Source organism: Haliotis cracherodii, unplaced genomic scaffold (assembly GCF_022045235.1).
Source record: "Haliotis cracherodii isolate W230 unplaced genomic scaffold, xgHalCrac1.p SCAF_11, whole genome shotgun sequence".
NCBI classification, from domain to species: Eukaryota; Metazoa; Mollusca; class Gastropoda; order Lepetellida; family Haliotidae; genus Haliotis; species Haliotis cracherodii.
This window is the reverse complement of record NW_027266266.1, coordinates 2,840,496-2,984,674: the sequence shown is the minus strand read 5'-3', so window position 1 is coordinate 2,984,674 and position 144,179 is coordinate 2,840,496. Positions and strand designations below refer to the sequence as shown.

The 144,179-nt window shown below is 41.1% G+C and overlaps 4 protein-coding genes across 11 annotated transcripts in view; 1 reads left to right on the top strand and 3 right to left on the bottom strand.

Annotated features, from left to right (window-relative positions):
* LOC139455231 (putative phospholipase B-like 2) overlaps positions 1–16,259 on the bottom strand; it is a 17,301-nt gene extending 1,042 nt beyond the window's left edge. The window contains exons 1-10 of the mRNA XM_071236776.1: positions 16,060–16,259; positions 11,330–11,591; positions 9,734–9,828; positions 7,768–7,991; positions 5,796–5,887; positions 4,553–4,713; positions 3,574–3,660; positions 2,670–2,741; positions 1,187–1,339; positions 317–476 (exon numbers count right to left, since the gene is read on the bottom strand). Coding sequence (XP_071092877.1) covers positions 317–476; positions 1,187–1,339; positions 2,670–2,741; positions 3,574–3,660; positions 4,553–4,713; positions 5,796–5,887; positions 7,768–7,991; positions 9,734–9,828; positions 11,330–11,591; positions 16,060–16,259 — 1,506 coding nt within the window. The remainder of the gene's footprint in view (positions 1–316; positions 477–1,186; positions 1,340–2,669; positions 2,742–3,573; positions 3,661–4,552; positions 4,714–5,795; positions 5,888–7,767; positions 7,992–9,733; positions 9,829–11,329; positions 11,592–16,059) is intronic.
* Positions 16,260–17,214: 955 nt separating this feature from the next.
* LOC139456104 (putative phospholipase B-like 2) lies at positions 17,215–33,277 on the bottom strand. Its single transcript, XM_071237633.1, has 10 exons — positions 33,081–33,277; positions 31,980–32,232; positions 31,226–31,320; positions 28,542–28,762; positions 25,850–26,096; positions 25,045–25,140; positions 23,455–23,526; positions 21,769–21,921; positions 20,913–21,072; positions 17,215–18,933 (listed from the first exon to the last, which is right to left on the bottom strand). Exons 1-10 carry the CDS (start codon positions 33,275–33,277, stop codon positions 18,730–18,732), a joined length of 1,698 nt encoding a protein of 565 aa, XP_071093734.1. The 3' UTR covers positions 17,215–18,729.
* Positions 33,278–33,523: 246 nt separating this feature from the next.
* Positions 33,524–41,698, top strand: LOC139456103 (sesquipedalian-1-like). Its single transcript, XM_071237632.1, has 2 exons — positions 33,524–34,891; positions 39,411–41,698. The coding sequence occupies exon 1, from the start codon at positions 34,015–34,017 to the stop codon at positions 34,801–34,803; it is 789 nt and encodes a 262-aa protein (XP_071093733.1). The 5' UTR covers positions 33,524–34,014; the 3' UTR covers positions 34,804–34,891; positions 39,411–41,698.
* An 8,936-nt stretch (positions 41,699–50,634) lies between these two features.
* LOC139456101 (E3 ubiquitin-protein ligase TRIM45-like) lies at positions 50,635–115,786 on the bottom strand. 8 transcript variants are annotated; one of them, XM_071237627.1, is made up of 3 exons: positions 107,428–107,612; positions 100,258–100,335; positions 50,635–53,507 (listed from the first exon to the last, which is right to left on the bottom strand). In XM_071237627.1, the coding sequence occupies exons 2-3, from the start codon at positions 100,272–100,274 to the stop codon at positions 51,905–51,907; spliced, it is 1,620 nt and encodes a 539-aa protein (XP_071093728.1). In that variant the 5' UTR covers positions 100,275–100,335; positions 107,428–107,612; the 3' UTR covers positions 50,635–51,904. The 8 variants fall into 8 exon arrangements, with proteins under 8 accessions (XP_071093728.1, XP_071093726.1, XP_071093732.1 ...); XM_071237625.1 differs by lacking the exons at positions 100,258–100,335; positions 107,428–107,612 and adding an exon at positions 115,623–115,786; XM_071237631.1 differs by lacking the exons at positions 100,258–100,335; positions 107,428–107,612 and adding an exon at positions 107,169–107,189.
* Between the last annotated feature and the right edge of the window lie 28,393 nt (positions 115,787–144,179).

The window sequence follows — 144,179 nt, the reverse complement described above, 5'->3', positions numbered from 1 at the left end:
GATCCGGGGTAGAATAAGTCTTCAGCAACCCATGCTTGCCGTAAAAGGCGACAATGCTTGTGGTAAGAGGCGACTAACGGGATCGGGTGGTCAGACTCTCTGACTTGGTTGATGCATGTCATCGTATCCCAATTGCGTGGATTGATGCTCAAGATGTCAATCACTGGATTGTCTGGTCCATACTCGACCGCCGTAATATTGCTGGGTTCGGCGAAAACAACAAACAAACAACACCACCACGACTCCACAGATACAGCTCTCCTTTAATAGTAACAACAACTAGTTATGCTCCCTCACTCATGATTCTGAATCTGACCTTCACGTCTATAGCTCCCTCCAAAGCGTATCCCAGGTCGTCGTAGAGGTAGGTCCCTGATTCGTCGTTCAGGTCGTCGCGAGCCGCGATGGCGAGGTCGGCGCTGTACCCAGGGGTGCAGTTGCACTTAGACAGGGGGTCGTGTTGGAAGTCGTTGTACCTGAAAATGGCAAAACGTTATAATTACGTCTACCTGGCCTCACCCGAATGACAAAGGTCAGGGGCAATCAGGGGTAATCATGCCGCAAATTAGCTGCGCAGAGTTGTGTCCCTTAGTTATGTCAGGATAGGCATTTTAAGGGTAAGAATGACCGACTAATTATGATCCTTGATCTATCATATAAACGTGGTTGTGGTGAACGTCTGAAATCTGTCCTTTCCTCCAATATGTATCTGACGCAGAAGAACTGAAATGTAACCACTCACTCATTCACTGCTATGACAAAACGCGTAGGGGGAGATGGGTGTGTGTGGTGGGGTTGGGGCTGGGGTTGGGGTACTGGGGTTGCCACACTTTCATCTTAAGGGTGACGGTGTACACTAATTGTAAAGGTATTTTTGGGCGGTGGCCATGTTCGATTCTACACATGGGTACAATGTGTGAAGCCCATTTCTGGTGTCCCCCATCGTAATATTGCTGGAATATTGATAAAAGCGGCGTAAAACCATACTCGCTCACTCACTCACTGTACAGGTATTTCAACAATATAACTAACTTGGTGATGTGTTAACAACTCTAACATAGTAGTCCAGTTTTGTATCTAGTCCAATGAGCTTGTTTTCCAAAACAAAAAGTATAGATATTGGATCAGGAATGGTGCGTCGTGCAGTCAGACAGAATATCATCCTGGAGAACGATTGATGCGGTACCTCATTAATTGATACAGCGTCTCTTTGTCCTTGACGTTGTGGTGATCGCGGCGGAATATCTGAGCACGGCGGCACATGTCGTGCGTGAAGTAGTCCCCATACTTGTCGACAAACTGTTGTTGGCCGCTCATGTTGAATATCTTAGGGAAATATCTGCAAAAAACATTAGGCCACAAAATTATTATTTCGAGTTCAACGAATAGTTACCATAGTTACGATCTCCACACGCACCAAAGACCTACAAGTAACCAATGCGCCTGCTCAGCACCTCAAACAACGCTATGCTACAAGCAAACTAAAACATATGAATTGATTTAAATCAATTATTTAAATTTAAGTTCAGTTATTTTTTAATTTGCCTGATATTTTAAACTACATTTCACGCTAAGCACAAGTACAGAGAAATCCTCAATAACGTATGAGGTTTCATGTATCTACTTAACTGTGGCCGTGTCATAAATTGCATACACTAACTGACAAGAAGACATGGAAGTCACCAGAAGTCATTCAAGACCATTTAATGACAGTCCGTTATCATCAATCCCATTAAAATTAGATCTTAGTTCTCGCTATGCTAAACAAAGATCTGAGGACATCCCATTAGGGGTCACGTCAGAACGACCTTTCATCCAATCAATCAGAGCGTCGCTTACCAAATCATGAAAGTGACAGTCGGAATGTGTTTTCTAATCATGCAACCACGAAATATTTAACACGGGGTATTCTGAACGACAGATACGGGTTTTATAATCATATCCATACAATCTAGGCCATCTATAAGCCATTTCAGAAAGTTTTTCTTATCAGTTTTAATTTTTTTAATCGAGAATACGTCAAGATATGTTTCGAAGAGTAGTCGCCAGTTTGAAAATGGTGTCGTAAAGCTCGAGCAAGCTTCCTTCTGATTGGCTAATGTCGATTTCTTGTCAGTCATTTCATTGGTCGGTCAAAATTCGCTAAAGGTCGTTCTGACGTGATCCGTAATGGGATGTCCTCAGATCTTTGTTTGGCGGTAGCCAAAACTAAGAACTGATTTTAATGATTTTAATTTCATCGCAAATGCAAGGCTAACATGGCACAATGTCATACGGACAGCACGAGGTTACATTAAAAAGTAGGAATCGGGTGCTCCGAATTGTTGAACCGGAAACGAAATGGCAGACAAACGAAATTACACCCCACGACATGTACACAGCATGGGCAATAGACGAATAGCCTTACTGTTCTTATTATTATTGAACAGCATTCATTCAAGTACTTTATGACACTTACTTACAAAGCACAGGATCGACAGGTTCCTCTTTCTGAAATAACGTGTTTATCTACACATTTACCCGTGGTATTAAAATACGGACAGCACCGAGATTGTGATATAAGCGATGGTGCACACCAGAAAAAAACAAGCAAAGAGATTTATTATCGCTGGCTTCAGATGAGGGTCAGTCGAGAAACCGGAAACAGTCATATTTCTTTTTGGCCTTACGCAATGTTATAGCTGGCCCAGTAGGTGTTTTTCGTTAAGACGTCAGTCACATCTGCATATTCAACGTAGCCCCTGAAATTAAACAGTTATTAACAGATAACACATTATTAAATTGACATTTCAGAGATTCTGCACATACTTTCGGCTCCGGAGATTACTGTGTGTGTAATGTGGGACACAAAAAGAGGACTTTACCCAAATCAGAACGGCTTCGTTTTAGCATTGACCTTCATTCGTCAACTTGATTCAGAGACAATATCTGTAATTATATTATTTCATGGTCTCTGCTTGAATTCATTCCATTCATTTTAGGTTGTATGAGTGAGGATGGTTTTAACAAACGTCACGCTAAAACATTATGGACACGTCATAAATGGGCTTCACAATTATCCCATCCCACCAACGAGGCGGAGCCACGAACAGGAGACAAGTGCTATAAAACCTAACGAGGGACGCATAAAGATCCCATGTACCCCGAGTGTTCCTGCTACAACGAATCTATCGTACCGCCATATTTTAATATGACTTAAAAGAATTCAAATAAATTCAAAATTGATAGATTGAGCTGAGGTTAGCTTACGCGATGTGACGTGTCTTCCGTTGACTCGGAAAAAGCGTGTGGCTTTTTGCTTGGAAGCGGGGTATAAAGGATTTATTCTGCCTCTCAAAAATCCACGTGCAGCCTGACTTGCTCGTGGAGGGGCATAAGAGCTTTATTCCCCCGCTGAGATGTTTATTTCCCTCCAAGGTGGGATAGATAGTATTTTATCAAGATCATGTGGATCAGTCAGGTATCATCATCCTCACATGGAGGAATGCTACAATAAGTTATTGACCCTGCGTACAATACGCTGTTGAATCTCCTACAGTTCCTGTAGCCACTGCACACAGGGTGAGTACTTACGGCATCTGTTCTACGATCGTCAGTACCCCCGGGGGTATAGTTTCTTGGACTAATTTTTGGTCCACAACCATCCACTGGTTGTTGTAGCTGTAACACACAGTTAAAACAAGTTGAAAAACAAAAACATCTAAAAGAGACCCCATTTTGTGATGTTTCAAACATAAGACAAAGGGAGATAACTCAAGTAAACTGTCAAATATACGCTCTTCAAAGTCTCCATTAGTGATAATAATACTACAACTGGGCGATAAAGTGAAAACTCACATCTGGGATTTACTAATCACCTGTCTGAACCAATTGTATCCGGGCAGATATCGCATACATTTCCCACTATTAGTTTCTACAAGAGTCGCACTTTATGCCAACACCCCGCTGTGATATTGCTGGAATACTGCTAAAAGCTGCGTAAAATCATACTCACTCACTCATTTATGCCAACGATGTGAAAGTCTTGTCATTGACCACTGGTCGATCGACTGATAAATGCAATGAATTATTTGCTCTTACGCCACAATCAGCAGTATTCCAGCTACATCAGGGTGACACGTAAATCGTGTATAAAACCAGTGGTTGATATTATGAACAACGCTCTTCACCAACGGCGCACGATGACAAGTAAAAAGCCATGTTGGGGAAACCCACAAATACGGGTCTGGTGCTGGAGAACCTGAAAACATAACCAAATTCAATCGAGGGTTCGAACCCATGATCATGATGTCTTCCCGGACGTAGCTCCGCACAGCGAATTGCGGCGCTTCAGACAACTGGGTCCGTGCTTTTACGTCCAGATTTATGGGTTAACACATTGTTTCAGTTTTTGAATCTACACATAACATCCATAATCGTAATCAAACTGTATCTTGCTTTCGACCTCATGATCATGGGTTTCTGAAACGCCCGAGGAGAGGCAACTCTGTACACCGAATTGCAGCGCTTGGACTACTGGGCTACGGGTGCTCCCGTTGTGTAGTGGACTCACGTGCCGCTGTTGTAGCGGGTGAAGTTGAGCACCCACTCCTGTCCCGTCGTGGCAAGTCTGTTGGCCGCCCACACCCTCACGGGCTCCAACACGCACCCCTCGGGCTTCGTGTGCTGGTACAGGGCGGGGTTGTTGTTGGGGATGGTTGTTTCCATGGAGACCTGAAGTCAACAAACATGATGCAATCGACAACACAACACCGTCTTTCGATTTTATGATATTTTTATTTCAGGATAGTCTATTACTTTCGGTTTACGTTCTTCTTGACAATATTCAGCATTTTTACGGAAGTGACTCGAAAATGGGTTACGATTTGGCATGTTTGGCGTGGGGTCCTGTGCACAGCACCAGGTCACAATCAGGCGAAGTTCAGTTACGTTGGTTTTGAATGTGTGACCAAATTCGCCAGATGTTGACTTGAGCTTCGTTCCTGACCCACACAGAAGCACATGTTACACATGTGGTGTGCCTCTGTTAACCCAGCAGTGAAGGGGTACCCGGTAGGTAATGTGACTGTTAACCTTATAGCGCCTCACAGGCAGCTTGTGTTATATATATATTATAGGGACTCGAACCCGCATCTTTGGCTGAGTCGCACACTCCCGAACCTCTATAGGCAACCCTACAATCTTCCACACTGTCGGTAAGGCGTTTAAAGGAAGCCATCGAATGATACATCGAGGCTGGATGACAAAAGTAACACGTGACCAAAAAAACGTCACAATGGATTCTTCTCAGTCTGCACAGTTGGGACTCACGTGTAGTAAACCCATGACCCTGAACATAGCGTGATACTGGAAGCCTCATTTTGGGATTAATTAACTATGATATAAATGCAACTGAAGTAAAAATATCATCATCCATGTCTAACTGGCTGTGGGGAAGCCTTGCGATTTTAATTAAGTGTTGGCCCAACACGCTGGAGGACCAGGTTTGACCCTGTTGGGTTTTATGCCCAAAGCCCATTTCTGTGCTTCATCCATGTGTTTTGCCTGGATTGGTTCTAAAAATGCGCTGAACAAGATTTACTTTAAAATAAACAAGTATGAATATACATACAAATAAATCGGTAAGTATGGCTATACAATGATTTTAACAATATCAAGGCTGGGGGCACAAGAAATTGGTTGAAACATTGTAAACACGAAAGAGTTCGAACCCGGCTTGATAGCAGATGAGCAAACACTTTAACCATTGGGCTATCCCACCGTCCCTGAATAGGTTTAACGTAATGTTCGCCTACCATCAAGGAGGAGAGCACGTAGAAGTCGTCGGAGGAGACCAGGTAGCCGGGGTAGGAGGAGAGCGTGGAAACGCTGCCCATGGGTAGCATACCTGAAGACACAAGGAGGTAGAGGAGTGAGTGAGTGAGTTGAGTTAAAGACCACTTTGAGATGTCGTTCACGGCACGTCAGCTTAATGTGGAAAGAAATACCTGCAATTGATTCCTCAGGGTCCCCGTCGGAATTACGTCACATGTTTTGACACGGTTTTTTTATAAACTGCTGACCAAAGAATGTATACACTTGAAATTTAGACTTGACCAAAAATTTACAAACGTTATCAAAACGTTACTATTCGGCACACCAGACAGTTCGTTATACCTCACTATTCGGCACTCCCCACTATTCGTCATATCCGAATATACGTAGTATCCCACTAATCGTCACACCCGACTATTCGTAATATCCAACTATTCGTCACACCCAACTATTCGTAATGTTCCACTCTTCGTAATTTCCGACAATTGGTAACAGCACACTATGCGACTTATCCGAATATTCGTAATATCAAACTATTCGTAATATCCCTATATTCGTGATATCCCACTATGCGTTTACCGTTTTGGTGAAGCCCTAACAACATGTACAGTTGCAGTCACGTCAGAGAACTGTCTTCCTCCTAACCCTCGAAAATCCCACGACTGTATATAGTTTCATTGGTTGAGGCACGTGTACTGATATCTGTATTTTTTTCATGGACAGTGTTATCGAGGGATATAACCAATCTGATAAACGTATCATGATCCGATAAATATGCACATGAGGAACTACTTTTATCAAGCTTTATACGAAGATGCAATGTATACTTTCTCAATACACTACTGCTTAACATCCCAAACAAGTACGGATAGGGGTTTCCCGAGGTGTATGTGTTCCCGTCAACAAAACACAGCAGTAAATTATTTGGCACTTTGTAGCTGAGGTAACAGTGTATTCATACAGTTTCTTAAGTGACGTCAGTGAGTGTTTTGTTGTTTAACGCCGCACTCAGCAATATCCCAGCTATATATCGGCGGTCTGTAAATAATCGAGTCTGGTTCAGACAGTCAAGTGATTGATATCATGAGCATCGATCTACGCAATTGGGTTGCTGAAGTCCTATTCTAACCCGGATCATCACAGTTCTAAATGAGTGAAATGACCTCAGCAGTTCATATAATAAAAACATTATAACCGTCGTGCGTTTCCGGATCGCAATTTTAATATATTCGCTCGAGCTCGAATATGTATTATTATCACCAATGGCTTCCACAATACATTTTGTATTTGTAATAAATGATATATTACCAACTCCATAAATAAATGATATATTACCAACTCCATTGACCTACAGCCTACCTTGCATGACGTCAGTCAGACTGTACTGTAGGGTGTATCTCTTACACATCTTACCCTGCATGACGTCAGTCAGACTGTACTGTAGGGTGTATCTCTTACACATCTTACCCTGCATGGCGTCAGTCAGACTGTACTTAAGGGTGTATCTCTTACACATCTTACCTTGCATGGCGTCAGTCAGACTGTACTGTAGGGTGTATCTCTTACACATCTTACCCTGCATGGAGTCAGTCAGACTGTACTTAAGGGTGTATCTCTTACACATCTTACCCTGCATGGAGTCAGTCAGACTGTACTGAAGGGTGTATCTCTTACACATCTTACCCTGCATGACGTCAGTCAGACTGTACTGTAGGGTGTATCTCTTACACATCTTACCCTGCATGGAGTCAGTCAGACTGTACTGTAGGGTGTATCTCTTACACATCTTACCCTGCATGGAGTCAGTCAGACTGTACTGAAGGGTGTATCTCTTACACATCTTACCCTGCATGACGTCAGTCAGACTGTACTGAAGGGTGTATCTCTTACACATCTTACCCTGCATGGAGTCAGTCAGACTGTACTGTAGGGTGTATCTCTTACACATCTTACCCTGCATGGCGTCAGTCAGACTGTACTGAAGGGTGTATCTCTTGAGCATGCGCACCATGGTTTTGTAGTGGGACCACGTGTTGTGGGAGACGAAGACGTCCTTGAACTCGGGGTTGAGCTTGACGATGGCGGAACAGTGACCACGTCGTGGCTGGTCGACCTTGACGCCGGGTTTGTGAAGCGCTATCTCCAGGTCTTCCACGTCGTCGCTGATCTGGAACATGCTGGACGCGGGAGAGGAAACTATACCAACAAGACATTGTAAATCAAACTATTTTGCCATCATTAACGTCTTCTGTTGTTCGAGATACCTCATCTCCTCACAGGTTTTCAGTGATCCATTCATTTACGTTGCACCCACTATTTTGCCATTTAGGCCAAAAGGAATCAGTTTAGGTGGATAATTGAGACTGGTTACTCTCTGGCGTTGAGGTTTTATATTATAGCTTTGTATTAGTCAGTGAGAAAAGAAGCAGGCAAAATAAAAAATATATTGTTGTGATATTCAAATTGGGGTATTTCCTACAAATAAACCATTTAATATCATGTCATTTCATTTCAAATAATATCATAAAATATGTTTCGTTAATGTACTATTGCCATAATCGCTTGTTTATGAATTAGGACGTGAAATCAGCAACCAATACGTGGTTATGTCGATAAGATGCACATGTACGTGTACAAAGCATGGCGTCCCCCATCTTCTCTTCTCTTCTCATCTTCAGCGTGTCCTCTAGCCTAACAAAGACTCTAGTCTCTAGGCTTTGATATAGGCTTCTCGACACTCTTGCCTCGGGAAGATGTGCGTCCCATCAAACAGTCCCATCTGTCTATCCAGATGAGTGAGCGAGTGTAGTCTTACACCACTTATACAATGTCCCTGCAATATCACGCCGGGGGACACCAGAAATGGGCTTCACACATAGTACCCATGTGAGGAATCGAACCCCGGTCTTCGGCAAGACGAGCGAACGCTTTAACCACCAGACTTCTTCACCTCCCTCTATCCATATATAAATTCTACTCACAAAGTCTGATGCGGCTTAATTGCAATATCAACCCCGTTATAACGTATTCTAGTCGTAAGATGCGGCTAACGGGATCGGGTGGTCAGGCTCGCTGACTTGATTGATGCATGTCATCGTATTCTAATTGCGTGAATCGATGTTCATAATGTCAGTCACTGGACTGTCTGGTCCAGACTCGATTATTCACAGACCGCCGTTATATAACTTCTTTGAGAGGCATTTCGATATAGCTGGACTATTGCTGAGTGCGGCGTTAAACAACAAACAAACAAACAAAATGTGCTGTGTTGGTGACAACTTCTGTTTTCCCTTTTGTGAACCAAGACCTGTATGTAGATTTGACAACTCGAGTATATGCTCTGTAAACCCATTGAGCGTTTTGGGACATTGACCATAACAACAGTCCACAAAACAATTTATTTGTAACGAGGCAGTGGATAATGACAACTCTGTGACGTCACATAAGTGGCAATGAACAACCCTGTACCTGTAGTGAACCCTGAACGACCTTTGACCACTCAATCAAATTGCAGGATGCGTGGGTTCTTTAGCCAATCAGATATCAGCATTCTAAAACGCATCGATATCAGCATTCTAAACCACATCGATAAGGTAAAGTCGATTGTAAGAAAGGAAAACTCACACAGAACAGAAACATCCCTTCAATGATACTCCGTTATATACAACATACTGACGTGACCTTTATTACTTACATGTGGAACTTGCCGATTTACTTAGTTTGCGAGATGCAGAAATCAGATGTGCTGCTTTAAATGCTTTGTTCACTCGTATCATAATTATGAAGCGTTGACGCTGATTGACGGATTCGAAAGTTCATCTGACATGACTTTCTCTGGGGGTGTTTTAAGATCTGCACGCAGAGAGGTATCGTATCGGATTAAAAGATCTAATTTGAATGAGATTGTTGCTGTACTTACTACAACCCGAATGGATCTATGTCCAGCGATGGCCTCTGAGGGTCATTGTTGTAGCCGTCGGACATCCCCCGCAGCTGGGTGTAGAACATCTCCACCTGGGACACAGAAAATACACTCGTGAACACTCGGCTTATTCCGCTAGTGATATTTATTTTTTTTTACCGCACGATTCCTCCCCATACAGTCGTGTATCACACAGGAGCCGTTCATGGTTACAGCCACTTGCCATTTTAATGTCAGTGAATGAGCGTGCCTTCATAATTAGTCTCAGCTTCCTTGGGTTTGGATACCACACAGAAGTGCAACCTGTATACCCTCAGGAGTTCAGCTTGCCGAGCACGTTTACCCATCCAACTACTATCCGCCACTTTACCTGATGTGTGAAATATGCGTTATTCACAGGATCGCGTGCCACCAGTAGGCTGATCACCAGTCTGCGCAGAACAAGGATGCAGTGGGAAACGGTAATCTTTCAAAACTCCGCGTTACCACAATTTAAACTACAAACGTTTCCTGTCAAGTGGGTATGTCGGGGTATCGAGGAACCCATCTCAAAATCACCCTGGAATTATATTGGGAAAATAACATACAATTTCAAGGAAACGCATATATCTACTTGATGTAATGTCAAAATGTGGCCCCCGTGAGGAACTTGCTGGAATTCCCGCCATGGTAAAAAGCTAGAATATTGCTTAAAGCTGTGTAAAACAATACTAACTCACTCTTGCGCTCACCTATTCGCTGATCTGTTTCTTCATGTATAGAATCAGAATTTCTGCTCGTATTAGCAAAGTCTTAACAAGGTAATTTGGCCAAGAAGTATTACTTAAGCTTCATATCGATGATCTAATAAGGTGCAATAACCATCAAGAATGCATAAAGATTCGGAATGACGAAACACTCTCCACAAGACATGACAAGAGGGATGGCTTCAACTTTCCAATGGTCAACTTCCCCATCATGTCAAGCAATATTCCAGCAGCTCCAGCCTTTGGTGTCTACATTTCACAACTTTTAAGATACAATAAAGCATGTTCTTTCTACGGGGATTTCAAAGTGCATCATACAGCTCTTGCTCAGAAGTTGTTTGATCAAGGTTACAACATTCAAGGCCTCAGTACAGCTTTCAAACAGTTTTATGTTAGACATGTGGAAGACATTTCCAAATTTGACGCATCAGAGACAAAATCGATGTTCGATACAATTCCCTGTTTTGACTTGTATACCAAATGTTCCTGTGTTTATTTCAGGTGAACCATTGACTTGCCTTTGCATGTGTTTGTGTCTGGTGCCACAGGTGGGGCAGGGTACGCTCATCTTGTTCGTGAACACCAGGTGTCATTACTATTTGATACACACATGCCCTGGATATAGTCGGAATCGTGCAATCGACTCTGTTATTGAAAGATATTTCTTGGGAATATGGAAAGGTTGTTTTGGCTTTTATTTATATAATATTCATCGCTGTGTTTGTCTGGTCCGGTTTGATTACTTATGTGGTGTAACTTGTATATCACTGACTGCGGTGTTAAACATCACGAAACGTCACACCTGGAACTGGCTGCGGCGTTCAACGACATTCACTCACTCACTTACCTGATGCCAGTAGGTGTCATCGGGGTTGTTCTTGATTGAGGTTCGAATCCAGTTTAAGTTGGTCTCGAGGAAGTCGCGCAGACGCCGGCAGTAGGCGGAGTAGGGTTCATCGCAGTAGCCGGCCATGGTGTTCTCCCAGTGCATGGTGATGAGGTCACGTGTGACGTAGCCCTCCACCAAGCCGGCAGCGTAGGCCAACATGGAATCGTTGTACTTGGCATGGTATTCATGATACAGCGTGCCGACTTCAAGATAACCCCAGCTGTGATAGTAGAACATCAAAGTATGGAATATGAAGAATATGAAGAATATAGTGAATAATCGGGAATAACGAATAGTCGCATTTAGTGAACATGTGGCTGTAGGGACCGGTCGGAATTATGACGAATAGTTACATTTAGTGACTATATGGCTATAGGGAACGTGACGGATATATGACGAATAGTTGTATCTAGTGACTATATGGCTATAGGGACCGGTCGGAATTATGACGAATAGTTACATTTAGTGACTATATGGCTATAGGGAACGGACGGATATATGACGAATAGTTGTATTTAGTGACTATATGGCTATATAGGGAACGGGCGGATATATGACGAATAGTTGTATTTAGTGACTATATGGCTATAGGGAACGGACGGATATATGACGAATAGTATTTAGTGACTATATGGCTATAGGGAACGGACGGATATATGACGAATAGTTGTATTTAGTGACTATATGGCTATATAGGGAACTGACGGATATATGACGAATAGTTGTATTTAGTGACTATATGGTTATAGGGAACGGACGGATATATGACGAATAGTTGTATTTAGTGACTATATGGCTATAGGGAACGGGCGGATATATGACGAATAGTTACATTTAGTGACTATATGGCTATAGGTAACGGGCGGATATATGACGAATAGTTACATTTAGTGACTATATGGCTATAGCGAACGGGCGGATATATGACGAATAGTTGTATTTAGTGACTATATGGCTATAGGGAACGGGCGGATATATGACGAATAGTTGTATTTAGTGACTATATGGCTATATAGGGAACGGGCGGATATATGACGAATAGTTGTATTTAGTGACTATATGGCTATAGGTAACGGACGGATATATGACGAATAGTATTTAGTGACTATATGGCTATAGGGAACGGACGGATATATGACGAATAGTTGTATTTAGTGACTATATGGCTATATAGGGAACTGACGGATATATGACGAATAGTTGTATTTAGTGACTATATGGTTATAGGGAACGGACGGATATATGACGAATAGTTGTATTTAGTGACTATATGGCTATAGGGAACGGGCGGATATATGACGAATAGTTACATTTAGTGACTATATGGCTATAGGGAACGGGCGGATATATGACGAATAGTTACATTTAGTGACTATATGGCTATAGCGAACGGGCGGATATATGACGAATAGTTGTATTTAGTGACTATATGGCTATAGGGAACGGGCGGATATATGACGAATAGTTGTATTTAGTGACTATATGGCTATATAGGTAACGGGCGGATATATGACGAATAGTTGTATCTAGTGACTATATGGCTATATAGGTAACGGGCGGATATATGACGAATAGTTGTATTTAGTGACTATATGGCTATAGGTAACGGGCGGATATATGACGAATAGTTGTATTTAGTGACTATATGGCTACAGGGAACGGTCGGATATAGGACGAATAGTTGTATTTAGTGAATATATGGCTATGGGGAATCATGTCCTGCTTCCTGCTTATATGGTATGCAAATTGTCAAGGTGACTTAAAAATGTGAGTCTTTGAGAAATATTGATCTTAATTTCAATTTAAATGTTAAAGGCACAAGATTCTTTTATGCCCTATGTTGTTTCAGTAACCAAATAGAGACATATTTCGTCTACACATGTATGTATTTATCATGGCTACGCGATAAATCGCAAAGAACAAAGAAGAACGAAGCGTGGTTTATTTCACGATAAAACATTGTTCTATCATGACGTCATTTCTGGATGGGTACAATGTGTGGAGCCCATTTCTGGTGTCCCCCGCAGAGATATTGCTGGAATATTGCTAAAAGCGGCATAAAACCATACACACTCACTCATTTCTGGAGATTCGAACATGCGCTCGCAACTTGATGACGTCGTATATTGGACGACGTTATTTTTGAGAGGGGAGTGTCTGGTGAGTTGTACCCCATAGAGGTAGCTTAGCAACGCAGATAAACGCGATGGCCGAACGGTTGCATCCAAAAGCGGGAGAGGTATGACAATCGCTTTTGGGAGAAATGGTTCATGTAATCAACATGAGGATATGAGAATATGCGGGAAATACCCACCTGTGCATAAAATGGACTTGTCCAACATTTCCGAAGTCGGATTCTCTTGAGGGAGTCATCAATATTGAAAAACGGATAAGTATTTTAAAGCTTTACATTTTATCATCATCCTTAAAACGGCTGCACATAATGTTGACATCTCATATAAGACATAAACAACTCGTGGTCGTTGTTTATCGTACAACAAAACACTGCAGGGAGAACAAACCACTCGGAATAAACAACTCCCACTGGTCGTTTATTTCTTAAATAGAAAGTGCTTTTGATACGATATAGATACGATCTGGTATCACGATCCGATACAACATCAGGTGAATGAGGTCGTCTATCAGGTTCTACTATGACTGAGCTCCATATAGTTAAGCGTTGCTTATGTGATCGCAAAATATTGCTTCTTGTCCCATAGATATACGATGCCTGATGCGCGAATGCTTACAAACATTGGCGCAAATCAGCTGGCACTTATCATAAATGAGGCGGTTCACTTATGCCTTGTATTCCTACGCGACATCTAACGTTACTTTGGGAAGGAAAATATGGCTCAGACTTCAGTCATTTTAAGAATGACATTATAGGATAAAGGGATTATTACTCTAGTGTGCTTCCGTGTCGTAAATATCATCTATTAAAAATAAAATATATGTATTATGATCGCTAAAGGATTGAATAATACGAGTAGAATTCCAAATATACCGATATTTACCATACGAAAACACACTTGCCAAATCATCTTTGTGTAATACGGTAAAACATATTTAATTCAAAAAGTCATGAACAAAACCATAGACATCCAAAAGGCGAGTGCCCTCGTGACATCAATCCATGACGCATTTATTTCGTATACGTATTTCTTCTCCAAGCAATGTACCTGCCTAATGATTTATGAATTACATACAGTGTTACTTGACTATTTAACAAAGCTTATTTGTACCATGCCACATCGGATTCTTTAATTGTATACTCCCTTACAGTAACCTACACTCTACACATTCATTCTACTCATCACATTTCATTGCTAAATACAATGTTAATTCCTAATGCAGGATATTTACCATCCCCAAACACACTCGCGTGATAACCTCTATATCTCATCCAAGCGATATCTCCTGTGGGAGCCAGTTTTGGATGATATATATATATATATCCTATCATTCGGTATAAAGGCTACAGGCCCATGTACAAGAATTCAGCAGGAATTATTTGACCGTGTAAAGAATACCGACGAGCACAGAAATATTACTTCAATGCAGCTGCGCTTTGGGAGCCGATGTCAGGGTGCTCACAAGCGACATCGGTGTCAGTCCTGGGTGCTCAGTGAGTGAGTGAGTGTAGGGTTGAAACACTGATGACAATTGCATTGATGACGACAAGAATTACATGTCACACAGGGGAACAATAATGTCACGCTACTTTAACCTGCTGGATATTGCTTCAGAAATAGCTGTTCATAATAGCATCTCACCCCATTTTAGACAAACTGTTTGTTATTCAAACAAATATTTAAAATTTTTGAAAACAACTTTTTTCAGAAATTTTAAAGTGAGACACAGTCACACGAGAAAAATATCTTTAATGTGCTAAAGTACTACACGTCCTAGTTCGCCGTACTTCCTCCAATAACTCGCCCGGCACGCAAACACGTGGTCGACTTCATAGCGGAAGGGATATAGACTAAACACAGCGACATTGTCATATCATATTTACTAATCCTTGCCATAACAATGTACACATGCTTCTTGACGTAATACCGACAGGGACACTCTTTGAAGTAGACGTGTACACGGTTTAAGGAAAAGGCATAGCAATATTAATAAATCAATATTTCTCTTCACAATAATGTTGCCTTACACAGCAATATTTCAGTTTCTTCAGGGCTCTACGTAAATATTAAATCACGACTCTGCTAGGCAAGCTGGTGGTTGATGGCAACGACCCAACCCTTCCAGACACCATGATAATACATATTTCCATAGATTATGATTGATCATGTGCAACATTACTTCAGTATGATTTAAAAATAAATTGAGAAGATTAAAAGTTGATATTTTTCATATTCAGCATCATGATAAATACTTTCTCAGCCAATAATATATTAATATATTAATATTAATATTAGGATAGATGATTGAGTGAGTGCGCGCGAGAAAAAACCCCGCATTATCAAATTTGAAAATATACTTTAACACACTATGTACTTAATTAAAAATAAAATATATAAATAAAATATTAATTTGACACAAACATTAATTAAGGCATAAAGAAAAGTGATTAATTGATTTATAGGGTAAAACCTCCCAGTTTATGATATCGTCGCGTATTTCAGCACAATGTTTAATGTCCAGGACAATATACTTGGCAATTAAAGTGAACTAACCCAGTCTCATTGACAGAGTTGATGAACTGTGCCCACGCCAGGGCATGCTTTGTGTCGCGTCCCTCACGTATCTGGAACCGTCCACTGGTTTCATCATATACGGCGTGAACGTTGACCTTATTGGCTTCTTCACCTCCAACCACCGACAACAACACCGACAACACCACAACATGCACGGCGGTCGCCATCTTGACTGCCATGTGACTCGTCTTGATCATGTGACTTTGTAAAGATAGTGTCTATGTTATCAAGACATATCTCATCACAGGAACAGTTCTTGGCCAAGTGAATAGATACATGTACTGTTATGTTGTTAAGCGCTAAAGAATATGATTTCGTTGTATTGACGTTACAAATCTGGCAACACTTTGAGTTCCTCCATTAATTGTGTCGCAGTGTTATTTTTGAGGTACCTGAACTAAATTGCAAAAAAAGTTCCGACATTATTTTTCCTAAACATGTTGCCCAGCGACTAATAGCCTCATGGAAAAGGTACAACCATCGTAATAATACCCAGATGCAGAACAGCTTCCCCGTACTCAATTCTTCTCCTTGTAGTTAGACGTTTATTGACTGCCAGTAAATCTAAACTTTATTTCGTCACAATAGCAATCTTATTAAAATCAGACCTAAGTTCTCGCTGCCACCAAGCTTTGTTTAGTGACAGCGAGGACTTAGGTCTGATTTTAATGAGTTGTCACACTAGTCAATGAAAGTTATTATCGATGACAATAATAATAGTTCTTCCCATCGATGATAATCCTGACTGCATGGCCACCTTGCCGTGAGACTACAGGGACGTGAGCCTCTAGTTGCTCACTTTCAAGTCTGGGAATCAAACCCATGATCATTGGATTCTGGAATGGCGAAGGGACACAACTCTGCACAGCACCTGCGGGCCACCGGAGGGAAGATGGCATCACTCTACCACTTCATACAAGCTCCCGACCCAAGACAATTCCAGGTAAGACCTTCGTTGACTGTTGAGAGTGAATGGGCTGTCTGTGACAAACATTCGCTTGCCAGTCCAGTTTGAGATCATTATCAAAGAAAGACAACTCTTGATAGAGCATAATTTCATTTTTCCAAAACAGACTGGACCTATAAGTGAAATGTGATGGAGAACTTTAGGCATCAAGAAACTTCAAATTTGGAGAAAATAGCTTTATTGTGCATGTAATGACATTGTATTTTACAAAATGAAATAATGACATTTTCTGTTCATAGTAGCAGTACAAATCACTGACTTGTGACAATGGCTGGGTTGGCTTGTCACAGACACAGGACAGAAACACTCCTATCTCGTGTTACAATAAAAAAGATGTTGCAAAGGTTAACCTACAGGTTAACCGTGAGTCTTGACCCAAGGGAGGTAATCAAGGTAAGGTTACATTTTGACAAAAGTCACAGATGTGATTCATAAAAATATATCATGTTCTAAATGATATGTATACATGACTTCTTTGATAGGCATTTAGAAGTTGGAGTACTAAGTAAGGATAATAATTTATGGGAGAACAACTTGTTTATTACAAATAAGAGCGACATTTCCGTGTAGGTTCTAATACCGTTATCAAGCTTGCTAAATTCTTATCCTTACTTGATATGTATACATGTTTTACCATTCATAGATTACTTTTAAACAATCATTCAAGCAAAACCAGAATTGACACAAGTACCTCAAGTTTCCGACTGACAGGCAACCTGTCACACAGTAATAGGATGCCCAAAGGTAGAGGTCAAACGATACAGCAAGGTCATGATACGATACATATCACGATACATAAAAACAATACGATACATAACAAAATATGCATATTTACATCAAAATGAGTGGAAACTTCTTGACAATAAATATTTCTGAGCAAGTTCTTAAGGAATGGCCAGCTGTCATTAAATGAGTAGTAGGTAATATATTTTAGCAGCTGCATAGCCTTGTATTGATACTGAAGAAAATGTACCGTGTATCATATTGTCGACGGAAATTTACGATGCAGTGGTACACTGATGTATCATTTCACCCCTGCCCAAAGGTGATCTAAAAGTGACACATCACTACAAGCAAACACCACCAAAATATACAAATCAATAGACATGATATAATAGCAATATTAATCATGACCATCACCTGTTTATCCATCGCTTGTTTTACAGATCATGAATTAATACTATGGAATGTTGTGTACAGAAGATACATGAGGACAAAGCAGTAACCATGGTTACGGAACTGCACCTTGAATGACACATATGTACTCGCAAATGGCACCACACAAGTTTGATTGTTTAAGTGTACAGGGTATGTTACCGTATTTAAGAGATCACAGTTTAATTGGGAGAAAAATACATTTAAGTATAAACAGTGACTATTATCTGAGGTATGTTTTTTAAAGAGACCACAGTTTAAGTAGGGGAAATACACATGAGTATAAATAGCGACTTTATTAAGATATTTTCAAATATGTTAAATGTGAATAAATCATATTTTTTACATACTCTCACGCCATACCAAAAATATCATTTTTTGCATTTGTGGAGGCACACTGGTAAATGTGTGTCATTAAAAGATATATCAATCAAATAATAGGTTGTAAAAAGAAAATTCATGCAATGATATGCAGAAAAACATTAACTGAAGTCCTCTGCTATATTTGATGTTGTTGCAACGCCTCGTTATGGAGCAGTCCATTTCAGGTCCGGGATTGTTCCATTGTACATCATGGGGGTGAAGCGAAACAGGTCAGGGTGACCATAATGTGGACATTCACTGGCAAAGTCGGCTTTGCTCCACTGGAAGGGAGGCAACTGGTCATAAGTTGGTCCAGCAACAGCAATAAACGTCTTCTCCAGTTGCATGAAGTTAGAGTAGGAGGTTATCTGGACAAAATGAAAACGACCAAGGATAAAACTAAACGTAAAAAATATATTAAGGTATTCAAGACTGCTTGCTGTCCTTCTGTCTATCTGTCTGTGTGTGTGTTTACATCTCTCTCCTGTCCATTTGTTTGTTGTTCATCTACAGGTCTGTCAATCTTACTGTTTGATGTCTATCCATGTTTGCTGTCTGTCCATCTGATTGCTGTCTGTCCATCTGTCTGTTTGCTGTCTGTCCATCTGTTTATTTGCTGTCTGTCCATCTGTTTGCTGTCTGTCCATCTGTCTATTTGCTGTCTGTCCATCTGTTTGCTGTCTGTCCATCTGTTTGTTGTCTGTCCATCTGTCTGTTTGCTGTCTGTCCATCTGTCTATTTGCTGTCTGTCCATCTGTTTGATGTCTGTCCATCTGTTTGATGTCTGTCTATCTGTTTGCTGTCTGTCCATCTGTCTGTTTGCTGTCTGTCCATCTGTCTGTTTGCTGTCTGTCCATCTGTCTATTTGCTGTCTGTCCATCTGTTTGTTGTCTGTCCATCTGTTTGTTGTCTGTCCATCTGTCTGTTTGCTGTCTGTCCATCTGTCTATTTGCTGTCTGTCCATCTGTTTGTTGTCTGTCCATCTGTTTGCTGTCTGTCCATCTGTTTGTTGTCTGTCCATCTGTCTGTTTGCTGTTTATCCATCTGTCTGTTTGCTGTCTGTCCATCTGTCTGTTCATCTGTTTGATGTCTATCCATGTTTGCTGTCCGTCCATCTGATTGCTGTCTGTCCATCTGTTTGATGTCTGTCCATCTGTCTATTTGCTGTCTGTCCATCTGTTTGTTGTCTGTCCATCTGTTTGCTGTCTGTCCGTCTGTCTGTTTGTTGTCTGTCAGTCTGTCTGTTTGCTGTCTGTTTAATGTCCATTTATCTGACCATCTACCTGTCTGTCCATCTGTCTGTTTGCTGTCCATCTAGCCATCTGTCTGTCTGTCCATCTGCCTGTAGGTGTCCATCTCTTCATTTGCCTACCTGTCTGTCTGTCCATGTGTCTGTAGGCCATCTGTGTGTTTGTTTTCCTGTTATTCCTTCTGCCAAATTTGGTTTTCATAACAATTGGCAAACAAGTTCCTTTTTATTCTTTGCCCTCCATTCGCAAAGGTTTGACTTGTGTGTGCAGGCCTGCTTGAATTACCTTTCACCACTCAGAGCGTTGATTTAATCAGATTGCGTCTTGTTGTGTAATGTGGTCTGGGGATTGACACACCCAATTTCTGCCCTCTCGGCACATGCCCTTACCATGGAGATTGCCCAACACAATTATGACAGGCATTCCCAACACACAAGACAATAATAGCCCTCCTAGTATATAATATACGTGATCAACTTGAACAGGTAAATGTATCTATAAATGTAAACAGTATGTAACCTCTTGGGACAGGACACTGCCAAGGTGTTGTATTTTGTTTGTAAGCATTTGGCAATTACGATAATGTATCATTACTTATCACATCAACTGCTTGTACTGCCAATTATGGGCTGAGAGGCCTACATTCTGAATGAAGTATTTTATTACCTATGAGGGGTTCATAAAAATCATATGTGCCCTAGGGTCATATCACCTCACGAGACAACAGTGTATTGTTTCCGTCATCCAGACGACATTGTTGATGCCATTCGAATCCTATAGTGATGTGAAATCGGAATGAAATCACACTAGAAACAACGTCTTAGCTGATGATTGTTGACGCCATTCAACAAATTGTGGTTCCGCTGCTGTAGTGACTTGCTGTCCTTATAGCTAAACACTAAAATTTGTCTCTGTATGTAGACATCTTCGGTAATAAACAGAACATTATTGGAGTGTTCATGTCATATTATGTTTACGACACACGTGCCTGAATTCTGGTATTTCCCTCGATCTTTCTGGGGAAATACTGGAATTTAGACACTCGTAAACATAGCATGACACGAACACTCATATAATATGCTCTATATTTTATATACCTTGGCATCAATGCCACCGTGTGACCGATGACCCAGAGATGAAAAGGGGTATTTCCCATTCTTGGGGTTGAGGTCTGAGCGGGCGGAGATGGCGTTCTCGCCGCTGTATGGCGGCGTACAGTTGCAGCGAGAGAGAGGGTCGTGGGTGAAGTCATTGTATCTGGAAGTAACCATGGTAACCAGTAAAGCAACATGGCAGTGTAGCTCACCTGGTACACTAGTGATACATGTTCACATGCTTGCCGTAAGAATAAAGATAAATGTCATAATATTTCAGTCTTCAAAAAAAGGTTTTATAAGAAAATCCACATATATATTTCAATATCAAGTAACTCGTGACGGGTAACTAAGGTACTGGGGTCTGGTGGGTACACATTCCTTCTGACTTTATATGTTTGCATAAAGATAAAACTTCAGTCAACTTCAGTGTATGCCTGATCAGATCGGTTTACGTGTATCTAAATTTATTTTGACAGGAGTGCGGTCAAACGCTTATTAAATGGACTTTTTGGTACCTATCTTAAGACCTACAGTGGGTACCTGGGTAGGGTCGGGTAATAGGGGTTGAGTACCCAGGTAGTCCTTGCCCTAGTACTTTTACACTGAAACTTGACTTATACATGTTATTTAGTTATATACCAATTGTACAATGCCTGTATTTGAAAATATGAAAATAATAATAATTAAATACAAAAAATAAGTCGTCAAGCCTGAAGCCAAAATAGAAAAGAATCCTGTACTTTCAACTGGAGTTATTCCCCCTTGCTAGGTTCTGGGTACAGCATGTTGACCTGAGATGTCACTATGTTCAACAGCCGACCTGATGGCACGGCAAGTCAGTCCTACATTACAGTACCTCATGAGTTTCATCATGGAGTCAATGTCCTTGACCTTAGAATGGTCGCGGCGGAAGATGTTGGCGCGGGCGGTGTGGTCGTAACTGAACCAGTCCCCGTATTTCTTCACATTCTCGGGGCCACCGCTTGCATTGAAGATTTCAGGGAAGTATCTACACAGAGAAGAGGAACATTGTGTGATTGTACTGTAACACTTTCAGAAACAGTCATTTGGGATTTAAGGTGAACTGGGGTTTAACGCCGCATTCAAGATTATTGCTCGCATATAGCGACGTGCTGCTTGTACTAGTCCGGACTAATGCCGATTTTATAGCTCACTGAGATACCATGCCGCAGTTTAACATGAATACCCCACTCAGACACAGCATACTGACTCCGAGCCGACCAGTGCTTGCTTAACCTCTTAACGCCAAGCACCAGACAGGGCAACAACAAGTACCATCTTTTAACATCTTTTGGTATGACACGGTCGGGGACGAACCCCGGACCTTCTGCTCTCCAGATGGATGCTCTACCATGAGACTACGGAAGCAGTCTATTTGTTGTTATAAACATGATAAGGGGAAAAATATTACACATGTGACAGAAATTGTATCAATTCTGCATTTAATTCTTTACATAATAGCAGCTGTTTATCTGGACATGCTCAGAGGCCAATATTCGGCCCCAAGTCAGCAGCTCCTGTCAGTACAAATTCCCAGGCTGGAATGAAAAACTTCCCAGTTGATGCAGGTATGGCCATAACTGATGTGATGGCTTTGGTGAGGTGACTTGTGCTTCACTGTCAGCAGAGCCATAGTAGAGGGAGGGTCTGAATAATGTAGCTAACAATACCACATTATATGCAGTGTTAAACTTCTACATGTCCAATGTTAAAATACTGCATTTAAAAATATAAAAAAATATATTTTTTTTTAAAACAAAATAACCTCTTTTCCCCAGTTTGCCTGTGCAGGACATTTTGTTTGGAATCCTAGATATATTCAACACTTGTTATTCCTGGTACTTTCATTGGTTAATTGATTCAATTGTTGTGGAAACATTTTACTTTGAATATGCAGACATAGTTTCAGAATACGCGGTGAAACATAACTTCATGTTCGAAATAATCAAATTATATTATATTATTGCTTTTTACAGTATTAAAAAAGTTGTTATCCATCAATTGTGCCTACATTGTCATCTGTCAACTTCTAAGTAATGCCTATCAAACAATTTATATTATATTATACATTTATATACCGCAGGTATCCAGGTACAAGTATCTGCTCAAAGTTGTTCCCCAAAAAGTGGATCTATTTGCATTCCAGTTATAATTCTCAACTCCCTGGGGAGTATACAACCCAAGCTGCCTACAGGGTATTTACATCCACCTTACATACTATTACCCATTCCCTGCTGGGTGAACAGAGGCACATTTGAAACAAGTCACTTGCCCAGGAGACACCAGACATTTTGACACTTGTTTTGCGTGTATATGTACGTATTCGAGTTTCCACCAACTGGTCATCTACCATCGGACGAGTGGGTTCTTTTGAGTGCACAGGGTGTAAATACATGTGTTGACACATGTGTGAAGCCTCTTTCATTCAACAAATTTCATTTTCCCGAATGATCATTCACAAAAGGAAATATGTAAACCAAGAAAACAATATTGCAAATCTGACATGTCTTAAAATACTTACGCAACATTGTAACTTGCAAAATAGCCTTTTTTTTCCAGCAAAGAAGTCAAGTCAGCGTACTTGATCATATTCCTAGTGACAAAAGAACAGCAACATAGGTGAAACAAGTTTGATTGTTTGTTGGTAAATGCAGCACTCAGCAATATCCAGCTTTATGATGGTGGTCTGTAAATAATGAGTCCGGACCAGACAGACCATGACAGACCATGACAGATCATGACAGACCATGACAGATCATGACAGACCATGACAGATCATGACAGGCCATGACAGACCATGACAGACCAGACAGACCATGACAGACCAGACAGACCATGACAGACCAGACAGACCATGACAGACCATGACATCAATATGATCATTAGCATCAATCTCCAAACACGATAACATACATCAACGAAGTCAATCTCATTAAAATCAGATCCTAGTTCTCGCTACTGCTAAACAAAGACCTGAGGACATCCCGTTACAGGTCACGTCAGACCGACCTTGCACGAACTTTGACCAACCAATGGAATGACCAATCAGAAGGCAGCTTTCTCGTGCTTTACGGCACTAATTTCAAATTGGCGACTACGCTTCGAAACATATTTTGACAAATTCTCGATTACAAATTTGAAACCTGAACAAAAGAACATTCTGGAATGGCTAATAGTTGGGCTAGATTGTATGGATTCAGTCGTTAAACCCGTAACTATCGTTCAGAATAAAGTTTTCGAGGTTGCATGATTAGAAATCACATTCCGACTGTCACTTTCATAATCTGGTAAGCGACGCTCTGATTGGTCGCATGAAAGGTCATTCTGACATGACCCCTAATAGGATGTCTTCAGATCTTTGTTTAGCGGTAGCGAGAACTAAGAGATCTGATTTTAATGAGATTACAACCAAGTCAGCGAGTCTGACCACCTGATCCAGTTAGTTGCCTCTTACGACAAGCATGGGTTGCTGAAGACTGATTCTAACTCAGATCTTCACGGGGGAGACAAGCATGGGTTGCTGAAGACTGATTCTAGCTCAGATCTTCATGGGGGAGACAAGCATGGGTTGCTGAAGACTGATTCTAGCTCAGTTCTTCACAGGGGAGACAAGAAAGGGTTACTGAAGACTGATTCTAGCTCAGTTCTTCACAGGGGAGACAAGAAAGGGTTGCTGAAGACTGATTCTAGCTCAGTTCTTCACAGGGGAGACAAGAAAGGGTTGCTGAAGACTGATTCTAGCTCAGTTCTTCACAGGGGAGACAAGAAAGGGTTGCTGAAGACTGATTCTAACTCAGATCTTCAAGGGGGAGACAAGAATGGGTTGCTGAAGACTGATTCTAACTCAGATCTTCAAGGGGGAGACAAGAATGGGTTGCTGAAGACTGAACTTCACTGGGTGTTACACAAGTAGTCATAAGTAGACATTCATTCTTGAGAAACAATAGAATATTACAGAGTAGGTATTGGCTTCAAACACAAGAAGATCCTGGTGTGACCAAGGAACACAACTCTGTGTGGTGAAGCCCAGAGCCAAAACATACAAAGAAACATTGAGAATGAACTTAAGAATACAAGACCCAAACGCCAGAAGATTCCACACTTCACTTACGGTATTTGTTCCAGGACAGTCAGCAGACCCGAGTTCAGTGATTGGCTCTTTGGTGAAAACCTCTTCATATCGACAATCATCCACATGTTGTTGTACCTGGTTACCATGGTAACAGATACAAGTTATTATTACACAAAATACTACAGTGTACATCTTGGAATTCAGAGTTCCTGAACATAGACAGATTATACTAGGTTCCAAAAACAGTCCTGGTTTACTGCCATCCATAAACAAACTTCCTTGAAGCAATGATGTGTTATATATTTCTGCTGGCGGAGCCACAAAACTCGACAGCTCACCTGATGTTTCTAAATATTAGATCACATCAGAAAGGTCATACAAGGGTAAAGAAGGTAAGGGGGGATCCAACAGTTTTAAATGGGAGGAGTCAAAAATATGAAAATCCTCTCCCAGATAATTTTACTGCCTTGAACATACAACATTTGGTTTTCAAGAGGGGGAGGGGGGTGTATGTTCCGGATCCCCCCCCTTCTGGATCTGCCTATGAAGAGGGAAAGGTTGTCAGATGAACTTGTGATAAAACCAAGATCTTGAGAGACAGATGTTCAAGGGTTAATTAGTTTTCAAATGAAACTGCAGAGGGAAATTCTTGGAGCACTGCCCAAGTGAAGGACATATGAGATATTAATTTCTTGTCAGCTTATTGTACCATGGCTCAGAATACATCATATACATTAAATGTGGTAAACCATTGAGCCTTTATGAAACCAAACTTATTCAACATCTCTAGAGAATAGTCTTTGTAACTTTGGTCATTAAGGAGTCATGGAGTGATCTCCCTTACGTTCCACTGTTTTCTTGGGAGAAGTAATACGCCCATTCTACTCCTGATGTTGCCAGTCGGTTCGCAACCAAGGACCGGACACCTTCCAGAACTGACTGGGGGGTCACATATTTCCATAGGTCGTTGTTGCTGTTTCCTATTGTAGTTTCCATGGAAACCATATCAGATGAAAGGTGGTAGTAGTCGTCGCCCGACATGATGCTGCCAGGGTAGGAGGAGAACGTCATCGTGTCCCCTGGGGCCAGAACTGGAGACAGGGAGGGATGTCAGTGTCATCATCATCATCATCATCATCATCGTCATTATCATCATCCATCAATCATCATCAACAATCATCATCATCATCATCATCAACAATCATCATGATCATCATCATCATTATCATCATCCATCAATCATCATCATCATTGTAATTCAATGTAACGATTACATAACTGTCCACTATTAAAGTCACTAAATAGTACTTTGGTAATCTTTCATTTATGTTACTGTATTCACCATATTAAGCGCTCTAGGCACTTAGAAAATTGACAGAGGGGTGTACCTTTTAAAACAGTACACAAATTAAACTTGTTTCAGAGATTGAGCAAGTGAACAAGCATAGTTCAAATATTTATGCAACTATATGTATATAATAATATACCCCTTCTGTGCTGTTGTTTCTGTTAACAAAAGTCTGTGAAAGACAGGAGAAAATATGTCATGTTATCTTTCACTCTTAGTAGGGGCGCTTATAAACAGCTTATAAACATTACTTGCAGATTGGTATGAAAGGTTATTGGGAGTGCTTTCTGGAGCAGGGTGATTAATGCAGTGACTACGGTAATGGTCAAAAAGACTTCATATTGAAACAGAAGGTGTAGCTAGACTACAAGGTGGAGGTGTTTGATACACATGCTGCTATGTCTGCATGTCATGTCATCCACGATCTACTGTGAAACCAACACTACCACAACATCCTCCTACAACCTGTTCAGGATTTCAGAAGTTTTTTTAATGGTCTTCATTCGAGTCAAGATACTTTTTCAGTCACCACTGAATTCAATTTTTTCACAGCTAATTTATTTCAGGACTATGGCATGTTAACCCTCTATATCTTAAGGACTATGGCATGTTAACCCTCTATATCTTCAGGGCTCAAATTTCAGATAGCCTACACTATCCCCTGGATCCATCTCAGATTACCTGCCCTTGATATTGTTAACATGTTACCGCTAAACAAAGATCTGAAGACATCCCATTAGAGGTCACGTCAGAACGACCTTTCATCCGACCAATGAGTGCGTCGCTTACCAGATTATGAAAGTGACAGTCGGAATGTGATTTCTAATCATGCAACCTCGAAAACGTTATTCCAAACAATAATTACGGGTTGAACAACTGAATCCTTACAATCTAGACCATCTATTAGCCATTCCAGAATGGTTTTTTTGTTCAGGTTTCAAATTTGTAATCGAGAATTTGTCAAAATATGTTTCGAAGCATAGTCGCCAATTTGAAATTTGTGCTGTAAAGCACAAGGAAGGTGCCTTCTCATTGGTCATATCATTGGTCGGTCAAAGGTCGCGCAAGGTCGGTCTGACGTGACCCATACTGGGATGTCCTCAGATCTTTTTTTTAGCGGTAGCGAGAACTAAGATCTGATTTTAATGCGATTGGTAACAGACCAATCAAAGGTCGAAAAAGAAATTTGGAAAGGGAGACAACCCTTAATACTGCCTAGGAACAATATCACAGGTAATGCTTGGTAGCAAAGGGACTTTCCCCCATCAGTTTTAATGGACAGAGACATCCTTTAATTCACAAAGATTTTTTTAAAGGCTTTTCTTTGCATGTCAGTCAGTTTTTCAATGTTGAATTTCTTGCAAACATTATCATAATCAGTGGGACTGGCCACTAACATTGAGGCTGGTTTGTAAATCGCGATTTGATTGGTCCGTTAGACTGAGTAGTGTAGCTCAATCAAGGGCAGGTAATTTGAGATCAGGAGCACCTTGGAAATGCGACCCCTCAGCATATAGAGGATGCTACATGCCCAGTGACTGACAACATATTTTTAAACCTGAGAAGTAATTGTTTTTTATCCAGTGCATCTATTTTTAGCAAAGATTTTTCTTTCTAAACACCACAAACATAATTTCTTATTTCAAAAGTTACTGACAGCGGTAATAAAAAAATCAAACTATTTTGGATGTGGGAAAATTTGATATAATTTGTAATTTTTAAAAACTAACAGAAAAGTGGAAAATTTAAAAAGAAAAAACAAAACAAAATTAGAATACCTATAATCATATTAATCCAACACATCCTTAAATTGATGTGTTTTATTTCTTTTCCAATATCTGGGTTCAAAAACTCTTGTATTAAAGAGCCGATGTCATGGTTAAATCATAACACACTGTTAAATGATCCCAGAGACTAGCATTTTGCTGTAGGGGCACACACAGAAATCACATTTTTTTACATAACAGTTCCTTGTGAAACCAGTGACTATGAGACTATGCATGCACATCACCCAATAATGGAATAATCTTGAACATGACATACCCTACTTTAACCTGACCATTAACAGTGCCCTGGGTCACACTACATGTTAAAACTTTCATCCATCAAAAAAACCGAAAGGATATAGGCCTGTTGATGTGATGTCATTGCACAGCTGTGATTGGCTGCACACAGGCAGTGCCCTCACCATCCTGATGTCCGGATGCTGTAAACCCAAGTTTGTATCTCTTCAGGATCCTCAGCATGTTCTGGAAGGACGTCCATGTGTCCTGAGCTACATAGATCTCCTCATTCCCGGGCAGCACCTTGACAAGAGCTGAACACGACCCGGAGCCCAGGATACGTCGTGGTACAGGCTTGTGGAGGACCTCCTCCAGATCCTCGAGGTCACCACTATACTGGAAGGCACTGCAGGACACAGGGTTATATATATATTATATTATATATATATATATATATATATATATATCATCCAAAACTGGCTTCCACAGGAGATATGCTTGGATTAGATCATTAGATCAAGGGATATCTACACTGTAGATATCGCTGCAGTGAAATTACATCACAATGCTTAGCAGACCATTGTGATGTCACCGGTTACCATGACGTCACAATCAAATGACATCAGTAATGGCTCTGCTACTGAAGCTGTTAGCAGTACTTTTTACACTGAAAACACTTCTTATTACTGTCTACAAATTGAAAAAGTTGGAAGAATGATGTACGTTGGATGATAAATAAAATCTCACCCGAGTGTCTTTTGATATTAAATATATAAACACTCGTTGATAAAAGTGGCAAAAATCCTCGGCAAGCCTCGGAATTTTTCCACTTTTATCAACTCGTGTTGATATATTTGATATCAAAAGACACTCGGGTGAGATTATATATATATATATATATATATATATATATATATATATATATATATATATATACTGAACAACAAAAGTTCCTGTTTAATGCAAAGATTTGTTTTTTACCAAATCTGGAAAAAGTACGATTTCCAACAGTATAAAGACTCCTGTAAGTGTTCATATGGTTTAATTTGCCATACTGACTTCAGAAAATGCGTGATTTCATAAAAAACATGAACATGCCAAAATGTCAATTTACAAATCAATAGCGTGTGTGTCCACCTCTGGTTGTGATGCCAGCAACACATTTTCATCTCAAGGAATGGACAAGGCGTCTCACAAAGTCCTGTGGGATATCTGTTCATATCTGCTGGAGCATGCTTCGAAGTTCCTGGAGTGTCTGTGGAATGTGTGGTTGACGACGAAGGCGCCGATCCATCTCATCCCACATGTGCTCGGTTGGTGAGAGATCAGGGGATGACATTCACGTTGTTTTGATGAAGAGAATCCTGAACAAGTCGAGCAATATGAGGCCGGCGTTGTCATGTTGAGAGGTAATTCCTGGGCCATGACGAAGCAAAAATGGTAGAATAACCGGGCCGATGATCTTGTTGCGGTAGCACTGTCCATTGAGATTTCCCTCTACCACTATCAAACTGATCCTCTGTCTTGCTGTAATCCCACCCCATACTGTAGCGCTACCATCCCCGAAGCGATCTTCTTCTATGACACAATGATTGACATAACGTTCACCTCGACGTCGGTACACTCGAATCCGTCCATCGCTGTGGCTGAGGTGAAAACAAGACTCGTCAGTGAATAGAACTTGTCCCCACTGCATGGCCGTCCAGAGGTAGACGCTGTCTGCACCACTGTAACTGTAGATGTGCTTGACGGTGGTTTCCTGTCAAAATGGGACGTCTGGCGGGTCTTCTGGCGACAATCCCTGCACATCTGAGGCGGCGACGTACGGTTTGTATAGATATTTGTCGAAGACCTGGGATGCTTCTTGCAGTCACTGTTGCTAGCTGGAATTGATTTCGTAGGTGTGTTGTTCGAATCCAGTTGTCTTGTCGATTATTGGTTACGTGTGGCCTGCCACTCCGAGGATGGTCTCTGACTGCAATTGTCTATTGCCAACGTTGCCATAAACACCAAATGGTGTTTCTGTGGACGTTCAATTGTCTTGCAACATCACGTTGACTCGATCCTGCTTCAAGCATACCAATGGCTCGCAGACGCTCTTTTTCCGACAGGCGTGGCATTTCGTAATGTTGAATAATTGCGTAGTTTTGTTGTTTTTCTAAGTGATTGTTGTCAGCATGATGCTAAACAATGCATATGGAATCCAGTTAACGCACATGTTTATATACCCATTCTTGGGTAGTCAAATGTATGGGGCTTGCATAAAAGTCAACTTTTGCATAGAATGCATGCTTTTCTGTAGCAGTTGCATTTTTGTGACTTGATTTCATACATGTACTACAATATTGAAAACCAAACTGTACTAGTTTGAAAAATACACTAAAATATTGGTGTCTTTTGGAACTTTTGTTGTTGAGTATATATATATATATATATATATATATATATATATATATATATATATATATATATGTATACATACAGAGAGAGAGAGAGAGAGAGAGAGAGAGAGAGAGAGAGAGCTTTACACACACACATGTATACCACAGTGAATATCTAAATAGCACAACTTTATATCTATAAACCATACCTTTAAATAAATATACCATGCCTATATCTGTTTATAATTGTTAATGTTTTATCTATTCTAAATCCAATACTGAACTTGAGGTTCATATAATTTTGCTTTCTCAGAAACAATGTGGGGAACATTTATTTCCTGTCCGGCAATTATGAAATAAAATATGATCACCTGCCCCTTGTAACACCAATAAACAGCAACTTTCATAAACAATTATCGTGATTCCCACAAACAATTACATAAATTTGTTGAAGTCTCACAACTCATAAGCGGCAATTGTTCACCTACTATAGGCCAAATAACTCTATGTCCATGTTGACTTGTCGAACACTTTTGGAGTAGCCATCCTGAAGACCCGCTAGCTGTTCATAGAACAACGCAACCTGCCGGAGACAAGAGGAAAGAGATGACCTCAGAAAGTAGTGAGTTTACAAGCCACCATCTTGTAATATCATACATTAACATGACCGTGGAACTAAATCATATAAACAGGAATAGTGAGTGAGTACGTGGGAGTATGGTTTTACGCCGCTTTTAGTAATATTCCAGCAATATCACAGCGGGGGTCAGGGGGGGTTGTAAGAAAATCACAAGAATATGATCAAAGTGATAGCATTCACACAGGAGCAAAGCTTGAAATATGGTTACGAAAAACACACAACAAACATTAAACTTTGCTAGCCAATGTTAACAGGAAGTTTGTTATTCTGATTATTATTCATGAGCACCTAAATTCTTTCTTGGTTATACTTCCTTATCTGAAAAAATAAAACCTTTGAAAGGATGGGAAAAGATGGGATATGTTAATGTTGCGACCCATCCCCTAACATCAGGATACTGCAGTGTATTACATCTCCATTCTATGATTACCCCTGGACCCATTAACCACTGTAGCCTGGTAGCTTCAGTTGGAACACGATGTCAGTGTCTCCATCACCAAACTAACACACGGTTTCCCTCACTCACTTGCTAATCTTACTGAATGACTATCTTTAGCTTAGCATCATTCCATCACAATATGGCTAAAATACTGCTGAGTTACGTGATGCCAATATGGGTTGTTCCTGTTCTGCCTGATCTGTTCCTTGACCCAAAGCAGGTTGGCGTTGAGGAAACCCTGGAGACGTTGACAGTAGTCACTGTAAGGCTTCTCACAGTAGCCAGCGATGGTGTTCTGCCACTGGAGGTTGATGGACTCTCGTGTCAAGTAACTCTCGGCCAGACCGGCTGCATAAGCCCGCACAGAATCATTGTAGGCCACATCACTTGAAGCTGCAATATCCAGGAAGGACCATCTGTGGAAAGACAAGTTGAGTGGTCAGGTTGGTTACGAGGCCAATAATTCTTTCTGAAGACATGACATCTGGGACCGGTCATTTACCATAGGAGTGGGTCATGAAGAAACGACACAGAGAAAGAGGGAGGTGGTTGGGAGGGGAAGGGGAGGTGTTAACAATATGTTTGACAACTATGGACGTGATTGTGTGTGAGGTGAGGTGAGGTGAGGTGAGGTGAGGTGAGGTGAGGTGAGGTGAATTGGCCTGTAAGGTCGCGTCCAAGATTATTGCACTTATATAGCAACGTGTGTGAGTGTGGGTGGATGTGGGGCTTCTTGCACTAGCCCAGAGTGATTTTATAGTGCTAGCTTACTGAGATACATTGCCGCAGAGTAACATGAATACCCCTGTTAGACACAGAATACTGATTCCAAGATGACCAGTCATTGTTTTAGTCCCTTAATGCCAAGCGCCAGGCAGGGTAACAACAAGTACCATCTTTTAACATCTTTTGGATTGATCAGGCCAGAGATCGAAACCTGGACCTTCCGCTCTCCAGGCGGATGCTCTACCACTAGACCACAGAGTCTAGTAATTAATTATAAGAAGGAGAGTTATGATGAAAATGTTACATGTATTGGGGGTGGGGGGTCCCAATATGATCCAGTCCTAATCAATCCTGCCCCAACCCTACCCACAATAAATTACCAGTCCCACAGGACATGTTCCAAAGTTCAACGATAATTATAAGGATGGAAATTCTTTTGTATAATTACCAAATTTGAAAAAAAACTTTTGGATGTCAATCAAGGTCCTAGGAAATGAATCAAATCTTATAAGACAAAACAGTATTGAAATTTGTTTACCCGGTCGCATTCATAGAATCCACGTAGTTTGCCGACACGACATATTTATTTTCCACATTCTCGGAGAACTTGAATGTCTGTGTTGCATCATCTAAGATCACGTAAACGGTTTTAGGATCGTTATCTCTCAGTGACAGTGTTGTCGAAAGAAATGACAACAACACCACCACCAACGTAAACTGGTAGGCCGCTGCCATTTTCCTGTCATATGACTTGAACCAATGGTCACGTGAATGAGCAATCTTTGCGTATCATATATCGACACAGCAATATATCATGAAATATGGACCTGGCCCATTGAGAAAAATTAGTATTATCATAAAATTTTAAAATAGTACCAGTTGGTTTCTTGAAACATTTGGAAGTGGTCAGCTGGTGGTTGATTTTGAGCACAGTTCAGATGTATTTTCTACGCAATTATTGCTCCCTAGCGGTGGGCGTGGCCAAAATGGCAGACTCGGAGATGTCTCAGTTAGTGAGAATATTAACGGATCTGAGAACAAGACATGACTAATCTATTTAACGGTAATATCCCAATTGAAACCGACTTTGTCGTTGGTGGTGTCTTTATGAGGAATGTCAACACACTATGAATGGGATCCACAGACATGCCGGACACAAGTGAGTAATCATTTCACCAGTGAATCTTACTTCAATCAAAATATTACTTTGCATTCTCTAAACGCTTGCACTGTAATAGACGTAGATATTCACTTCCAACTTAAATTAATGAAGTAAAGGAGTAAAGAAGAAATAAGCCACGGTTATAAAAGGATTTGTTGCCACAAGTCTTCATGTATAATTGACGGAGCGATTGGTCATGAGATAGTCATCTTCATTTCCTGTCTTAGTCAAGACATGTCAACGACAGTGATTATTCATCCAGATTCATCATGGTGAATTAACTGAATGGTGTGTTTTTTAAATCCAAACAATGAAGATTTTGAACGACAAAGCCTTGTGTCGCTATGCCAGTTCTGGTGGCCCTTCCGATAAGGAGGGTTATTTGATGAAGAAGGGTGAAGTCAACAAGGGGTTTCAGAGGCGATGGTTTGTGCTGAAAGGAAATTTACTCTTTTACTATGAGAAAAAGGGGGACCGAGAACCCTTGGGTGTCATTGTCTTAGAAGGCTGCACTATTGAGCTTGCTGAAAATTCAGACAATTTTACATTCCAAATAAATTTCCTAGGATCGAGCAGTCGAACATACATTATCAGCGGAGAGACTCAGGAGTTAATGGAATCGTGGATGAAGGCATTGTCGGCGGCAGGATATGAATATGTGAAACTCATGGTGAGCGAACTTCAGCAAAAACTGAGAGAGGCAAATTCTGAGGAACAGAGGAAAGTGGTAGAGGAGGCAGAACGACAGAGTCGAATATTGTCCCAAACATACATTGAGAGACAGGGTTTGGAAGTCAAAGGGAACCGCCAGGCTGTGGTTTGTGGAGATAAGAGAACAAATCCGTTTAATCAGAGGTTGAGTTCGGGCTCGGAGTGGGAGTCGTGTGATTTGTTCAATGTAATGGAATCAGGGGCGCCAGGGCCCTACAGTCCCCACACCAGCTGGGCACAGAAGCCTCCCAGGTCGTTTGTGGACATGCATGAGGAGATCTTACAACAGGTGGAGAAACTAGGCAAAGAATGGCGAAAACGGCAAGCAAACATTTTGGATGAGAAGAAAATGAATGGGCAGATTGGATCCCTTGGACCTCTCAGTTGACGACGGCAGTGAACGACTGAACCTTGAAATGTAGGAATAGATGCTGTAGGAGTTGTAGAAGAGTAGGATATTTAACACAGATCACAGTGTAGGTTTTAGTCATGGCACTTTTCTTGATGAGATTTGTGAATCGTAGTGTATGTGCTTAATTTTGAAGTTCTGTGTTTGAAAATTAGGATGAAAGTCAGTGGGTCCTTGTTATTAAACTGAGTTGTAAAGATGCATACTTAAGTGTCATTAGATGAAGTTACTGCAGCCAGGAGCCTCTCTACGTCCTCCTCTCTAACACTGACATTGGAATTGATGAATACAAACATGTGGTGTTTATGATTGTAAATGTTAAATATAAAGCAATTGTACTTAGATGATGGCATGGAGCTTGCTGTAAGAAGGTCATAGAAAATTGCTCCATTTATAAATGAGATTTGGAAGGATTTTTCGATAATGTTTTGTCGTATATTTCAATCATTCCATCAAACTTCATTTAAAAAGTTTGTTATTTTACACAAGATTATTGCCATGTTTAGACTGACACACTTGATACCATCTATACCATTGTCATAGTTGTCATACAGTCACACCTAATAACTCCTCAGGCCCTAATAATTATGAAAAGTTAAGTTAGATCATAAACATGCTGACTTCGGCTTATTGAACCTAATCCAAATAGCAACATACTCTGAAATGTCTTGTCTTTATCCTGTGTTTATTCCCCAAGACTATTGACACAATCGTCTTTAGACCACACAATAAAGTAAAACTCTGGCCCAACTGTGTGATTAAAGTTTTCTCTTCCCATACTCCCATTGTAAATTGAGCTTAGTCTAGGTGTAAATCCCCCAAACTCACTAACTCTCTACAATGCTTTCTACCTTAGACATGGAGTATTCTTCATGTCTGGATTTGTCCCCACGCTCTCTGTGATAACTGTTGCCATGTGCAGGAAGGTTTCTCTGTCAGGGGTCAAGGCTGACTTTCAGTTTAACTGCATTTGAGTCTCAGGTAGAATGTTGACATGATTGAGTGCGGGTGTACTGATGTATTGATGCACTGCGAATTTACACCGAGCAGTCCCATACATGATACACCTACCCAGGGTTCTAAATGAAGCTTGAGAGTCGATGGATTCTTAGTCCCAAAGTTTAAACATGATTTAGGGGGTCTTTAGACTCAAAAACTACACCAACAAACCTCAAGAATCTCTTTATTTACCCACTTTGCCTACCCATGTATTGATCTATATATATTTCCAAATGTTGAGATTTCAAGTGTGTATAGTTACTTTTATGTAAATGAAATGTTGAGCACCCAAATATACCGGTCACATCGCCATATTGAGCACTCACTGTTGTCATGCCTTCCTCATCAATAGGATCATGAGGGTTATTGTGTGATGTTGGAATGTTGCTGTCATTGCAAAATTTGGCCAGATCAATTTCTTTCTTTTTTTGGTCAATAAGTCATATGCAAGATTTAATAATATGAATCAAATCATGGTATTATGTGAAAAATACTTACTAAGAGGCCACTTGTTTTAGTTCGTCTGAAAAGGGGAGATAATCACATTTTGCATTTTTGTATTTTTTATCAAAAACAGAATGTTTTGATTTACTGTTTTTGGATTAACAAAATGTAAATTTGGTTTGGTCTAAATGTAACTTGAATGAAGCAATAAAGAGCACTGACATCAGCATACCATGTACATACAAATATATTGTAGACAACACTTGTGCTTTAGTGTTGACTTACGATAGGCGTAGCACTAAGACTGTGACAACACCCGTGCTTTAGTGTTGACTTACGATAGTCGTAGCACTAAGACTGTGACAAGACCCGTGCTTTAGTGTTGACTTACGATAGTCGTAGCACTAAGACTGTGACAAGACCCGTGCTTTAGTGTTGACTTACGATAGTCGTAGCACTAAGAATGTGACAACACTAGTGCTTTAATGTTAACTTAAGATAGTTGTAGACCAACAACAAACCCAGATACAATTAGCAGCAATATATTATTCCAAGGCCACAGTAACAACTTTGTTTCAGGCAACCTTCCTGATCTGGAAAATACGTCCAACTGAAAAAGTTTTTCACAGCCTTAACTTACGTAATGACTAGGGGGTAGGGGTGTCTGTGGATCAGCCACAGCTAAACATACATATTACATCAGTTTTAGATTGACAGGCAAATCCCAGATGGGTCACAGAGGCTATAGCTAAGTAAACAAGGCTATAAACAATGAAAGACAATCATATCAGTGTACATAGACTGGTATTGATTCTGTTGCATTGTACCTGGAGACATGCACTATGACTACAGGGGTCATCTCAAAAGTTTTCTCAGCCTTTTTGGTGATAATCAAACTTTTTGGCTAATGTCACAAAGTTTTTGAGCTTGGGGGTGGGGTGGAGTCAGGGGCTGGTTTCTTTTGAGAATCAAATTTACCCCTGTAAAGATATATTAGGTTTAAATAAATGCATATTTCCATTTGGCACCATCCCTTAAGATCTGTACTAAGCTGTAAATGTAGTACACCTCATGTGTCATGTTTTTTCCTTGTCCAAGAATACGTTCTCCACGGCGCCATAAAGAACAAACTTTATGATGATTAGTCATGTCTTCTTTTAGTGTGTGTCTCTGCTTGCATGAGATATGGCACTACAGTGTAGTGGGTTAAACAGATTTATGGCTGCTTCCTGGAGGTCCCCAATGAGTCATGGGTTGGACAAGAACTCTGTGTACAAAACTGGGTGCTGCAGTGTGGGTTCTAACAAATGATGATATGTTTCTTGAGATAGGTTCGTTGAGTGACCTGCAGAAAGGCAATTTCATTTTGAGGTTTGTTTGTTTGTTTATTTGTTGTTTAACGCCGCACTCAGCAATATTCCAGCTATATGACGACGGTCTGTAAATAATCGAGTCTGGACCTGACAATCCAGTGATTGACAGCATGAGCATCGATCCACGCAAGTGGGATACGATAACATGCATCAACCACGTCAGCGAGCCTGACCACCCGATCCCATTAGTCGCTTCTTACAATAAGCACAGTCGCGTTTTACGGCAAGCATGGGTTGCTGAAGACCTATTCTACCCCGGATCTTCACGGGTCTCTTTTGCTATGAGATTATGTCTGTCTTTAAATGGTAAATAGCAGTGACAGAAACTAAGTGGTCTACTAGTCTGTATAATGATAACATGTAGCAACACCCTTAAAAATGGCTAAGTTGTTATCATACCTTAACTACTGAGTAGGTTGGGAAGGACTATAGGACTAGTGCCAATTTCTAACGCTGTTTATAGCCTTGAGTGAGTCTGAAAACAAAGAGACTTGAGATAACAGTTTTGCTAAGAATCTAAAAATTGATTTATTCTTGGCTCCTATTAAGTTTATGGATTTTTCATATTATGATAGGTTTCTCGGCAGGAGAAGGCCAATGGATATAAATGATATCCGTTGAGGTCATATGCGGATAAAGATGCACACATCAAAGGTCAAGTAGGGACTACTTTCAGTGGGAATCTAGAGAAATTACTGGGATAATTGCTATCATTATCAAAAGAAAAGTCTGATATACTAAAAGTCAGTGTCTAATTGTGACGTAGCGAAGGCATTTTACAAGTTTAGGCAATTTTGGAGATATAAAGTGCACCAAGACTCGATAAATACAAGGTTTATTTGAAATACAGGATATTTACCCTCCCCAAACATACTCGCTTGATAATCTCTATATATCTGAACAGTGAATAGTATGTTGTGACTGCCTAGTTCCTCCTCACCGTGAGTGGGAAGGATGTTCTCCTGTGTTATCTACTGTAGGATAAATACAGACTGGATTGTCATGTGATATTTACTTGTATCACCATAACTACTGATGCTTGAGGAAAACACTTGTCACTTATGTAAATTCTTCCAGCAACATAAAGATAAACATGATTTTCAAAAACTGAATATACCGGTATTTTCCAAACATATTGTGATACATATTCATAAGTATTCCATATCGTAGTATACCCGTAATACCGCACACCTCTATTACATAACTGTACCACAATGTTTTTAAAAGATTTGAACATACCGGGTAATTTAAAGCCATATTGAACATACTATTTATGGCAATTCCCCAGCCATTTTTGTTCAGGAAGTAATGAAATTTGGTACGTGTGGTAGTCGTGGGGCTAAACACTACGGGTGTGCGGTATTACCAGTATGTCGGTAAAGTTGGCTTCATTCTTTCCACGATGCGTATCACAATATTACTTTTTCATGTTCGATGTATTGGGTGATTTCAAATTTGGACTTTTATCATATATTACGTATTATATATGTGCCAAATGCCGTCGCTGCCCTGAGGAGCGAGCAGCCTAGTTCCCAAGATGGCTGCATATTTTTTAAAGAGTAAACATGTTGTACTACTACCAGCATCTTGTTTTTTTCCATTTATGAACTTCAGTTTATACCTTAATGTATCAGACTGCTCCTGAATTAGAAATATAGTATTATACAATTTATCGTGATACATATCACATTACATCCTTGTGCATTGCAAAATATTGTGATACACTTTAAACCTCCATCCCTACTCAACACAAATGTTCATTGTTTGCAGATTGTTTACAGAATGACCTTTGTACTTTGACCTTGCTCCTGAATTCTTCCATAATGCTTTTCTCCTCTCTGTCAACATCTGGACCAATGACGCTGACATGATGATACCTCACTTGGCTCAAGAGGTTTGAATCTGATTTTCAATATGGCCACCACAGAGGCCATGTTGAAAAATCTATTTATGGCTATCATTTGGACAAATTTGTACAAAATGTAATGAAATTTGGTATTTGTTTAATTAGTTGTAAGATTCAACACATTCAAAATGTTTTTTATTTCGACCTTTTTTGGAAAATATTCTTAAATTCTCTGAAAGGGGAAGACTGACTCAGCTGGAGTTGGCATGTGTGTTTCAGCACACACAGCACTTATGCACAGTGAATGCTGCGCTATACAAATGCATAAATTATTATCATTATTATTTCTCCTTCTGATGACATCATATTTTGTTCAAATCATTATATTTTGGTTTTAGTTTTTGTACCTCCATATTTATGCAGAAAATGTTTGAATTTCAAAATAACGTTTGTCACATGCTGTCTTTGTTGACACTTTGATCTGTTCATTGATGTTCAGGAGACCTTCAGTGCCGTGGCACTGCTTTAAGTACTTATTTAGCAGTTATGGCACATATATATTTACATAGATACTGTGTCCAGGTTTGCCGGGGGCATGGGTGGTTCCGTTGTCTAAGTTGCCGCAATTGCTTTAAATCTATGATTGTGGGCTCGAATCCTGTCTGCCCAATTATGGTAATAGGTTTGTCAGCACCATACCCGTGCTCGTGGGTTTCACCAAAGTGGTAAGCGTCTGAGACCTGCATCACTTCGAGTTTATCTCCTGGGAACATTCAGCTTTAAGCATTTAGACACATCGTGATATAACTGGGATATTGTTAAAAGTGGCAGTTAACCCAACTCACTCACTCACTCCAGGTTTGACAGTGAGGATACAGGCCCAGATGAATACATTACTGACTTTCCTCAGACATTTTAGTAGATTTATTTCTTTAACTGAAAATATCTGAACTATTTATATACTCTGCTCAAGTTTAATAGGAACATTTGAGATATTTTATGTTTTTGACCATGTTTACATTATGAGTTATTAGGCTGGAGCAACATCAGGGTCAGGATATAGAAGAATTATCCCAGACAAAAAGGCACGTTAGGTTTAACACCCATTTGCTGATATATTAGTGATATTAGTAGTAGTTGTTGCCTTGGTGACAGTGCACAGGCCGCTGTTGGCTTGAATTGGTTTCCTGGAGGTCAAAGTGTCAGTTACATTCAGTTATCAAAGGTCAAAGTTTCATCCTGAATAGGAAGTTGCGATATCCCTGAGTAAATATTTTCTGTGATTGGGCGACTTGGCGTGGTTTCAGAGGATTATTTTCAAATGTACCATGTTTCATCAAGTGTTTGCCAAATGTACAAAAACTACCTTTCACAAATGTTTATACCATTGTACACTAATAATCTTTTATATGTAAAATGTCACAGTGTTTAAAAATCTGAACACCATGTTTTTTACGGGCTCCGAATCCCGTTGCATTATGGTAGTTCTTGATGGGAAACCAATTATATAAGGCCGAAACAAATAGATTATATGTTCGTTAGAATTGACCATTGTTACTGACACCATCATTAATATGTAAAAAAAACCCCAGAAATTCTTTAATCTCATTTTGATAAATATGTGATTTATTTGTTACGGCCCTATATGAACATTATGAAATTATTTAGTGATGAAATTAGTTAGACATGACTAGTTGTGTGTTGTTGATGAATAGTATTTAGGGAAGTAGCATTAGTGAGAATGTGATACACCATGTGATAACAAACCTGCACAATAATACCTATAGAATAGGCATAATAACATAAACACTAACAATGCTAACAATGGGAGATAATTTGTCCACATTGAATATTGTCACTGAATGTTTTCTGTATTCACTGTTACCATGGTTACATCTATTCAGTCTCCAGGATCTAAAGAGATTACACAGTATAAAGTAACCAGCTTTGATAGTGGGATAGTTATTCCTGTCGTCGGGTTATGAAACTGAGCTCAGGTATATTTTTAAAGTTAGCTAATCGTTTGGTTATATTAACTTTAATGAAGCTAAATATTTGTTAAATCTATGACAGTAGTGAATACTGTTCGTATGGCAACACATCTAAGCTATTAGTCACATTCAGTCCCCAGTCGGACAATCAGTAGTGTGTTATTATGTGACTATAGATGTAATCCAAGACAATCCAAGTTCTGTGATCCAACAGAGACAAGTCCAGTCCCTCATGTGTCAGCGGGGATACAAGGAGATCACATCCTTGAAGTGAGATAAGGCATATATAAGGTAAATATACTGCTCAAAAGAAGTTAAGGACCACCCAGTTCTTATATATTACTGAACTCATTCGCTATGGCCTGAGAGGGCGCCGCGATTCGCTGTGCAGAGTCCCTTGGACACGCCAGAAACCTATAATTGTGGGTTCATATCCCGGTTCACCCCGATTATGTTTCTAGGTTTGTCATCACCATACCTGTGCTCGATGTAGTTAATGTCTGAGACCTGAATTACTTCGGGCTTTCCTCCCACATTACGCTGACACGCCGAGATCTAACTGGAATACTGTTAAAATCGGGGTTAAACCCAACTCACTGACTAACTGTGGAAATATGAAAGGATCGGATGGTCCTTATTTTCTTTTGAGCAGTATAGATGAGTGTTTGGATGCATTTTGATCTGGATGATGCTCAGAAGAAAGACAAAATGTTGGTTGAGTGGCTGATCACAATACAGACTTCCGAGTCTCCATGCCTCTCGACACCTGGGCTTGTTCCTGTTGGATTAAGTATGTTTGTTTTAACGGTGAGATAATGTTAACCCATTAGTTCAGTATTATTCTAAATAATGCCATAATCAAATGATGTCACAAATATTTCTTGTTTTGAGATTTTTCAAGAATGTACTTGTACAAACTGGACATTTTAGAGCAATATTTTGTCCTACTCTTTGAACGGTAAAAGGGTAAAAGGTAGATACCAGATTTTTAATCAGTCAAATAATTTTATTTTACGATTTGACATTAAGTGCCTGTAGTACAAGAAATAGTTGTTTATTTTGTATTAGACAAATAATTAAAAATTGGTTTTAGGCAACATGTTTTTTTCTGGGTCGAGTGTAGTTTTTTAAGGTCATAACAATGGGATATATACGACTCAAAACAAGTTAAGGAACACCCACAATAGGAAGGCTGTGCCATGACTGACTAAGTATGGTGATGTAAGAAAATTGGGTGGTCTTTAACTTCTTTTGAGTAATATATCAGAATTTTTGTTTCTTTCTTTCTGAAAATAGAAATAGAATGCTTCCATGTTGGGGGAAACCCCAGCCTCGATTATCCAGACCTCGTACCTTGCTTGCTAACAGTGTTACAATCTACACCTGAATGTCGCCTTATTGTAATACAGAAGTTGTTGATTCATTAGGACTTGTCCTTGTTTAAACAGTGTCGTTTGAAAGACTTGAATCTGTGTTACTTTGACTGTTAATTGGGCGGAGTTTGGTCCTGTAACATCCCAGATTCTAGAAACCATTCAGTGATCATGTGACAACAGACATGCTAAAGGAAATCATGACGACTGTCAAACTCATGGCTCAATCCATTTTAAACAGATGGTTTGTAAGGATAACGCGTCCTGTGTCACATGATTTGCAACAGGTAGGGTCCATAGGTGGATCCAGAGAGATCTTGGAGATCTGGAATGACCAGAATAAGGACAATGTAATATTGAACAAATTGCATATTTGTAAAGAGGAAAGTTAAAACTTAGGATGCCTGTGTATAATGGTTGTTACAACTGCTGCTGTGTGACCTGGCTTCCTGCAGCCTCCGTTGCTGATCCCGGCTGGGGGGATGCTGCGTTCAGTCCCTGCGACTACATCCTGGTGTTGTACTGTTCCTTGCCAGACATCACAGTTTAGAATTTGTTGGATTGTAAATAAAAATTTATTGCTTTATTGTCAACTTGTTGTTATGTATTCTCTATGTTGTCCCCCCTGGCGTGCCAGGATCCTGTGATCGAGTTTGATTCTTATTTGTCAGCTTTGTACCGGTGCTCTTGGATTTATTAAAGTGGTAAACTTAGTGAGAGAGTATTGTTTTATGCCCTTTATGCAATATTCCAGCAATATCAGGGTGGGGACACCAGAAATGGGCTTCACACGTTTTACCAATGTCAGGAATCGAACCCGGTCTTCAACGTGACAAGTGAACACTTTAACCCCAAGGCTACCCCGCAGCATCTAAGGTGGGTAAACTGACCTGCATCACCTTGGGCTTCCTCCAACAATAAACTGACACATCCCGATACAACCTAAATTCTGTTCAAAGTGGTGTAATGGTTCTACTACAGAACCAGTAGGGACAGAGCGGTTGTCGTAGGGAGCCTTCACTGCAGATTGAGAGATAACTGCAGGCTGTGATTGGAGGATATTGTGTAAGATTTTTCTGTCTTTTAAATGTACATCCATCCAGTTTTTAAAACTGACCATGTTTTTCTATATTAAGTACTGTCTTTTTCCACATGATGAGTTATGCTGAATGTGACCACAGATATTTTCAAGTAGGTGACATTTGGTGCGAAACTGGGGGTGGTGTGTTTAGCTTCCGGTACTCGGAAAAGGAGCTGGCTAAGCTCCTCATTTTTATGTTTTTATTGCTGTTCTATGGCCAAACTTTGCACACACGTACAGGTAATAGCTGTTGAATGCTTAGTTAATTTAATTTTTTTTATAACGTTTCTATAGAAGTCTATGGGAAAACATTTGGTTGTGTGTAACCTAAACCCATACATGGATTTAGGGTTTTTTGCGGGGGTTGTCTCCCCTTCATTATAGTACACATTTATGTATTTTGTAGACAAAGTATACTAACTCATTCATCAAACACATTTCTTTTGCAAATTATTTGCAAGCATTCAGCAAATATATATGAAGTACATCTTTCCTTAACGAAAGTCACACGGTCACTCTGAATAAATTGAAAAAATAAATTCCTGGGGATTCTAAAAAAATATTTATATTCACTAAGCATACTGAACATGCTGAATGTAACCTGCATCTTGTCAGGGGATTTGAACACGAGAGAGATTTGACCACAGTTATTGAGGTGTTTGGACCAACTGAACCAATGCTTGGTATATTGCCCACACAGTGTACCATATCAATGACTTACACCCACAAGGTAATATTAATTTACCTTTTCAATCACCATTTATTGTGAAAAACTCCTGGTGCAAGCATTTGCATGGGCGTTGGGGAAGCCTGGTGGTTAGAGCTCGCTCATCACGCCAAAGACCCGCGTTCGATTCCCCACATTTCTGGTGTCCCCCGCCGTGATATTGATGGAATATTGCTAAAAGCGGCGTAAAACCACACTCACTCACTAAAACATTGCTGGCACGGTACCCGGGGATCGATCTCCTGATGGGTACAATGTGCAAAGCCCATCTCTAGTGTCCCCCGCTGTGATATGGCGGAAAGGGCTGTATGTGAATTCGCCAAATTGTAGCCATGGAGAACTCCTAGCCACTCCCACCTGGTAGACAAAATTCACCGTGAACTGGTAGACAAAACAAATACAGAAGAGAAATAGATCTGAATAATGATATTTTTCTGATCACATCTAAATATTGAATTATTACGCTCCAAATGTATTTCAAATCTTAAATTTTAAATGAAAATGAATACTTGATGACGTGATGCGGAAGTCCTGCCAGTCATGTTCTTTAGAGAAAGATGCGGAAGCTGTAATTAATCTCCTCCTCAGCTTCGATCTGTGGGCAATCCACCCCACTCACAATTGTCCCTTTCGGCTTGGATATGCTTACCTTATCTGAAAATAACAGTCTGTTAAAATAATAATATGATATTTAGTAGTTACAAAAAATCCTGAAAATCCTTTTCAAAACAAAATTACTAATTATTACAGTAATCCACTCCACACATCACTTACCTCATGAACCGACCCCTGAAGGTGTTCAGCAACCCACGCTGGCCGTACAAGGCGACTATGCTTGTTGTAAGAGGCGACTAACGGGATCGGGTGGTCAGACTCGCTGACTTGGTTGATGCATGTCATCGTATCCCAATAGCGTGAATCGATGCTCATGATGTCAATCACTGGATTGCCTGGTCCAGACTCGATTATTTATAGACCTTCGTCATATAGCTGGAATATTGCTGAGTGCGGCGTTAAAAAACACACACAAAACCAAAAAACAACCTCATGAGCCTCTATGTCCGTACAGAGACCATGTCGGTATATGGTCTCTGGTCCGTAATACTGTTGTTGGGGTCAGTGAAAGACACAGGTAGGAATTATTACCATTCAAATCTAATATAAAAAATGTGTTGACGAATTCACCCTCTGTTTGTTTACGAATTCACCGTAAGTTGTGTCTCCGAGTTGGGAGTGGTTATGAAATCACCGTTTCCCGCTGAAAGCGAGGTAAACAGTAAACACTCTGATGTTACAGGTGGTAAAACTACTGAAACGGACATACAATATTCACAAATTCGTTTCTTTTAAAAACAGTTTCTGAATGATTTCTCCTCCACTCAGACACGTGGCGGAGTGGTAATGGCGGCGATGTGACAGTCCAGGGCCCACGTGCACAAAGTGATCTTAGCGCTACGACTGTCGTAAGCCTTCCTAAAATACAGATTTTATCTGTTTAGATTTTGTTACAATGAAGAAGAATGAGAATTGTGCCATATATGCTTGGATCAGAGGCTTTATCATCAGGTCTAAGTGAAAGCACACCCCCCCCCCCCCCCCCCCCCCCCCCTCCCTCAAACATAACCCTGTGTATGTGTTTACTGAGTTGAAAACAGCCATCCTAGGAATGGCTCGTAAACAAGCTCTGGAGACATTACAGTGAGTGAGTGAGTGAGTTTGGTTTTACGCCGCTTTTAGCAATATTCCAGCAATATCACGGCGGGGGACACCAGAAATGGTCTTCACACATTGTACCCATGTCGGGATTCGAACCCGGGTCTTCGGCGTGACGAGCGGATGCTTTAACCACTAGGCTACCCCACCGCCCCGAAGACATTACAACACTGAACTGACATCAAAAGGATTATTAAAATAAGTTTTCTCATAATGAGATTAGCAGTACTTGGGTAAAATCTTTATATTTGGTCGAGTTGTTTTTACAATATTTGCTATATAATGATATGGTCAAATCAAATCACTTCACAATCGTGGCAAGCGTTGATTTAAACATAGTTTTTCATAAATGAAATCTGGATTGGTAAACAAGCAAAACATTGCTTACACAAATATGCTCCAGGAAAAACAGATGAACACGGATGTAAAGATATATTATTTCTAATATTTGCACAGTTTCGACAAAAACGTCGTTGGTAGGGACTTGACACACTTCAATAGTAAAGTTTGTTTTAGTTTTTATCGCTAATGGTCTGTGATAAAGTGGAAATATGTGAATCAGTGTCAGTAGTATTGGTCAATGAATCGTACAGTCTTTATGATTCTCCTCCCACTTCTGAATAAAGCGACGAAGATACGCCCCGATGATTCCTTTTCACCGAGAATGGGGTTCTATCCATAAGTATAATAGTTAAAAACACAGTTCAGATTAAACGCAGACTGATGGGAAAAGCATGAGGAAAAAGACTCAAGTTCAAAACATAATGTCAGTTTTTCAAATCGATGATAATCCTGAGTGCTATTATACGCTACGTTGGATGTTGAATATCTGTTGTAATATGAATATATGTATGACAATAATAATATGGAGAAACTCGTGTTTAATGTAGTTTATTGACAATTCTGCAAACTGGGATCTCTGTGGACGATATCATGTCAATGAAAAGATGGGAAAGCAGTTAATTGCAGTGCACTCAACCTTGTCTTTTGTTATGAGCTGTCTGCAAACTGGGGTGTCTGCAAACTGGGGTGTCTGCAAACTGGGGTGTCTGCAAACTGGGGTGTCTACAAACTGGCGTGTCTGCAAACTGGGGTGTCTGCAAACTGGGGTGTCTGCAAACTGGGGTGCCTGCAAACTGGGGTGTCTGCAAACTGGGGTGTCTGCAAACTGGGGTGTCTGCAAACTGGGGTGTCTGCAAACTGGGGTGTCTGCAAACTGGCGTGTCTGCAAACTGGGGTGTCTGCAAACTGGCGTGTCTGCAAACTGGGGTGTCTGCAAACTGGCGTGTCTGCAAACTGGGGTGTCTGCAAACTGGCGTGTCTGCAAACTGGCGTGTCTGCAAACTGGCGTGTCTGCAAACTGGGGTGTCTGCAAACTGGCGTGTCTGCAAACTGGGGTGTCTGCAAACTGGCGTGCCTGCAAACTGGGGTGTCACCGTGATGAAGGGGACCACCACCAACCCCATCCCACCCCACCAATGGTTAAAGGGCTGGTTCGTCAAGCCCTTCATGAGTATGGTTTGTGGCGCCTCTTTCTGGTATGTGAAGCCTCTTTCTGGTGTATGTTTTCATGATATAAATGGAATATTACTAAAAGCGGCGTTAAACTGACTCGCGTAGTCTGGGTAATGTGTCAGAAGAACAATATCATTTCAACATGGCTTCTATGGTGTCTTGTTGATCTCTGCATTTCGTTGACACTTTTGGCAAATACCATTCCTGGGATCAAGCATGCTGTCTTCAACTCCACTGTCTTATAGAGGTCACGTCATGTGTAAAGGTGATGATAGTTGGACGCTTCACACGCGGTTGGAGACAACTTTAACGCTGATAGTGGCATGGGGTCTGTATATAACTAACCATACAGTAAAAATAGAAAGCGATATCAAACTAATAGAGCTTACCCAGCATATTTAGAACGGTTAAGTAGGATCATATAATTTATTAGATAGATCAATATTGACTTCTTGTTGCGAAACTTAAATCCCAAATTGCCTTCAAGGCTGTTCGCGGCAGCATTGCAAGAAGCGGCTGTAAAATATAATATTAGGTCCACAACGTTTGAATGCAAAATCGTCAGGGCTTTGGGAGTGTTCATATGCTTCACATTAATGTGTTCAACCCAAACTGGAAAACACATTGTTCATAGATTTGACGCTGTATTGGATTTGCATGGAGATGCTTTCTTGCTAACACACTGACTACGCATTTGCAAGATTCACCGTTAACGATATTATATCAGTTGTTTCAGAAGTGGAGGTAAATGCTGATTTTTGTTGTTCGTTTTTAATATAAGAATATCGAGTAGTTGTGGGATGGTTGTGGCCGAGTTGTTTATGACGTGCCCCTGCCATGATGGTATGGGTTCGGGTTCAAATCCCGTGTTCATTATAATGGTTGGCAGGTCATCAGCAAACTCGTATTATTGTCTCTGGAACCTGTTCACCAACCATCTTGTTGTGATAGCAAATTCACAAAACAAATTAACGACATAAGCTGATCGTTACTCCCGCGGAATCACTTCGAGATGTCCAATAATCTTAAACACGAGTTTTGATAATCTTTAAAGCACAAAATGTGTCCAAAATTGATAGATTTAAAAACGTAGGTGATATTTAATCCTTTTTGCGAGAAAAGTAATTTTTTAACAAAATCACTGATTTCTCAACATCCTGTATATGCGATGTCCATGAAAGGAGGGGCATGGGTGTGCAGAGTTGCGTCCCCTGGGCACGCCAGAAACCTATGATCGTGGGTTCGAATTCCGGTTCTTCCCGATTATTTTCCTAGGTTTGTCTCTTCTGCCGTGTCTGTGTTCAGTGGTTGTTCTAATTATGGGATGTCAGCACCATACCCTTGAGGTCTCACCGGGTTTCTCTCTCAGTTCTTCATTAATGCCGTTATACAACTGTACATAGTACTAATCAAAGAGGCGTCATACCCCGCCCACTCACTCACTAGTCCACGTGCCTCTAGTAGATTTAACCTCCCGCGGGAAATCCGGGTTAGAATAGTTGCCAAGCAACCTATGCTCGTACCCCGTTGCTCATAGTATCAATCACTGGATTGTGTGGTCCAGAGTCGATTGCTTACAGTCTGCCGTCATTTAGTTGGACTTTTGTTGAGTGCGATGTTAACAACCAACCAGAATATTTACGTGATGCAGAGTAAAGCAGCATTCACTTACTCATTCACTCACTCACCCACTGCCTCACTCCATGGAGATGTGACAGAGATGGTGGAGTTGTAGTCGCCAACATACATCCTTATAATCGTACTGTGTAATCGAGGCACTGAATCTAACCACATTTCAACAGGTTGAAAGCTACTGTCAATGGGTCGGGTTGGGTTTAACGCCGCTTTTAACAGTATTCCAGTTATATCACGGCGTGTCAGCTTAATGTGGGGGAAAGTCCCGAAGTGATGCAGGTCTCCGACGTTTATCACTTTGGTGAAACCCACGAGCACGGATATGGTGCTGACAAACTTAGAAACATAATCGGGGCGAACCGGGATTCGAACCCACAATCATAGGTTTCTGGCGTGCCCAAGGGATGCAACTCTGCACCGCGAATCGCGGCGCCTTAGACTGTGCCACCCGTGACCCCCGCTTGGCCTGTGATTAGGTCTTACCGTTCTCTGGTTCTGCATGATCTCGTCAGTCATGTGGAGACTCTGGTCAGATCTACTGGTCAGTCGGCATATATTCCTCTCATCTTCCCGAGGCAAGGGAGTTGACTGAATGTAAAGGTCAGTTATCTCCCTTGCCTCGGGAACATGCAAGTACCGCTGTATCGTTCGTGCAACATTGCGGCCGATATTATGAAACTTGTGGTTTTGTATGCCTGACAGAAATTATGCAAACACTTTGATTTGACGACAACCAAACAGAAACTTTCACGTTGCTGTGTCACGTGATTCGAAATAGTTCCAATGTGGATTCCTTCGAGTGCTGGCCGAGGTAACGAACATGGATTGAGGTGAACCTGTGGTGGTTTGGTGCCGATGTCTCGTGTTCGAGTCTGGGTAACTGAAGCTCCCCGCCCCTGAATCACCCAAGGGGGAGACACATGCTGGGGGCCTATTCTGTCCGCACGATGTGAAACGCCTTGGGTGAAGGGGTCCAAAGCTGCTCCGAAATCCCCACAGGAAGAAAGTCATGCATGGGGTAGCCTCGTAAGCTAAAACAGCGCCAGCCCCATGGCCCCTTGAACCAAAATAATAATGAAATCCATCGAAAAAAATAAATACAGAAGACTTTTGTTATGCTACATCACAGCATCATATTTATTTTACACACGTTCGGTCTCACGCCTTTGGTCAATTATTTCTCACTCTGAAGGGGTATTAAAACAGAGGAATTGCGTAGCTTTTTATGAAAAAATTACTATTTTTTTAAAACCTTATCACTCATGAAAATAATTTAGCTTTCGGTAGCTTACTTAAATGAAAAAAACCATTGATGTTTCTAATGAACATAATATTTTCTTAATCAAAATATAGATTTGATTGTAAAACGAACATTGTGGAGGGCTATGACTGGAGGAGGTGACGTACACAGGCAACTGTGTCGCCTATATCAGGGAGATAATACTGTTTGCATCTTAAGAGGGATAAAGTACGTTATCTTTGGACTATCACATAATACCAGTGTTTGTGTATCAGTAGTTTCCCATACGTCACAGCAGCAACGCGGCTAACATTCCCCAGTCATCTCTACCAACGAACCATACGTCATGAAGACGTCATCCTAACACGGTATATATCATACATCAACACAAAATGTCCTCAATAACGTTATATCTAACGTATAACGTGACGTCATCTGCTTGACGAAGTACGTCAGTAAATGTTGTGACGTCATGCTGGTGTAAACACATTTTAATCCACTGGTCAATATCACGAGTTGTTTGAACGTATTCGTTCCGACTGTCTACGAGCGTACATTGAAATTCAGTCATAGCGCCTCATTTCTTTTGATTGTGTATATCACAGAGCACTAGAAGAATCTGTAGAAAATAAAATACATAAAAACAACGAAACTGGTCGTCTCTCCGTAGTGCACATCTGAACACATGCCAGAAAATATTCCTGGACTGTTATTTTTCACAAGTGTCCGTTCCTTTGGAACCTCTTCCTTTTGAGGATTTGTTGACGCTGTGGTAGTGATACTAGTATACATAGTTCGAAACGGTTTTGATTTATGATAATACAGAATGAATAAATTAAGGTAACTTAGACGTATAGATACAAATACGTGTCACTACATACATTATGTACAGGGGTTGATATGCTGAATGCCAGTTGCTTCACTCATTCTGACACGAAACATTTCACGGATACATCACACCATCCCTTCTAGACATGGTTCGCTTAACTCGAACTTTCACACAGCTTCAAAAGTTCATAACGTGACTGTGGGCACGTGACATGCCACGTGACCACTTCGAAACGACAGCGTGTTCGAAACGTAAAGTTGGAGTGTTAAACTTAATACTTTTTTTCTTTGTGTAACTTGGTTTACTTGTTTGACCTACACCGGCGACGATGTCGCGTTGCTGTTGCTGGAGGCGTCGTAGAAATTGTCGTCGATGCTGCTGCTGAACGAATACGGCGTGTATTCGGGCGAGTTGGTTGTCGGCCTCACCGATACCTCCACGGGACGCGGGCGCTCTCTGCGTCGACGGTGTCTCCGGGGGATGGGAGACGACGTCGGTTCTGGTGACGTCACGTCCGGGGGCGTGTCTTCCCTCACCTGGTTGCTGTAACGAGATCTTGTGTTGACGGCTTTCTCCGAGGTGTCGATAGAATCCGTTGCTATATACTTGTCAATGGTTGGAGATGGCTCAGGCTCCTGAGGAACGTCCGTCTGTAGGCATCTATTGCACATTTGTACCTTGACAGGCGCGTCTGTCTGTGTTTCCGTCGTCTTGATGTGCAACTCTGTCTTACCAGCGTGAGGCCTCTGTGACGGCAGTTTCTGATTCACATTATCGGCATCCTCCAGCATGCCTATATCCAAGGTTCCGGGGTTAAAGTTCACGACCTTGCTGACCGTTTTGGGCAGGTCCTTGATTTCGATATCCGACAAACAGGAAAGTTTTTCTTGAACCTGTTTCTTGAGGAGGAGCAGCTCGATGTCCTTGCCCTTCAGGACCAACTCGGTGAGGCTGCAGGTGCTCTTTAAGCCATCGAGGTTTGCCTGCATCTCTGACCTCCTGGACACGTATTCCATCAGTTCCTTACCGTACAGTGTATGCAGGTCGTCGATCAGAACCTTCTCTTTGTTCCTGATCTCGCTGATGAACTGGATCGCTACGTCTCGAATCTTTTGTTCGGCAGCCTTGATGACGGTCTCGCATTTACTGAGGAGGGTCAGCTGAGCGTCGTAGACGTCGATCCTGCCCTTGCAGTTGCCGAGGAGGCTTTGGATGGCCTCCTTGTACTTTATGACAGCGTCTGAGAACTGTGATATGTCGTGGTCTTTGTGTTCGTTGAATGTGCACAGGACACAGATGCACGCTTCGCAGGGTTCACAGTAGAAGCGGACTACCTCATCTTTGTGCTCTTTGCACTCAATGTCCTTCTCTATCTCCACGTCAAATAGACTGTGACTTTTCGTCACCTTCGTCTCCTTGTGTAGGTCGACGCATTGCTTACACAGAAGCTTGTTACAATCCAGACACTTCGAGGTAGCTTCTCTATGCTTGCGGTTCACCAACTTGCATATATCGCAAAATGGAAACTTGGAAGGGCGCTGCCTTGAGATTGTCTCGCCCAGACTTGAAACCAGGAAGTTGTCCGGAAGTTTCTTCACGCCCCCTATCGGCAGCTGGGTTCGTTTCCGGCAGAGAGGGCAGGTAAACTCCCTGTAGTCGCTGTATTTCTTGTAGGTGCATTCTGACATCACATGGTTGTCGATACATTGCTCACAGAAGGTGTGCAAACAGTCGAGGCATTTCGGTGACTTGAAACCTTCCAGACAGATTTTACAGGTGAGAAATTCGTCGTGTATCTCCTGAGCTAGTTTCCCCCCCGACGTTGTGGCGGCCATGTTGGAAGTCGTTGTGGACGCGGCGGAGGGCAGTTCCACTGCCTGAGTGTAGTACCGTTCACGCTCCAATCGGCGACGATACCTGAAACACAAATATACGAGTTCACTCATTGGTACAGAGGCAACAATTACAAGAGACAGTAAGTGAAAATGGCTAACGTCGCTTTCACCAATGACACGCTTCACATAATCGGAATCGAACATCGACGTGGTTAGCGAATGCTGTAACCACTAGGCCACAAGCGATAAACAACTGCTATGGGACGGAACGGGATGGAGTAGGGGTGAGGGTGTAGTTGACGAGAGTTGGAATTTGGGAAGAAACAGAAAAAAACATTTTGGTCACACTCTTGGACATCCAGAATGTTTAAGCTGACATTCCTTCTGACCAAACTTTCCAGTATTTTCGGGAACATGTAGTTATATGTCGTTATATATCTGAACCACGCTTGTCTGGTAACACATGCTGGTCTGAAGAGGGAGCATGTTCCCACCTGCACATGAATACACCGTTACCTCAATGTATACGGGGGCACGGGTGGCCCAGTCGTCTAAGGCGCCGCGATTGGCTGTGTAGCGTTGCGTCCCTTGGGCACGCCAGAAACCTATGATTGTGGGTTCGAATCCCGGTTCGCCCCGATCATGTTTCTAGGTCTGTCAGCACCATACCCGTGCTCGTGGGTTTCACCGAAGTGGTAAACGTCTGAGACTTGAATTACTTCGGGCTTTCCTCCCACATTAAGCTGACACGCTTAACAACTGGAATAATGTTAAAAGCGGCGTTAAACCCAACTCACTCCCTCCCTCACTCACTCAATGTATATAATCGCGACCTAAGACCTACACTTCGGGCTTGCCTCCCACATCAAGCTGGTGTGATATAACTAGAATACTGCTAAAAGCGGCGTTAAACCCAACTCACTCACTCATTATAGGCGTTTGCACTTGTTAGGACAGAGATGTAGAACTGCTGCCAGAGTTGTGATACCGTATCGCGGATGTAGAACACACGACCACGCTGATCCTTCTAGTGCTAGACACATACATCATGCACCATACAGCCATACCACTCGTACCAACATTTGCTAGAGAAATATACCGTATTATCTACACCAATATTTCTAATGCTATATATCTAGTGAGATAATGAATATATCACATGACATGTATTTCTAATCCAAGACATATAACCTACAACGCATATAGTGCCCTATCTCCTGTATAATCAGTGGTAACAGTTGCTATTGAAATGTATCACTTGATACTCTCCGGCATCTGCCAGAAATGACGTTCATGCAGAGCACGGCACACAAAAAGAACCATCTTGCACAGCACCAACACGCCTAGACTTGCACAAGTCTCTAAGGCAATAATTATTAATTTACATCATAATTTCTATATTATGTAAATAGTAAGAACAAGTTGTCCCTGTAGGAAACTGGAGTCCTGACTTTCCACATCTAGACTTGCTTATTAGAAAGATGAAATTACTACACAACCGTGGACTTATATTTCAGTTCAGCCTTTCAGCAAGGCTACAACACGCCATACAATCAGGGGAGCTTTGTAAGCGGTGTTGATGTAGATACACCGCGAGTCTGGTGAGAACAGATCTAAAATAATTGCTGACGACAAAACACAAGTTGTATGGAAAACCTTTTTCAAGATAGAGGTATGAGTTATCCATCCTGACAGTATGGATTACGTGCATAAAACATAACCTCTCATAATCATCCCTCAAACATCGTCAGCTCGTGGACTTTCTGACATTGGAGTTGCGTAACTAGGCAACCGTGCAGGCAGGTACTCCAGAACGATATGTTCTGCGAATAGAACTGAACGCTGACTTATCAATGAACATTATTGCTTCTCGCAGAACAAAACTGTGTGAAACATAGCCTCAACGACCTTCACCAACGCTGCCTCGCATTACCATTATGCAGTGCCAGTCTGTCTGTAGATTGTATAGCGAGAGGAGAACCGTAATTCATGGCATGTCCAAAGCGTTGTCTGTTAAAGACTGTAGGCTTGCTACAAAGGTATGCCTGTTATTGTTGGTAACTGATGCATTAGCTGGTGGCATTCGTTGGGAATATATCTCATTCGTGTTTGAGAACGGGGATAAGAGAATGGTCAGATGATAGACTTGGGTCAGCGCACGTGCACTAAAGATGGATGGTGTCAGTTGACCATTACAAATGTCAGCTATCATTGACCTTGGGAAGTCAGAATGAATGTTCCATTATATCATGATTGACCCCTGCAGTAGACGGGCTATATGTATCAGTTGAGGAAGTATTTAACGCATGGGTCTTGGTCTTTGGCAGACTAGTAGCTCAATCAGACAAGAGTTTGCAGTCCTGAAGATTTAGGCTTACTAATCTGATAAAGTCATATTCATATATTTAAATATTCAGTCTACTTATGTCTTGCCGGCATGTTACTACATATACTTGTATAATTCAACTTAAACATTTGATATTCGTGTATAGACAAAGGGGTAAGTTACTTTATAACAAAATACAATAGGCAGAAAAATGGTTTCTGTGTGTGTGTGTGTGTGTGTGTGTGTGTGTGTGTGTGTGAGAGAGAGAGAGAGAGAGAGAGAGAGAGAGAGAGAGAGAGAGAGAGAGTCAATACATTAATACTGTAACATTTTTATAGACATATATGTCGATTTGTAGACAAATAATATTTCAGACATGAAGCTAGGTACGCCATTGGACACGTGATTAAATGAAGAAAACTATCTCTTAAGTAGATACTTAGTTTATACATAACCCATGCACGTGTCTGTTCCCTGAGCGTTAAACACGTCATAGATAGACACATCTGCCCGTTGGGAATGGTTGAACAACAACTTCCCCATGACGACCGGTTGTATACGTTGTTTGTAAATAAAGTTGGGGGTCGGAGGACACTGTATATATTGTTGTTTATTTCCACTCCGAGTCTCTCTGACGGGAAGAGAGGGGAGAGGAGACTCGGACCCCTGATTAACGCGGGGCGGGTTGTTACAGGCCGCTGAAGAATGCGGAGTATTCTCTCTGAGGTGTGCAAGCAGTCGGGGCAAGGTGCAGCGGGGGTCTGAGATTTATGATTTCCTAGAAGTGTGGGTTTTAATCAAGGGAAGAGTAACCAGGTGGCTCCAGCGGCCGGGTCTTCCTAAATAACGGATAATAGTTTGTGAAGAGTGCGGTAAAGGAAGTATGTAAGAAATTTGTAATATCAGGGAAAGAATCGACCTCTAATACGGGACTGAAAGCTTTGGTGTTTTTCTGGTTGTTCCAGCTGGTATTTAATCTAATTGTTATATAAATAGGAGCGACAAGGCCTATTGGCTAACGACGTCAGAACCAGGCCTGTTTTTTTAAGGTCGGTAGTGCTGAGTTTTAAATGGGGCGTCCTTTGAGGGTGGGCGAGCTAAACGATCAACTAAGTAGGCGGGTGGAGTTTGGCGTTTCTGGAAACAAGGCACTGGAACATCCCAACTCCACAAAGAGTTTGTGATACAGCAACGATGGATGAGAACCATGTTAATAGCATCCGCATATCTTGTCACTCGATCATCGAAATACGTCATTTATTTATCGGAAATGGTTAACCATTCATGCTTCCACCCCATTCACAGAAGCACCTGGCCCTAATGCTGCATATGTATTATTCTTACTGGTTACGCTTGTCATGACTCAGTCTCAGCGAATGTTTAGAGAAAGATGGGCAGGGTGAAGAAAATCTTTTTATAGCTCAAAGACTCCGATGTTGGGGTGAGAACTCGGTACCACCAGAGGGCGCTCTTTGACGTCATGGAAACGTTTTCATGGTAGATATATTCTTCATTCTACTCTTTCATTTCAAGACTATATCCTTGACGACTTGTTCATCCAGAAATATTAATAATGGTTGTGCTGAACATATGACCTACCATGATCTACCGTAGATTTGAAGTTCGCTGTTTGTTCATATGACTTGTATGACCAACATAAATAGTTTAGGATATCTCTGACAAAAAAACAGAAAGGTCATCAACGAAAAGCATTTCCTCCCTAAACAGACCCAGCCGTTATTCCTCCACCGTGGAGAACTTCAAATACCATCCCTGACGCATGAGACACGTGATGCTTGCCCTGCGCGCGCGGAATATACCTGTGCTGACGTCACGCACGCGCCGCCATAACTTAGGGGCCTAAGTACACAAACATGACTAACTTGACGGATAAGAAACAGATTTCTCTCTGTTTTTCCTCTACATATTTGATATTGGGCTTCTCAATCATGATAAGGCTAATATTTGGGCCATATTGAGTTGCTATGCTATTTAATGGTTATCATAAGATACCGTGGTCTCTGGTTACAGAAATGAAAAGACCATTATCTGACACTGGCATTGGTTCAGTGATAAGTACGTTTCCAGTGAGTAGTAGTGAACCGTCTTTTACAGAGAGTTCAAATACTGAACTAAAAATCGGTTGGTCACAGAAAAGATTTGAAATCATTTTGAAATTTCATGACTCTCAGTCATATAATCTTATTTGTTTGTTTATTTGCCCGACTTATACTTGCAAATGAAAACACACGATTTTACCGTTTCTCTACCAGTACTTATAACAAGTGTAAACAACTTGTGATATCATATTTGGCATTATTGAAATACCCACGATGATTGAATAATTATTATTAGTGTAATGGAAATTTCATGTGAAAAGATATCGTTAAACAATTTTATAATTAATTTAACTGAGGCCCGTTAAGGCTCAGAAGCATAAATAATGATATTAATTTGTTCGACAGGGAAGTAACGTATTTGAATTACATTTGAAATATCAGTATTCTTAGGAATAAAAACCTACCTCTTTCGTCCGATCTTGGCAATTAAATCAGTATCGTCAACAGACATGGTATTCATCGTTTGGAATTATTCCACAGAGAAGTACCAACATATATCACACATCGAACCAGCACCATCAGAGATAGGTTCTAGCAGGAGTTGCAGGAAACTGTGTATCCTTTGTAGAAACTTCACTAATTGTCTTCTAATACTTTGTAGCACTAGAAGCGCGACCCTCTGTCCGGATGTACAGTTAGTGGCGAATATATAGACCTGGCCCTCCTCACGCCCGTCCCCCGACTGCGCGTCTGGTTGCACGAGATGTGAGCGCGGGAATACACCAGATAGATAACCCGGGCGGGGGTACCGTTAAATTTGGCAGCTTCAGGGTGCAAGATGGAACAGCCGAGAAAGACCAGTGGCTACGGTTTCGTATCGGAGATGTCAGACACTTACCGAGCTGGGAGAAGAATGAGTTACGGGTTTAGATATATACTGTATATCTTATCATACAGGGGGATGCCCATCACTGAGTCAGGGGTAGAGGCATCTGACAAGCTTGACAAGGATGGGTATCAGACGAGCTTCATGCTTCGTTTGTGGTAGGCGTTGCGGGGATTCGTTCGCTGACCCTGATGCGAAGTATATGAATTCAAAACAAACGTCTAATGTGAACAGTACGTTACACACAGTGTTTACTGACGTTTATTTGACAGTTCTCTATAAACAGAGGGGCCTTCTGGAGTCCATATTAATGTTCACGACACTGACAAACAGTCGCTGGATGTCTACATCCGGGTTATGTCATGGGGGTCACGCCAGTAAAAATTCTGAACTTCAAGTCTCTTCCTATACACGCAATTTAAGTGCAGAAAACTTTAACGCGACTTTAAACCCCATCGGTACAACTTATTTCTCTAGAATGTAAAAGTAACCACCCTGAAGTTGTTCCATCCTTGATTATCGAGAGTATTGATGTCTCATTCTAGTATGATAAATATCCTGGACCCATTGGCAACCATATCTTCGTATTGAGTGAGTGAGTGAGTAAGGTTTAAGACCGCTGTATTACAGTTATATCGCGGCGTGTCAGCTTAGTGTGGGAGGAAACCCCGAAGTGATGCAGGTCTCAGACGTTTACCACTTCGCTGAAACCCACGAGCACGGGCATGGTACTGACAAACCTAGAAACATAATTGGGGCGAAACGGGATTCGAACCCACAATCATAGGTTTCAGGCGTGCCCAAGGGACGCAACTCTGCACAGCGAATCGCGGCTCATTAGACGACTGTGCCCCCCGTGCCCCCTTATTAAACATAGAACCGGGATTCGAACCCACGACCACAGGTTTCTGTCGTGTAACTCTGCACAGCGAATAGAGGCGCCTTATACGACTGAGCCACCCGTGTCCCCCAAATAACGGCATAAATGGGAGATAAGTGCACCATGTGTCCTCATTTCCCCCACGCTAGCCAACACCTTCCACTTACACTTTGGGTGGATGAGAATACCTACCCTGCCACCGTATTCTAAGTTAAACTTGAAGGATATAGCTTTTTAATGTAACTCTTCTCGTGGGTATATCATAGCTTGTCTGGACGTTTGTAGCACGTCACATGACTTTGGTATCACGTGGTTTGAATCACGTGATCAGCCTGGCTAGTTTGTGGATCATGTCGGTGTTTGTTGGTGGAGGTGGTGGTTGTGTTTACCTGGACACCGCTGTGTCGAGTCTGACCCCAGACAGGGAGGCACCCGTGCGTCTCAAGTCTCAACAGTCTGTACCACACCAGACTCTGAATCAGGTCATCAGGACATCTGATGGGAATGAGGTTAGCGAAATAGGTCAAACCTGAATTATTCCAAGAAAACATACGCCCTGTTCAGACCATGTTGTCCGCCAGGATTTCGACCAAATAATTATACGAATCAAGTTAAGTGATTCAATTGATCAAATGATGCAAGGTAATTATGGTGATTCAGTTAATGGTGCGTGAATTTAGGTGATTCAAGAAATGAGATATGAATCTAGATGATTCACGTAATCAAATCTGAATACAAGGAATTGAAGTACTCAGGTCTGAATCCAAGAGATTGTAGTATTCAGATCTGAATTAAAGGGATTGATTTACTCAGATCTGAATCCAGGTGATTGATGAAATCAGATCTGAATTCAAGGGATTGAAGTAATCAGAGTGAGTGAGTCTGGTTTTACGCCGCTCTTAGCAATATTCCAGCAATATCACGGCGGGGGATACCAGATATGGGCTTCACACATTGTACCCATGTCGGGAATCGCACCCGGGTCTTCAGCGTGACGAGCGAATGCTTTAACCGCAAGGCTACCCGACCGCCCCTGAATACAGGTGATTCAAGTTGTCACCTACCAATCCAGGTGATTCGAACACACATTGCATATACAATATCCACACAGTGTGCACAATCCGGCAACGTGACCAGATTACAACAGAGCAACACGACGAAGGCTGGTCGTCCCACTCCCTGATATACCCATCATGTCCAGTCTCACATGATTCATATTCCGCTACTTCATCAAGTGGGGAACTACTCACAGAGGTGCCAAAATATTTGGGTTTCTTCAGTGTGTGCTGACGGGATTCCCAGCTTGGACTGTTACTGTTACACCGCAGTGAGAAGACAGCCGCACACTCTCGTGTAGGTTGTAATGTATAAATATTTTAAAACGCATTGCTCGTACACTCATCATTACTTCACATCTTCATAAAACACTGGTTCCATATATGGATCTCGCCCAGCTCGTATACAGACTTATACATAGTCTAGGAAAACAATTTCTTAAATTTATTGTTTTTCACTGGAACCTTACCCATCTGGTTTCGTTTTGTGGAATCAAGCAAGCTAGAGCTGTTTTTTATGACCTAGACCTGCATTGGCTTTTAGAAGAAAAAAACAAAAAAACTATTTATTCTACACGCATGGCGTAGAAAAAGTTCGTATATTGTAACCCAGCTTAAAAATATTCATCTTGAGACAGATTTGTAAGAAGCGTTTCATGACATGCAATATATGTCTCTGAGAAGAAGCGCCAAATCGATTTATTTTTAACTCTCAGTACATGGTTCTTCAGAACACCCAGTGGAGAAACTATAATATTTCCAGCATTTCAGGAACAGGTTATTATATAAAAAAAATCCTTTTATCCAAAAGTATTTAATATATTTTCGAGAATCGGAAATTTAATGACAGAAGCAACGAATCTATTACTTCAGCTTGCCCATCAAATACCGAGAGAGATGGACAAATTACTACGAAATGATGACCAATTTCACTTGTCTAATAATATTGTAAAGGATGAAACCGAAACATTGTCCCTTCGTTATCCAAAAGGTTGATAGTATTTGTGTCAGCAGATAAACACGGGTTTGGAATGACTCGAATCAAGTTAGCTCAGCTTCCCAAATTGCCCGGGCCCAGAAGCCCTGAAAACGTTCGAACCACTTACAGTCCGGTAGACGTCATCTGAGGATGGCGCGTTCAGGGCATACGTAAACTAACCAGGTCCATTAACTAGTTCCTGAGCGCTGTGGCATGCAGTGCTTGTCCACATGTAGACCTGTTCACCGGGATAACTATAACTGCCACGTGAGAGCATTAATGAGATCTGTGATCCATCACGCATCCCCAGCAGCTGTATTAATTCTTGCAACGTTCGGATAAAACTCGAAATTTTCTAAAAATACCACCAAGACAGTATGGACATCTCGTTCCCAAGTAACACAACACCAGACTATATGGCATGATAATCACACTACAGTCAAAACAGTTAGCACCTCGTGCAGCTAGTGTCACCATGACACCAAGGGAAGCACGTGTAATACAAGACATAATCCCCTAGCACCTGTGAGTGACGTCATCCGAGAACCCCTTCCTTCAGTAGGTTTAAAGAATTGGAACCAGCACATGACACCACTATAACAGCTCTGTAGTACATGCTGTTGAAGGTGAAAATAGCTGGGAGTACTTTGCACTTTAGTGCAACACTAGTGATTGTGACTTGGTGGAGGGCATGTTTTCACAGTGACTATGAGATGAAGCAAGCTTTTTGTTTATTTGTATTTGTTGTAGAAAGACGAGAACGACATGTAACATATTGCTCAGAAATGGACTGTACCATAAAACGTCTACGCCATGATTAACCATTATCCGACGAAGCAGATTCCATTATGCGTAAGAGACAAAATAGCGATGAAACTTATATGTATGAACCACTGAAACCCGGTGATGACACCAGGTGTTCGCGAAAAGGGTAAGCAACTTGAAAACCCGGAAATACCATTTTCTATGTCTGATCTCTCTTCATTGTCATCAAATGCAAGACATTTTTGTTTAGAATTGACAAGAGGTGAGGTGAGGGGAAATGTGGTTTAACGTCGCGTCCAAGATTATTATATAGCTGATATAGCTGCTTGTACTAGTCCGGACTGATGCCGATTTTATAGGGCTAGCCCACTGAGATACTATGCCGCAGTTTAAAATGAATACCACGCTCAGATACAGTATACTGACTCCGAGCCGACCAGTGCTTGTTTTAGCCCCTTAATGCCGAGTGCCAGACAGGGTAACAACAAGTACCATCTTTTAACGTCTTTTGGTATGACGCGACCGGGGATCGAACCCCGTACCTTCCGCGGACGCGGTCTAGAATTGACAAACACTGGAAGAACACGTTCACTGAAAATTCCCTCGTAAGGGGTTACAAAAAAATGAAAGTTAAATATGATTCATTCTCGATCATGCTATATCCTGTGAATATTCAAGATGCAAAGCAACATATGGAGATGGGTGATGTAATGTAAACCAATCAAGTATCGCGAGTCCTATAACGCCATCCTTAATTAGGCTGATATCAAAACCAGGTGTCATTTTCAAAGACAAATCAATGCTCCACTGTCAATACCTCACATCTGTGGTGTTAAGTTCATGTGTGGAAGGGTGCAGCGATCCACCACGCGAGGCCAGGAGCCATGCCGTTACTGCTGACATCAGCATTGAAAGCTGTTGTAGTTCGCTCGAAAGGGTGCGGCGAATATGCTTCTACCTGGGAACGTCAATCTACTCTATAGGGGTGATTCAGAAAGTACAGGTGATGTTCCGCAGGTGTGGACATTCCTCCACGCCAGGAATGGTTCATCAAAGACTTCCAGGAAGCTGGTTCCTCAGTATTGGCTGCATTGTAGGCGTTGGGAAAGTTCATTGTAGAGTCATTGGAACAATAAATACTGAACACGGGGAGAATGTTCCGCTGATGATGTGTCGACAGAAGGTGGTGGTTCTCGTTGTAAACACAACGACTTCCACGCAGGGGGCGATGGATGAGTGGACAGTTATGGTGTGATGATTCTTGAATGTTCCGCAGGGAAAAATACCTCACGATATAAATGGACGAACGAAGATGTCCCTATCAAGAAGATAGCCTCTGCAGTGGTCTAACGTTGACGATGCGTCATCACAGGTGACACATTGCGTGGCGATCCTAGCGATTTCTAGAGAAATAATAACTATTTAAGCTTTTGCTGAAGGATAATATTGTTTGTTTTGTTTGTTCTTTAACGTTACACTCCCGATATTCAAGGTATATGACAGTAGCCTGTAAATAAATGAGTGTGAACCAGATAAACCAGTGATTGATATTATGAGCAACGGCCATCAACTAAGTCAGCCCGCCTGACCACCTCTTAAGACTATCATTGGTCTCTGTAGATCTACTCATGCTCGGGTTCCCCACGGATCGTTGTGTGATGAGGATAGAATTAATTAATATCAATTAAGATATAATAAAGACACAAAGTAAAGTTCCAGTAAAGACAATACAGAGACAGATAACAATAAGGGATCAAGAACAATAAGGGACCACGAACAATAAGGGGACAAGAACAACGTGGGACCAAGAACAATAAGGGACCAAGAACAATATGGGACCAAGAACAATAAGGGACAAAGAACAATAAGAGACCAAGAACAATAAGGGAACAATAACAATAGGGGACCAATAGAAATCAGACCCTGAAGTTTCTACAAGGGAAAAGTCCACAGAGAGACTTTGCAGGTCCAAGACACTGATTCTACAGAGCTGTCAGCTGAGAGGCTGTGATACCATGATGAAGACGTCCCAGCCCTCGGGTTATCCCAACGTGTATCTCCCGCACATCCTCGTAACACATGGAGAGAGGGGAGGCGACACAAAACACCCACGCTCAACACTCATTGCATTGATGACACCAGGTGTTCGCCAAACAGATGCGCATGTCCTTCCTTAACCATTGTCAAAGGTTCTGAAGCCTGGTGAGGAGAGGTGGAACGATGTGAGTCAGCTGTTAGTGACGCTGTGACAACTACAGCAACACTTTCTGTTCATGCGAAGGACACGGAGGCAATGCTCGACTGGTTTGTTTGTTTGATTGATTGTTGTTTAACGCCGCACTCAGCAGTATTCCAGCTATATGACGGAGGTCTGTAAATAATCGAGTCTGGACTTGACAACCCAGTTATTGACATCATGAGCATGGATCCACGCAATTGGGATACAATCACATACATCGTTCGTCGCCTCGTACGACAAGCATGGGTTGCTGAAGACCAACTTTAACCCGGATGTCCACGGGTCCGCTCCACTGGACACATACTGACACGTTGGTCGGCATCATGGAACAAAATAGGTTGCTACGCGACCACTGGCAACGAGAATTGGCCAAGAGGGCAGGAAGGATGGGTCGTTTAGCAGAACTTGAAACTCGACTGACAAAACATCTGGAACACGCTCGAGAAGGAGTGTGCATCAAGACACATGTAAGATGCACTGAATCTTGAACGATGCAAGAATCGGTAAGGTCAAAGAAAACAAAAACGTGAGATAATGTCAATACGTTAATAAAAAGGTTACCGAAGCACAATACGGAAGTCTACTGGATAACACTAACATGGTTCAGACCAGTATACATCACGTTTTGTTTGTTTGTTGTTTAACGCCGCACTCGGCAATATTCCAGCTATAAATGACGGCGGTCTGTAAATAATCGAGTCTGGAACAGACAATCCAGTGACTGATGTCATGAGCATTGTTCCACGCAAGTGGGATACGAAGACATGCATCAACTAAGTCAGCGAGCCTGACCACCAGATCCCGTTAGTCACCTCTTTCGACAAGCATAGTCGCCTTTTACTAGGGGCTGTCGGGTAGTGAAGTGGTTAAAGCGTTCGCTCGTCACGCAGTCCTCACAAAGCGATTTTAGTGCTATGACTGTCGCAAACCTATGTGGGAGTATAGGAGTCTGTCTTAGCCATATTTCGTGAACATATATCGCCTTAAAATTCAAAGAGAGAATTTCTTTGTACGGGTGGCCTTGCGCCTCGTTCCACAACGCTATCTTAACACTACGACCACGTTAAAGTAGAGGATGGTCGTAGCTGAGATCACTTTGACCGAATGTGCCCAGTTTGACACAACAACTACGTACACATACCGTTACATCAGACATTAATTAAACCTGTCAAGGCCTTACCCTCTGTCTGACACTGAAGGGGTAGTTAGTGAGTTAGTGAGAGTTCAACGCCGCTCAAATCAGTTTTTCAGTAACATCACGGCGCGGATCCAATAGGCGCATATAGTAGACATTTACCTACTTTGTGAAACCCACGAGCGCGGGTAAAGTGGAGAGGAGAGGAGAGGAGAAGAGAGGAGAGGCGTGTAACATTAGAATAACTCATGTGTAAAACACATTGCCGGATGCCAATAGACACGGGGTATATGTAAGACAAGGAAACATCGCCTACTGCTGTTACATGTGACATACAGCTGTTCTGACTCACTAACCAAGTGTTAATGTACGCTACCACACAATGTTGTTTTTGTTGTTAATTGCTCAGGCTGTTGTTACGTGTCATGATGGGGTGCTGTTTTAGTTTTCATATTTTCAATTCAAGATCCTTGTCAGGTCTTCCTCGGGCACATCCGAATACTTCCAATATGTTTACCTACGTAACCTGCATGAAAGCGAGTAAGTGAGTATGGTTTTACGCGGCTTTAAGCACAATTACAGCATCACCGTGGAGGACAACAGAAATGGGTTTCGCACATCGTACCCAGATGGGGAATCGAACCCGGGTCCTCGGTGTGATGAGCGAACGCTTTAACCACCAGGCTACCCCAACAACGAATGCCTTGGAAGTAAAGTGCCAGGCATCTAGTAGACTTGCACAAGTCTCTAAGGCATTGATTATTAGTTTAAATCATAATTTCTAGATAATGAAAATAATAAGAGCAAGTTGTCACTTTGAGAGACTAGGGTCTTCAGATGTACTGTCCACATATCTGGACTTGCTTATTAGGAAGATGGAATTACCACACATTCGTGGACTTTTCCTTCAGTGCAGCCTGAACAAGGGTATGCATCTATGTTAACCTGAAATTAGCTTCTTCGCGCAGAGAGTTGCTGTGGCCGTCTGGTCGATAAATGCCGATATGCCAACAGTGAATCCAGTAATGACATTTCAAACAAGATGAGGCCTAAAAAAATGGGAGTTATAAAGTTCAAGAACCAAGACACACGAGTCAAGTTGAGGTAATGACACACAAGATGTTAAACTGTTCAATTTGAATTCAAGAGAGACAGTGTGTTTCCTAACCGTCTACGAAAAAAACATGAACTTTTCAAGCATCCCCGAGCTCCCCGCAGTGACTAAAAGGAGGGAGGGGCGTTGATAAGATAAAGGTCAACCCTGTACGGGAGCCTCTGTGAAACATGTCTGACGTAAGTGTTATATAGCACGTAACTTTGGCACCGTGTCAAAACACAGGACGTTGAAAATCTGTAATAATTTCAAATATGAGATGACACAGCAGATTTAAACAGTTTTTGGACCAATGATTATAATACATCGTCCCTATGATCATATTTTGAAAATTTTGATTTTAAAGCGATTAGGCTGATACGTTTTTGTGTGCACTTTTGAACATTAATAGGTCGACAAGTGTACAGAGAATATTGAAAATAATCCGAGAGAAATCCGATTTCAAACATGGGATTTGAAACCTGATGAGGCACACATACCATTACTTCGCTGCTCGACACCTGACTCACTCATCTTTAAACAAAAAACGTTACGGACATGTTAGACCATGTTTGACTGGCATAATAAGTTTATTTGTTGTTAACGACGCACTACACAAAACAAACAAGTGATTGATACCATGAGCACCGCCCCACACGGCGCACATACAATCAAGTATAGACAGATGGAAACCTGGGACCCACATGGCAAGTTGGTGTAAGTCCTGGTTGTAAAAGCGTTAGGCGAGTATCTGTGAATCTGATTTGCACATATAATATTATGCATCGTATACATTTGAATTAATGCCCAATTATATGCACTGTATTTAGTGTAAATGATTACATGTTTAAATTCTAAACGCGTGTAGGTTATTAGGATGGTACATAATGATATGCATTTTGTCGTAAACATGTTTAAATTGTAAGTAGGTTTAACTCTAAACATGATAAAACATGTTTAAATTCTAAACGTGTTCAAACACTAAACATGCTTAGATTGTGAACATGTTTAGTTATTAAACCATGTTACAATTAAAAATATGTTTAGATTATGGGGAGGTTGTGTTTAGGTTATGTTTAGGCTGTGAGACGTGAGCTCATTTCATGTTTAGACCCTAAACGTGTTGCGATACACGCACCAAATGTATATTCCGTTTAGGATTTAAACACATTCCTCAACATGGTTTGATCTAAACATGTCTTTTTTTGTGTTTACATCCTAAACGCTTTTTTTACTGTGTACTTCCGGTGTTCGGGTCATGAATATTAATTAGTTGACCCGCTGACGGGCAACACCAATGAGACACAGTCACGTGATATTGAGACTATACCACAGTTCCTTTGTAGGTTCAGTGTGTCACTAGAAGATGACAGTGAATATCGAAGAGCCAGGCAAGTAGCAGCACAAAGTAAGTGAGTGAGTGAGTGAGTTGGGTTTAACGTCGCTTTTAACAGTATTCCAGTCATATCGCGGCGTGTCAGCTTAATGTGGGAGGAAAGCCCGAAGTGAGCAGCACAAAGACCGTGATAGGAGCTGATAGACATCTGGTACATTGTGGCATCACCAGAGCCATGGGCACAGTGCACGACACCATGCTGGGGAATAGGCACACGCACACTGTAGACAGTAGACAGTAAACAGTTAGACTGCGCTAACGATGTGGCCGGGCATCCTGTGAAAAAACACAATGCGTCTAAAAATGCTTCAAGGACGAAGCGTCAATTATCTCTACAAACTGTATGTGACAAAAATGAACAGTGACCTTGATTTTTGCATACATCTTCAGTGTTAACGCTATAAGCATCCGCTACTTGTCAGACAGGTAATATGATTGATGAGAAACGCTAAAAAGTATGTGTAGTATATACGGTTACATACATCTTGCTGGATTATCAGCCGACTGACACAGTATCATGCAGATGCTATGTCATGCCCTACACTGATGTGAAGGGCACGGGATCCAAGTTATTTCATGCCCCGCAATTCGTTGTGCTAGGTTGCGTCCCTTAGCAGTACCAGGATTCGATGATTGTTGTTCGAAATCCGGGTTCGAACCTATTATTATCATTGATATCTCATTACTGAAACGTGCTCGTGGGATTCACTAAATCGATCAACATCTACGACCTTCTGACTTTTTACTCCACATCAAACCGACACGCCCAGAGATAAGTCAAACGTCGTATCGCAGTAACATAGGCAGGTAACAATACAATAGGTGCATTGAGGTACAGAATATCCCGTATTCTACAATGAAGAATGCTTGATTCTGATTGTTTAAAAAGAGGTTTCCTTTTTGTTACGGAAACCCCTTTGAAATACATTAAGCTTTTTTTCACACAGAAAACGTCCGCATGACTTCATCGATAGCCTACATATCGATTAAAAAAATGGCTGCCGATCGATCACCCGTAGGAACTGTAAAACGTATCGATATATCCTCTATTACACGCTGGGTCTCTAATACGAAGGCATATCTAAAGCGCTCGGTTTCAAATTTAAATAAGAGGTGTCTACTCCACATTGGCCCTACGTCAAATTTCAAACACAGTAGGTTTATCTCCTAATTAAATACAGTAAACTACGGTTATAACGAACACGCTTATAACGAACACGCTTATAACGAACTAACGGATATAACGAACTAACTTTTTAGTCCCGACTATATGCCGTAGTTATGCTGTATATATGCTTATAATGAATTACGGTTATAACGAACTAAAATTAGTAGTCCCTTTGAGTTCGTTATAACCGTAGTTTACTGTACTATGATCTAAGCTGCCGGGAAATGTCACAGCAGATTGGAAGTTTATCATGAATATGATTCTTAGATAGTGTTTATTAATAACTGATTAATTATTCATCATTAACTGATTAATGATAGGTCTCTAACCTCCATCAACCACATTACGCGTACAGAAGAACCCACAAACAATATGTATTTCCACGTGAAATAACGCACTAATGTGATAAAAACAATATTACCTACACGTGTTTCCCACGTGGTGCTATGTTGTTGTAGCAGTATCTGTTGGCGTTCCCGCGATCCCCACATAATACCTAAATACCCCATAAGTCGCAGAGGGCCAAATATTAATCCTATATTATCCAGACTTGATTCTTTTCCACCGATCTAAAGCTTATGGTTGGCTGCACCGACTGTACACTTGTAGTAAGTACGAGTCGGTCTCGTTTCTGTTTCCATATATGGAAGGTAGACTACCCGGACGGTACCGGGATGAAGTGAGAGCGTCCGGTTACACAAATGTCCGCATTAAGTAGGTGGGTATGGTTTTCCGCCGCTTGTAGTAATATTAGAATCGTATCGCGGTGGGCAACATCAAAAACTGGTTTCCTGCAGTGTTGGGAATCGAACCCCGGCCTTGGCGTGATGAGTGAACGCAATAACCACGAGGCTACCCCACCCATCCCCGGATTAATCAATATTGGGTATGGGTTATTACCCTTTGTATGTTTTCGTGTTGCAGATGTCGTTAATGTATCTGCGAATACATAGGGCATTTGTGTGCATTAAACACAAAAAACACAAAACACAAAAAGAAGAAAACAAATGTAATTTGTGGACATTGACTCTCGAAAACACACTTTCAAAAACGACACGGGCTGTTTTGAGATTTTGAACTTCAAATTACGTTGTAAGGGCTGGAGAGCTTTTTTTCAAAACAAACTTTCAAATGTTCAGTCTAAAACTACACCTTCCTCGGGTCAAAAGACTCAACGGTATCAGAAGCTGAGATTAGATCAGAAGCGGCGGGGAACATCCTTTGAACCCCCTCTGCGCGTGACGTCACCCAGCCAGAGAGGATTGTGGGAAGCTGGTGTAAATCACGGTGGAGTCACGTGATACACAACGAAAGTGGAGCAAAGTTTGAAAAATATGTTTTTCATCAGGAAACCGTTCCTCTGAATGAGTGACTGTTTAACGCCACATTCAAATAAAAGTAAATAATTGAGTCTGGATCTAGCAAACCAGTGACGGAAAGTATGAGCAACTATCTAGCTGTCGAGGCATGGTGACAACAATCAGACAAGTCATCCTGGCCACTCAATCCACGTCAGCCAACTCTTGCAACAAGCACGGGTAGCTGGGGACCGATTCTCGTAGTGGCCTAGTTGACAGTGGCCTAGTTGACAGTGGCTTAGTTGACAGTGGCTTAGTTGACAGTGGCCTAGTTGACAGTGGCTTAGTTGACAGTACTTCCGTACATGTTTTCAAACTGTTTTGTTGGTCAATACTTGTCGTGTTATGAAAGTAAATACTTAGTCGTTGAAACTGCCCATAGGGAGAAGTTTAATTTTCTCAGAAAACAAACCCCCGGTCTAAAATAGAAGCATGCTGGTTTATGCTCGGGTTTCATTATCCGTCGCCAAAAAGACATAACGCCCAAACCACATGACGTCCAAACTCTAGGACGCCCAAACCACATGACGACCAAACTCTAGGACGCCCAAACCACATGACGTCCAAAATCTAGGACGCCCAAACCACACGACGTCCAAAATCTAGGACGCCCAAACCACATGACGTCCAAAATCTAGGACGCCCAAAACACATGACGTCCAAAATCTAGGACGCCCAAACCACAAGACGTCCAAAATCTAGGACGCCCAAACCACATGACGTCCAAAATCTAGGACGCCCAAACCACATGACGTCCAAAATCTAGGACGCCCGAAACACATGACGTCCAAAATCTAGGACGCCCAAACCACATGACGTCCAAAATCTAGGACGCCCGAAACACATGACGTCCAAAATCTAGGACGCCCAAACCACATGACGTCCAAAATCTAGGACGCCCGAAACACATGACGTCCAAAATCTAGGACGCCCAAACCACATGACGTCCAAACTCTAGGACGCCCAAACCACATGACGTCCAAACTCTAGGACGCCCAAACCACATGACGTCCAAAATCTAGGACGCCCGAAACACATGACGTCCAAAATCTAGGACGCCCAAACCACATGACGTCCAAACTCTAGGACGCCCAAACCACATGACGTCCAAAATCTAGGACGCCCGAAACACATGACGTCCAAAATCTAGGACGCCCAAAACACATGACATCCAAAATCTTGGACTACCAAAACACATGACGACCCACGTGCATGAAAAGACAATATGCCATGACGTCAAGCACCGTGTCGCCCAGAACGAATGATCTCAGAACACCAGGATGTCCATAACAAATGAGGTCCAAAATCCGGGACGTATAAACCCATGACGTAAGCGCGGACAAGTTGACTAGTCATTGCCTCGGTTAAAAAACAACCAACAATTTTTCGAAAGTTACTACTTTGTTATCACTTTGAAATATTAAGGGAGATATAGGATTTTTCTCCCTTCGATTTACGATATATACCATGGATCCATTTACCGTCGCTCCGGAAGTGACGTCATCGTCTCCACCTTATCGCTGACGGATTTCTGTTGCTCTTGAGTCCAGATTGATTTATCAGAACTATCAGAGATCTTCTTTTCATTTCGTTGACGTCGAAAATATTTGCCAATACGACGAGTAAACTTCAAAGTCTAATCTGCTACCTTATCAATGAATGATATAGAATTGATGGAAATGTATCTCGTGAAGTCTCGTGGTTTCACTTTACTGAAATCTCGCAAATGAAATCGCAATACATATCTTTCATTCTGAAGGATACTCGACTTTATCAACAAGCCGGTTTATACTCCGGTGATCTGTAGATATATACTTGTTCTCGTCGCTTTATTGCTGGAAAAATGGCGATGCGACGTTACATTTTAACGCACTCATACTCAATATGCCAACATTTTGTACCGCCATTACACGGAGAAACCGTCTCACATGGCCCCTGTTACCAGCGCGGTTACCAGAGTAGCCGTTACCAAGGAGTCCATAAGAAGATGCAATACTCAGTGGAACAAAAACAGCAATGCTGTGGTTTTCAGACAACAGATCCCGTGACAACACACGTTCACATGCATGTACACAGTACAACGGTCGGGAAGACCTCGCCAATCTCGTCCTGTCTGTAATTCTCGTCTGAGCAGCGAGACCAAGAAGTAGGTAACGCCATATCATCTGCAGCAGCTGTTCGGCTCAAGGTGTAGACATATGCCTGCTAATAATAGCTGTATATCCAGGAATGTTTATTGGCTAATGTATACGGGGTCTTATTTTCAGAAGAACACACAAGACTGACATTTCGAGCATGGCAGCCATTTTGAATTTCCGTCCGTACCAAAACTAAGAAAAAGAGATCAAACCCCTCATCATAGACTGTGGCCGACTTACAGGAGTCAGCAAGGTTCCATGTTATTGCGAAGCATGTAGTTTTTACATTTTTCATTTTTGATATGGGTTTGTTTTTTCTATATCAGATAAGAAATACTTATATACAATGTTAGACAATTCTTCGGAATCTTGTTTACATATTTGTAACCTCGAAATTCATGAGCTCGAACGTTAACTTCCTCACAAAATTTTGACACTTCCTTGATATACTATAACACAGCTACCTACCTATATGGCTTTAGTAAACGTCAATAAGACCATATCATGTTAAAAGTACACACGTTGCCTTCAAATGCATTTAACGAACTTATAAACAATATATGTAAAACCACCGGGTAAACACAAACACTACACCCAAACGTAAACTCGACTACCATAAGGTGCAAAGAGCCATGTCTATTGTTGTAGCCCCTGTCTATACCAGCGTCATCTACAATGACGTCTCAATTGCCCGTGTCTATTCCAGCGTCATCTACAATGACGTCTACATTTGCCCTTTTCTATTCCAGCGTCGCCTACATTGACGTCTATATGCACCCGTGTCTATGTCCATATTCCATATAATGTAGCGCTTTGAGCATGCTGAGGCTGTGCACTTGGGGCATCATAAATACGCATCATCATCATCATCATCATTATTTATTATCATGTGTATTCTTAAACGCCACACTCAGCAATATTCCAGCTATTAGACGGGGGTCAGTACCAGACAATCCAGTGATTGACATCATGAGGATCGATCCACGCAATTGGGATACGATAACAAGCATCAACCAAGCCAGCGAGCCTGACCACCCGATCCCGTTAGTCGCCTCTACAAAAACATTATTATCATCATCGTCATCATTATTATCTACAACGGCGTCTAAATTAAAGTCCCCATGTCTATTCCTGCGTCATCTACAATGACGTCCTGCACGTAGCCTCAGCAGCAGCATCGTTATCTCACCATCGTGGATTACCTGCTATAGAAGGGACGGACTGACTTCCCTAGTGATGAATATAGCAGTGTTAGCATGTGAAATACTGCTGGTGATATCTCCACGAGAAAGTAAGGCGTCGCTGGCTGAAGATGGTATCGACTAGGTGATGCGGGCTCAGCTGATACCTGGGACCGAGAGAGCATGGGAACAGGGTCACGGAGGATGCGCACTAAGAATAGCTAGACGCTTTGTGCAGTTTCGTTTAACTTTGAAAAAATTCATGCTGACTCATCACAATTGACATCGCAGTTATGGAGCTGAATTCCTGTAAATTAGTTTTGTTAAAATGTAAATTTGCTTATAACATCAGACACGTCAGCACCTTGATGGTATCATAGTTATCTAAATAAACAAGCATGAACATACATTCACGATAAATATATATTGAGGACACTGGGTGTTACGGAATACCGTATTTACCAAGAACTGGCACACAGTACAATATGGTTAGTAGCGTCTGTTCGTGAAACTAACAACCAATGCTGAGAAAGTCTTTCAAAAACGGTCTTAAACGTTGAACATGCTTACACTAAGGCAAACGAAGAATGTGCACATACAACCTCGGCTCCAGAGAGTAAGCAGTCCCGATTATCCGCCGAAACAGAATCCTTTGGCCGTAAAGGGCTAAATAGCGGTGAAAATTATATGATGGATCACTGAAAATCAGTGATGACACCAGGTGTTCACGATAAGGGTGAGTATGTCCTGCAGCTCTGGCATTGAGGGTTAAAGTACTCACGGAAATGAAAAAAAAAAAATTTTTCGACCTCAGATCTTAATTTATTGCAGTTAATATACAAAATATGTAAATATTCAAACAACTAAATTAGTACTAATTGGGCCGTGGCACAAATACAGCGTATCAAATGTTTTTATGCCTTTTTACACGTAAAAGTGTGTAAAAATGTGAATAAAACAGTCTATTGTGAAACAGGGTATAACCAGGTGTAAGTAGATCAAGGTGACCTATGACACCTTGACGACAGGTGAGAACAGGTGCATAATACCTATAGTCTGTTTCTGCTATGTCAATTTGGACTTAGTTTTATTTTTGAATGTTGAAAGTGCCGACAAATTACCTCCTGTAAAGTACATTTTGTATTGTTCACTGAGATCAAACTAGCAAATCCAGACTAGTACTTTTCGAGTTGTTTTGTTATTTCGTATTTACAGCTACGTAACACTTTGTGTCGATTTTTAAATTGAGAAAAACAGGGTTTTTTCATTTTCGTGAGTACTTTAGTAGGTGTCTATTCATCGCTGAAGTAAATGTTTGTGCCGGATACAAAAAATTCACCGACAGCTTTGCATATCTGTCTTTCAATAATCGCACCTCGGCATTCAGATATTAGGTCACGTTTGATGGAATTTACTTTTGATTTATAAAACAATGAAACGTGTAGTGTCACTCACTAATTGATGTTCTATGTTTAATTTGGGGGCACGGGCGGCACAGTCGTCTAAGGTGCCGCGATTCGCTGTGCAGAGTTGCGTCCCTTGGGCACGCCAGAAACCTATGATTGTGGGTTCGAATCCCGGTTCGCCCCGATTATGTTTCCAGGTTTGTCAGCATCATACCCGTGCTCGTGGGTTTCACCGAAGTGGTAAACGTCTGAGACCGGCATCACTTCCGGCTTTCCTCCCACATTAAGCTGACACGCCGCGATATAACTTGAAAAGCGGCGTTAAACCCAACTCACTCACTCACTATGTTTAATTTGCTTCTTGTCAATTTGCCTTTCTCAACAAATGTTGAGTGAGACCTTATCACATTATACATTTACAAGCAGTTTTGCTCCACCGTTAAAAGTCCACAGTGTGTGGTCTTGCGTGCGGGTCAAGTAGGGGTATAGCTTACTATAAGGAGAGCTATTTTGGAAGATAGATAAAACTGGTTGAAAGAGCCAGGTGACTCACGAGTAATGTACATCTAAACTCACACTTTTTATCAACAAGGCGTGCCCTTATTTACTAAAGACCAATATTCTTTTTTAAGTAACCCTTAAACAGCTGGGTTTTTTTATTGACGCAAACAGGTGGGCGCAAACAGAGTAACTTCAGAAATTGTACCTATACGTGGAATCGATCCCGAGATGATGACGTCACGAGCTTACACTTGCACCACTCGACCACCCCGCCTTCCCTAAAACTGACGATGACGGCGTTCCTGCTGATGTAGAAGAAAGTGATGATGATTTTGTTTGTTTGTTTGTTTGTTTGTTAATTGTTTAACGCCGCACTCAGCAATAGTCCAGCTATATGACGGTGGTCTGTAAATAATTTAGTCTGGATCAGACAATCCAGTGATTGACATCATGAAGATCGATCTACGAATTTGGGATACTATGACAAGCATCAACAAAATCAGGGAGCCTGACCACCCGATCCCGTTAAGATGATGATGATGTTGATGATGATGATGATGATGTCGAGTTTGTCGGTATGAGACTACCCCCGACAACCTACTGAGAACACATTTCCTGTGCAGTGGGCTCTGGTAGATCATAAGGTCTGTCCAAGCATATACGATGTAGCTAGCCTCGGAGCTGTCAGTCTGTATAAACATGCCGGGGATGAAATAAGCATCGAGTGTGTATTTCACCGTCAATCATACCGCGCTGTGATGAGTTGCACGTGACGCTGGCACGTTCCACGCGGGCAGGTGGGAGCATTTCAAGATGGCTGCCGCTTAACGTTAAGAAAGTGACAAGATGTGAACACGTGTAGATTCTTATAAACATAGACAAGCATGCTTTTTTTAAAAAACGTTAATTCATCCTCAAATCTAACTCATGACTCATTTCGTTTGGTTTATTGCTACATTGGAACTAATATTAGAACATAATAATACAATGCATCAAACATTTTCTCTATGTAAACATCCCGTTCAACACAATATATTACGTATGTACACGTTCCATGGTAAAAATCAAAACATATGGAACCAAAAAGCATATTGTAATGCGTGTATTTAACACGTGTTCGTTTTAAACATAATAATGGCATAATGCCCCGTCTAACTAAATGTCATGTTTATTCGGTTTTTTAACAATCAGTTTACGCAAAAACGTTTTCCTGAGGGTCAAAATCCTGGACACGGATCAAACGAGAGGGTGTTTTCTGAGACAGTATGGCATCAATTTGACTTCAAACAATTTGGTCAGCCAAAGCATGTCTTCATCACAAGTGTTGACAGTATAGGCTTCCAGAATAAACCAATTGAGTAAATTAGCCGCTAGCCCACGAGATCTCTGCCTCTCTGATGATGGAGGGGTGAAAAGAGGACAAGGGAGATAACTAGATCATTATCAGGGAGGCACGGAACAGGTGCCCGGAGTCGAAGGGAGGCCAGGGGTTGGGCTTGCAGGAAGGGAAAATTAGCTGAGTCAGCTGAAAATTAGTCATGGTATATTGGCTAATTGGTACATTTAATACTTTAATACATGTACAGTGTAACTGTAAGACGAGGTTGGGAATTTGCTTTTCATGTTTGTAAGAAAAGATGATTTTATATATCTAACGAAATGACCCCTAATTAAATCATTTATATGTTCAGATACATGTACATGTATGTGGTATTTCGTAATTGCGCAGTCAGCGATCGTAGTTACATGAGCTTGTGTGTGATACACACGTACACGAATGAAGATAACAAATCAGTGTTAAGTTAAAAATGCGTGCTTATCCAGACTGCACACATTCGGGAGTCTCTAGACCAAAGCCCCATTCACATGGACAAAATTTACTCATGTAAGCAGATATACTCATGGCGTATATCTACTCATGTAAGCAAAAGTATATTTACATTGCGTTCACATGAAGTTTATACAAGGCAGAAGTAAACATCATTTCATAAATAAATTGTGGACTTTTATCACTTGAGGCCATGTCGCTGTCGAAGATAGTCAACCAGAGGCGAAAGAGAGACTTTCCATACTTTCTTAGTATGGGATTAGTCTTAGGATTATGCCAGGAAAGAGAACTGTGGAAGAGAGAACGTTCTCAACACTGGTGGAACAATGTCGTCAAACGATCATTTGATGATAAACTGTGGATCGACAATTTTCGCATGACACGCGAAACATTTTATGAACATGTTATGTTCTTTGCAAGGAACTACAGCCGTATTTTCCTGATTATCAGTATCTTGGATTTAATATGCTTACGTAAGCAAATAGAGAATCTGTTCACATGACCAGAAATACTCCAGGAGCATTTATACTTATGAGTAAATATACTTTTACTAGACCTCATCAGGTGTAGCAAATATATTTTTACTCATGTATCTTTACTCCTGGAGATTATTTACTCACGTAAGCAAATGCGTTCACATGCCACATAAGTAAATTTACTAGAATAGAGTCTCCGGACTCTCTTTTTTGTCACTCCTTTCTTATTATGTAAGATTCTAAATCTAGTTGGACTCTACAAATTTTATAATGCGTGATTTGATTAAATTAAATGCAGTTATTTAAATGTCACGGTGCTGTAATGACGCTTCCAAGGACTGTGTTTCGGCTTTTATCATATATGAGGTGAAGAACTGGCAAGGGATGGGAGCGGCAGCTTTTGATTTTTTCTACAAATATAGGAAAAATAGGAATTTCTTACCACCAAAATTACTTTGTTGCATGGTGTTTGTCTTAAAAGGAATAGGCATATAGTTTTAAATAAATAAACAAAAAAATATCTGGTTTTGTAATTGTAGCTGTAAAAAAAATATTTAATCTCGATACAGCCCCTCACACACAGAGAGTGTGTGGTCGGACCCTAGAGGTAGTCTGCTTATTGGAGCATAGGACAAATTAATCATTTGAATAATTCATATAGATGTTTGTTTTATTTTAAGCGGTTTGGAAGTTGGAATATAGAATTAAAGTTATATGTAACGTTGATATACGTGTCTATCTATTTTGAGGACTTCCTCACAGAGTATTTCCATGTAAAGATCTTCAAAAGTGAATAAAATTTATTTGCTTTAGGTCTACAAATACTGTAAACTTTGGTTGAATCATTGACCACGCTGTTTCTACAGTACAACTGTAACCACTGAACCTTGACTGTATCAAGCATGTACATAGACGAGGAATTTAATGAATGCTCAGTAGGGTACAGCAACCTGCCCTTGAACTAAAGCGCTACCCATGTATGGGGAGATGACTGCCCCGAACTCACACATCGACAGGTGTGTTCAACATTGGGGACGGGTCCAGGGGGGATTCTTACATTTCCCAGAACGAATTTTAATGAATATTCCAGCTATAAAATAACATTTTATCTCGGAAGCCAGGTTTTCAAAGACAAGATGCTACTTCCGAAACGCTGAGATCTAAATCATTATCACGATGAGGCCTGCGCGGTTCACATACCTAAAACGTAAGAGCAAGTTCCAGTGAACAGATCACGAACTTGGCATCAGGGAGTATTAAAACTGCTCTCTTACAAGCTAAGAGTCGGAGCGAACACGGACCCGGCCAAATATAGACGTGAGAGATCGACTTGAGGCGGGCTGAAGAAGGCAGCGATCACGCGCATCAGATAGTTGACCGGAAATCGTCTGCTCTGCCATGCTGGAGATTCAAAATGGCGTCGTAAGCGATAAGTCTGCTGCTTCATTTCACGTGGTATCACAGATAAGGATAATGTTGTAGATAAACAGCGTGTTGATGAAGCAGGGGGTGATACCGTGGTAGTGGGTTGTAGATGATGCAGCGTCAGAGTGATGGTGGTCAACAACAAGCGTTTTAATATGACAAATGTTATATTTTGGATAACACTTCCCAAGTAGACAACGGATAGCCTTCACTTGTCAGAGCAGTACACAAAGTACGTGATCTAGACTACCAGTTGTGGGACTTTCATTTCAGCTTCGGTGGCTGAGGGGGGTAGATCGCCGACTTTGTTTGCTGGCGATTCGGTGCCTCACTCTGAGAGTGTGGGTTCGAATCCCGGATGGGACTCAACCCAAATTAATATTAGAATTTGTTATTTACTTAGGAAGTGTTATCCCAAATATAACATTTGTTACATTTGACTACTTTCTAAATGGCACTGTGTATTCAAAGCGTTTAAATGTGCTGCCATGGGTGTTTATTAAAAAGAATTTGAAATTAACCCATGATAACTGGATGTCATCTGACTTTATCGTGACATGAGGAGTCAGGGGACACAACCTGCCCACGTTTCACAGTGTTTACAGCCTAATTCTAGACAACATTATGTGAACACAAACATTCACTATATAAAACTGCCTGGCAAAAGAGAATGCCCCCGTGTCTGATGGTGGCTAAGAAATGGTTAGTCGATGGTGGTAGCTATTTGATAGGGTATTCATGTTCAGCCCTGTAACGCTTATAATATTTTGGTCGAATCTAATTTTCAAGTGTATACGTTCTTTTGTCCGGTAGATTAGCATAACTATGAACAAACTTTTGTTCCTCCTCAGATGTGTAACATATCAATAAGTTTATTTAGTATAATAATTGATGAAAGGGGGACTATTTAATGTAACACACTGATTAAGGCGAAATGAGACTTCTGAGGTATAGGGTCTACTGCTACCCTTTGAAAATCACACATGAACACAATCAAATAATGGTTTAAATGAGCAATAAATGGCATAATGAACATGGGTATTATAAAGGTAGTAATATGCCAAAAGAATACATAACGAAAACAAAGGAAGATATGTATATTATCTGATATTCTGATTATCTGGTTGTTGATAAAGAGATAACAAAAAATGAGTGAGTGAGTGAGTATGGTTTTGCGCCGCTTTTAGCAATATTCCAGCAGTATCACGGCGGGGGTCACCAGAAATGGGCCTACCTACGACAACCTACTGAGAACACATTTCCTGTGCAGTGGGCTCTGGTAGATCATAAGGTCTGTCAGATCATATACGATGTAGCGACGACAAGCATAGTCTAAGCCGGATCTTCACGGGTCCATTTACTGAGAACAACACACACAACTATCAAGGTTTAACCGCGCATATTATCACACTTCTATACAGGTGTCTGTAAACGCTGGAACTGGTTTTCCTTCCTATGAAAATATTATAGATATTCACCATGTACCATACATAAACGTTCTGTGCTGCACATCCGCGGCGAGGGGGCCAAAATAAACCCGCCCTAGACCATTTATCATTGAGCCACGCCCAGTTTCAACAGCTTGGCTGCCATCAAAGGTCACGTGAAATACATACTGTAAGATGCGGGGTACCTCGGAGATACGGGAGCCGTACCAGCAGCCTGGATGTGAGGAGCCATGTTGGAGCCGCGGAGCTTTGGAGCTCTGTCAGGATACAGGTGTGAACATATGGGTGAGGGCGTTACACTATTGCCCTCCTTTCGATTTTAATCGGAGAATAAACAGACTGCTGAGTGTGTCAGTACACTACTTAAGGGAAGTTAAAGAACACCCGATTTTTGTATATAATTATAGTCCATATGTCATGCAAGATTAACTTGAATAATATGAAAGAGTTATAACATTTGTACATCCCGTATTCTTTGTGAAACCTGAAATGTTATTTTAATATCACATTTTGTGTGTTTGTTTGTTGTTTAACGCTGCAATATTCCAGGTATATGTAAAGAATCGAGTCTGGACCACACAATCCAGTGGTTGATATCATGAGCATCGGTCTATGCAATTTGGATGCAATGGCATGCACCAACCACGTGCCTGAACACCCGATCCCGTAAATCGCCTCTCACGACAAGCATAGTCGCCTTTTATGATATTAATATAAAAACAACCCAGAGTATCAATTACCATAAAAACGAGTGTTAGCTACGCCGATTCGGCAGCCTCAGTCGTTTGTTCCGCTGTAAGCAGTAGCAAATTTAATACCAGTACCTAAATATAAGTAGATAAAACATACGTTTCTAAACTTATTTTGAGTGATGTTGATTCGAGGATCTGTTATGGAAAATTCATATAAAACTATTTTATATCTGTTGAACCCTAGCTGCAGTAGTTAATACGGAAATAAAATTTAAAGAGCGAATTTTATTAAATTTGCACTCGAAGTAAACCTCGATTGTATATACCTTCACGTTATTTGTCGGGACATGCTCAGAATGGTTCTGGAGTATGCTTAATTTGCATATGCTGCTTCTAAATGCCCAGCATGTTTGCCTATAACTCTTTTAATGAACCATTCTAACAACCACCACCATCTACGACGTAGTCTTGTCTGCTCCAAATTTAAATGACTCCGCCGATAAGTCGAATCACCCGAAGCAGTTTCAGGTTGCTGGGTGTGGCGACGATCTACTCTGTCTTGCTACGATACACTCCGAGGCTGTGTTCTGGGCCCCCCATACCGCCCCTCTAGGAGACATATTTGTGAAATATACATGTGTTCTTCTTGAACTCTATTTCTACAAGAGACGTCTCCGCATATAACCTTGTAACCTGCACTTTGAATGTGATTTAAATGAATGAATTATTCTTATAGCGTCCACCACAGCATGTGGCGTACGGCCAAACCTTTATGAGGCTGATTTAATTTAAGTTAAAGTTAATTTCTTTAATGTGTCTCCCGACCCTGGGAAAAGGGGGATACTGTTACAAGCGTTGGGATATTAACATCCATGACTTCTCCCAGGGGTAACATATCTCCCCTGTACCCTGTCCCCGAGGTAACACTTCTCTCCAGTACCCTGTCCTTGGGGAACCACTCCCTATACAACCCTGTCCCTGGGGTAACACTCCCCAGTACCCTTTACCCGGGGTAACACTTCTCCCCTGTACCCTGTCCCCGGGGAACCACTCCCTATACAACCATGTCCCCGGGGTAACACTTCTCCCCAGTACCCTTTACCCGGGGTAACACTTCTCCCAAGTACCCTGTCCCCGGGGTAACACATCTCCCCAGTACCCTGTCCCCGGGGTAATACTTCTCCCCAGTACCCTGTCCCCGGGGTAACATTTCTCCCAAGTACCCTGTCCCCGGGGTAACACTTCTCCCCAGTACCCTGTCCCTGAGATAAGAGTTTCCCCTGCCAGCTTGGCGATGGAGTAATCGATGTTCCAACGTTGACCAGCTGGCAAGTCTTCCTTCTACGTGTGCTTCAATCACTTCGTGATTACATTTTCTTCACCCAAAACCGTGATTACTTTGTACCAACCTACGCCAGTAAACTGAATAGTTATACAGGCTATTTCGGTTTGACATTACACATAGAAGTAACATTTGTTTACATCGTTTTCTGCTGAGATTTGCTTATGTTTCAACCCTATTTAAAATTGTGTTCATGCTTGAATCATTACGTTAAATATCTTGAAATTATATTTGTCTCTTCCGATAAAACCAGTATTCTGTATTTAGTTATGTTAACATATCAAAACAGCCAAATTTAGGATAACATGATACATATGGCGAATGTAATTGCAACAATCAAATCTGAACATACAAAATATAATTTAACAGAATGAACATGAGAAGCCGGCATGCAACAAGAAGCACGGTTAGATACATTTTACGTGCGCTTCAGTGACATTTTCACCGTCGGCCACATCACAGCGCACACTGACAAAAATAACATGGGTTTATATCGCTATGGTAATTTGATAGGACAGTGTCGACTATGACCATTTATTCACAATGGGGGTCACGTTATAAATCATCGTTTTATCCACTCCAATAAAGAAACAGTAAAACATGATACTAATGAGTATCCGTGGAGAATTTAAATATAATATATTATTATTTTATTGTATATGTAAAGTTTTGTATGTGCGTTAATGGAAAACATTTAGTGTCCTTACAAAAGTGCAGTGCGTCGTAATCGTGGTACTACATTGGAGACACTTAGTAGCTCAGTAGGTAGAGCGATCGCTCATCTGGGTAAGATATCTTGGTTCGGTTCAGTTCCGAGTACACGCGGACCCGTCTACAGAGTCTGGATCACGTGACATTGTTTCTATCCCGAAATTCAGCTTCTACAATACCCTTGATTGTGTTGGACGCGAAACCTGGTTTATCCGGACGATAACGTTATCAGTGAAATCGTCCGGATAAACATTTTCCGGATTAACGAACCATAGACTAATTGGAGTAAGGTCCCTTTAAATAAATACATTGTATTGTGTTCCCAAAATGGTCGCCGGGAAAGACGGATTTCCAGTTTAACGGGGTCCTGGCTGCCTCTTATGCCATGGGACGATCGTGTTGAAATTTCACAATGAAAAAAATCCCTATTTTAATTCATGTTCATTTGATAATCTTCCAGAGCGTGTCCAATACCCTGTACGGTGGATAGTGTCCACTGCCCTGTACGATTTATAGTGTCCACTACCCTGCACGAAAGATAGTGTCCACTACCATGCACGATGGATAGTGTCCACTACCCTGCACGATGGATCGTGTCGTGTCCACTACCCTGCACGATGGATAGTGTCCACTACACTGCACTATGGACAGTGTCCACTACCCTGCACGATGGATAGTGTCCACTACCCTGCACGATGGATAGTGTCCACTACCCTGCACGATGGATAGTGTCCACTACCCTGCACGATGGATAGTGTCCACTACCCTGCACGATGGATAGTGTCCACTACCCTGCTCGATGGATAGTGTCCACTACCCTGTACGATGGATAGTGTCCACTACCCTGTACGATGGATAGTGTAAGTAGACTTTGATATAGGCTAGTGGGCACGATTGTCTTGTGAAGATGACATTAGGTTTCTCCATGGTGTATCAATATGTCCTGAAAAAACCACATCATTAGCATCATTGACGGGTTACAAGTTTAATTTCACAGGATGGTTGGTTGGTTTGTTGTTTAACGCACCCAGCAATATTCCAACCATATGACGGCGGTCTGTAAATAATCGAGTCAGGACCAGACAATCCAGTGATTAATATCATGAGCATCGATCCACGCAATTGGGATCGATGACATATATCAACAAAGTCAGCGATCCCGCTCTCGTAAGTCGCCTCTTGCGACAAGCATAGTCGCTTTTTACGACAAGCAGGGATTGCTGAAGACCTATTCTACCCCAGGTCTTCACGGGTCATCCCAGGAAGGACATCTATTAATAGCTTTAAGAGAATAACAGTTCTTCCTTTACATATCACCATTTAACACGATCAAGTAGATCGTAGATAACCGTGTCAGTTGGATTCCTACATCCCTTGGGCTTCTACTTTTCTGACTGATTGACGTCAGCAACACAACCGACTTCGAAGAGCGACGTGCTGAAAGAAAGGGGAACAACTCTACCACACTTATCGCTGAACACCGCTGAAGCTTTTCGACTGCGCGCTCGGAAATAGTAAACTGGGTGCTTGTCTACGTTCCACCAAAACATTCCAACCAGTGAACCAGCTAACGGTTGTAATTTCCAGGATCCATCAAAGCGCTGGAAATAACACACCGATCCCCTATGTTGGGAACAAGTTTTGTTGTAATTGCATTCCTGGAGATCATGCGAGAGAGCCGGGAAGAGAAACAGGAGATATTTACACTCAAGACTTTAAACATTATATAAACCTCAACGTGCATTTTACTGGCAGCGTTAAAGAAATGTAAATACAGATAGCAAAGCTGTTGTTGTGAGTGCGTTTTTTTCAAAGTGGAATAGCATACACACACTTCTCATTGCACTCAATGCAAACTCTAGTCAAGTATATCTCATTAACTTGAAATACGCTCTCATCAATCTTTTCACATCTCTCTTTGTCCTGTTTATAAGTGAGAGGGTTTAAGATTAATACCGCTTTGGACAGTATTCGTTTCTGTTCCTACAGGGCGTGTCAGCTAATATGTAACTTCAAGGAAATTAGGGGGCAACCACTCAATTTTTATTGGGGGGAGGAGGTGAGATGTCTGGGGGGGAGGGGGGGGGGGAGTCTGAGATTAGGGTAGTATATTTTTTAGGATGGCATATGTCATTTGTTTTCAGTAAAACATGGGCTTCGTTATCATTTCGAAAAAAGAATTCCCTGATCTCTCCCACTCCTCTGAAACTCAAATGTATCCTCCTCTAACGCAAGTCGAAGACGTTGACTAATTGTTCGAAACCGAAGAGAATGCTTTGTTGCTGTCGAACCAGTGATCATAATCTGAATCTGGGATTCGAACCCACGACTAGCGGATCCTGGCACTGCTGAAGGACACAAGTCTGTATATGGAAGTCCATATTATCTTGTGACGTAACATATCAACACAACACTACTGTGAAACATGTCAATAGTAGACTGTTTATGTTATTACCGTTGTAAACTTGTAATAATAGTGTGCATCTGTTGAACTGATTCTACTAGAGACGGGATCGAGTTTTACGCTGTGTGGTAGATTAACAAAACATGCATCGGATGCTCGCGAACAACCACTTATGACAACATATTTGAACATATGATAATTATTGACCAATGAGAAACACAAGTTGCCAAGCAACCAAATACGAAACTTTCATTACATAACCAGCTCTGTAGCAATTGCAAATGGCGTCACTTCCGCCAGATGTAGTCTCGCATTTCTTTGAGATGAGTGTTCACGAGAACTTGGGCAGTTTCCAAGTAGCAGACAGACAGATGAGCGTTATGCCAGCACTAGCTTCTCAGGGCACGGTGGGGAGTTTATGACAGTGGGGAGTATTATATGGCCGATTCCTCGTCTGTGATCGACACTTATGCACGTACTGCTGGGCAAATCATTACTTTGAAGGGCACCCTTATCAGTTCATTTACTCCCGTGGTATAACTGTTAATACAACGTCATTGATACATCAGATACACCCGTCAGAGGATATACATGGGCACCTTCATAGCTGTGTAAATATAGAACTGGGATGTTAGAAGCAGGTACAGCCATTTCGCATGTCATCGACTGAAAATGAGTGCAGAAATGTGCATGGTTTTACGCCGTTTTTCGGCAATGATACCACAAGGGACACCAAGAACTGGCTTCAAATGTTGTTTCCATGCCAAGAAGCGAACTCAATCCTTAGCGTGGCGAGCGAACCCTTCAACCACAAGACTTCTCTACCGCCCCTCCGAACAACAGGTGGTTTCTTCCATTGACGTCATATTATTTATAATTTTGTTTAAGGATCCGCCGACCCTAAATACACGGATATGGAGAAAAAGTTTCAGTTTGAAGCCTTTTCTGTTATCCCCAATTACTTTTCACTAATGAAACCAAATTCGCAAATTGTTTCTCCGTCCACCCAGACAAGTGATCCCATGTTTGCTAAATGACCCGTATATGTTCGCTCAAAGCATGACATACAGCCACGCAGTGTCTGGCTTTGTTCCAACGTAAATACCACGGACCTTAATAACGGTTATTTAGGTCCGTGTTAACACTAAATCACTAGAACACTATATTATGATGCATATTTTGTTACAAAAGAAAATAATGATTAAAAGGCTAAATTGTATCTTAATTTCAGTTTCGACCATCGACCAAAGGTTAACGCTAAATGACTAGAACACTATATTACGATACATATTTTGTTACAAAAGAAAGTAATGATTAAAAGGCCAAATTGTATCTTTATTTCAATTTCGACCATCGACCAAAGGTTTTGAAAAAAACGGATAAAAACGAAGGGCGTTAGATTGTTAATCCGGATCAATTGTAAAAGCAGGATGAAAAGGTTTAAAAATATAACAAACCAGTTTTTAAGACGGCTGCTTCACGTACACGATAATAATAGTAACATGATATACTTGTTTGTCTATACAAGAAAAGGTGTCTTTTTATGACGCACTTATTTCCACTACTGTTCCGCATACAATTGTTTGTATTCACTTTGACCTAGACATAAACATATAGTTGAGATTACTGTGACTTGAAACCCGATGTAGTAATAACTACAGTATTATTAACAATATTCTTGAAAGAAGCCAAATATACACTACGGTGCCATAGCAACATGTTTTTAAACCACTGGCATCCAGCTTGGTATCAGACATATACTTTATTGTAAAAACACAGGCTCGTGTGTATCAGCCTTTACACAGCAAACACGAATGAAAAGTATGTCATCCTTGTTCAGTGAGTTGACACTAATTGTCCCGTTATCTTCAACACAAGTGTTCCGTGTGGAAGTAGGAATTCAGTTCTACCATAACTGATAAGATGTGTTTAAAAATATTAAGAAAACTTACCGTCGTCTGGAGAAACGATATTACGTAGTCTACCACTCGACTAGAATCAGGAACAAGTCTCGAACAATGGCGTGCCAAATGCTCGTCAAGTGTGCAATGACAGGGTTTGAACTCTGGCCAAGGGAGTACCTATGTATGTCAGGTTGGTTTTGCTAGATGACTGTACACGGTGGTGCAGTGTATTTTACTAATACACTTCGCATTACTGTGGTACATTCCATAACTAATAATCATTCGGCTCACACCAGTGCCATTGGTCATCTCGGCCAACTGGGAGGCATCCATATTAGAACTAGATTCACCAGATTCAATCGTTCACTTGGTTATCTGAATTTGTCAGAATTGGTCTTCGGCAACCCATGCTTGTCGTAAGAGTCAACTAACGGCCAGGCTCGCTGACTTGATTGATGCACGTCATAGTTTGCGTAGATCGATGCTCATGATGTCAATCACTGGATTTGCAAACTGTGTTCATATAACTGTTGTATTGCTAAGTGCGCAACAAACAAACGAAACTTGACTTTCTCATAAATGTTGCTCGACATCAAGTTACATACTAATATCTATTAACCATAAAAAAACCTTTTCTTCAAATCAACCGTCATTTTGTACGAACGGTGTGCGAGGGGATCCGTCGGTGTTTTACAGTTATGCAATATCACTCCTCCATTGCTGCACGAGGTTTAATGTAAATACAAGAGAAAATATCATTTCCATAATCATATGGAATATCTACTGAAACCAGAGCCCATTGAACAATTCTGACTATAAGCATGTGTTAAGGAACCACTATCAAATAGTGATGCTGCCTTGTGTAGATATCGGAATAGGCCGAATGGATCCGAATAAACGAAGAATATTTAATAGTCGAGTAGGTTTTTGTGATTTGTGCAGTTTCTTATCGTACGAGCTTTTAGACCAGCGCATTTCCCTTATATTTGGCAGACATACAAATATGGATACATCAAAGCCTTGCTATTGTTAATGTCCTACATTATTTGTACATTGCATAATCACAAAACACAACATGGATTAAGAATGTGCGAAAAACATTCCTGCATTCCTGTAGAATAGTGATGTTCATTATCCCACGGCTCTCTGTGTGTGTCAGCTCATCGCGGAGGAGAGACGTGTTGACAGTGACGTCATATTGACGGCATATCGGAATTAGTCACGTGAGTCACTAACGACTACATCCTGTACTAACCAGAAAGTATTTGTTTGTTTGTTTTGTTGTATAACGACGCACTCAGCAATATTCCAGCTATATGACGGCTTTGGAAGTACTTCATTTCAAATACGTCAACATATGTATATATGAACGTTATGAAGACATAACTCAAGAAATATAATAATTGACCTGCCTTTGCTTGTGTTTGTGAGGGTGCCACCGTTAGGGCAGGATACGCACACTTTTTCGCGATCACCTGGAGTCATTACTATTTACACATGATCATGATATGGTCGGAATCGTACATTCGACTCTGTTTTAAGCAGAGAGTGCTTATGAATAGGGAAAGCATTTTGTCTCTTTTATTTGTCATTAAGGAATATACATTTACTTTGTGTTCAATAAAAAAATCAGTGCTTTAGATAATAATCAGATGATGCTGTCATTATAAATTATTGAATAACGAAACAGTAACTATTTTGTAAAAAAACTACTTTTTGTTTTACTTTAAAACTATGTTAATATTCCAGTCATTTTCTTTAACGCGGTACCTTCGAAATAAAACAATAAAACACAAAGCTGAAATGTCAAGTTATGAAAGTCGAAAGGAAAATATTATCTCGTTCATGATAACGCGCGTTCTACAGGAAAAAGATTAGTTTGGTTCGGAGGTTTATGGCACACGACAGATAATCAGGAACAAAAATAGCAAATGACTTCCACCTGTGAGTCTGTATCTTGGAGTTAACCTTCCACCACACAGGTGAGTGCATGTGTACATGCCCGCATCCACGTGGCCGCCATCACCGACATGTACCTGTACTTCCTGTAAACACAGTTACACCTCTGGACCCGACACTAGCATCATGACGATAGCTTACCAATAAACGGTGTCTACATGTTCCTGTGAAACCCCAGGAAATGATCGGTCACCGAAGGCCAAAGTGACATCCTATACCACTGGCAGCTGACATGGACATTGCGTGGAACCGATGACATACTTAATGGTCATATTGTGTCATACGAGTGAGTGAGTATGGTTTTACGCCGCTTTTAGCAATATTCCAGCAATATCACGGCTGGGGACACCAGAAATGGGCTTCACACAATGTACCCATGTCGGGAATCGAGCCCGGGCCTTCAGCGTGACGAGCGAACGCTTTAACCACAAGGCTACCCACCACCCCTAACAGTGAAAGCGAGTGACAAATTCCCCATGAGTTATTTTGGTGCTGTATGTCTGTGTGTGTTTTATAACTGTGATTCCACTGTCACTCATGCATTGGCTGAATCTGCATTAAGAATTGTGGGTGCCTTTAGAAAGGATCTGTGAGTTGCTGAATTAAGATCTGGGTCTCGCGAGAAGACCTAAAGTAATTCTTATTATTCGACTGTGCTACATCGATCCGTTTAAGTGATAACAGACGTTCTTCGTGTTCCAAACACGCTTTCACTGTTTAGAGGTATCTAGACTCGTAGTTTGCATACATTTATAAGTAGCATTGTGTCGCAGTATTGGCATTCCCCAAGTGTCTTGAGATAATAATCATCATCAAAATCATCTTCATCATCATCATCATCATCATCATCTATACCAACACTATCATCATCATCATCATCATCATCATCAACACTATCATCATCATCAACAACAACAACACTATCATCACCATCATCATCATCATCATCATCATCATCATCTATACAAACACTATCAACATCATCACCATCATCATCATCATCATCAACACTATCATCATCATCAACAACAACAACACTATCATCATCATCAACACTATCATCATCATCATCATCAACACTATCATCATCACCATAACCATTATAGTAAGACACCAGGTTTTCGCTAAACGGGACACCTGGTGTAGATGCAACCTCGATATTATCACACTATCTGCTACAATGTGACCTACACAACCGATACGTATACATACACACAAAGGTCAGTGTAAACACTCCACCCACACGCACGAAAACCCCAGGATGCAAGAAAAGAAAACAGTTATCAGCATGAGAAATCATCCCAGAAACTCGCAAGACCTACACAGTAGCGCCGGAAGAGCAAACGTATGGAAAGAACCCAAAAGGACATCCAGTGGATACATCACCATAAAGTGCGTTTAGTTGAGGTGCTCACAGAGTGAGATGCACCTCTTGACAATAAGGGCGACAGAAGTATGGAACACCGCCAGGGCCAAGCTCCGGGAACTCCTACCTATCTGGTAATCAGCTCTGATGTGCCAAATGGATGGCCACCTGTTAACAAAAGATTTGCCCTACTTATGTATTGTGGGTTAAAGGGGAAAGGGTAAGCAGAGGTCATCTTGATGCATCGCCAACAGGAGTACCTTGTGTCTCACGGTGTGCGTGTCATCCATGGAATGCTTCGAGAAACATCCAATGATGTAATGCATTGAAACAACAACCGGGGAATGTTATTTGCACCTTTGTTTCTGACAAGTTTTTGTGGTTTTGTCACTACAGTAAACTACGGTTATAACGAACTCAAAGGGACCACTAATTTTAGTTCGTTTTAACCGTAGTTCGTTATAAGCATATATACAGCAAATGGACGGGATCAAAACACATTACGTTATATCCGTCAGTTCATTTAAGCTTGTTCGTTATAAACGTAGTTTACTGTATATTATGAGACTCTGAGGTTCCCAGAAACAGGTTACTTATAAATTAGTATAACATGAGTCAATGGGACATATTTGTACATATTTTTTTTATACATTGTGATTATAATTTGAAAACGTCAAAGCCAGAGAATAATTAGTCACAAGTGTTAATGACCATACTAGCTAACGCAGTACCATGTCTCCATTTCAGAACTAATGTTCCTGACAACACTGTACTATACAGCAACAGGAGTTCGTATAAACTAGAAATAACTTATAATACATGAACTGAAAGTGTGTCAACATAATGCTTTGACTACATATTGACTACAACATATTGATTACTACATATTGATTCTAACAAACTGACTACTACATATTGATTACTCGTATTACATATTGAATACTACAATGATAACAACATATTGATTACTACAATGATAACAACATATTGATTACTGCATACTAATTCTAACATATTGATTACTACATTGATTATAACATATTGATTTCTACATATTGACCACACATTGATGATTACATATTGATTACTACATATTGATTATTACATATTGATTACTACATATTGATTACTACATATTGAATACTATATATTGATTATGGAAAATAGATGGATCGTGGTAATGGGTTTGAAGCTTTATTAAACATCTGGAAAGTGAAGACCAAGGCTAGACTACGTAAAGAAATCAAGGATCAGACAAGGAGCCTTATTTCACCTACTTCTTTTGTACATTTTGATTATAAAGCAAGCGGTAACGTCAGTGTCTCAATGCCACTATCCAATAGCACTGAGTACACCCCATAGCCATACAGCAACGTTCGGGTTTTCATGTAAATAGAGACAATGTTTTTGACATGAACAGGAAAAGTTTTTTTTGAATATGTATCACGATAAAGTACAAGGCCCTTAATGAAAACGACTCGTTGATAAAAATAGTGTATCTAAAATATTAATTTTGATTTGGAAAAAACTCCAACAACGTATGCACGACCACAACCGATTATGCAACTACATATATGAAAGTAGTTGACATGAAATAGTTGTAGTAGAAGTGAAGTAGTTGACATGTAACATTAACGATGAAAGAACTTTCCATATACCGTGCGCGTGTACCTACATTCTACATATACATGACCAGATACAGCTGCAGCAGTACACATGTACATCAAAGGAATCATAATCAGCATCTTAGTCAATTTTCATGATTTGGTCTTTGTTTTAATTGTACCTCGGGTCCTCAAGACAATGAAATAACCACATATATTAAACAAAACGTCAAATACTCACTCTTGCCAATGCGGGAACATTACTTCTCGCCCGGGATTCCAATTGGAAACAAATACTGCCTGTCACACAACTACCTACATATATACAATCCTTTGGCCCGACTTCAAATGTAAGTTACACGGACACTGCCTCTGAGTGTCCTACAAGTTGGTCAATGACCACAGGGAGTGACCGCTCCGTACGGTAAGGTTGTTGGGCACTGTTGGCTCGGAATACTGGGCCAGGATGGTTTTTCTTACTGGAAGACCGACTGTGACGTTAGCAAATGCCAACAGGTGTAGCTATCGATAACTGTTATAACAAACCGGAGGTCGGGGATAACGTTGGGAGCAGCATCGTCTGACTTGGAGGGACCCCGATCCCAGACAAAGACAATATGGTTCAGGGAAATACAGCTGAATATGACGTTTGAAAAGGTTCTTGAAGAAGTTGCACCTTTGTATGAAGGGGATTGATCCTCGAAGAAGATGTCGGTAGCATTTAGTGCAGGCATCACCTTATGAGCACACTCCCATAGCGTCTCTCAGGTAAGGTGTGGGAACGACATCCCTTGTGTCTTTATATTTTGTATGTGCCATACTATACCACGTGATGAAATATATATCCTATTTTCCCAGAACATTTTTACTTCATTTCAGGGTACATTGTGGAAAAACCTACAGATGCCAATGATCTCACTTGGATAAAAATCAACGATAATGACATCTAAATTTAAACAAGTATTAAACATTATCCTAAACTCTCAACAGAAAGCACATTTGTATTTAATTGTCAATCAGAAATTGGTGCTGTAAATAGCATTAAATCAACGAGCTTGTACCTCTCAAACCTGGCTTTCGCTGGTAGCTTAGCAACCAGAGTATATATGGTCTGACCTGGTATGTTAATTAGTGGCCATCTCCCATCGCCCTTATTGACGGAGCTGTTTCTACGATGTTGATCAGGCGTGCGCATGTCACTACAACCCATTAGAACAATTCTTGGCGTGTGTATGAATTCTGGGCAAATTGGACGGCTCAAATTAGGTAAGGATTAAGAGCGACGTTTCGGTGTAGGTTCTAACACCGTTATCAAGCAAGTGATATAAAGAGAAGTATATCACTTAACCTCTTTATTGAAATAAAGAAGTTGTTCATCCATAAATTCTCATCCTTACTTAGTACTCCAACTTCTAAATGCCTATCAAAGAAGGCTCAAAGTAGATGGTATTGGGGATATTTTTCAAAGTAAATCAATGCTTTTCTTGACTAATGAACGTAAAGTTTTGTTTTTTTGTGTAAAATTCTTGATATTATCGATCTCATTATTGATCGAAAGGATACCGATGACCACTTACGACTGAATACATTCTAGATGTATTTGTTATTTTATAATCACAACAGGCTTAGGAAAATACGATAATGAATAATATCACGGTATTACAAACATGTGTCGCTAACTGTTTTCAAACGAGAATGTGTTATATCTGATTTTAATGTGACTTTTAATACTGAAAGATCAAATAAAAAATATAATCAACATTTAATTCGAGTGAAATAACACTTTATGGTTAAACTACTTTCAGTCTGCTAGTGTCAACTATTTACTGGAAATGTTGATATGTAAATTGTTGTTCTCAGGAAATGACATATATTTATATATTCCATTTCTGTACGCAAATATGTTCATTCAATTTAAAACAATATGAGATATTTGAACATTAATCCTTATGAGTATGGATAAGTTTTTTGTCTTTTATTAATTTTTAAAATATGAGATACTTTATTCCATATGCTTGTCGCTTATTATTTACATAGCTTTATGACGTCACAAGTAAGAAATATAGAAGGGGACACGTCGCCTTCGTCCGGTTATAATTTAGGTACATCTACTGCTTCTTCTCGAGCATCGTTCTACCTTTGGTCGTATATACAGAGGTCATGTTAGTCTGGGTCAAATGTTGTGTCATGGTGTGCCAGGCTCTGCCCACGATGAGGCAGACTGAAAAAGTAGTTCCGGTATAGAGCGTTATCTCACTGATGGATTAACGAGCTGGTGTTTTCAAATAAATATAGTATTTCACATGAAACACATGAATAAAGATACTTACACGATTGCATCTGTCGTTCTGATGTAACGGAACGAATGTCAGAATTATTGTGAAATACAGGTTTTCTCTTAAACAGGTTTTCTAAAATCAGTTATATTTACTTAAATTATCAGTAGTGAAGAAATAGTGTATTCTATCGTAAAACATGTCTCAAGCTAACACGGCCAGTCAACGGTGACAGTCTCCAGATTTACTACCTGTATTGTGACGTCATTGAACACGATGTCAACTGCTATCTGTACATTACGTCAATATTTTAATTTTAGCCAAGCAGATTAGTATAACTCGTGTGCCTAAATTTTGTTATTAATTTGTCAGATGCTGCTTAATAACTGTAGATACACCTTTGATCCCATTGAACACATCTTAGAAAAATATGTCTTTAAAGAATACTCCAGAATGCACACTCATCTCGTGTCATCTGCATTGAAACATACCAACGCTCCTCTAGTAATCCCAACTATAACATTTGTTACATTTGACCAACACTCACTGCTACATCCTCGGGTATCTTCTACTTTAATACACACGTGTTGATGTATTTGGAGTCAAAGACACTTTTAATAACATAAACACTGTAATTGCCCGTCTGTTATCTATATTACCGATAGTGCGTCTGCTGAATCAGTAGGTGACGTTGATACATCCACTCAAGTAGATATTGTAATCTTTGTGAGATTACTTAACGTGTTTCCTCCGGGGCTCCCCGGGGACGGTACAGGCCGCATTACCTGGGACTCAACGTTTGTACACGTACACGAGTGAGTGAGTGAGTGAGTGAGTGAGTATGGTTTTACGCCGCTTTTAGCACATTCCAGCAATATCACGGCGGGGGACACCAGAAATGGGCTTCACACATTGTAACCATTTCGGGAATCGAACCCGGGTCTTCGGCGTGACGAGCGAACACTTTAACCACTAGGCTACCCGACCGCCACACGAGTGACACCAGGTGTTTTTTTAATCATATTTATGAATAAATGATACAAACTATAAAACACAACGCCAGAGAATAATCAGTCTTGATTATAAGGTGAAACAGATTCCTGAGGGCGTTTTAGGTAAAGAAATGCGACAGTTATATGAATGGATCACTGAAAATCAGTTTTGACACCAGGTGTCGCGAAAAGGGTCAGCACGTCCTGCTCCATCGGTAGCACCCGCAACTCAAGCAATTCGTATATAAACTTAAGTGTTGTTTGTTTGTTCATGTTGATAAACACGCGGTTACACTGTTGTTGAAGATCGCTGAGATTAATGTTTGTGTTTATTCTGGTGTTTATTCTAGATATACGGCGTGACAACCCCTGACACCACTGCGTGAGCTGAAATATAAGGGGAGACAACCAGGGCACACGGCACAAGAAAACCTAGTCCACTACTACATGGGAAAACCCCAACCCACACAGTTCAAGGCATGGATGGGACAGTCAACAGCACACCATCATACAGAAACCAAGTGGACAGATTCATAATGAATATTCAAATATATCACATGATGACAATAACATAGGACACAGCTGTTAACGATACTGTCATCTGTTGACTTATGAGTGAGACGTGCGAATTGACTCCACGCTCTTCCAGCCTTTCACAGGGCAACTCAAATTGTCTTCGTTCATTATATCTTCTTGGAGAATCGAGACCGATCTTACATTATTTACAGTTTATCAATAAAAAAACCCACTTGTTCTGCTCCAGCCATCTCGTGCATACAAACATGACGTGTAAGGCAGTAGCAGTCAGGGGGGCACGGGTGGCCCAGTCGTCTAAGGCGCCGCGATTCGTTGTGCAGAGTTGCGTCCCTTGGGCACGCCAGAAACCTATGATTGTGGGTTCGAATCCCGGTTCTCCCCAATTATGTTTCTAGGTTTGTCAGCACCATACCCGTGCTCGTTGGTTTCACCGAAGTGGTAAACGTCTGAGACCTGCATCACTTGGGGCTTTCCTCCAACATTAAGCTGACACGTCGTGATATAACTGTAATACTGTTAAAAGCGGCGTTAAACCCCACTCACTCACTCACGCACTCAGTAGCTGTCAGCGTGTAAAAATATAATGGAATAATGGATGATAGCATATGTTTTTGTCAAAATAGGAGTGTTGAAAATATGAGACACAAACAAGTTTACATAACACCAGGTGTAGGAGGATGCTTAAGCATACAGTATACGTTACGTCAGAGCTCACACAACATCGCCCTATATGCGTCAGTGGATAGAGTCGCCCTATTTGCGTACAGTAGAGCAGTGCCAACATTCCACAACCCACGTTTGTGTTTCTAATTCACTGAAATTATAAAAGAATCGGTCGTAACCAGCATACCACCTACAGGTAAATATATACCTGTATATTTACCTGATATGATTTGGTGGTCCCACGAAACAATTAGAATCTTAAACTATCGCTGATTGGCTTTTGAAATAGTTCCAACGGGTTTGTACCTATTTTCTGCATAAAAATTACCTGCAGTAACATTGTTCTTGAGTCACTGTATGCCAGCTGAAAATAGTTTCCGATGATGTAACAGCCTCAGGCTTCTAACTGGTTTAATTTGTTAGTTTGTTGTTTAACGCCACACTCAGCAATATTACAGCTATATGACGGCGGTCTGTAAAATAATCGAGTCTGGACCAGACAATCCAGTGATTGACATCATGTGCATCGATCCACGCAATTGGGATCGATGACATGTATCAACCAAGTCAGCGAGCCTGACCACCCGATCCCGTTAGTCGCCTTTTACGACAAGCATAGTCGCCTTTTACGGCAAGTATGGGTTGCTGAAGACCTATTCTACCCCGGAATCTTCACGGGTCTCTAACTGGTTTAATACTGCACTATGATATCATTAAGCGATCAAGAGTAGAAACAGTGCATTTAGGACTGACGCACGATTTAGCAATTATTCCAGCAATATACCGGGGACACTTGACTTCACACATTGTAACCAAGTCGGGAACAGAACCCAGGTCTACGGCGCATTGGCCGAACGTGTTTCCACAGGGCCACCCAATCGTCCCTATAGCATACATCGTACCAAAGACTAAATAAATGCGACAAAAACCTTGATTACACAATTATTATACGATTCTGACCATATCATGAGTATGACTGTGTTTGTGAATCACTTTCAAAAGAGTAAACACTCATATGACATTTGACATATTTCACGTGCAGGCGTTTCATAGTGACGTATTTCATGTACAAGGTATTATAGTGACGATGAAGGTGCATTCTCGTGCATTATTATACACATTTTGTATTCAAAACAAAGTTTAACCATAAGTGATGTGGGAGTAACACTTTACATTTTTATCCCAACAAGAATACTAACAAGCAAGGAGTAAGCAGTTAGAATTTGCTTCCAATAACGCGAAATTTTAGAAAACAATTTTCTACAGGCAATATGAATGACTGACGCGCTGAATAAAATGTGATGCGTCGATGCTCGAGAAACACTTTTGTTAAGCCTAAGCAGTCCAGGTGTGACGTAATGCAACATACCTCTTTTCGATGGTCGGAGCAAAAAGAAGATAGTTATATACCATAGGTAACCAGCGCGTGTAGCATGCAAGGTGGTGACCTATATTGACATGCCTCCATGACGGGGGAAGTGCAAGAGTATAGAAGTCATGACATTGTCAAAACAAGGTTGGGGGTACAGACATTGTAACTATAATATAACCAACATTGACAACTGTGTGTGTATATTTATATAGTAACGTATTAACTAGTATATATTTAGACTTAAGCATTGTATATGTGTATTGATGTCACTTACTGTATGCCCTTGAATACTACAGATATAGGTATTGGGTGAAACCCGTTAATCCGAACAGTGCCGAGTAAGGTGAGGTGAGGTGAGGTGAAATGGGGTTTAACGTCGCGTCCAAGATTATTGCACTTATATAGCCACGTGCATGCACGTGTATGTGTTTGTGTGGCTGCTTGTACTAGTCCGGACTGATGCCGATTTATAGTGCTAGCACACTGAGATACCATGCCGCAGTTTAACATGAATACCCCACTCAGACACAGTATACTGACTCCGAGCCGACCCGTCCTTGTTTATGCCCCTTAATGCAGAGCGCCAGACAGGGTAACAACAAGTACCATCTTTTAACGTCTTTTTGTATGACGCGGTCGGGGATCGAACCCCGGACCTTCCGCTCTCCGGGCGGACGCTCTACCACTAGACCACGGAGGCGGTCTTGTGCAGAGTGAAATCGTCCAGATTAGCAATCAGTGTATGCAGTAGTGAGTGAGTATGGTTTTACGCCTCTTTTAGCAAAACGTCAGCATGTCACGGCGTGACAAGCGAACGCTTTGACCACAAGGCGACCCCTCCAGTCAAGTATAGGTAGCAGTGGCCATTGGAGTTCATTAACTTTCACAACAGTACTCGCCCGGAAGTTGTGGTTTACAGAATACCCTGTCCGGATGAACGAGTTTTCACTTTACTGCTGTTCAAACTGATATAGGCAACAACTGTATGTTAATGTCAAAATCATTTGTTTTATATTGAGTGTAGACACTACATGACAGCTACGATAATGACTCGGTCATGGGACCAGACTGGACACACATACAGTTCAAACGTTCAACAGAATAGGAACAGGATCTGGTTCTACACATTCATTCATAATTGAAATACCAGGCATGAATACACAACTCCATATTCTTGTAACAGTATCTACAAAGACTAGCGAACTTTGACACACAAGAACGTCAAGACCGGAGAAGATGGGACAATCGTAATGGACTTGTCACTCACCAGTGTGGATCCGCCATGTTTGATACCCAGAGGCACTGAGGTCAAGGTCAACGCCTCCCTGACCAATGACGTCACACCCTTACAACAGAAACTACACGTTGTCAACTATAGGGGTAAGATAAGTGCAATTAATGGCGGTACCTTGCTGCGAAGATGATGAAATGTGGGGATAGAGATCTTTTATGAGACTGTTGGCTCCCTGGGACTGGTGGGATACGTTAGATACAAGTAACTTTGTACTCACAGGGTCACCTCATATGGAGTATTTATTGGAACAGGTTCATGAAGCGACTGTTAAGCAAAGAGGACACACGAAGCGGAGATCATGAAGCAGAGATCTTAAAGCAGAGATCCTAAAGCAGAGATCATGAAGCAGAGGTCTTAAAGCGGACATCCTAAGCGGAAATAATAAAGTAGGTATCATAAAGCGGAGATCTCAAAGCAGGGATGATAAAGCCGGTATCAATAAGCAGAGATGATAAAGCCGGTATCAATAAACAGAGATCATAAAACAGGTATCATAGAGCAGAGATAATTAAGCGGAGATCACATAGCAGAGATCATAAAGCGGAGATCACAAAACAGAGATCATAAAACGGAGATCACATAGCAGAGATCATAAAGCGGAGGTAACAAAACAGATCATAAAGCGGAGATCACATAGCACAGATCATAAAGCGGAGATCACAAACAGAGATCATAGAGCAGAGATCACAAAACGAAGATCATACAGCAGAGATCATAAAACGGAGATCACAAAAGGGATATCATAAAGCGGAGGTAACAAAACAGAGATCATAAAGCGGAGATCACAAAACAGAGATCATAAAGCGGAGATCACAAAAAAGAGATCATAAAACGGAGATCACATAGCAGAGATCATAAAGCGGAGGTAACAAAACAGATCATAAAGCGGAGATCACATAGCACAGATCATAAAGCGGAGATCACAAACAGAGATCATAGAGCAGAGATCACAAAACGAAGATCATACAGCAGAGATCATAAAACGGAGATCACAAAAGGGATATCATAAAGCGGAGGTAACAAAACAGAGATCATAAAGCGGAGATCACAAAACAGAGATCATAAACGGAGATCACAAAACAGAGATCATAAAACGGAGATCACATAGCAGAGATCATAAAGCGGAGGTAACAAAACAGATCATAAAGCGGAGATCACATAGCACAGATCACAAAACGAAGATCATACAGCAGAGATCATAAAACGGAGATCACAAAAGGGATATCATAGAGCGGAGGTAACAAAACAGAGATCATAAAGCGGAGATCACAAAACAGAGATCATAAAACGGAGATCACATAGCAGAGATCATAAAGCGGAGGTAACAAAACAGATCATAAAGCGGAGATCACATAGCACAGATCATAAAGCGGAGATCACAAACAGAGATCATAGAGCAGAGATCACAAAACGAAGATCATACAGCAGAGATCATAAAACGGAGATCACAAAGCGGATATCATAAAACGGAGATCACAAAACAGAGATCATAAAGCGGAGATCACATAGCAGAGATCATAAAGCGGAGATCACAAAACAGAGATCATCGGCGTCAGTTAATGTGATACGTCAAAGCCTCATATTTACATGGGTAATTTTCGTTTCGTTTCAGACAGACTCGTGGTGGAAGAGAGACAGACTTGCGAGTTGTTCATCTTCGATGTCACCGTTCTTCTTCAGTCCTACTCAAAGATCGTGAGATGTGACAGCATGTCCGCGGATGACCTGTCAGCATGTTATTCAGGGTACACAAGGAGTGAGTGAGTGTGCTTTTACGCCGCTTTTAGCAATATTCCAGAAATATCACGGCGGGGGACACCAGAAATGGGCTTCACACATTGTACCCACGTGGGCAATCAAACCCGGATCTTCAGCGTGACGAGCGAACGCTTTAACCACTAGGCTACCCGACCACCCCGGATACACAAGGATGTACCATCAGTAACACCACATCATGCACCGGAACAAGGGTAACGTCACCCCACAACGACTGACGTTTCTGAATGTGACCGTTCGTAAGACGGGGTGTCCGCACTAACGAGGTTTGACTGTAAATATACAGGTATGTACGGTTTGGAATATAATGTGCGCAACTGGTGATGAAATTAATACACGTAAATCCTTCAACGATGCGAGAAGAATGTACTCATTGATTTGCCTCTGCCAGCCTACAGAAAAAGCACTTTTCAGACTCCAGATAAATATGATAAACATGTTAACGCTGTATCCGCCATTGTAATGTCACTGCGCATATGTAGAGAGTTTGTACCATACAAGGTTTTTTTCGCTTGTGACTTACCAGCACTAAGCAGCTACATACGTAGAACGTCCCAGCGCGTTCCATGGCAGTGTGGGAATCACATACTTCCAGAACACAAGCAATATACACGCAACCCACAGCAATAGCCCTTCAAGCATCTATCTACATTACCTCGACTGGCACTTCTATCAGAATATCCCAGTCGTCTCCAAAGCCAATGCCGTATCGTCTGTAGGTCGTTATAATGAAGTATATATCATCTCCCGCGACTCCCAGGTAAGATATATAGTGTATATCCCCGAGCACGCGCTGTCACTGTTACAGAGGGTCTGTGGCTAGAAGCGTGAGGGCTGGGTTATCACTTGTTATTTTTGTGGGGGTAGATTGGCGCAATATTTGTCAGAAGGCTCTGGAGTCTATGGATTCTTCCCGATCTGTGTCACGAGCGGTTGTTTATGGAACATCTATTTAAGACTAGTTCATTTCAAGTGTATTAATACATTTGGAAAGGGGATAGTTAATTATATATATTCATTTCAAAACACGTTGTGTTGCACTAGACAAATCATAGGGACACCGCAGTTGTGTCCCCTAGCCGTACCAGGATCTGCAGAATCCAAGATACACCCTGATAATTAGCCTTGATTTGTCACTTTATCCGTGTCAGTGGGTAGCGCCAAATTGGTAAACGTCTGACACCTGATTCATTTCGGGTTTTTGTCCTACATTAAAGTGACACGCTGTGATATGTCTGACATATTGTTCAAAGCGGCTTTAAACTAACTCACTCATAGGCAAACTTCGCAAGAAGATTGGGAATGCATTTTACGTAACCCTACTGTCAGGCCATTTTGGGGACGTTGTTTTGGATTGGTTGAATCTTTTAATACAGTGGCCAGTTGCCAATGTAAAGAGGAAAATATACTTATCTGAGAGTCGGTACAAATCAAGAAAGTCAAGTTTTGTATTGGCTAACCAATTATACAAAGGTATTGAAATTACCTCATTTGCGATGTATGATTAAACACCACACATAGTCTTCTCTATTAATCCGCTATCTTAGATTAGAGCTATAACTTACATAGATAGAACAGTCATGGACAACATATGGTCGAATAATATTTTGCCTGTATAGTATATGTATTGTATCCAGGCATATTGTAGGGGCGTTTCCGTCAGTAAACCTGACCCAATCTCCGGTTTGCATCCACCTGATCACCATAGCAACCACACACGACTGGTGGGGGTGTGTTACTTGCGGGTGGCGAGTAAACTCGACAGCAGCAGCCCGGATGCTAAAATGTCAACGTTCTCGTGTTCAGCGCTGGTGTAAATATCTCGAGAACAATTCGTAAACCCAATAGCACTTGCTGTAAAAAGCAATTAGGGAATATTTGATTGACAGGTATATGCGAAATAGGCAACAGAATAATGTCAGATTGAAAAAAAAGGTCTGGATGTTTTCCCCATCGAGGGAAATGGCCGCCAGATAAAATATTTACTGCAAGACTTTGTGTTTAGGTAATGGCATTTGCCTTGCAGACATCACATATCTCAATTCCCATAATCGTTTTACAATAAAAGCATTTTCGCCATATCTTCCCTGAGATGTCCACATCCTCACATATAAACCTGTTGCAGATAATCCGGATTCGGTTTGTCTGACTGTTGTGTTGTTTCGTGGGAAGTAGTATATGCCAATAATCTCCATATTTCTTATAAATGCCGTTTTTATAGGATTAGCATGTCTTTTATAATTTATAATACAATACTTAAAGAATAAAAGGATGATTTCATGTGTTGGGTTTTCGTCACCTAAAGGATTATTATATTTCAACAATTTATCTTTACATGGAGTTTTTTAAAATAATTTTTAGACATTAATCCTGAAACATTAGGAGCTCAGTAGATTAACGCTAAGTATCTGAAAACATTTAATTTTGACAGAAAGCAACATCTACATTTATATTGAAAAGGAGCCTCAGTGAGATGGGAGATTCATAACCTGTGGAAAGTCTAGACTTGCTTCATTTAGGGCTATTGCATCACAGAAAAGACTGGTCGGAAGGCGAAATAAACTACGAGCTCAGTTGTTGGCGACTGTATTTATGAATTTCTTATGCAGGCCAATATTGCTTTACAGCTATTAAACAAAATACTCCCATTTATCAAAATGATTTATAGTATTCGTGTTTGTCACGAGTTATGAGCGTATCGGCAATATTGAATCCATATAACGACCAGCGCATGCCAAAAAGTCATCTCAGAGACGACAAGGACTATAAAAATTAAGATCTTGACTACAAAACTTAAAGAACGGATACTCGTTGACTGATTGGATACACGGTCAAATGTTATTAACAAGTTCAATCTGTATACAGTGGCCACCGCCGAGCACCCCTCCAAGACATGCACGTGCACTCTCCCGGGTTTCATAATGGTCTCCATGTTTACAGTATGTGCGTGAACACACCCCTCCAGTCCAGATAATCAACACAAGGGCAGTATTATGAAACCGTCCCGACCCCCTCCCGGCCTCACCCCTCCCATGTGCCGCTCCCCCCTCTCATGCATCGGCTATGGTATACATGCGCATATCACACCGCTGAGGTACGTAGGAATTTGCTTATAACTCATTCGTGGTAGATATCGTTGCCATGACAACTGAAACACTATCTGCAGGAATCTGGGCATTACGAGTGGAAATGGTAAGGAAGCGTTACTACGGTAAACTCGCTCATTCACAGAGAAAATACTGGTCCAGCGTTACTAGCCACACTAGGAAATTGTTTTGTTTTTAAATAAACTTAAAATCACAATTCTACACACTCTAGCAGAGTAGCATTCAAATAATGGTGTTTTCTTAAAGCAGGAAGATGGTGATATAAATATGTGCCAAGTTATATTTGTAGTGGGTATATTCATAAAGAAGATATAAAATCAGCGATTTAAGTGCCTTAAGTTGGACAGTCGACAAGTTGAAATAGTTGAAGATTTGTTTCGGCCCAGGATTAGAAAATATTTACCTTTTCAGACAGTCAAAGTTATAGAAGATCCTAGACATGTCACTGTTGACACTTTTGCCGGCGCAAGACAATAACAGGGATAAGACAGGGAAACGGGCGGAGCAAAGAAAACTGATTTTGTATTATATATATTTGTCCAAAAGGAAACAATCAAGTTTGTGTGGTATTTTTTAAAGATTGTGTGATTTTAATAAAAATGTAAATAAAGTACATACATATAATTTTAGGAAACCATATAAAATAAACTTCATATTAACACATATGTACATGTATGCTGGATACCGTTGTCGGTATTATAATGTAGATATATTAAATTAACGAAATACCATTGCTTTAAGTAAGTGACATATTTATTACAATTTTCTTGAAGTAAATCAGTTACACGTGTAGATATAAACTGTAACATGAATGGGGATTTTTCAGTTGATGTGGCGAGTACGTAAGGAGATTGGGGTGCGTTTGGGGGGGGGGGGGATACGCCAGGAGATGAGGGGAGTTAGCCCGGAGATAGGGGTGGGGAAGGTACGCCAGGCGATGTGGTGAGTACGCCAGGAGATGTGGGGAGTACGCCAGGAGATGTGGGGAGTACGCCAGGAGAAGTGGGGAGTACGCAAGGTTATGTGGGGAGTACGCCAGGAGAAGTGGGGAGTACGCCAGGAGATGTGGGGAGTACGCCAGGAGAAGTGGGGAGTACGCAAGGTTGTGTGGGGAGTACGCCAGGAGATGTGGGGAGTACGCCAGGAGATGTGGGGAGTACGCAAGGCGATGTGGGGAGTACGCCAGGAGAAGTTGGGAGTACGCCAGGAGATGTGGGGAGTACGCCAGGAGAAGTGGGGAGTACGCAAGGTTATGTGGGGAGTACGCCAGGAGATGTGGGGAGTACGCAAGGCGATGTGGGGAGTACGCCAGGAGATGTGGGGAGTACGCCAGGAGATGTGGGGAGTACGCCAGGCGATGTGGGGAGTACGCCAGGCGATGTGGGGAGTACGCCAGGAGATGTGTGTGTGTATGGAGTGTTTACATTGTGCTGTTTCATCACAGCGTCCGACAAGTTCTAAACATCCACCTTCCTGCTTCAGGGCATATGGTAATGTTCCGTGGGTTGGGTTACACCACTGAACGCCACCATCTACAGCGGGGGGAGGGGTGGGGGGGGGGGGGGGGGGGGGGACTGATGAGTATTCCAGATGATGAAGGTAACTCATTTCTTCCCAAACACATCAATATACATCAAGGTACACAGTGAGAGGATACACTTGAAATTAACAACTAATACTTCTTCAATTATCCACATATTATAGAATTTGAACAATTTGACCAAGAACATATATTCAATAATATTATATACACCCTCTCCCTACCGATCCCCCTATTGTTCGAATGTAACAATACTGTGAATATATGTGTTTCAAAACATTGTATTAATTCTTCTTAACGATACTATTAATAAATATACATTTACTTAACGAATTCATTTTCATATCCTGACATTCAAAGATTTATTAATGTATTGATAAAAACAACGATGATAACAATAGACACATTTGGAAGGCAGATCCCTTGAAACACTTGCCAGGGATGTTAGTCTCCACACATACCTTGGGTATTAGTAAGCTTAGTGATTCAGAGCTCTAGACCCATCTTCATCACGGATACACCTCTTTGTTAAACTACACCATGATTCACAGCAACATTCTTCCACCAACCCCTCAATACGAGCTATGACCAATTACCACGATACATTACACCGATGTTATATAATACGGGTGTCTATTTATAGATGTTGTTTGTAACAAACAAGCCTATCCTGTGCCCTTTAACGACTACCGTAACGTTTTCTGTGAATATTATTCTTACCGGTAGGTATCGATATACTGTTTATCCGAGTGGTTGTGCCAAATGGGTGTCTGTCCGTCCGTCGGGTTTGTTTCGAAAGGAGATCTCAACGAATTATCTATCAAGCTGCACGAGATCTTCTAAACCAAAACGATGTTGTTCCCCATTTTGCACATGCGCAGAAGAGTCTGCGACTGTAAGCACCGACTGTCAGAGAATGTAGTGTCTATTTATGGATTCTTGGGGAAGTGTTTCTCTTCAGTGACGTCAACTTAAACAAAAACTTTGTTTTATTTGGAAAAGGGTCTTTTTAAGAATGAAGACTTGTTAACGCTATGTTGGGACTAGGTTTACGTTGTAGGTGTGTGTGCATGAGATCAGATAGCCGCATGGAGCGCACGTGTCACAGCCTTTGTCAGACAAGAGAGATTTACGCGTGATATCGCTCGTGTGATTATATACAACTCCTTGGCGGCTGCCTTGGATCTCGACGGGATGCCCAAGTCTTTAAAGCGTTTTCACCGATATTTGATCTAATCAATGAATAAATAATAAATGATAAATTTTATCAGGAATGCATTGCGTTTTTGACATATGAACCAAATTGGATAATTCAATTGGATTACGCCGTATATTATGAAGAATTAAATATTCGTTTCACGTTTCAACAAAATAATCAGTGAAACTTGAGTTGTTAATAAAGTTTTGTATTAACTTAATACTGCAACCTAGGCCAATTTTAAAATATATTTCCTTATATATGTGTAAATAATGTTTCATTTTGAGCTGGCATGAAGGGCTGACGGCGAAATGGTCTCCATGTGTGTCCATTCTGACGTCACAACCACTGACCTTTCAGCCAGGAATAATTGCAGGCCTACCAGCAACTTGCTTCCATCTTTCTTTGTTGTTTTACGCTGCACTCAGCACTTTTCAAGCTACAGGATAAATAATCAAGTCTTGGCTACACAAACTAGTGGATGACACTATGAGCAACGCCGTCGGCGTACCGTCATAGCGTAAGGGAAGGTGAAGGTCACAATTTGCCTTGGCGGAAGAAAATATTCTACGACCGATTCACGCTAATGGTTGGTCGTTGTAATATACACTGACGTGAAGATTTGTTGTTTGTTTGTTATTTAACGCCACACTCAGCAATATTCCAGCTATATGACGGCGATCTTTAAATAAACTGGACCAGACAATCCAGTGATTGACATCATACGCATCGATCCACGCAATTTTGGATACGATAACATGCATCAACCTGTTAATCGCCTCTTACGACAAGTATGAGTTGATGAAGATCTATTCTAACCCATCTTCCCGAGGCAAGAGAGTTAACTGACTAAGTACAGTTTCCACTTTCATGGTCAGTTAACTCTCTTGCCTCGGGAAGATGATTCTAACCCGGATCTTCACGGGTCGGCAGATTAAGGTGATCTGTTTATGACGAAAATATGAAAGTAGTTCAGGTTTGAATTGAACTGACGCAGGCGAAGACTTGGATTTTACAAGAAATGGACGCATCACACTTACGGAAAGGAAGAAGACAGCAATGTTCTCAGCATGGTGCTGTGTTGGTTCGGCGTTATCGCCTGTTGAAATGGTTTAAAGTGGGCGCAAGGGTCATTACTCCCACCTAAACTGATGTTTAACATTAACTGTCTTAACTGTAGCCAGACCCATACTTTAACATTGGCTTGCGATCTGGGTTCGATTCCCCGAATATTTGATATGGGTCAATAGCGAGTGAGTGAGTATTGTTTTACGACGCATTTAGCATCATTCAAGTAACATCAACGCGGGGGACATCAGAAATGGGCTTCACACACTGTACCCATGTGGGGAATCGAACCAGGGCCTTCGGTGTGACGAGCGGGCCATTTACAAGAAGGCTACCCCCAATACCCGTCATTAAACAACATACATTCGGAGCCATTGAGTAGTCGGCAAAATTACAACCTATTTTCAACATATATTCAAAACCTACTTCCTGAATATTGAATTTATTTATTCCCTATTGTGACTTGTAACATATGTATCGTGCTTTTTCAAAAGAGCAACTGACTTGCTTTTGCATATAACGGGTGGCACCGATGGGGGCAGGATACACTCACCTTTTGGCGAACACCTGGCATCACCATTGTTTGATGGTGATTCATAAACACATGCTTGTGTCGGAGTCGTATATAGACTCTGCTTTTGGCAGAGATTTCTTACGATTATATGGAAAGGGGATAAACAAATACGTTGGTCTACTTGAATATAGTGTTTTCAAACCTATGCACATAAACATTATCAGTGTGTCCTTGTTAACTTGTTACTGGAGTTTCTCGCAATCGTTTAAGACGAAGTGACGGTTCGATCCTGAAAATTACGCATGGTTTAATATCCGCTTGTCTCGAACTAGATAACACGACATAATCGATGGGCCCAAGAACTCTGAGGTTTAACTTCATGTTATAATTACAGTTTTAAATTGAGACATAAGCATGTACTCTCGCAACACGAGATTGTTGTGTGAGAGTCTGACATAGACCACATGGCTCACAGCGATGATGACGTATGGTACTGCACCATTGTATTCTGGCTTAACCAAACAACAGAGCATGCGCGTGATGAAGCGCCCCCTAGGAGCGAAACAGTCATAGTTTTGTTAAATCCTCACATACTTGCGTTATGTTATATCATCCTAATGAATCTGGGTCCTATTCCATCGGAAGTGCAAGTATATTACAGGATAATCACAGGATATTATAACTAACTTACTGTTACTATAGTTACGTAATCTGGTATGTTCAAGGAACGCTGGTGGTTGCCAAGGGGCAATGGGGGTAATGTACGTGAATGTGTGGTACTCGATTCTCATTGATATATGTATTAGTCTAAGACCTTAAGAAACCTACACATAGAGCTCTGTCAGGTTCACAGTGATGACACCGGGTGTCCGCAGGTCTGGGAGTATGTGGGGCCCTACACGACACCCGGTGTCCGCAGGTCTGGGAGTATGTCGGGCCATATACACGACACCGGGTGTCCGCAGGTCTGGGAGTATGTCCGGCCTTACACTACACCGTGTGTCCGCAGGTCTGGGAGTATGTCCGGCCTTACACTACACCGTGTGTCCGCAGGTCTGGGAGTATGTCCGGCCTTACACTACACCGTGTGTCCGCAGGTCTGGGAGTATGTGGGACCTTACACGACAGCCGGTGTTGGTATTTGGAAGTATAATTAACTTGAGAGTTTTAAGAGAGTGTGTGCTGTTGTGTGTTATGACGGCAGCCTATGCATAATCGAGTCTGGGCCAGACAAACCAATGGTTGCCATTGGGCTGGTATTATGGAGTTGTATTTTGGCTCGACTAATGAGTCCAATCAAAGTCGCGACACGAAATGGACATCGGTCGATTGCAGGATTTCAAAACATGTGTACCGTCCAGTTAACGTCAACATATATATTCCAAATCTTTTCATGTTTTTAATCAAGGTGCTACCTGATTTGACGCACTTCGCGAAGTAAGATCTGTTTTATTACAATAAAGATCTTGATTATCGACAGATGGGCGCGGCCATTTAATTTTTGTTTGAAGCAAATTCAAATGATATAAGAGGTTGAATCTGATTAGTAAATAGGAGGGACATAGAAGGGAAATAACTCGTCATAACCACTGGTGGAGCTACGAACGAGTCTAGAAATACCAGCCTAGTTCGGCAAGGGTGGAAACTGGACTTTTACAGTCAGTTAACTCTCTTGCCTCTTGACGATGCTTGGGGACAGACTAGACTTAACACTATTTCAACCTTTGTAATATGAAACCGTTTTACTTTCTCTTACAAATCGAGTTAAAAATAAATAACTTCTAGTGTAAAACTCACATACGTCTATGTATGGACACATTTGACACAAAAGGAAAGGTTGAAATCTGTCGTCATTGATACTGCAGTTTCTAAATACCAGTGATGTCAGAGATACTTTCCCAACAGACATCAAGTGGCTCTGTTACATATGGACATAAAGTTGGTATTTTGGTTTGTTTGTTTGTGTGTTGTTTAACGGTGCACTCTGCAATATTACAGCTATCTGTAAATAAATGACGATCCAGTGATTGATATCATGAGCATCAATCTACGCAATTGGGATACGATGACATGCATCAACCAAGTCAGCAAGCCTGAGCGAGCGAGTGAGTTTGGTTTTACGCTCATTTTCGCAATATTCTAGCAATATCACGGCGGGGGGACACCAGAAATGGGCTTCACACATTGTACTCATGTCGGGAATCGAACCCGGGTCTTCGGCTGATGAGCGAACGCTTTAACAACTAGGCTTCCCGACCGCCCTCAGCAGGCCTGACCACCCGATCCTGTAAGTCGCCTCTTACGACAATGGATTGCTTGCTACCTAGCTGGTGAAAACAGACCAAATACATGCGTAACTTTGTTACCAAATTCTTGCGACTACAGGGCGGTCGGGTAGCCTAGTGGTTAAAGCGTTAGCTCGTCACGCTGAACACTTGTACTGGCGCACATATATATCCATTAATGTATCCACCAATATATCCGCGAATATATCCACCAATATATCCACCGATATATCCGCCAATAAATCCACCAATATATCAACTGATATATCCACCAATATTTCCACCAATATATCAACTGATATATCCACCAATATTTCCACCAATACATCCACCAATATATCCACTAATATATCCACCGATAAATCCACTATTATATCCACCGATATATCCACCAATATATCAACTGATATATCCACCAATATTTCCACCAATACATCCACCAATAAATTCACAGTATGGATTCACAGAAAGAAAGACGACATACCAGTAATTTGTTTCCGATAGACAATACTATCATACCCTCCAATCTTAACTCAGCATGTTGGTGTGGAATTCTAATTATCCGAATGTGCAGTGTAGAGATTATGACGGATTTGTTTGTTTACGTAATAGTTACTGATTAAATGCACACTACATCACAGTATGTTAAATGGTAACCCAAGAGACGGCCTTCGTGGTGCAGTGGACAAAGTGTCTGTCTGGCATGGACTGGTCGTCTAGGACTGAGTATATACTGTATCTGAGAGGGATATCAATGTTAAACTGTGGAATGGTATCTCAGTGGGCTAGCACATTGTCTGTCTCACAGTCCCTGTACCATATTATTTTCCCTTCCGCCCACCCGTTACTGTAATGCTATAACCTTAGCTGAAGCAAGTCTAGATTCTCCACGTCATTCACCCATCGCAGTGGGCTCCTATTCAATTTAAATGGAACTGTTTGTTTCTATCAAAATTATATATTTTTAGAGAGTAAGCTTCAGTCTAGACTAGCACTATACACTCGGCATGAGTCCCGAAGAGTACAAGCAGCCACACACAGGCCCCTATATAACTTCAATACACTCGAATCTCGCCATTATAACTACCATGGTCTGTCTATTCATTATTGATATATCTAAAACGCTGTGGACCGACTCCGTGGTCTAGTGGTAGAGCGTCCGCCCGGAGAGCGGAAGGTCCGCGGTTCGATCCTCGGCCACCACATACCAAAAGACTTTAAAAGATGGTACTTGTTGTTACCTTGTCTGGCGCTCGGCATTAAGGGGCTAAAACAAGGACTGGTCGGTTCGTAGTCAGTATACTGTGTCTGAGTAGGGAAGTCATGTTAAACTGCGGCATGGTATCTCAGTGAGCTAGCACTATCAATCGGCATCAGTCCGGACTAGTACAAGCAGCCACACACGCACGTGCATGCACGTCGCTATATAAGTGCAATAATCTTGGACGCGACGTTAAACACTATTTCACCTCACCTCTAAAACGTTGTGTGTAATTATAAAGTCTAAAACACAGACCTACCAACAGCGAGCAACCCAACCGTTGAGTATGAGCACACTTTAAATGAAAACAGCCCTACAACTTACAAACAACACTTAATCCCCATAAATTAAGTGTGCATCGTCATGATTATTTAAAAACGTCAAATTTGCATTTGATACCACACAAAAAATGAATGCGTGCGCACTCGGTTTGGAGCGGCCTGCATGATGTACTGTGTAGTTCCAGAATGTGCATAGTTCTTATCATTAAGATGCAAACTTTATGGGGATTGTATCTTGTTTGCAATTTGTGTGGCTATGTCTATTTAAAGTGTGTACATTTCCCATAGTTATGTTGTCTGCTTGTTGTCCTAGGCAGGCCCGAAGCAGTTGAAATCCATACATCGTGCGCCTATCAAGGCCCCAACACACCTTAGTGTTACGACATCGGTCGCCAACCGTACGTTACGAGCTGACCATGGCCTATTAGACTAGACGCGTATGTGCGTCTACGGCTCCGATGGCCCATGTAGGGCTAATCCCGCGGGATGGTCTTCTCGAATGACAAGGTGCAGGCAGAGTAGCACCCCATCAACCTACATGTAGGAACGCTCATTAACCGACGGCCGGGATCTGGACGAGTCGGCGAATGGTATCAGCGTTAACACAAACACATCCCTCCTTGTGATAGATAGGATACAATAACTCACACAAACGCCGGCATTGTCTTTCGTTAGCTTACATATACATAAACGTAATACGCTATCAAAACATATTTGTGGATCTGCACGGAAACCCTCTCTGACATTTTATAGATAAATCTGAAGATGCTGTAACAACCACGAATAATTATAACCGCAACTGCCTTTTAGAATTAAATATGAAAGCTATAAACACCTGAGCAAAAGAAAATATACAACCATGTGTTATGGTGGTTAAAATGAAACAAACTAGAAATGGTAATTCGATGATGACATATTTGATACGGGTATCATGGTTGTGTTTTAGTGAGTGAGTGAATGAGTATGGTTTCACGCCGCTTTTAGCAATATTCCAGCAATACCACGGCGGGGGACACCAGAAATGGGCTTCACACATTGTAACCATGTCGGGAATCGAACCCGGGTCTTCGGTGTGACGAGCGAACGCTGTAACCACTAGGCTACCCGACCGCCCTTAGTTGTGTTTTAAACCAACGTTTGCAGTGTTTCGACGACTGTTTTCAGCCTAGAAACGTTTTGATAACGTTTGTAATTATTTGGTCAAATCCAATTTGAATACTTTTATTTGCCTTGCAGGTTTGATGGTAGTTCACAATTAATGTCCAACATATAGGAAAGCTATTGAGTATTACACCACTTTGGCTGTGACGAACTCAATGGAATCTTTCACATTATTTCGTGTTATCCGAAGTTTGTTCTTGCCACCAGTGGAGGATAAAAAGTAGGTTCGTTACAACCGAACTTTCGGTACATCCGACATAGACACACTTGGGGTTTTGCTGATTATCATTACACTCATTGGTGTAGCCTTGCTCCAAGGCTGTACTGAAAGATAAGTCAATGGATGTGTAGCAATTCTATCCTCCTAACAGGCAAGTCTAGATAAGCGGACAATACAACCTATGAACGCCAGTCTCTTATAGGGACACCGTGTTCTTGTATTTATATAATCTAGACATTATGATTTAAACCAATATTTATTGCCTTGGAGACTCGTGCAAGTCTACCATTGACGAGAATATTCGTTTTAGGTACAACTGGTTGGTGGGCGTAATGGATACACGGACGAAACGTCATCGATCTCATATATCGAATTCTGATATATCAGCTATCTAGTGACATACATGCCCGTAGACACGTTTGACATTTTTGTCTAGGACAGATATTTAACTTAAAACACGAAATGCAACACAGACGCTCGGACGCCAACTTGTCATTATACAAGTCGTTTTGTTCACTTCCTTTAACACACGAACCATGTTACACTTGCAAAGTGGCCAGTCTAGACAGTATGGTAAATATATACAGTCCTTAGAGTCTGTGGAACTCAGGATAAGAACATATCACACGACAGACATTCGCAGTGTAGCCATCAGATCTATATTTGTACACTGTACAAAACATATGGCCTTTGCGGAACTGTCAGACAAAATCTAAAGCATCCATTTAACTTGACAGGGTCGATATTTACATCCCAACCTAAAGCACACACCCCTTAATATGGTCATGCCCAACACACGCTCAACGAGGCCTTTCCAGAATATAGCACTTCAGTTCCGCTCCATCCGTCGTGTTCTGGACCAATACCCGCCATCACAACATCCTTAAAGGGAAGCGATATCTTTCAAAATTAAATTTCAAAACTTACTTTGGCCGCTGTTGTTCCTCGTCCGGCGCCGGGGAAGTGTCCATGACGATATGCACTGCAGCGAGAGCAACTGAAGAATACTGCAGAATTAATTAGTATCCCAGCTTCTACACCTTGTACTGGGAGAGTTCAGTCAGCGTGTTCTGTAGCCACTAGTACTTGCTCCAACTGACAACCTCTACGGTGCCCGCGTGTAACTTTGGAATCTTGTCAAAATAGCCTACATAATCAAAGCCACGTGGATACCAATAGTGCAAAACTTGCAAACTAACCAGATCGGTCTTGTCAGTGGAGACGCTCCTGCTCTGCACTGTAGGCCTTAAGAATGATCTGCCGTGCAGCTTTAAACAGGATTAAGGCTGGTCGGTGTTGGGTAACGGGAGACGGGAGGGGGCAAGGAGCATGGTTACCCCCCTCTGTGTTATAGCTGAGGGTGGTGGTTTGCCCCGGTACTCAAACGTCCTGTCACAATGGCAGCCACGGACCTCTTGATCTGCCACTGTTCAGCAACCTTCTGTTGTGATTCTATCGTCCAGATCAGCTGGAGGTAGTCAGGAGAGAGACGTATTTGGTGGGGATTATGTGTTATTCTAAATATCACCTGGTTTTTTTACAACTACGTGATATCATCTCTTCAATAGGTTAGACGTGTAATGCAGATTCTGTGACGAAAGTAAGATTTGCCTCTCTGGTCATGTGAATATCCTCTGTGTTTTGATTGTGAATATATATATTACGATTGCCGTTATTTTTAAAGGAAATACTGAAACTGTTTTGTTCACCAATGTAATACACACATGTATGTTCGTTATCAAGATAAAGTCAGCGGCCTGAACGAATCGATACTATTGTAACAAAAACATGGAATATCCTGTAAAATAATCTAAACACAGGTCCTTTTCAGTTTTGAAATTCACTAAATGCTTGACCGATACAAATGAATGCTAAGAAAGTGTTTATGAAGTACGGGTCAGGTGCATGATTTGTTGAGGACATAGCATGCATCGAGTCAGCCATTTCACAGGAGACTGATTGTGCTCCTTGCATCTTTATTGCGATGGCCGTTCGCGCGTCACGCCGTAGACCCGGGTTCGATCCCGACATGGGTACAATGTGTGAAGCCCATTTCTGGTGTCCCCCGCCGTGATATTGCTGGAATATTGCTAAAAGCGGCGTAAAACCATACTCACTCACTCACTCACTCACTCTGACAACTTGTATTGTACCAAGGACATGGATATAAGAATCTATTGCACCTTATAATTCCCGAATATATGCACCCACCTGAATAGAAAGACATAAACTAAGAAGGACCCCGAGAGTTGCTGACTTGAACTGTTGAACCAGGAGCCCCCACAATTAGTGATGGAATTGAAAGAGGTGGATCCACATACGTTTGTTTGTTTGGTTGGTTGGTTGTTAAGTTTGTTTGGTTTACACCGCAGTCAGGAATATGGCAATTTTATCTATCATAGCATCACGTAAATAAACCAGTGGTTGATGTCACGAGCAACGTCCCTCGCCTCATACGGCATGCAGGGCAGTGTTGGCCTGTTCCCGCCCGCCCACCACGGGTTTCGGGATTAAAAACTCAGCATCTATTGATGACGGGAAATGTAAGAAGTGTACTATGTCTTCACGTCACAGACACTGTATTATCACCGTTAATCCCCCATCATCCGGGCACCGTGGTATAATACACAGACGGTCGTGTTTGGAGTATGGCATGTTCGTGGGAAATGACTTCACAATTCGTGATGCGGCGTAGATAGTATTACCCCACTCACCCTCTTTGCATGAAGAACAACCACAAAGCCATCTGAACCTCATGTCACGTGTCTCGTCTACCTATCTACATTGACCTTATCAGCCTCACGACAACTTATAAGTGAGTGAGTGAGTGAGTTGGCTTTAACGCCACTTTGAACAGTATTCTAAAAATACCACGGCGTGTCAGCTCAATGTGGGACGAACGCCCCAAGAGATGCGGGTCTCAGATATTTACAACTTTGGTGAAACCCATGAGCAACGACATGCTGCTAAAAACAAGAAATCACAATCATGGCGAACCTGGGATTCGAACCCATGATCAAAGGTACAGGCATGCCTAATTACGGCGCTAATGACCCCCGAGGTCTTATCCTGTGCGTGCATCTGTCACTATTATTTATATACACCCTTTCATGCCGGGGCGTCTTTAATGAGGCGCTAGACCAGCAAACTTAACTCCGAGCATTCTTATCTACAATTACTCAAATCTTGTTCTTCTTCCAACAAATTCTAACCAACTGTGAACATGAATTTGTATCATGTATCCCAGCAATAGATAGTGATGGCCATGGAATAACCGTGACTCTGACTGACATTATATTGTAATACAATCAGAGCCATTCGTGACCAACTTGTGTTATTCCGTGACAAGCCGAATAGCGACTCGTGCCCCTCTCATGGCCATTATTGCGACCGGGTTCCGTCATACCGAAAACAATTGTCAACTCGTTGCGTAATGGTTCACATATATTTCTCCACATATTATACATATTTCAGATGCAATTTAAAGCACATCGGGGCATGTGGAATTATACAGTATGATTAAACACATTTAACTCTGTCTTAGGTATATTTTTAGATGCAAGACACAAATGTAAAATCAAAAATTGTTTCTGGGGGATTCTTTGACGAAGAACTTGAAATCATACACGCATTCTGATTGGTTTGTCGTATTTTCGCACACAACATTCATCGATTGAGTCTTCTTGCAGGTTACAGAAACAGGCGTGTGGTGACGAATGCGATCGAGTCTTCTTGCAGGTTACGGAAAGAGGCGAGTGGTGACGAATGGAATCAGAGCGCGATCTTCGGCTTGAAAGTATTGCAAAGTATGTTTTAAAATAGTGTGATATTGTCACCAACTGTAATTACGACAGGCTGTGCCACCCGGGGTGTTAATGCAGTGTAGAACTATTGTCCTTCTGCCATTGGCTCATAAGTCCTATCGTAATCAAAAGTAGATACGTCAGCTCGTGTTTTAATGCTTTGATTGTTGGTTTATATTTACAATTGGCTAGCATTATGTACATTCACTGGTGACCACAGGTGGCATACATCCTGCTGGGGAATCATGCAGGAAGCAGAGGTACTGTAAGTCCTCACGATCCCCAGGACGATGGTCTAGCTCTGGTTGTTGTACTATTTTAACTCACTCACTCACATTATCACATTGAATAAACATAGGCATGTACAGAAGCCGGGCTTTCCACATCACGGCTGGTCTGAGACTTGAAATGGGCAGCACATGTCTAAAGTATTTTAAATAAGCATAGTCAGCTCTTCTTTGCTTCAATCTTGTTTCTTCTAAGACCTTCCCATGTCCATCAGCTCTACCTTTCCGCTTTTCAAAACCCCTTCAACCCACAAACCTTCATGTCAGTTACAGAGATACAATCCTAAAATACTTACTGACAAATCAATCAGTTAAACTTCCGCCTGGCTTACGTCACTTCCGGTATCCGAGGAGCAGACGATAATAGAAATCCCAGGTGAATAGTTCGAGGTATGGTGAGGTATAGCTGAGGTCGGCTAACTTAGCTGAGTTCACAGGACGAGCAGGCGGTTTTAGTATGTGCACGTGCCAATGCCAGGGCGCGTGCGGAAAGTCGAGTAATTACGTTCTCGAGTAGATCTTAAACTGTCTCCTCTAACTGTAGAAACGCGTTAGTTTCAAGATATACTTCTAAACTTCCCATTTGTGTATATTTAGAATTTATGTATTATGAGTGAAGAGATTCTAACGCCACTTCAAATTGTGTTGGGTTATACTTGATGTGACAGGAAAGCCTAACGTCTTTGACTTTCGTCATTTTCTGAAAACCAAATCAGTGACAACGGATTCCGGCACGGATAAGGGACACAACTCTGCACAGTGGATTTAGGCACCTTAAGCTATTGGGCCGGCAGTTTTCTCATGGGGGACACTGGTTTGGTGTTCTGCTCAGGATTTACAAAACAAATAACAATTCACTTATCATGCTTAATATATGTTGTGGTTCTCCCAAACATCGTTTAGTTTCTCCTCTCGGAGAAAACAATGGATGCCTCAAAGCAGTGACAGGAAAACATTGTGTCCCTGACAAATATGCATTGTTTTTCAACAGAAAACTACATAACTCGTTCTGAAAGAAATTGTAACCAATGTCTCGGTGTTTGTTGTTTAACGCCGCACTCAGCAATATGGGTGTTGTATGCATAAATGGAGTCTGAACCAGAAAATCCAGTGATGGACGTCATGAACATCGATCCACGCAATTGGGATCGATGACCTGAACCAACCCAGTCAGTGAGCCTGACCACCCGATCCCGTTAGTTGCCTTTACAAGTATGGGTGGCTGAAGACCTACTCTGACCAGGATTTCCATGCAAGTGTACATGTTAGAATGACAGTGGATAATGACGAATGGTAAAATTAGTTATGTTCTTCTGTACGTTCAAACATAACATTCCTTCACTTCTCAAGCAAAAGTGTCAGCGTTATCATCATTAATGTAATACTATCATCTTAAACTTATAAGAATAATATTTTGTGGGTTTTTTTCATGGAGAGGGGCCGTTGTCGCTGCAAAGGCAAGTCAAGTGTTCACCTTGAAAAAAACACGAGAACATATGGAACAAGTCAAAATAGGGAATTGCATCGAACATCAGTGTCAAATTTGGAAATGTCCTCCACATGTCTACCATAAAACTTCTTGAAAGCTTTACTGAGGCCTTGAATGTCGTAACCTTGATGTGAAACAACTTCTTGACAAGAGTCGTATGACGCTCTTTGAAATCTTGGTAGAAAGGTGAGGTGAAAGGTGGGGTTTAACGTCGCGTCCAAGATTATTGCACTTATATAGCGACTCCGAGCCGACCAGTCCTTGTTATAGCCCCTTAATGCCGAGCGCCAGACAGGGTAACAACAAGTACCATCTTTTAACGTATTTTGGTATGACGCGGCCGGGGATCGAACCCCGGACCTTCCGCTCTCCGGACGGACGCTCTGCACTAGACCACGGAGGCGGTCTCCTTGGTAGAAAGAGCAACCTCGATTGAACCTCAAAAGCTATGAAGTGTGGACACCAAGGGCTGGAGCTGCAGGAATGATGCTCGACCATCCCCCATCCTCATCCCCATCCCCTCTCCCTGAATTCAATGGTTGTTTCTTAATCGGCTGGTCGTCGGAAGTTCGGATTAGTGGGTCCATACACACGCTACTCCACTGTAATGGGATATAAGCAGTTAGTGGCAAACAAACCTAATCTCTCCGTCTGTTGATGTAGATTTCGTATCGTGCATCTGTCAAAATACACGAACAAATCCAAAACGCGAAGCCATTGGTTGGGTATTTCCTTGCCAGCACCACCTGTTCAGGATAAAAAAAACAAATGTACACAGTCATCGTTCGTTTTGTTCATGTTTTGACACCGCACATCATAATGGAGGCATCCCACGTGAAGACGGGATAAACAGTTTACCCTCCAGTCTAGAAATAAACAATCATATGCCCATCCAGAGCACCGTGATGACAGAGAGGAACCATCAATCATCACGTGATCAACATGTTGCTCCATGACGTCATACGGTAACCATAGAAACGTCTTGGACCTGGTCGCCACGTGCAGTGACGTCACGGAGAGCCAACTCCCGCCAACGTAAATAAGTATCGTTAGTTCATATGTTAATATTGGTGGAATCGAGGGGGTGGTGATGGCGGGTGTTTTATCTGTTCCACACGTGAGGTTACATACATACAAGCAGAACGGTATCGGCATCCATTACAAAAGAACTACTCGTCAAACACACGGGGAAACAGATAGCTGTAGTGTTACCGTTGCTTCACCTTGGTTCAACGAACATACTTGGATTGTTTTCTTAAATGGCATGTTTATCTGCTCAAGTGACCTGACAAGGGTGATATTTGCACGAGCGGAGTTTCTTCAGTCGTGCTTGACTGTAGGGGAGGTTTGATTAGATGGTCTGATGAGAAAGCCAACTCTTCTGATAAATATATCCTCCCCTATATACTAGTATACTGACGCCCATAAGAAACTTCACCATGGCATGACTGTTGCCCGGATTGAGGGTGGATAGCAAAAGCAGCTTTCAAACGTAGACAAAGGGCAAACACATCTAAAACTGCTCGAGTTCAGTAGCGTGTATGAGCACCCCAAGCACTCAGATCTTGTCGGTTGGCTTGAGGAAGTGGTCGCTGTGGAGCACGACGATCTATGACATCCCAGATGTGTTCTATGGGGGACGGCACAACACCGCACGGTTCGGGCTTTATAGGGTCTGGCGTTGTCATGTTGAGAAACACGTGGCGGCTGTTGTAGAGAAAGTGGGACAATCGGAAGAAGAATTTCATTCGTGTAACGCTGAGCTGTCAAATTTCCGTTGACATTGACCAGTGGTGTTCTCTCCTGCCCACACATTCCGTCCAACACCTCTTGAACGCAACATACCGCCGTTCGTTCTCCCCTTCGGCTCTGAACAGAAAGAACCGACTTTCATCAGTGACGACGACCCTGTGCCAGTCACGTTGCTGCCAACGACGTTCAGTCCGGACCCATCTCAACGTCTGAAGACGATATTGTGCTGTCAATAACTGTCCCTGTAAAGTCTGTAAGCCTTAATTCCTTGAGCCCTGAGTCGCCTGTTCACAGTCTGTCGACTAACCATATGCCCTAAGGCATTCTTCGCTGATGATGTCACTGTCAGGAATCGATTCGGGTGATGCAAAGTACGCAAGTACCGGTCTTCATTGGGTATAGTTACCCTGGGTCTGCCTGTTCCTGGCCTGTCTGATGTCTGGCCGGTCTGTCTGTAACGTTGTATCAGGATAGTTACAGCAACACGTGAGCAACTAAAAGCTCCACCAGTATGAGCATGGGTGGCTCCCATCTGTATCATACCCAGAACACGCTCGCGTTGCTTACTGTAGTATCTGACATGCCGTATCATTTATATACCCAGTAGTTTTGACTTCCAAAGCGGCACGTGTTTTTCACTTTTTCTACAAAAAGAAACATGCCGTGGACGTGTATCATTTTCTGCATAGAGCAGTTTGTGTTTTGACGCTGTGTTTTGCATTAATTTAGTTTGAACTTGGGTTTTCAATTTTTTGCAATTTCATTTATAAAATAGTAAAGTTTCTTATGGCCACCATGACTGATATTACCCAAAGGGGCAAGGACATCTGTGCAATTATTTTCAGTAATTCTCATTGGGCATATTTTTGTTTTTCCTTTCTGTTGATTGGCTAGTTTGTTCAAAGTGTTCCATTGTTTGCATTGTTGGCAAATAAGCCCGTAGCGCCTTGTCGTCATGTGAACGCACTGTAGCACCACGACGTCATGTGAACGCACTGTAGCACCATAACGTTATGTGAACGCACCGTAGCATCACGACGTCATGTGAACGCACTGTAGCACCACGAAGTCATGTGAACGTACTTGTAGCACCTTGACGTCATGTGAACGCACTGTAGCACCTTGACGTCATGTGCGCGCACTGTAGCACCTTGACGTCATGTGAACGCACTGTAGCACCACGACGTCATGTGAACGTACTTGTAGCACCACGAGGTCATGTGAAGGCACTGTAGCACCACGACGTCATGTACACGCACTGGAACACCACGACGTCATGTGAACGCACTGGAGCACCACGACGTCATGTGAATGCATTGTCGCACCACGACGTCATTCGAACGCACTGTAGCACCACGACGTCATGTGAACGCATTGTAGCACCACGACGTCATGTGAACGTACTTGTAGCACCACGACGTCATGTGAACGCACTGTAGCACCACGACGTCATGTGAACGCACTTGTAGCACCACGACGTCATGTGAACGCACTTGAAGCACCACGACGTCATGTGAACGCATTGTCGCAGTAATTAAGAACTGAGTTTCACATGTGTGACATTCATTGGAGTATGAACTTTCATAGAGTCAGGTCCAAACGATCTTATGACGACGTTTATATAATGTTAGGCCCTCACTCGATGAAGGTTACTACCCAATGAACTCACACAAAGTGAAAGACATTAGTCAATTCTTATATTTTCATACATTACTATATTTCACCTCGAAAGATGTAGGCCTAGATCTACACATAACTATATGTTGTATCTAGTGTGACTTTATGTTTACACTGATAGCCATACAACAACCAGCTGTATCAGGGAATAAAATAGTTCCTCAAAAAGAGAGGTGACACGAGCGTATGTGTGCTCAACTTGCTCTACAGGAACATCTGTTGCAGTTTGTTTGCAACAAATGTATTCAAATAATAACATCATTGGGTGAGGAAGGTGTGTTAAGAAAGGGACGGAAGAGATTTTCGAAGTTGTCTAAGGACCTGTTGCGGTTACATGTTTTGGTCATCATTGATCAAATGGTCGATCATTGAAAGGTGGTTGTAGAGATGTGTCAAATAGATACTAAAGTAATTCGTGGACTGTGTAGAGTGTCACTGTCAGTCAAGACACGGATCGAGTCGATACTGCTATAGTTTGGACATGCTTTTAATCGTTTTGTTCACTAGGGTGGGTCGAAGCGAGAATATTCGTGAACGATCATGCAGCCAAACTCTCTCACGTTTCTCAATGTATGCTAAAATGCTGAGTTCAACTCTGTCAGATATTTTGAACATAATATAAATGTAGGGTCATTCTCTTTTCTTATCAAATAGTGTCTACCCCATGGGCACAAGAGTGCTCTACCAGACAATCCAGTGATTGACATCATGCGCATCGATCCACGCAATTTGGATACAATGATATGCATCAATCAAGTAAGCGAGCCTGACCACTCGATCCCTAGTCCTGCACCATGACCGTGGAATATATTCATTTATGAAAAGAAAACAAATCTAGAAATTGTATAATATAAGGTTTCAGAGACTAAATGTTAGTCCACTCGAGCCCGTTAGTCGCCGATTACGACCATCTTCCCGAGGCAAGAGCGTCGTCCACTGGCCGGCTTTGATATAGTCTAGTGGACACGCTTGCCTCGGGGAGATGCCAACGACAAGCATATTCGCCTTTTACGGCAAGCATGGGTTGCTGAAGACCTACTCTATCCCGGATCTTCACGGGTATCAAACTGTGACTAAGAACTTATACATAACAGATGCAGAAAAAGAAAAGATTTTTTTAGGAAACAAATATAACCTGGGTTGTACTCAGCTCATTAACTCTTACTCCCAAAATAGTGTACTCAGACGACGTTATAATTGCATAGTTATGATGAGTGTGCGTGTAGCCAGTTAGAAAGATTCGTAAAATAATTTAATTACGTAAAGAAAACACGGTTTAACCAGGTATCAGATTAAGTGAAAGAATGAATGTTGCCTCGCGCCGCAGCCAGTGCTATTCCTACTATATCACGACGGCCGGTATGTCCTGGAGTTATAGCCAGGCAAGGCACTGACCGCGTGGCACCGATCTACATGATGCGGGTACAATGCGATGCAATGAGCGCCGAGCCTGACCACACGATACTCTTCAGTCGACTCGGTTTTAATGACAAGCTGGGACACTGGGGACCTGTTCTTCCCCGGAATCTCCACAGGGTTAACAACACCTATCTATGGAGTAAACAACAAATATACTTGGAGTAAACAACAAATATACTTGGAGTAAACAACTCACCACGGAGTAAACAACAAGTCTCCACGGAGTAAACAACAAGTCTGCACGGAGCAAACAACAAAAATACTTGGAGTAAACAACAAATATACTTGGAGTAAACAACAAATATACTTGGAGTAAACAACAAATATACTTGGAGTAAACAACAACTCTCAACGGAGGGAACTATTCATGGAGTAAACAACGCACCACGGAGTAAACAACAAATATCCACGGAGTAAACAACTCACCACGGAGTAAACAACAAATATCCACGGATTAAACAACAAATATCCACGGAGTAAACAACAAATATACTTGGAGTGAACAAAAAATATCCACGGAGTAAACAACAAATATCCACGGAGTAAACAACAAATATTCTTGGAGTAAACAACAAATATACTTGGAGTAAACAACAAATATCCTTGGAGTAAACAACACATATCCACGGAGTAAACAACACATATCCACGGAGTAAACAACAGCTCTCCACGGAATAAACAACCATCCACGGAGTAAACAACAAATATCTATGGAGTAAACAACAACTATCCACGGAGTAAACAACAAATATCCACGGAGTAAACAACAAATATCCACGGAGTAAACAACAAATATCCACGGAGTAAACAACAAATATCCACAGAGTAAACAACAAATATCCACGGAGTAAACAACAAATATACTTGGAGTAAACAACAAATATCCTTGGAGTAAACAACGCACCACGGAGTAAACAACAAATATCCACGGAGTAAACAACACATATCCATGGAGTAAACAACAGCTCTCCACGGAATAAACAACCATCCACGGAGTAAACAACAAATATCTATGGAGTAAACAACAACTATCCGCGGAGTAAACAACAAATATACACGGAGTGAACAACAGCTCTCCATGGAGTATAAAACAAATATCCACAGAGTAAACAACAAATGTCTTAGTTTAATTACAGCAACACAATTAAAATCAATGTTGATATAATGTATGTGTTACGTTGGGGTGGTTTAATGTATGGCACAGCCTCGGAAGGCAGAAACATGTGCAGTCCGTCACAGGAACTCCCTCATAGCGTGTATAACATAATATATTCGTATAGAAAATAATCACATCCCTCTATATACATAGAGAAAAAAATCACACCCCTCTATATACATAGAGACTATGTATATAGAGGGGTGTGATTTTTTTCTATACGAATATATTATGTTATACCCGCTATCATTGAGTTCCTGTGCAGTCCGTGTAACGTGTTCAGTTAACTCAAGTCTGCCGTGGCTGTGCCATGCACAGAACACCTCCCGTTTGGCCGCACATGTGGGTATCAACCTGTCCGTGCACTGGCTGCACAACCAGTTTAGTGATATAAGGGAGGTAACTCTGCCTTCCTTAACGAGCGAGACAGTTGTGGAATGAATTGGATATACCCCTATGTAAGACCAATAGACAATCCGCCGACGAAAGAAACGTTAGCAAGTTATAATCACTAGCCAAGCGTTGTATAATTAAATGCCCTGGCCTGCGTTACTCACTTTGCTCTTACAAAGGAGACACAATTTATGGATAACAATTTCTTTATTTTACTGTGATGGCGACGTTTCGGTATAGTTTCCTGTTTAATTGGCTTCCTCGTCATGTGTCTCTGTCCATCATGTTGTTACAGTATTATTCTTCTGTTGCCATTACTTAACCTACTCATGTTAGTCTCTCTCTCTCTCTCTCTCTCTCTCTCTCTCTCTCTCTCTCTCATATGCAATTGTTATTATCACTGTTAATCCTTCACCTACTATATATATTCAGTACCATGTTCATCATTTAGTCTTGCTTGACAACGGTATAAGCATCTAATACCAAAACCATTACAGTAAAATAAGGAAGTTGTTATCCATAACTTGTGTCTACTTTGTCATCCGCCGACTTCTAAGAAATGACCATCAAACAATTCACTTTGCGCTTATTTAGAGTTATGTGATGTGATGGGCGCAAATGACAATTACTGGTCCAAGTCGCCCTAAAACACCATACCAACCACGAGGGAGACCAGTCCAAAGGTTCAGTAATTTGTTGAGAAAACAAAATGTAGTCCAATACGAGTGATACTATTGAGACAATGTCCTTTTGACCCGTGAAGATTCCGGGTAGAATTGATCTTCAGCAACCCATGCTTCCCGTAAAAGGCGACTATGCTTGTCGTAAGAGGCGACTAACGGGATCGGTTGGTCAGGCTCGATGACTTGGTTGATGCATGTCATCGTATCCCAATTGCGTAGATCGGTGCTCATGATGTCAATCACTGGATTGTCTGGTCCAGACTCAATTATTTACAGACCGCTGTCATATAGTTGGAATATTGCTGAGTTAAGCGTTCAATAACAAACAAACAAACAAACAAACAAACAGACAAACAATGTCTTTTCCATACCCGTAACTGTTTTACTCGAGACACGCGTGCGAATCATGACAAAGTATCAATAAGTTTTTATTTCTGCAAAAAAAAGCTGGAATTCATTTCCACAGATGAAATGATGCGTCTAGATGTGAGCTGTCTCTAGTGGGATGAACATAATTGAAACCTACAAGGAATCGTGCTGTGTCCGTCGTCTGCGTTGACGTGTTGACAAGCTGAGGCCGGTACACGTTGCGTGTGTTAGAAGTAGGGACCGTCCTTTTGAAATTCTGAAGAGAAAAAAAATTGTTCCCCAAAATACTAGGAAAAAGAATTTGGCCCTAGGTTTTACAGACAAAAAAATATTGTTCTCTGGAGGTGTTGGGTGTGTTGTAAAGTAACTTGCCCGGCTCCACATTTCAATGCTGGTCTGAAAGCAGTAACTGAGAAAATACGTTGTCTCAAACAAACCCACTCCCAAACCACCGACCCCTACCCTAACGCTACCTCCCTGACACCTTCCCACCCCCGACAGCCTCGCCATATGCAAAATATCAAATGGTTGGTCTCTTTTATACAAGAGGGGAACTGTGCGGGAAGGACGGCTGCTCTACCGTGGCGAGGGAGCTTTAACCACTGGGCCAAACTTAGCTTTGGTTTAGGTTATATTTAACACATGGGGAATTTATATTGAAACACAAACACTGATCCATCTTTAGTTTACTAGTACAATTCCATAATTTTATGTATGACAGTTGTTGACAATGTGTATTAGGTTGACTCACTAAAACTGGTCCTGCGAAGAGTTTAGGTTAGAATTGCTCGATGCTCGACATGTCAATCACTGGATTATCTGTCCCGGACTCGATTACGTACAGACCGCCGTCATATAGCTGGAATATTGCTGATTGCGGTGTTAAACAACAAACAAACAAACACTAAAACTGTATATTTGTCTGCTGTTGGTTATAACGGTATTTCGCCACATGTGGTCAAACCTAGACTGATAGAAGTCGACCCGTGAAGATCCGGGGTAGAATAGCTCTTCAGCAACCCATGCTTGGATCGATGCTCATGGTATCAATCACTGGATTGTCTGGTCCAGACTCGATTGTTTACAGACCGCCGTCCTAGCTGGAGTGCGGCGTTAAACAACAATCCAAGCAAACAACTGATAGAAGTCCAACATGTTTACAATCATCTTCCCGCGGCAAAGGTGTTAACTGACTTTATATAAAAAAGAAGAAGTCCAGTTTCCACACCTCTGCCGCGGTAAGATGATTTCCAATATGATTTGTTTCATACAAAAATGAGAGATTCACTTTTTCCTCGTCCTTGGTGCGTTCCGAATGCACAAATACTTTGGGAAAGCTTTATTTTTACTCAATGTTTTAGATGTTCTTGATGAATTTCGTTTGTTTGTTTGTTTGTTTGCAATTTGGAATAGTATTTACATTTTATAGGCTATAGAATATATTAGCCACCAGTTTCATTCAAGTATGAAGAAGGGCATTACCTACCCTACCCCTAACACAACCACCTCGAAGGGTTTTACTATGAATTATGAATATGTCCTTTTTCTTGAGATATATCTAGTATTCGTCACATCATTGGGTGGCGAACAGATTCCATAATTGCAGCTATATCTCATATCATATACTGGAGGGGCGGTGCAGTAGCCTAGTGGTTAAAGCGTTCGCTCGTCACGCCGAAGACCCGGGTTCGATTCCCGACATGGGCGTGAAGCCCATTTCTGGTGTCCCCCGCCGTGATATTGCTGGAATATTGTTAAAAGCGGCGTATAACCATACTCACTCACTCATATACTGGAGACGGTTCAACTCAAGTCAAACCTAGAATTGTTCTGTACTTGCACTTCCATGGGCGTGTTTACTGTTTACTGTTTACTATTTTATCAACTGTCGGGCAAAAGAAAGTATACACCCATGTTTGGCGACGAAGGGTTATAATAACAATACAGTTGCTGAATATTTCACATTGAACCAGTTGTTATATTGTTCAAGCTTCCGTTAGTAATGAGTTTTATCCCTCGTCTTTGCACATCAAGTGTCTGTAAATCTGATTTTGTAAGTATTTAACGAATGTGGATTTAAATTTGAAACTTAGGAGCAAATTATTCAATCATTGAAATAGAGACATTGTATTTTGTATATATACTGACGGGCAAAAGAACATATACACCAATGTTTCAGGATGGATAAAAGTGAAACAAACAAGAAATGGTTATTCGATGGTGATGTATTTGATGCGGATGTCATAGTTGTGTTTTGTACCTTAGTTCATAGTGTTTTGGCACTTTTTTCGACTTAGTAACGGTTTAATAACAATTGTCATTTTTTATCACATCCAAATTCAAGTATATTCTTAATTTGCCGGCCACTTTTGTTTTGTTCAACATACTTCACAATATAATAGACACAAACTTCCTACGGTGTGGTAGCCTAGTGACGCCGAAGACCCGGGTTGGTGTGAAGCCCATTTCTGGTCTCTCTCTCTCTCTCTCTCTCTCTCTCTCTCTCTCTCTCTCTCTCTCTCTCTCTCTCTCTCTCTCTCTCTCTCTCTCTCTCTCTCTCTCTCTCTCTCTCAAATCTTTGAAAGGCATTTACAGAGGAAAATATGAGGCTTGGGACTTAATGCTTTGATCTTTGTCAGTGCCAATTATCCGGCCTCCCGGTTGCCCATTGTCCATTGTCATTTACCTATCAGGTATAATCTAGTTCTGGCTTCCACTTGTCCATATAATCGGCGCTAATTACTGTAAAGTGTTGGCTTCCATTGTCTATTGCTAATCACCTATCAGAGCCAATCATATGTACATGTTGTCTTCCCTTTTTAAGTTTCCACCTTTTGTAATGTTATTACTTCCTTTTGGTATGTTATTACTTTTGTTGCTGTTGTTGTTGTTGTTGTTGTTGTTGTTGTTACAGGGACATATATATGCCCTCTGCCTTATATCATATTTTCATCTGATGAAGGAGTAAGCATACTCCGAAACGTTGTGTTCCTCATAATACAGAAGTTGACATCTATACATTCTCTTCCTTATGTCCCTGAAATCGATTTAAAAATAATAAAAAGGTTGTTGTTGAAAAAAAATGTTAAAATATATTTTTTAGTCGACTGGAATAATTGACCCAAGAGGCAGGTTCTTTTCAATAATCGGAAAAAAAGGTAAATCTTTTCATATAATCGCGAAAGAACCTACACATAATTCATACGACTCGTTTTCTAGATCTTTGATTCAATCAACTTTCCTAATGTGACGATGTCTTCACCTTGAACAATTCGCTCTGTAAAGATGACTAGCGGACGCAGCATCCCATGCCTCGTTTGATCAGGGAAACTTTCTTTCGTGGGACAGTCACTTCGTTTCTTCCCTCCCCTGATAGACCTTCCTGCTATAACGTTGACACATCTCCCCCAGGTTCACGTGGCGGGACCCACACCTCTCCAAGAACCCCTCACACCTTGCCCCCTGATTGTCACGTGACCTCGAGTCGAGCGACAACTCGACCTGTAAAATGGATTCTCGGTGGTATAACACGCGCACCTAAAGCTGCTAACTCGTAGCGTTAGTTGCGCGATTCTCTTGAACAGATGGAAAACCCGTCGGAATCGGTATGACATCGCCACCTCTGGCTCGCTCACAACGCAACCTAGCCTCGTAGCGACACTTAAACAGATTTTCAAATGACCTTCGGGACAATTTTTTACGAAAACATGAGGAAATTCCTCCAATGATTTTAGAAAAGACAGAAGCAAGCGTTTGTGTGATCCCTGCTATAGCTTATGAGAAGAACGCTTTCATTTAATTGCTTTAAACTATTTTTTCCAGTTATCGCCCTGTTCGCTGAAAAAAGAGTTTGGTGAAATTTGATTAAAAAGTCTGAGTATCGATGAAGAATGGCCTCGTGGGAAGGCCCGCCAGATTTAAACACCCAGCTCGGCGCCCTTGGGAGAGTCCAAGGGGAAGATTGAATAATCTTAACGGCGATTTCAGTGTGTTAGGATTAGAAATGTTGGGCAGATGACGCTATATTTACCATATGAATAAGACATTTATTTATTTTATTTTAAATATTTTCTTTACTCTCCTTTGTTATTTAAATGTATAACGTGTATGCATTTCGTGTGTTATTGAAATTTATATTTTTACACAATTTGAATTTTTTAAATTATTTGAATCGGTAAAGGTGGGAATCATTTGTTATAAAACAAACAACTCACACGCAACTGAAACAAAATAAGTGAGATTAAATTTTAAATAAATTAATTATAACTGAAACCAAGGCTTGACGCTCTACTGAACTCATGTGACCTTTGCATTTAGAAATTGCACGTGGATACTTACATATGACAACGTTTCGGATATATACATAACAATGACGTGTTTACAGACTCTTTATAAGACATGTTCAGTAAAACGTGTTGAAATGTAGTGTTACGTGTTTATTATTCGAATATCTTGGTTTTTTTCTGAAAACCATTTTTCCCAGTGTCTTATCTTGACTTTCACTTTTTGTATTCTTAAACAGCTCGGTTGGCGAATGTAGATCGCTATCGTGGATACACGTCCTCTCCCGTTCACGTTCAAACATTTAACATTTCTACACACACGAGATCTCATGAGGAATTGTTGATTAGCCAAAACGCAGCATTTTATTTATTCACTAATACTGATTTTTTTCTGTGTGGCGAATAAATATTGATTTTAGTAATCCTTTTTTTAAAATTTCATATTCGTTGGATTCAACTTCATGGAATTAGATAAAAATAGATGAAACGACACTATATTTGAATATTTTTAAAGTTCGAAGTTGTATGTCAAGTAAGAATGTTCCGTAGAATATATATCCAAATGTGGATTATAAATTACAACGGAACGTTTTTTAATGAAACATTTATGCTGCACTGGTTTTGGTTTGGTTTGTTGTTTAACGCCGCAATCTGCAGTATTCCAGCTATATGACGGCGGTCTGTAAATAATGGAGTCTGGACCAGGCAATCCAGTGATTAATATCATGAGCATCGATCCACCCAATTTGGATTGATGACATGCATCAACCAAGTCCGCTAGCCTGACCACCTGATCCCGTTAGTCGCATCTTACGACAAGCATAGTCGCCTTTTACGGCAAGCATGGAATGCTGAAGACCTATTCTACCCCGGATATTCACGGGCCGCCTTTCACGGCAAGCATGGGTTGCTGAAGGCCTATTCTACCCCGGATCTTCCTGGTTCTTAGGTTGTACGGGATGGCATTAACAGTTATAGAATATAGTCACCACATATTGCAATAGGCAGTAGTCTGAAGCGTAACAACATGTATCATTGACAGTCATGTCGAAAATAAAATAATTATTAAAAATTCAAAGTATATACTTTAAGATATACTCATAATCTTTTTTTTTACAATATATGCTTTACGAAAATCATATTCTTAGTTCATGAGAACGGAAATATAAATGCATTAGGACCGGTTATCTTGATACCACAGCGAATGATTTCACAGCTGAAATAGCCACACATAGAATGAAAATGCCAACAACTTTCCCCGTTTGGTGCAGCTTTAGGCTTTAGGCTGCTGATCGCATCAAAGGTCACACGCACCACACATTTTCACGGGGGTGATATACATGGAATCTTCAATGATATATTGATATCCTCGATGATATACTGATGCTTTGATACGTGTCATATACTGGCATGCTGATGTCTTGATACTGGGACTTAATTAAAGTTTAAATGTGATACACTGCCTTTGTTCGGGCAAATGTACATTCCAAGATTTTATCATTTTATTGTTTTCGGGGGATTGTCATATTTTGATGTTATCGTATAATTTTTAATTGAAAGATGTGTTGTTCTTAATTCATGAATAAATGAGTAAAGTTGGGTTTGAAACCGCATTGAATAATATTTCAATTACATCACGGCAGGTCGGCTTAGTGGGCGGGAAACCCAAGCGAAATCATATCTCTCTCACGTTATTACTTTGCCTTAATACAGGACCTCGAGTATGGTGTCAACAGTCGAAGGATCGCACCCGGGGGAAATCCGGGATTCGAACCCACAATCATCGGATCCTGGCATGGTGTACGGAGACAACTCTGCACATCGATTATGTAATGTGTGGGCATACAGATAATGCAGTGGCGAAATGGTTTAAGTGAGTGAGTGAGTGAGTATGGTTTTACGCCGTTTTTAGCAATATTCCAGCAATATCACAGCGGCGGACACCAGAAAAGGGATTCACACAATGTCGGGAATCGAACACGGGTCTTCGGCGTGAGGAGCAAACGCTTTAACCATAAAGCTACCCCTCCGGCCCATATATTGGTTTGGTGTCTCCAGCATGCACCTCCCTGAGACATCAGTTTACCCTTGAAGACACAACTGGTCAAAGTGGAGGGATTACGGAACGTCTTTAGGCACCTTCCACATGTTGACATCGCGGGGACGAACAGTGAGTTGGATTGTCAATATGCTGGATCTGCTTAAGAGTTTGTTTGTGTTTTTTTACCACAACATTCGGTCGTTGTACTTGCGGGACACGTGTCCTTCAAATGACGTAAACTGAAGTTTTACGCGATATACGGCTTTTCCATTGGACGAGAGGTCGGTCACATGACCGCGAAACTGGCGTTCATAAGTGTTTGAACGACACAATTTTATATTCATACGTTTTTCACGAGACCGTGTTCTTGAAATGACTTAAACAATTATGGACTACTTCCACATTCCTGGGGAACACCCCGGGGATTCTCTAGCACGAATACATACAGAAGCGTTCTTTCTGATCATTTAGAGCCTTTAATCTTGAACTCGGCGTTTTAGAAAACATTGAGAAACGTTAGAAAGTTTGACTGCATGATCGTTCACGAATATCCTCTCTACGACCCAACCTAGTGATCAAAACGTAGAAATGCACATCCACTGTCGGAGTATCGACTCGATCAGTATCTACGCTGACAGCGACAGTCTACAGCAAACTATGAATTTACCTGAGTATCTATTTGATACATCTTTTTAACCACCTCTCAATGATCGGCCAATTAATCAATGATGACCAACACATGTAACCGCCACAGGTTCATTAACAACTTTTGAAATCTCCCCCGTTACGTTTATCGTGTCGGCCATTTTGACGTCTTGTACTTGATGTTAATGTATTATGTCATTGTGACTGACTTACTGAGGTAGTTCTTAACAGACCTTTCTCATCCAATGATGATATTATTTGAACAATTTCTCGTAAACAAAACACAAGTAGTTCATGTAAAGCAAGTTGAGCGTGCATACGCCCTTTTCACTGCTCCTTTTGGGGGGACTATTTTATTCCGCGATACAGCTGGTTATTGTATGGCGGTCAGTGCAAACATGAAGTTACCCGTAAAAATCTAGCTCTACATCCATTGAGATATAAAGAAGTGATAATTTTTTTTATAAGAATTGACTTTCACTTTCAAAATTCTTTGATAACGTCTGTACATAAGCAATGACAGTTTTGGAAAGCACAGAGCCACATTGGTGTACGTGCTATAATCAATACTTCTATATTCGGATTATACCGCACACAGGCATTGCCTACAATCTGATCCTCACCTCGCCTTGTGGCGTACTGGGTATACGATTTAAATTTCGATTTCCGGTTTTAGCCGAACATGAGACGATGCGAGGTGGTCAGGAGAGCGAGTGTATTGAGATGTATGATATTTTTGCATAAAAATGCAATATTTTTTAAAGAACACAGAAGTAGTGAACATCATCACTGGATATGTTTAATAGACATCCCAAAAATCTATTTATTATTGATTGAAGCTTTACTGGATTGAAAGCAGTCGCCGAAATATTGCAAACTAAGGTCTAAAACACAGCCACGATACCCGTATTAAACACATTAACACCGAGTAACCATTTCATGTTTGTTTCATTTTTTTATCCACTATCAAACATTAGTGTATATTTTCTTCTCCCCGGCAGTATATCTACGATCTAAAATGTGTATTTGTTTGCAACATTTGCTCCAATTTTTCAAATTTAAATCCAAATTCGTTATATTCAAATTTACAGACATTTGAAGTGCAAAGACAAGGGATAAAACTCATTACTAATGGAAGCTTGAAAAATATAACAACTGGTTCAATGTTAAATATTCAGCAACTGTATTGTGATTCTAACCCTCCGTCACCTGATTAATGTATCCGTTGTACAGGTGTAGCCATTAAGACACGGAAGATGCAGCAACCAAAACAATGGGAAGATCAAGGGAAATCTAGGTTCAAACAATGCCGCGGCCAGGTGCGACTCTTGAAGAACCCAGGTGTGTGCCCCTTCCCGCTAATGGGGCAACAGGTCGACCTTCAGTTCAGATTTTTTAGATCCAGTTTTTTTTCAGGATTTGTTTCATAACAACAACCACATTAACACGTAGATTGTGCAGTTCTTAAATGTACACAAAACAAATATGTTGTCAATTTGATAATTCACATCTATATACAGTGCATACTATGATTTTTACTAAATATCAACAATAATATGACATTTAGAGAAATAATTAATAATTTTTTGTTTTCAATATAAACAAACTAATCGACATATTAACTGAACAAACCTGAAATCACAATGCAACCGGATATGTGTCTCAAATCTTCATTATCGTGTGTGTTCCTCATCTCAATGATCAGCGTCAGAGGTAGGGTCAGGCGGAAGACAATTAAATAAAATGAAATTTAAAATATGGTTTTCGTTGACAATACAATTCAACTGATAAGAATACAATAAATCTAAAATGTGGAAAGGTTGAAATTGTTATACGCCACGGCGGCATGTTGTTAATATGTATTCAATCCGGCAAAAGGGTTGCTATAAAAAAACTTTTTTATTTTTAAGCTGGACGAAACTTTAGGAAGCACGTGGGATGAGAATCCCCCACTAACACAACGGGCGGGCCTACAGCACCACACCTGTTCAACATCGCTTGTTTTGAGCCTTTGAAAATACATGCACGTTTTATTATTTCACAAATCAAAGCCGTTTTAAAAAAAGTTATATCGATTGCTTAAAAGTGTATTAATCAAATGTAGGAGAGAAAGAAAAATGTATCTCTATTGGTAATAGCATCACTCAATCATCGATCCAACTTTTACTCACTCACTCACTCACTCTCCGATCTATTCATTTACTATTTATTCAAATAAATTATCAACTCACTCACTCACTCAACCGAGGAAGTAATCTTGATTAGACAACTGTACATCACTCTAATTCAAATGAGATTTCTCCATTAACTCCAATTGCCGTCCTATTTACCGTATATCTAAATTCCAACGAAAGAACCAGCTTTTATTAATGTGTCACTTCACCTCAACTTGTAAATTAAATCGAGGCGAGGTCGAATTGACGGTCGTCACGCTTGACACCACCCAGCGCGCGCCAAACGGAATCACCCGGAATCTCAGCTGTGTCACGTGACCTCCGCCCCGGGGTGCCATATGCCGCGTTCCCCCTTCACCCCCCAACGCAGAGTAGTGAAAGGAACATTAGAGTCGTAAACCCCCATGCAATCAATTAGCCCAGCTTCAGGGTAAAAGAACGGCAGGGCGTTGATGCAAGGCATGTCGCTATTCCGAGGCCGCGCAAGACTGCAACTGCGCTTGACCTTCCGTAGAACGCCCATACTTGAGCCGCGAGGCGTCACGCTATTATTGTAACACCGTGCGTTTACCTGACTTTCCTTGGAAGAATAAAAAGGAAAGAGGGGCAGCGTCGAGACTACGAAGTCAAGACGATAGCATCGTGCAAAGTACAAAGGTGCCTTTTATTATGTTTACATTCAAACTGTTTTATTTTATGTTTGGGAAAATGTTTTGTTAATAATAAAAACGAACTTAAGGAGTCCATGTGGACCAAACATATGTTAAACGTGTAGATCAGGTGAGCTTCGAGTGTTGCGATGGCTGTTACACGTGTACCCCAAGTATGTATCTTACACATGTCACTTGTATTTGAAGGGGATTGCATGAACAAATCAAATAACGATGATTAACCAGTTTGAATTTGCTTTGAGGAAAACACGTGTTTAAGAACCGATTCAAAATGACAGCTCTAAGTTCTTTCAACATTGCGTCAAAGTAATTCAGGATAATTCATGTGCGCATACCACTAAACAAACCCTGCTTTTTATGCTGAGTAAATTTAGCTAGCTAGTCTTGCCTATTGTTATCATCTAGACTTGCCTATGTTTATCATCTAGACTAGTTCGAATAAAATAAAGAAGAAGAAAGTTTTATTTCTGTCTCACTTGTTTTACATGGACATATTCCACAGTGTATGCATACTCATAATGTAATATATACATCAACCAACCGCTCAGCGATTTATGAGAGACACTAATTGTAAAATACAAAATGTGCTTTAAAGTACACAAAAATCAGCAAAGTTTAACAGTATAAAAGGCCTCTGCGTTTAGTTAAAATGTCATGGCAGGTTCTAGCAGTGTGAAAGATAAGATCAGGATGGGCTAAAATACGGTTAAATATTACTCTGTTAGTTAAAAAGTCAAACTCTAGCCACATTTCTCTTCTAGCCTTGAGGAGATCCCTGCCCCGATCTGTATAAAGAGGACATGTTAAGAGGACGTTGTTCTCATCTTCAATGGTATTCATACTGTTAAAATAGTCAAGGAATGTTTTCAAAACGTCCGGTTTCAATAAATGTATATATTCCTCAGTAATGGGACCGGACGTTCGCGCTGTGATAAACGACTGGTACCTTCAAATATATTTACGTCACTGTAGGTAAAATCATTTGCGTTTAACTGCTTGCCACGGCAGTGGGAGGTTAATAATGTTATGTTGTATATTATAGTAATGTTATATTTGTATATCTACAAATTATTGACCAGGTCAATCGTCTTTGTTCCGAACCAGCATAATATATTGCTGCCTTGAAATAAGTCTCCCAATTTATTACACTGTCACCCTCTCACTAAACACACTCCCACTTCCGCATATTCGCTCACAATACTCATATACTCAAAACACACCCACAGTCTCGATACTCCGGAATTCGATCGATATACTGTCTCTCTCACTAAAAATATGCTTACAGTCACTGTCTTGATACACGTTGACTCTCTTACTGAAAATACTCACAGTCTAAAGCCATTGTCGCCATTATCTACTCCTGCTCGCTGAGCTACTGTTTGACGTATGTCTGCGTGACATTCAATTTTAATAATATATTTTTTTCCCATGAAAATTCTTCAAAAACATATTGATGCTCCAGACTGTTGAAAAGAAGTGCCTGCCACAAAAATTACCTTGTTCGAGGTGTTTTTCTTTGCAGAATATTCAGGCTCATAGTTCTAATTAATAACATATCTAGGCTTGCATACCGAGAAAAAAATCTGGAACCACATGATCACTACCAATGTTTGAAATATTGTAGTAGTTGTGGATTATGCGGTTTAAAGTTTTTACTCAAATTCTATTTAAAGAATTTAAACCATGTAGATGTAGAAGTTTTCATTGAGTGCGCCAGTGAAGTTAATATTTTTTATTATTGTCGCTAACTCTAGATATTTTCAATGGACAATCAAACATATGATACAATCTCTTTGAGTTCGTTATAACCATAGTTTACTGAATACTTTTATCAAACTTATGTCAAGCACAAGCCAGCACTCTTACATTATTACAATGACCATACAATTACGTAATAAACAAGTCCCATTTGTCCCGACAAATGAAACAGCATTACCACCACACCGCGTGATTATTTCATTTCATTTTCATTTTCTATCGCTCTTCAAACTAGACATTTACACCGTGACAAAAAGAAAGGAAAAAAACTAAAGGCAATTTTTAAAAATAGGATATCGTTATCATCAAAGCCCTACTCTATTATTCTGTATTATCCATCAGACAAACACCAGTAACAGATCCAGACCAGAACGCTTTAAGATTTCGTATTTAGGTACATTCAAGCGTTTAAGCGCTGGAGACGGCGGGACTTGCATTATCCTCGCCACGTGACCAGAAAGCTATTTTCCACACAGCTACCTGTAGTTAGCATTATAGACACGGGCGATAAATAGCCTCTCACCTTCCAGGCATGCGAAGAAGTCATTTACTTCATCAATTATTCAATTTTATAGAAATAATTGTCATTGACGATTCATTTAAGCTAATGCGGGTCGTTGAAAGCAAATACAATTAAAATAAAGAGACAGATGAAAATCTTAACTGTCGAAAGGTGATGAAAAAAACCATGAAGTCATTGATAATTCTGAAAACAAACATATTTAATGTTTCTGAACAGGGGAACTGTTGAGTTAAGCGTTCAAAGTCACTTAGTTTTCATGACGTCACCAAAGCTGGAGAAAGCTTTTTCTTCTTATTTCTCTCTACTAAGTTTACATACGTAAATGGGGCGTAGGTCCGATTCCCAACACGGGTACCATGTGTGACAATCATTTCGGGTGTCCCCCGCCGTGATAGAGCTAAAATATTGGTAAAAGCGGCGTAAAACCGTATTCAATCACTCACATACTCACGTAGCTATCTACCTTTATTTTTTTTTTTTTTTTTTATTAAAGAAAATTACAAATTGAGAGAATAATAAATATAAGATAAACTGTAAAATTTATTATTATAATCTTAGACGCGACGTTAAACCCCATTTCACCTCACCTCAAATGTCCATTTTGTGCAATGAAATATTTGACTGTTTAAGAATTGTGTGTTCCTTTTTAAGCCTCACATAATGAATGCAGAAATATTTAATGTAAGCTGTGGAGAGGAAGTCATTTCATTTAGATGCTTGAATTATCTGTAAACTGCCGGAATAGCATGGTTGGATGCCAAGCGTTATAGAAACATGTGGAATACTCCATGTTCCAGCGATACTGGACTGGTATAGCACTGTGTGGAAATTGCTGGAAGATAGTTGGACTATATAAGTGTGCCGGGTGCATGCCTGTCTCATCTGACATTTCATCTGACATTACACCAAGAGCAACTTTTGTGTGGACAACATTGCCACTGCTCTCACATTTTATATGATTGTATTACCACTCTATTATGTACTGCAGTGTCATTGCTGTGCAGTAATTTGTATTTATTTGTAAACCTAAATACAATTGTTGATTTATACCATTTGTTGCTTGTTTGTTGGTTTCACACTAAATTCTTTTACGTACATATTTTTGGGGGGTTAACATAATTGTTTCAATTTCGAAATCGATACGTAACAATATTACCAGATAAGGCGAGGTGTTAGAGGTAGACAGAGGGGAAATCTGAAAGAAGAACTTAATTATTATTATTTTATTAATGTCTCATAGTTTTCACAATTGATATAAACCCAAACAATACAAGCAACACATCGTCAAGCCCCAACAGGCTTATGAGACACATCACAGCTTAAAATTATATTGGAACGGCACATCAACATCAAATGACCGATTTTAACCAAACTGCCGAGCGAAAGAAACTATACACCCATGTTTGATGGTGGCTAAAGAAACTATACACCCATGTTTGATGGTGGCTAAAGAAACTATACACCCATGTTTGATGGTGGCTAAAGAAACTATACACCCATGTTTGATGGTGGCGAAAGAAACTATACACCCATGTTTGATGGTGGCTAAAGAAACTATACACCCATGTTTGATGGTGGCGAAAGAAACTATACACCCATGTTTGATGGTGGCTAAAGAAACTATACTCATGTTTGATGGTATCTAGAAATGAAACAAACAAGAAATGGTTTTTGGACGATTATGTTTTTCATACGTGTATCATCGTTGTGTTTTGGACCTTAAGTATATAGTGTTTTGGCACTGTTTTAATCTTAGTAACGTTTTGACAACGTCTGTAAGATTTATTGTCAAATTCAGTTTTCAAGTTTATATTTTCTTTTGCCTGACAGTTATATATACAGACTGTAGAATATTAAGCACATATTACTGCTTTATTACAAATATCCCGAACATCCGTGAATCTACTAGAACATCTACATAAGGCATTGGTTTTATATTGTTAAAGTCCACACCACCGATACTCACTGAAACGTTGCTACACACAAGATTCAGTATGTTTCGCGATTAGGTCGCTTTTACCGATATTATGCAATGCAGAGGCAGCAAATGTCAGGAAAGCCAGAACAGTATTGCCATGGCAACTATTGCCATTTAATAATCGATATCGGTTTCTGTATGTCAATATGTGTATGTCTCGTTATTGTCACACTTACGGTGGGGGGATAACTTACTCTGTGAAGTACTACACTTACAGGGGCATGAATACATTCACACACGTACAGGGGTATGAATACATTCACACACGTACAGGGGACTTGGGGTAGGCTTGTGGTAAAAGCGCTCGCTCGTCACGCCGAAGGCCCGGGTTTGATTCTCCACATGGTACAATGTGGGAAGCCTATTTCTAGTATCGTGCTGAAAGAGGCATTAATGACTCCTTCATTCACTCAAACACATGTAGAAACAATAAACCATGGAAAACAAAGTATTACATATATTTATATCCACAGACGGAGTTTTAGTCAACACAAAAATATAAACATTTACGCAATCATAAAAAGATCTGTATGACAAATGCATTGTCCATGGTCCAAAAACTTACCAACAATAAGTGGCACACAGTTCAGTCGTACCAGACCAGCATTTAATAGAACGAAGAGTGAGTATGATTTTAATAATGGTTGCCAAGAGAAGGAAAAACACAACAGACATTGCTACAACATTGACAGGTTAACAAATATTCATTGCTTGACAAATCTGCCATTGTAACTGTTCTTTTTAATGCATGTAAAATTAAAATCAATTTAAAAATTATTTCGGTACTGTTCTCCTTGATTAACACCGAGAAAACATTATCGATAAGAACGTCTGGTTTATTGTATATTGCGACGTTTCGATGAAGATTCTTATTCCGTTATCCAGCTGGAGTGACAAGTGATGAGAGGTATATATTCAGGACATGTTGTGTTAAGCATCAGCTTTACTTGGACAACAACAACAACAGCAACAACAACAACAGCTACAATGTCATGTGTCTGGAGTCAAGCTGCTAACACACATACAATGGTTGTTGTGTATGAAGCTCTGACTGTAGTGTGAGTGAAGTTTTATGCCGCTGTATGCCGCTGCAGTCAGTATTCCATCACTGCAAAAGACACCAAGAAAGGACTCACAGTCAGGAATCTGACCCCGGTCTTTGACGCGTCGGCTAATCCCGTGTTTCAACTACACCAAGAAAACTGTTTTATATTATATACTAGAAAACAAACACACAACGGTTTTGTAAAACCATATGAATTAAAACCTTTATTTTTCTCAAATATCAAATTTCCATCACTGTTCACATCTTGTCATCAATGCGTCTTTCATCACGTGAATTACTAGTATACAGCCGTCATAGTATTTCGCGCGTTTTCCTAACAGTAAGGCGCTGTGGGTATACGCAATGATAATGTATTCAGACGCGGAGTGCACTTAAACAATAACAGATGCATGTTTAATGAACGCTCTAGGTGGGTCCTGTTTACAGGCATCAAGCTCAAAGAACACAGTCAACCATGACAATACCTCCATAACATCACGGATGAGTGAGTACCAATGCCAAGATTGCAAATAACCGAATTCCGGTCACGGCAAATATATTTCCGCAATTTTTGAGGTCGTACAAAGAAGTTTAAGTACAATTAAAGTGGCGAAGACAGTACAAGCCATTAAATCCACATACGAGTGTTTTAACTCCTTGTAAATATATAATCATGGTAGAAAGTGGGGTTTTGTTAAGGATGCATATTCAATGAGATGCGCCGAGGAGCATTGTGGGTAATGGGGAGCCAAGAAACAGACACGACATGGTGTGTGATCTGGAACGGACAACTCTGTATCATGTTGAAATTGTGGAGGAATGTATTGTTAGAATACCAGACCGAGGACAGTGAATATTTTATACAGTTACAAAGTACAGTACATTACACTAAGTGGTTTACATTCTGCTGGCTACATTAAGTTGGAGTCTTTGAGTCTAATTTTGTCCTCTGATTGGAGCTGTAAACGTCGTTTGTAGGAATAGTAATTGTCGTATGTCGAACAACCACAATAATAATAATAATAATAATAATAATAATAATAACAAGAAGAAGAGGAAGAAGAAGATAAGGAGGAATGGAGAGAAAGAATAATAATTAGAGCACCTGGCTCCAATTTTCAAAGGCGCTAAGGAAAAACAACTCTAACCGTAGTTCCAAGGCATGCCTCTCTAAAGTAGTGAGTATGTAGCTGAGTCTTAAATGAAGATACTTCTTGAATACATCAGTGATGACCTGGAAGATTGTTCCAAAGTACTGGTCCAGACTTGGCAAAGGCTGGTTCCCCAAAGGTTCTGGTGCGTCACTGCAGCACGGACAACAGATGCTGACTGGCCGAC

Excerpts from the sequence above, each read along its gene's own strand:
- LOC139456104 (XM_071237633.1), bottom strand. The coding sequence starts at position 33,277 with ATGGCAGCGGCCTACCAGTTTACGTTGGTGGTGGTGTTGTTGTCATTT. Across the intron at positions 32,233-33,080 it reads GATTCTATGAATGCGACCGG|ATGGTCCTTCCTGGATATTG; the intron begins GTAAACAAATTT and ends GTCTTTCCACAG. Across the intron at positions 31,321-31,979 it reads ACAACCCATATTGGCATCAC|GTTGCGTTGTTCTATGAACA; the intron begins GTAACTCAGCAG and ends TGTCTCCGGCAG.
- LOC139456103 (XM_071237632.1), top strand. The coding sequence starts at position 34,015 with ATGAAGATTTTGAACGACAAAGCCTTGTGTCGCTATGCCAGTTCTGGT.
- LOC139456101 (XM_071237624.1), bottom strand. The coding sequence starts at position 58,331 with ATGAATACCATGTCTGTTGACGATACTGATTTAATTGCCAAGATCGGA. Across the intron at positions 53,508-58,275 it reads GCCAAGATCGGACGAAAGAG|GTATCGTCGCCGATTGGAGC; the intron begins GTAGGTTTTTAT and ends TTTGTGTTTCAG.